A 143,444-nucleotide genomic window follows, 5' to 3' on the forward strand; every position below is an offset into this window, starting at 1 on the left:
TAGGGACCGTCTCTATATGTTGCCAATTTGTACTTCCCAAGCGCTTAGTACAGTGCTCTGCACACAGTAAGCGCTCAATAAATATGATTGATGATGATGATGATGATGATATTTATTGAGCGCTCACTGTGGGCAGAGCCCCGTACTTGGGAAAAGTATAATGTAGCAGAGTTGGTTGAACTGTTCTCCGCTTACGGTCTCTTCCCTGTTTCCTTTCTGCTTCTCCCTCCTCCTTGGAAGCTTCTCTTTCTAGCTCTCTTCCTCCCTTCAAGGCCCTACTGAGAGCTCACCTCCTCCAGGAGGCCTTCCCAGACTGAGCCCCTTCCTTCCTCTCCCCCTCGTCCCCCTCTCCATCCCCCCATCTTCCCTCCTTCCCTTCTCCACAGCACCTGTATATATGGATATATGTTTGTACATATTTATTACTCTATTTATTTATTTACTTATTTTACTTGTACATATCTATTCTATTTATTTTATTTTGTTAGTATGTTGGGTTTTGTTCTCTGTCTCCCCCTTTTAGACTGTGAGCCCACTGTTGGGTGGGGACTGTCTCTAGATGTTGCCAACTTGGACTTCCCAAGCGCTTAGTACAGTGCTTTGCAAACAGTAAGCGCTCAATAAATATGATTGATTGATTGATTGATTACTCTATTAATTTACTTATTTTACTTGTACATATCTATTTTATTTATTTTATTTTGTTAGTATGTTTGGTTTTGTTCTCTGTCTCCCCCTTTTAGACTGTGAGCCCACTGTTGGGTAGGGACTGTCTCTATATGTTGCCAACTTGTACTTCCCAAGCGCTTAGTACAGTGCTCTGCACATAGTCAGCGCTCAATAAATACGATAGATTGATTGATTTCACTATTCCTCCTTGTCAACCCTTCCTCCTGTTCCTCCTCATCTTCCTCCTCCTCCTTCTCCTCCACCTTCTTCATCTCCTCCTCCACCTCCTTCATCCCCCCTTCCACCTCCTCCCCCTCTCTCTAGATTGTAAACTTGTTGTGAGCAGGGAATGTGTCTGTTATATCATCATCATCATCAATCGTATTTATTGAGCGCTTACTGTGTGCAGAGCACTGTACTAAGTGCTTGGGAAGTACAAATTGGCAACATACAGAGACAGTCCCTACCCAACAGTGGGCTCACAGTCTAAAAGGGGGAGACAGAGAACAAAACCAAACATACTAACAAAATAAAATATATAGAATAGATATGTCATTGAGAAGCAGCGTGGCTCAGCAGAAAGAGCCCGGGCTTTGGAGCCAGAGGTCACGGGTTCGAATCCCGGCCCCGCCACTTGTCAGCTGGGTGACTTTGGGCAAGTCACTTTGCTTCTCTGGGCCTCAGTTCCCTCATCTGGAAAATGGGGATGAAGACTGTGAGTCCCCCGTGGGACAACCTGATCACCTTGTATCCTCCCTGGCGCTTAGAACAGTGCCTGGCACATAGTAAGCACTTAACAAATGCCATTATTATTATTATTATTATTATATTGAACTCTTGCAAGCGCTTAGTACAGTGCTCTGCACCCAGTGAGTGTGCAATAAGTACAACTGACTGACTTCTTGTCCTCCTCAACTCCCACTCTAGACTGTAAACTCAGAGTGGGCAGGGAATATCATTTTTTTCACCTTCTTCTCTGTTCATTTCTCCTTTTCCCAGGTCCCATCTTCCCCACTATTGCCTCAGCACTTGACTACAACGCAGCATTTTCATTCATTCAATGATGATGATGATGATGATGGCATTTATTAAGCGCTTACTATGTGCAAAGCACTGTTCTAAGCGCTGGGGAGGTTACAAGGTGATCAGGTTGTCCCACGGGGGGCTCACAGTCTTCATCCCTGTGTGTTTATATTATAAATATATAATATATAAATATTATAAATAAATTATAAATAAATAAGCGGCGTGGCTCAGTGGGAAGAGCATGGGCTTTGGAGTCAGAGGTCATGGGTTTGAATCCCGGCTCCGCCACATGTCTGCTGTGTGACCTTGGGCAAGTCACTTCACTTCTCTGAGCCTCGGTGACCTCATCTGTAAAATGGGGATGAAGACTGTGAGCCCCACGTGGGACAACCTGATCACCTTGTATCCCCCCAGCGCTTAGAACAGTGCTTTGCACATAGTAAGCGCTCAATAAATGCGATTGAATGAAATATAATATAAATAATTATATTTATTGAGCGCTTACTGTGTGCAGAGCACTGTGCTAAGCGCTTGGAAAGTACGATTTGGCAACAGATTCATTCATTCATTCATTCAATCATATTTATTGAGCGCTTACTGTGTGCAGAGCACTGTACTAAGTGCTTGGGAAGTACAAGTTGGCAACATAACAGATGGAGACTGTCCCTACCCAACAACGGGCTCACAGTCTAGAAGGGAGAGACAGACAGCAAAACAAAACAAGTGGACAGGCGTCAATAGCATCAAAATAGATAAATAGAATTATATATATATACATCATTAATAAAATAAATGGGGGGTAGAGCAGAGGGAGGGAGGAGGGGCAATGGGGAGGGGAGAAGGAGAAGAGGAAAAGGGGGCTCAGTCTGGGAAGGCCTCCTGGAGGAGGTGAGCTCTCAGTAGGGCTTTGAAGGTGTAAAGAGAACTAGTTTGGCGAATGTGAGGAGGGAGGGCATTCCGGGCCAGAGGTAGGATGTGGACCAATCAATCAATCAATCAATCAATCGTATTTATTGAGCGCTTACTGTGTGCAGAGCACTGTACTAAGCGCTTGGGTAGTACAAGTTGGCAACATATAGAGACAGTCCCTACCCAACAGTGGGCTCCCAGTCTAAAAGGGCTCACAGTCTAAAAGACCAGGGGTTGATGGCGGGACGGGTGAGAACGAGGCCCACTGAGGAAGTTAGCGGGACCAGAGGAGCGGAGGGTGCGGGCTGGGATGGAGAAGGAGAGAAGGGAGGTGAGGTAGGAGGGGGCGAGGGGATGGACAGCCTGGAAGCCGAGAGTGAGGAATTTTTGCTTCATGCGAAGGTTGATTGGTAGCCACTGGAGATTTTTGAGGAGGGGAGTGACATGCCCAGAGCATTTCTGCACAAAGATAATCTGGGCAGCGGAGTGAAGTATAGACTGAAGCGGGGAGAGACAGGAGGATGGGAGATCAGAGAGGAGGCCGGTACAGTCATCCAGTCGGGATAGGAGGAGAGATTGAACCAGCAAGGGAGCGGTTTGGATGGAGAGGAAAGGGCGGATCTTGGCGATGTTGCGGAGGCGAGACCGGCAGGTTTTGGTGACGGCGTGGATGTGTGGGGTGAACGAGAGAGCGGAGTCGAGGATGACACCAAGGTCACGGGCTTGTGAGACGGGAAGGATGGTAGTGCCGTCCACAGTGACGGAAAAGTCAGGGAGAGGGCAGGGTTTGGGAGGGAAGATAAGGAGCTCGGTCTTGGATGTGTTGAGCTTTAGGTGGCGGGCAGACATCCCGGTGGAGATGTCCTGAAGGCAGGAGGAGACACGAGCCCGGAGGGCGAGAAAACGGGAGGAGATCTTCTTGATTACACTCTAATCAATCCATCATTGGCATTTATTGAGCACTTACTGAGCACTCTACTAAGCACTTGGGAGAATGTCGGTAGGTATGTTCCCTGCCCGTACCGGGCTTGCAGTCTAGAGAGGGAGGCAGACATTGAAATAAATTGCGGATAAGGACGCAAGTGCTGTGGGGCTGAGGATGGGGTGGATATCAGGTGTTTAAGAAGGACAGATCCAAGTGAGGCGGGGTGCGGGAAGGAGAGGGATTAGGGGAAATGAGGGCTTAATCCGGGAAGGCCTCCAGCAGGAGATGTGATTTTAATAACGCTTTGAGGGTGGGGAGAGTTGTGGTCTATCAGATAGGAAGTGGAAGGAGTTCCAAGCCAGAGAGAGGATACCTATTCTATTTAATAATAATAATAATAATGGTGGTATTTCTTAAGCGCTTACTATGTGCAAAGCACTGTTCTAAGCGCTGGGGGGGCTACAAGGTGATCAGGTTGTCCCACTTGGGGCTCACAGTCTTAATTCCCATTTTGCAGATAAGGTAACTGAGGCACAGAGAAGTTAAGTGGCTTGCCCACTTGGGGCTCACAGTCTTAATTCCCACTTTGCAGATAAGGTAACTGAGGCACAGAGAAGTTAAGTGGCTTGCCCAAGGTCACACAGCTGACAAGTGGCAGAGCCGGGATTCGAACCCATGACCTCTGACTCCCAAGCCCTCGCTCTTTCCACCGAGCCGTGGGATGACATGATGACGGGATGATATTTATTTTATTTTGTTAGTATGTTTGGTTTTGTTCTCTGTCTCCCCCTTCTAGACTGTGAGCCCACTGTTGGGTAGGGACTGTCTCTAGATGTTGCCAACTTGGACTTCCCAAGCGCTTAGTACAGTGCTCTGCACACAGTAAGCGCTCAATAAATACGATTGATTGATTGATGATTGTGGGTACGGGTTTGGCAGTGAGCTAGACGAGGTCAAGGTACAGTGAATAGGTTGGCGTTAGAGGAGCGAAGTGTGTGGGCTGGATAACTGTGGGAAATCACGTGGCTCAGTGGAAAGAGCCCGGGCTTTGGAGTCAGAGGTCACGGGTTCAAATCCCGGCTCCGCCGCTTGTCAGCTGTGTGACTTTGGGCAAATCACTTCACTTCTCTGGGCCTCAGCTCCCTCGTCTGTCAAATGGGGATGAAGACTGTGAGCCCCGCCGTGGGACAACCCGATCACCTTGTAACCTCCCCAGCGCTTAGAACAGTGCTTTGCACATAGGAAGCGCTTAATAAATGCCATCATTATTATTATTAAATCAACGAGGTAAGGTAGGAGGGGGTGGGCTGATTGAGTGCTCCAAAGCGGTTGGCGAGGAGTTTTTGTCTGATGGGGAGGTGAACGGGCAACCACTGGAAGTTCTTTGGGAGTGGGAATATGTAGACTGTGTAGACTTCTAGACTGTGAGCCTGCCCCTCTAATAATAATAATAATAATAATAATGATAGCATTTATTAAACGCTTACTATGTGCAAAGCACTGTTCTAAGCCCTGGGGAGGTTAACAAGGTGATCAGGTTGTCCCACGGGGGGCTCACAGTCTTCATCCCCATTTTCCAGATGAGGTAACTGAGGCCCAGAGAAGTGAAGTGACTTGCCCAAAGTCACACAGCTGATAAGTGGTGGAGCCGGGATTCAAACCCGTGACCTCTGACTCCAAAGCCCGGGCTCTCCCTCCCTCCAAAGCCCTACTGAGAGCTCACCTCCTCCAGGAAGACTTCCCACACTGAGCCCCCCCCCCCCTTGTCATTCATTCAGTCGTATTTATTGAGCGCTTACTGTGTGCAGAGCACTGTACTAAGCGCTTGGGAAGTACAAGTTGGCAACATATAGAGATGGTCCCTACCTAGCAACGGGCTCACGGTCTAGAAGGGGCTCCTAGTACATAATACATGTACATAATTATTTCTATATCTATTTTATTAATAAGGTGTATATAGCTATAATTCCATTTATTTTGATGGCATTGACGCCTGTCTACTTGTTTTGTTTTGCTGTCTGTCTCTCCCTTCTAGACTGTGAGCCCGTTTTTGGGTAGGGACTGTCTCTATATGTTGCTGAATTGTATTTTCCAAGCATTTAGTACAGTGCTCTGCACACAGTAAGCAGTCAATAAATTCATTCATTCATTCAATTGTATTTATTGAGCGCTTACTGTGTGCAGAGCACTGGACAAGTACAAGTCGGCGACATATAGAGACGGTCCCTGCCCAACAATGGGCTCGCAGTCTAGAAGGGGGAGATGGACAACAAAACGAAACAAGTAGACAGGCGTCAGAATAAATAGAATTATAGCTATATACCCATCATTAATAAAATAGAGTGGTAAATATGTACAAATAAAATAGAGTAATAAATATGTACAAATATATACAAGTGCTGTGGGGAGAGGAAGGGGGTAGGGAAGAGGATGGGAGGGGAGAAGGAGGAGGAGAGGAAAAATCCAGATGGAGATGTCCTGAAGATATATACATATTTATCTATTTTGATGGTATCGATATTTGTTTTGGTTTGTTGTCTGTCTTCCCCTTCTAGCCCGTGAGCCCGTTGTTGGGTAGGGACCGTCTCTATCTGTTCCCGAGTCCAAGTCTTCCCAAGCGCTTATTACAGTGCTCTGCACACAGAGAAGCAGCTTGGCTCAGTGGAACGAGCACGGGCTTGGGAGTCAGAGGTCCTGGGTTCAAATCCCGGCTCCGCCCCTTGTCAGCTGTGTGACTTTGGGCAAGTCACTTCACTTCTCTGGGCCTCAGTGACCTCATCTGGAAAATGGGGATGAAGACTGTGAGCCCCCCGTGGGACAACCTGATCTTGTAATCTCCCCAACGTGAGATTACAGTGCTTTGCACATAGTAAGTGCTTAATAAATGCCACCATTATTATTAAAATGGGGATGAAGACTGTGAGCCCCCCGTGGGACAACCTGATCTCCTTGTAATCTCCCCAACGTGAGATTGCAGTGCTTTGCACATAGTAAGTGCTTAATAAATGCCACCATTATTATTATTATTATCAAAATGGGGATGAAGACTGTGAGCCCCCCATGGGACAACCTGATCTCCTTGTAATCTCCCCAACGTGAGATTGCAGTGCTTTGCACATAGTAAGTGCTTAATAAATGCCACCATCATTATTATTATTAAAATGGGGATGAAGACTTTGAGCCCCCAGTGGGACAACCTGATCTCCTTGTAATCTTCCCAGCGTGAGATTGCAGTGCTTTGCACATAGTAAGTGCTTAATAAATGCCACCATTATTATTATTATTATTATTATCATCATCATCATTATTATTGTTAAAATGGGGATGAAGACTGTGAGCCCCCCGTGGGACAACCTGATCTCCATGTAATCTCCCCAGCGTGAGATTGCAGTGCTTTGCACATAGCAAGTGCTTAATAAATGCCACTGCTATTATTATTATTAAAATGGGGATGAAGACTGTGAGCCCCCCGTGGGACAACCTGATCTCCTTGTAATCTCACCAGCGTGAGATTGCAGTGCTTTGCACATAGTAAGTGCCTAATAAATGCCACCATTATTATCATTATTATTATTTGCACATAGTAAGCGCTTAATAAATGCCGTTATTATTATTATTAAAATGCAGATGAAGACTGTGAGCCCCCCGTGGGACAACCCGATCTTCCTGTAATCTCCCCAGCGTGAGATTGCAGTGCTTTGCACACAGTAAATGCTGAATAAATGCCACCATTATTATTATTATTATTTGAACATAGTAAGTGCTTAATAAATGCCATTATTATTAGTAGTAGTAAAATGGGGATGAAGACTGTGAGCCCTCCGTGGGACAACCTGATCTCCTTGTAATCTCCCCAGAGTGAGATTGCAGTGCTTTGCGCACAGTAAGTGTTTAATAAATGCCACCATTATTATTATAATTATTAGCACATCGTAAGTGCTTAATAAATGCCATTATTATTATTATTAAAATGGGGATGAAGACTGGGAGCCCCCCGTGGGACAACCTGATCACTTTGTATCCTCTCCAGCGCTTAGAGAGGTGTTTTGCACATAGTAATTGTTTAACTGGACTTCCCAAGCGCTTAATAATAATAATAATAATGATGGCATTTATTAAGTGCTTACTATGTGCTAAGCACTGTTCTAAGCGCTGGGGAGGTTACAAGGTGATCAGGTTGGCCCATGGGGGGCTCACAGTCTTGGTCCTTATTTTCCAGATGAGGTAACTGAGGCCCAGAGAAGTGAAGACTTCTAGACTGTGAGCCCGTTGTTGGGTAGGGACCGTCTCTAGATGTTGCCAACTTGGACTTCCCAAGCGCTTAGTCCAGTGCTCTGCACACAGTAAGCGCTCAATAAATACGATTGATTGATTGAAGACTTCTAGACTGTGAGCCCACTGTTGGGTAGGGACCGTCTCTATATGTTGCCAACTTGGACTTACCAAGCATTTAGTAATAATAATAATAATAATAATAATAGCATTTATTAAGTGCTTACTATGTGCAAAGCACTGTTCTAAGCGCTGGGGGGGATACAAGGTGTTCAGGTTGTCCCACGTGGGGCTCACAGTCTTCATCCCCATTTTCCAGATGAGGGAATGAGGCCCAGAGAAGTGAAGTGATTCGCCCAAAGTCACCCAGCTGACAATGGGCAGGGCCGGGATTTGAACCCATGACCTCCGACTCCAAAGCCCGGGCTCTTTCCATTGAGCCACGCTGCTTAGTCCAGTTGCTCTGCACACAGTGAGCGCTTAATAAATTTGGTTGAATGAATGAATGAATGAAAGAATGAACAAATGCCATAGTTGTTATAGCACCTGTATATATGTATATATCAATCAATCGTACTTATACGATTATATGCATATATACGATTATATGATTATATATATACACATATATACATATATATACATATATATATACATATATCCTCCCCCTTTTAGACTGTGAGAACACTGTTGGGTAGGGACTGTCTCTATATGTTGCCAACTTGTACTTCCCAAGCGCTTAGTCCAGTGCTCTGCACACAGTAAGCGCTCAATAAATACGATTGATGATGATGATGACGATGATCATCATCATCATATATACATATATACATCATATATATCATATATACATACACACATATACACGTATATCATATATATACATATATACATATATACGTGCATATATACGCATATATGATCTATTTATCATATGTCATATATATGCATATATATGATCTATATATCATATATCATATAGATCATATATATGTAGCATATATATAGATTATATATATTATATGATTGCTCTGCACATAGTAAGCGCTCAATAAATACGATTGATGATGATTATATGTATACACGATTATATGTATATATATATATACATCATATATATATGTTTGTACATAGTTATTACTCTATTTATTTATTTATTTTACTTGTACCTATCGCTTCTCTTTATTTTATTTTGTTAGTACGTTTGCTTTTGTTCTCTGTCTCCCCCTTCTAGACTGGGAGCCCACTGTTGGGTAGGGACTGTCTCTCTATGTTGCCAACTTGGACTTCCCAAGCGCTTAGTCCAGTGCTCTGCACACAGTAGGCGCTCAATAAATACGACTGATTGGTTATTATGATGATGATTTTTAGAGGAAGCGCTCCCCAAATCCGCTCGACTGGACGAACCGAGGGAAGGACGGTGGCTTAGGCCCCTCCCATCCCTGGGTACACAGGACCAGTCCCTCCCCTCTCCAGCCTCCTCCTGCTTTCTATAAAAAGCCCGGGCCACTAAATCCCGGGTCACAGGTGCCCGGACGAGCCTCGATTTACCCCCACCGAGCCACCTCGCCCGCTCAGCCAGGTACCCCCCGGCCCCCGGCCCCGGGATCTGGGCCAGCAACTGGGGAGGGGGCAACCCGGGCCTGGAGGAGGGGTCCCAACGGCCCATCAAGCCATCAATCAATCAATAAATCGTATTTATTGAGCGCTTACTGTGTGCAGAGCACTGGACTAAGCGCTTGGGAAGTCCAAGTTGGCAACAGCTAGAGACGGTCCCTACCCAACAGTGGGCTATTGCTATTTATTTTGTTTTGTTAATATGTTTTGTTTTGTTGTCTGTCTCCCCCTTCTAGACTGTGAGCCCGTTGTTGGGTAGGGGCTGTCTCTATATGTTGCCAACTTGGACTTCCCAAGCGCTTAGTACAGTGCTCTGCACACAGTAAGCGCCCTACCCAACAGTGGGCTATTCTATTTATTTTATTTTGTTAATACGTTTTGTTTTGTTCTCTGTCTCCCCCTTCTAGACTGTGAGCCCACTGTTGGGTAGGGGCTGTCTCTATATGTTGCCAACTTGGACTTCCCAAGCGCTTAGTACAGTGCTCTGCACACAGTAAGCGCCCTACCCAACAGTGGGCTATTCTATTTATCTTATTTTGTTAATGTGTTTTGTTTTGTTCTCTGTCTCCCCCTTCTAGACTGTGAGCCCACTGTTGGGTAGGGACTGTCTCTATATATGTTGCCAACTTGTACTTCCCAAGCACTTAGTACAGTGCTCTGCACACAGTAAGCGCTCAATAAATATGATTGATTGGGCTCACAGTCCAGCCTCCTTAGCTCCTGTCCATCCCCCCCGTCTTACCTCCTTCCCTTCCCCACAGCACCTGTATAGATGTATATATGTTTGTACATATTTATTACCCTATTTATTTATTTATTTTACTTGTACATATCTATTCTATTTATTTTATTTTGTTAGTATGTTTGGTTTTGTTCTCTGTCCCCCCCTTTTTGGACTGTGAGCCCACTGTCGGGTAGGGACTGTTTCTATATGTTGCCGACCTGTACTTCCCAAGCGCTTAGTACAGTGCTCTGCACACAGTAAGCGCTCAATAAATACGATTGATTGATTGATTGGGGCAACCCGGGGCTGAAGGAGGGGTCCCAACGGCCAATCAAGCAATCAATCAATCGTATTTATTGAGCGCTTACTGTGTGCAGAGCACTGGACTAAGCACTTGGGAAGTCCAAGTTGGCAACATCTAGAGACGGTCCCTACCCAACAGTGGGCTATTGCTATTTATTTTATTTTGTTAATATCTTTTTGTTTTGTTCTCTGTCTCCCCCTTCTAGACTGTGAGCCCACTGTTGGGCTATTCTATTTATTTTATTTTGTTAATATGTTTTGTTTTGTTCTCTGTCTTCCCCGTTCTAGACTGTGAGCCCACTGTTGGGTAGGGACTGTCTCTAGATTTTGCCAACTTGGACTTCCTAAGCGCTTAGTACAGTGCTGTGCACACAGTAAGCGCTCAATAAATATGATTGATTGATTGGGTTCACAGTCCAGCCTCTTAGCTCCTCAAAGGGAGGGGAAGGGGGGGTCTAGGCCGGGGAAAAAGGATCAACGACCAGGGGTCTGCCCCGCCACCCCTCCTCTCTCCCCCTTCCCTCTTCCCCCTTCCCTTTAATAATAATTTAATTGTTATTAAATAATAATAATAATAATAATGGAATTTATTAAGCATTTACTATGTGCAAAGCACTGTTCTTAGCGCTGGGGAGGTTTCCCCTGTCCCCTCCCGCCTCTCCCACCCCGCACACAGGGGCATCTCCTCCTCTGCTTCTCCTTCCCCAATAATAATAATAATAATGATGGTATCTGTTAAGCGCTTACTCTGGGCAAAGCACTGTTCTAATCATTCATTCATTCATTCAATCGTATTTATTGAGCGCTTATTGTGTGCAGAGCACTGTGCTAAGCGCTTGGGAAGTACAAGTTGGCAACAGAGTCGGTCCCTACGCAACAACAGGCTCACAGTTTAGGAGGGGGAGACAGACAACAAAACAAAACATATTAGCAGAGTCGAGGATGACACCATAATAATGATGATGATGGCATTTGTTAAGCGCTTACTGTGTGCAAAGCACTGTTCTAAGCGCTGGGGAGGTTTCCCCTGTCCCCTCCCGCCTCTCCCACCCCGCACACAGGTGCATCTCCTCCTCTGTTCCTCCTTCCCCGATAATAATAATAATAATAATGATGGTATCTGTTAAGCGCTTACTCTGGGCAAAGCACTGTTCTAATAATAATAATAATGGCATTTGTTAAGCGCTTACTATGTGCAAAGCACTGTTCTAAGCTCTGGGGAGGTTTCCCCTGTCCCCTCCCGCCTCTCCCACCCCGCACACAGGGGCATCTCCTCCTCTGCTCTTCCTTCCCTGATAATAATAATAATAATGATGGTATCTGTTAAGCGCTTACTCTGGGCAAAGCACTGTTCTAATAATAATAATAATAAAGGCATTTATTAAGCGCTTACTATGTGCAAAGCACTGTTCTAAGCGCCGGGGAGGTTATAAGGTCCGTTTCCCCTGTCCCCTCTTGCCTCTCCCACCCCGCACACAGGGGCGTCTCCTCCTCTGCTCCTCCTTCCCCGATAATAATAATAATAATATAATAAAAATAATGGTATCTGTTAAGTGCTTACTCTGGGCAAAGCACTGTTCTATTCATTCATTCATTCAATCGTATTTATTGAGCGCTTACTGTGTGCAGAGCACTGTGCTAAGCGCTTGGGTAGTACAAGTCGGCAACAAATAGAGATGGTCCCTACCCAACAGCGGGCTCACAGTCTAGGAGGGGGAGACAGACAACAAAACAAAACATATTAGCAGAGTCGAGGATGACACGATAATAATGATGATGATGGCGTTTGTTAGGCGCTTACTATGTGCAAAGCACTGTTCTAAGCACTGGGGAGGTTACAAGGACCGTTTACCCTGTCCCCTCCTGCCTCTCCCACCCTGCACACAGGGGCATCTCCCCCTCTGCTTCTCCTTCCCCGGTAATAATAATAATAATAATAATAATAATAATAATAATAATAAATCTGTTAAGCGCTTACTCTGGGCAAAGCACTGTTCTAATAATAATAATAATGATAGTATTTGTTAAGTGCTTACTATGTGCAAAGCACCATTCTAAGCGCTGGGGGGGGGGATACAAAGTGAGCAGGTTGTCCCACGTGGGGCTCACAGTCTTCATCCCCATTTGACAGATGAAGGAACTGAGGCTCAGAGAAGTGAAATGACTTGCCCAAGGTCACACAGCAGACATATGGCGGAGCCCTGATTCGAACCCGTGACCTCTGACTCCAAAGCCCGGGCTCTTCCCACTGAGCCGCGCTGCTTCTCTAAGCGCTGGGGAGGTTACAAGGGGATCAGATTGTCCCATGGGGGGCTCATAGTCTTCATCCCCATATGACAGAAGAGGCACAGAGAATAATAGTAATAATGATGGCATTTTATTAAGCGCTTACTAGGTGCAAAGCACTGTTCTAAGCGCTGGGGAGGTTACAAGGGGATCAGGTTGTCCCACGGGGGGGCTCACAGTCTTCATCCCCATTTGACAGACGAGGCCACTGAGGCCCAGAGAAGTGAAGCGACTGGCCCAAAGTCACCCGGCTGACAGTTGGCGGAGCCGGGATTTGAACCCGTGACCTCCGACTCCAAAACCCGGGCTCTTTCCACCGAACCACGCCGCTTCTCTGATTCCTCAGCCGACCTTCTTCCCACGGCCGGGAACCCGAGGAGAGGAGGGGAGGTGTCAGTGTAGCCCTGGACGCGGGGCGTCTGGGTTCTTGGGCCTAAGTGGGCCCAGAGCCCGGGGCCTCCGATAAGACGCTTAGTTGGTTGTTATTTCTCACTGAATGTCAAATCAATCAATCAATCAATCGTATTTATTGAGTGCTTATTGTGTGCAGAGCACTGTACTAAGCGCATGGGAAGTCCAAGTTGGCAACATATAGAGACGGTCAATCAATCAATCTTCAATCAATCGTATTTATTGAGCGCTTACTGTGTGCAGAGCACTGTACTAAGCGCATGGGAAGTCCAAGTTGGCAACATATAGAGACGGTCAATCAATCAATCTTCAATCAATCGTATTTATTGAGCGCTTACTGTGTGCAGAGCACTGTACTAAGTGCTTGGGAAGTCCAAGTTGGCAACATATAGAGACAGTCCCGACCCAACAGTGGGCTCACAGTCTAAAAGGGGGAGACAGAACAAAACCAAACATACTAACAAACTAAAATAAATAGAATAGATATGTACAAGTAAAATAAAGTAATAAATATGTACAAACATATATACATATATACAGGTATATACATATCAATCAATTGTATTTATTGAGCGCTTACTGTGTGGAGAGCACTGTACTAAGCGCTTGGGAAGTCCAAGTTGGCAACATCTAGAGACAGTCCCGACCCAACAGTGGGCTCACAGTCTAAAAGGGGGAGACAGAGAACCAAACCAAACATACTAACAAAAGAAAATAAATAGGATAGATATGTACAAGTAAAATAAATAAAGTAATAAACATGTACAAACGTATATACATATCAATCAATTGTATTTATTGAGTGCTTACTGTGTGCGGAGCACTGTACTAAGCGCTTGGGAAGTCCAAGTTGGCAACATATAGAGACAGTCCCGACCCAACAGTGGGCTCACAGTCTAAAAGGGGGAGACAGAGAACCGAACCAAACATACTAACAAAAGAAAATAAATAGAATAGATATGTACAAGTAAAAGAAATAAGGTAATAAACATGTACAAACATATATACAGGTGTATACATATCAATGTATATGCTGGTCCCTACCCAGCAGTGGGCTCACAGTCTAGAAGAATGCACACATCCCCCCCCAGCCCCGTTCCACACATCCCACCACGCAGCCAATCAATCAGTCGTGTTTATTGAGCGCTTACTGTGTGCACAGCACTGTACTAAGCGCTTGGGAAGGACAAGTTGGCAACCCATAGAGACAGTCCCTACCCAACAGCGGGCTCACAGTCCCTTGTGACGGGCCCCAGCCCTGACCCGAGAGTCCAGGGGTGTCATCGAGGCACCACCTAGGACACGGGGACCACCTCCCGCCGACTCGGGGGGCCCCGGACGGGGCCGGGGGCCGCGGGGACCCGAGCCGTGGGTTTGAACCTGCCGCCCCTTGGGTCCGAGGACTCTTCCCCCCCCTTGGGTGGGGGACGGAAGGGAGGGAGGGACCCGTTCTATATTTGGGCCTCAAGGTGACCTGCCCCCAGCCCCTGGGCAGCCACTCAAGACGGGCCGGTCTTGAAGGCCTGGGTTGCCCCCAACCAGGGCCTGGCACCAAATCAGCGGGCGCGACACAAACCCGCAGCCCACCAGAGACTTGTCTCTTGGAAAACCCTTCCCCTCGGGAACGTCCGGGCCCAGGGAGGGAGGGAGGACCGCTTGGCCTAGGCTCTTCCCCTCATTAAGCTCGCCGTGGCCTTGCCACTCTGATCAATCAAATTTATTGAGCGCTGACTGTGTGCAGAGCACTGGACTAAGCGCTTGGGAAGTCCAAGTTGGCAACATATAGAGACGGTCCCTACCCAACAGTGGGCTCACAGTCTACCGTAGCCTGCCCCGTGCATCCCAACGCCCCCTCCCTATCCCGCTCCTTGCGCTGAGGTGCCGTTCTCTTTCTTTCCCTCCCTCTCTCCCCCTCCACCTCCACCTCAGAATTTCCACTTGCAGAGATGGTGAGTCCCACCCTCCTTTTCGCTCCCTCTCCGTTGGAATTTGAGTTCTCCTGCCTCCCCCCTTTTCCTCTCCTCCACTCTGTCCATCTCGTCTCCGTCCTCGGTCCCCAGTGATCCGCAGAGCCCCCTCCGCCCCCTTCTCCCACCTCCACTCACCCCCGGAGTCCCGCCGGGTGGGTCCCTCCAAGGTGGATTTCCCAGAGGGATGGGAATGGGGTGGGGGGCTCGGTCCCGGCTGGAGTACCGGTGATTGAGGAGCCGCCCCACGGTCGACGACCGCTCTGTGGACCCCTTCTGCCAGGGCTTTTCCCGTTCCACAAGGGATCCCAGTGGTCCTAGGCCTCCTCCTCCTCCTCGTGGTGACTCCTAAGGGCCTCTCTCCTTGGTGTTTTCCCACTGGCCCCCGGCCTTACGGCTACCTGGGGCCTCTTCCACTCCATCCCCCAAGATGCCGAGCCCGGTTTGAGTCCTCATCCGGAAATCCCTGAAGCCCCTAGCCTCAGGGTGCCCTCTCCCCCCGCCGCCCCGGGCCCAAGGCTGGTGCCAACCCCCCGGCCCCCTCCCGCAGCTGTCCCTGGAACATATGGGACCGGACTGGGAGCTGCCCGGAGGCTCCAAGGACCAAGAGGAGGAACGGGAAGGGGCCGGGGAGCAGGGCGGAGGGGAAGGGCTGCCCCCGCACATCTCCCTTCGGGGCTCCTGGCGCCGGGACGTGAGCCTGGACTGCAAGGGGGCCCCGGAAGGGGAGGCGGACCGAGCTTGGACCACCTACTACTACGACCTGCTGCAGAGCTGCCTGCAGCAGGCCGGGCTCCCCGAGACGGCCGACCACACCGCGCGGCCCCAGCAAGGTACCCCAGGCCCGGGTCTGAGGGGGCGGCACGTCACCCCTAAGGGAGAGGCTCAGACACCGGGTGGACGGACGGCTGGACTTTCCAGGAGGGCAAGACTGGGACCGCCACGGCGCGGTGTGGGGCAGGGAGGGCGGAGGAGCCGGAGCAGGGCCGGGGCGAGCGGGCCACGAGACCACGACCTGTCTTTCCAGGCTGCCCTGGGGCTGAGGTGACCCTCTGTGTCCTGGGGTCACCCAGTTCCTTCCTGTCGGTCCTGCTGGAAGGGGGGACCCAGAGCCCAGGTAAGGCCGGGCCCCCGGGGAACTCCAGGGCCGGGACGGGAGCCCGGGCGAGGGTGGGACCGGCCGCCCGCCGCCCGTCGCCACGCTGCCGGAGGGCGACCGCCCCCGTGGGAGGGGCCCTGACCTATGGAAAAGGCCACGTGAGCTGGCGGCCCCGGCCATTCCCAAAATACCCCGGGCCCGGGCAGCTGCCCCGCATTCCGGCCTCGACAGCTGGGGATTCCCGGGAGGCGGGCGGCATTCCGAGGGGCGGGTCGGACCCCGGGCTTGGGACGGCCGCCCCCGCCTTGAGGTGCTCCCGCTCCCCCCCGCAGGAAACATGCTGCTGTGCCTGTCCCCGAGGTGGCTGGCCAAGGCCCCGCTGGCCGGGCGGCCCGGGGAGTCGTCCTTGCTGGTGGCCAAGGCCGTGGCCTTCCACCGCGGGGGGCTCACGTTGCTGCAGGAGTTTGCGCCCCCGCGTCGCGCCACCTACTTCCTGGCCAACTGGGGCCCGGGGGCGGGGGGCGGCCGGGAGGCGGGCGAGCTGGCGCGGGGGCTGGCCTGCCCCACGGGGGGCTCGGCGGAGCTGGCGCGGCTGCTGGAGGACCGGCTGGTGACCCGGCTGCTGCTGGCCCGGGCCGGCGGGCCGGCCGTGCCCCCCACCCTGGCCTTCGCCTACAAGCCGTCGACGCGGCTGCAGCAGGCGGCCGCCGGCGCCCCGGGCCTGCACGTGGCGGAGCTGGGTGGCAAGGAAGGGCAGGAGGGGCGGGTCCGGGAAGAGGTGGAGGCCTTCCTGAAGTCGGAGGCCCTGGGGGCGGCCTGCCAGGTAAGGGGCCACCCTAGGTGAAAAGCTGGTAAGCACTTAGTCCAGTGCTCTGCACGCAGTAAGCGCTCAATAAACACAATTGATGATGATGATGATGAAAGAAGCGGCGTGGCTCAGTGGGAAGAGCCCGGGCTTTGGAGCCAGAGGTCAGGGGTTCCAATCCCGGCTCCGCCGCACGTCTGCTGTGTGACCTTGGGCAAGTCACTTCACTTCTCTGAGCCTGTTACCTCATCTGGAAAATAGGGATTATGACAGTGAGCCCCATGCGGGACAAACTGATCACCTTGCATCCCCCCCCAGCGCTTAGAACAGTGCTTGGCACAGAGTAAGCGCTTAATAAATGCCGTTATTATTATGAAAGGAAGACCCCCCCGCCATCGCCCGTGGCCTCTCCCCGGGGAACCGTCGGGGCTCGGGGAGGGATTTGCTCCCTAGGGCGGGGAGGAGGCCTTCCCCGGGCCCGCCACCCCCGCCCCCGTCCCCTGCCAGGTGGCCGTGAAGCCGAGCGGTTGGCGTTGGCGCGGGGCCGGCGCCCTGAGCCTGCACCCGCGGGGGGAGCCCACCCCGGTGGTTCGCGCCGTGCTCCTGCTCCTGGAGAGGCTGGAGGAGGAAGAGAGCGTCCTGGTGGAGGCCGTGTGCCCCCCGGCCCGGCCCCTGCGCCCCGCCGCCCCGGGTGGGCCCGACCCCGCCGCAGGTACGGGGCTCCCACACTCAGCCCCTTCCTTCCTCTCCCCCTCCTCCACCTCCCCATCCCCTCCATCTTACCTCCCTCCCTTCCCCACAGCACCTGGATATACGTATAGATGTTTGTACAGATTTATTTTACTTGTACCTATCTATTCTATTAATTTTATTCGGTCAGTATGTTTGGTCTTGTTCTCTGTCCCCCCCTTTTAGACTGTGAGCCCACTGGTGGGTAGGGACCGTCTCTAGATGTTGCCAATTTGGACTTCCCAAGCGCTTAGTCCGGTGCTCTGCGCGTAGTAAGCGCTCGATAAATACGATTGATGATGATGAGGAGGTACGGCCGGGCCGGGCGGAGGGGGATGCGGCGCGGGCCTAGGCCCCCGGCCCTCACCTGGGCCCTCCCCGGCTAGGCCGCTCCCGCCCGGACCCAGACCTGGCCCTCCGCATCTGCACCGTGGTCTGCCGGACGCAGGGAGACCGGCCGCTCCTCAGCCAGGTGACGGCTCGAACCCGAGACCCGGGCCTCGACCGGCCTCCCTCCCAACCCTCCTGCCCCGGCGGGTCCCGGGGGTGCGGGTGGGCCACGAAGGGGAAACCTCCCAACCCTCGGGGTCCCTGACCAACGACCAGCGATAATAATAACGTTGGCATTTGTTAAGCGCTTACTATGTGCAGAGCACTGCTCTAAGCGCTGGGGGGATACAAGGTGATCAGGTTGTCCCACGTGGGGCTCCCAGTCTTCATCCCCATTTGACGGATGAGGTCACCGAGGCTCAGAGAAGTGAAGTGACTTGCCCAAGGTCACACAGCAGACATGTGGCGGAGCTGGGATTCGAACCCGTGACCTCTGACCCCGAAGCCCGGGCTCTTTCCACTGAGCCACGCTGCTTCCCTGCGACGTGACTTGGTGGGGCGGCGTGGCTCAGTGGGGAGAGCTTGGGCTTGGGAGTCAGGGGTCATGGGTTCAAATCCCAGCTCTGCGACTTTGGGCAGGTCACTTCACTTCTCTGGGCCTCAGTTCCCTCATCTGGAAAATGGGGATGAAGACTGTGAGCCCCCTGTGGGACAACCTGATCACCTTGTAACTTCTCCAGCGCTTAGAACAGTGCTTTGCACATAGTAAGCGCTTAATAAATGCCATTATTATTATTATTATTATTATTATTATTATTAATAAAGAGCCCGGGTCAGCCCCAGATTCTCGTCCCCCGGCCTTTGGGGTGACCTTGGCCGAGTCACTTCTTGGGGCCTCCGCCTCCTCACCTGCGGAAGGGAGATAAAGCACCTTCCCTTTAGGCTGTGTCATCTTGTGTCCATCTTGCTTGCAGAGAAGCAGCGTAGCTCAGTGGAAAAGAGCCCGGGCTTTGGAGTCAGAGGTCATGGGTTCAAATCCCAGCTCCGCCCATTGTCAGCTGTGTGACTTTGGGCAGGTCACTTCACTTCTCTGGGCCTCAGTTCCCTCATCTGGAAAATGGGGATGAAGACTGAAGTCACTTCACTTCTCTAGGCCTCAGTCCCCTCATCTGGAAAATGGGGATGAAGACTGTGAGCCCCACGGGGGACAACCTGATCACCTTGTATCCTCCCCAGCGCTTAGAACAGCGCTTTGCACATAGTAAGCGCTTAACAAATGCCAAAATTATTATTATTATTCCCCCAGCGCTTAGAATGGTGCATATAGTAAGCGCTTAACAAACGCCGTTGTTATTATTATTATTATCCCAGCGTTTAGTACCGTGCTGGGCACATAGCACTTAATAATAATAATGATGGTATTTGTTAAGCGCTTACTACATGCAAAGCACTGTTCTGAGCGCCGGGGGGATACAAGGTGATCAGGTTGTCCCACGGTGGGCTCACGGTCTTCACCCCCGTTTTACAGATGAGGGAACTGAGGCCCAGAGAATAATTATAATAATAATAATAATGATGTTGGTATTTGTTAAGCGCTTACTTTGTGCAAAGCACCGTTCTAAGCGCTGGGGGGATACAAGGTGATCAGGTTGTCCCACGGGGGGCTCACAGTCTTCATCCCCGTTTTACAGATGAGGGAACTGAGGCCCAGAGAATAATAATAATAATAATAATAATGATGGTATTTGTTAAGTGCTTACTATATGCAAAGCACTGTTCTAAGCGCTGGGGGGATACAAGGTGATCAGGTTGTCCCACGGGGGGCTCACAGTCTTCATCCCCGTTTTACAGATGAGGGAACTGAGGCCCAGAGAATACTAATAATAATAATGGTATTTGTTAAGCGCTTACTATATGCAAAGCACAGCTCTAAGCTCTGGTGTGGATATGAGGTGATCAGGTTGTCCCGCGGGGGGCTCACAGTCTTAATCCCCATTTTACAGATGAGGGAACTGAGGCCCAGAGAAGTGAAGTGACCGGCCCAAAGTCCCACAGCTGACAATTGGTGGAGCCGGAATTTGAACCCTTGACCTCTGACTCCAAAGCCCGGGCTGTTTTCCACTGAGCCACGCTGCTTCTCTTGAGCACTTCTCACTTCCCTTGAGCACTTAATAATAATAATAATGATGGCATTGATTAAGCGCTTACTATGTGCAAAGCACTGTTCTAAGCCCTGGGGAGGTTACAAGGCGATTAGGTTGTCCCTCAGGGGGGGCTCACAGTCTTCATCCCCATTTTACAGATGAAGTAATAATAATGATGGTATTTGTTAAGCGCTTACTATGTGCCAAGCACTGTTCTAAGCGCTGGGGGAGATACAAGGTCATCCGGTTGTCCCACGTGGGGCTCACAATCTTCATCCCCATTTTACAAATGAGGTAATAACGATGGTATTTGTTAAGTGCTTACTTTGTGCCAGGCACTGTTCTAAGCGCTGGGGGAGATACAAGGTGATCAGGTTGTCCCACAGGGGGCTCAGAGTCTTCATCCCCATTTTCCAGATGAGGGAACTGAGGCCCAGAGAAGTGAAGTGACTTGCCCAAAGTCACACAGCTGACGGTTGGTGGAGGTGGGAAATGCCACAGCCTTGAGCGGGCCGGGAGGCGGGGAGGGTCCGGGCCGGGCTCTGACTGGCGGCGTGCCCAGGTGGTGTGCGGCGTGGGCCGGGCGGACGGCCCGCTGCGCCATCAGGCGACCCTGCCCCAGACGCTGGAGCTGGCGCTGGCCCGGTGTGGGTGGCCCGAGCCCGGGACCACTGAGGCGCTGAGGGGGCAACTGGAGGCGGCGGCGGAAGCAGCCTTGGGCGCCGTCCTGGAGATGGAGGCCACGCTGACCCCGGAGCAGCGCGGAGGGCCCCACGCCCAGACGGACTTCATCTGTGAGTCCCGTCCACCCGCCCGCCCCGTGACCCTCCTATCCTCTCCATCCACACCACTACCCTGCTCGTTCAAGGTCTCATCCTACCCTGTCTGGACTACTGCACCAGCCTTCTCTCTGATCTCCCATCCTCGTGTCTCTCCCCACTTCAATCCATCCTTCACGCCGCTGCCCGGATTGTCTTTGTCCAGAAACGCTCTGGGCATGTCACTCCCCTCCTTGAAAATCTCCAGTGGCTACCAATCAATCTGCGCATCGGGCAGAAACTCCTCACCCTGGGCTTCCAGGCTGTCCATCCATCCCCTGGCCCCCTCCTACCTCCCCTCCCTTCTGTCCTTCTCCAGCCCAGCCCGCACCCTCCGCTCCTCCGCCGCTAATCTCCTCACCGTACCTCGCTCTCACCTGTCCCGCCATCGACCCCCGGCCCACATCATCCCCCGGGCCCGGAATGCCCCCAATCCCTCTGCCCATCCGCCAAGCTTGCTCTCTTCCTCCCTTCAAGGCCCTGCTGAGAGCTCACCTCCTCCAGGAGGCCTTCCCACACTCAGCCCCTTCCTTCCTCTCCCCGTCGTCCCCCTCTCCATCCCCCCCATCTTACCTCCTTCCCTTCCCCACAGCACCTGTATATATGTATAAGATTTATTACTCTATTTATTTATTTATTTTACTTGTCCATATCTATTCGATTTATTTTATTTTGTTAGTATGCTTGGTTTTGTTCTCTGTCTCCCCCTTATAGACTGTGAGCCCACTGTCGGGCAGGGACCGTCTCTATATAATGAAGGCATTTATAAAGCACTTACTATGTGCCAAGCACTGTTCTAAGCGCTGGGGAGGTTACAGGGTGATCAGGTTGTCCCACGGGGGGCTCACAGTCTTAATCCCCATTTTACAGATGAGGTCACTGAGGCTCAGAGAAGTGAAGTGACTTGCCCAAAGTCCCACAGCTGACAAGTGGCGGAGCCGGGATTTGAACCCATGACCTCTGACTCCAAAGCCCGGGCTCTTTCCACTGAGCCACGCTGCTTCTCAATATGTTGCCAAGTGCTTTGTCCAGTGCTCTGCACACAGTAAGCGCTCAATAAGAACGATCGATTGATTGATTGACCCCGGCCCGTCCCCTCCAGGTGCGGACTTCGCGCTGACCGCCGTGGGCCAGAGGCTGACCTTGGTGGCCCTGGAGCTGAACGGCTGCCTGTGCCTGGAAGCGTGCGGGGTCCTGGAGGGGCCGCGGGCCGGGCCCGGGGCCGAGGGGGCGGCCGGACCCTTGGTGGAGACCATGCTGCGACGCTCGGCGCGCTGCCTCATGGAGGGCAAGCACCTGCTCATCATCGGGGCCGGCGGGGTCAGCAAGAAGTTCGTGTGGGAGGCGGCCAGGGACTACGGGCTCAAGGTGAGCGGGGCCGGGCCCGGGGGGAGGCGCTTACTCTGTGCCAAGCACTGTTCAAAGCGCTGGGGAGCTTACAAGGTGACCGGGTTGTCCCACGGGGGGCTCACAGTCTTAATCCCCATTTTCCAGATGAGGGAACTGAGGCACAGAGAGGTTAAGTGGCGATCGGCCGGGGGAGGCTGGAGGGGTCATCAAGGCCTGGCTGAGGAGGGGATAATAATAATAATAATAATGATGATGATGGCATTTATTAAGCGCTTACTATGCGCAAAGCACTGTTCAAAGCGCTGGGGAGCTTACAAGGTGACCAGGTTGACCCACGGGGGGCTCACAGTCTTAATCCCCATTTTCCAGATGAGGGAACTGAGGCACAGAGAGGTTAAGTGGCGATCGGCCAGGGGAGGCTGGAGGGGTCATCAAGGCCTGGCTGAGGAAAGGATAATAATAATAATAATAATGATGATGATGGCATTTATTAAGCGCTTACTATGCGCCAAGCACTGTTCAAAGCGCTGGGGAGGTTACAAGGTGACCAGGTTGTCCCACGGGGGGCTCACAGTCTTAATCCCCATTTTCCAGGTGAGGGAACTGAGGCACAGAGAAGTGAAGTGGCGATCGGCCAGGGGAGGCTGGAGGGGTCATCAAGGCCTGGTTGAGGAGGGGATAATAATAATAATGATGATGATGGCATTTATTAAGCGCTTACTCTGTGCCAAGCACTGTTCAAAGCGCTGGGGAGGTTACAAGATGACCAGGTTGTCCCACGGGGGGCTCACAGTCTTAATCCCCATTTTCCAGATGAGGGAACTGAGGCACAGAGAGGTTAAGTGGTGAACAGCCAGGGGAGGCTGGAGGGGTCATCAAGGCCTGGCTGAGGAAAGGATAATAATAATAATAATAATGATGATGATGGCATTTATTAAGCGCTTACTATGTGCCAAGCACTGTTCAAAGCGCTGGGGAGGTTACAAGGTGACCAGGTTGTCCCACGGGGGGCTCACAGTCTTAATCCCCATTTTCCAGATGAGGGAACTGAGGCACAGAGAGGTTAAGTGGCGAACGGCCAGGGGAGGCTGGAGGGGTCATCAAGGACTGGCTGAGGAGGGGATAATATTAATAATAATAATGATGATGGCATTTATTAAGCGCTTACTATGTGCCAAGCACTGTTCAAAGCGCTGGGGAGGTTACAAGGTGACCAGGTTGTCCCACGGGGGGCTCACAGTCTTAATCCCCATTTTCCAGGTGAGGGAACTGAGGCACAGAGAAGTGAAGTGGCGATCGGCCAGGGGAGGCTGGAGGGGTCATCAAGGCCTGGTTGAGGAGGGGATAATAAAAATAACAACAATGATGATGGCATTTATTAAGCGCTTACTCTGTGCCAAGCACTGTTCAAAGCGCTGGGGAGGTTACAAGGTGACCAGTTGTCCCACGGGGGGCTCACAGTCTTAATCCCCATTTTCCAGATGAGGGAACTGAGGCAAACGGCCAGGGGAGGCTGGAGGGGTCATCAAGGCCTGGCCTGAGGAGGGGATAATAATAATAATAATAATAATGATGATGATGGCATTTATTAAGCACTTACTATGTGCAAAGCACTGTTCAAAGCGCTGGGGAGGTTACAAGGTGATCAGGTTGTCCCACGGGGGGGCTCACATTCTTAATCCCCATTTTACAGATGAGGTAACTGAGGCCCAGAGAATCAATCAATCAATCAATCAATCGTATTTATTGAGCACTTACTGTGTGCCGAGCACTGGACTAAGCGCTTGGGAAGTACAAGTTGGCAACACATAGAGACAGTCCCTACCCAACAGTGGGCTCACAGTCTAAAAGGGGGAAAAGTTAAGAAGACTTTTAAGAGAAGTGAAGTGACTTGCCCGAAGTCACACAGCTGACAATTGGCGGAGCCGGAATTTGAACCCGTGACCTCTGATTCCAAAGCCCGGGCTCTTATCCATTGAGCCACGCTGCTTCTCGGGTGGAGGCAGGTGGCCGGCCGAACCAATTTGGCCACCCGGTGATGGTCCGGGGATCTGGGGATCCCCTTCTAGACTGGGAGCCCACTGTTGGGTAGGGACCGTCTCTATATATTGCCAACTTGTCCTTCCCAAGCGCTTAGTCCAGTGCTCTGCACACAGTAAGCGCTCAATCAATACGATTGAATGAATGAATGGAGCAGGGCTGGCCCTCCTGGGCAGGGAGGGGACTTCTGTTCCTTCATTCATTCAGTCGTATTTATTGAGCGCTTACTGTGTGCAGAGCACTGCAGTAAGCGCTTAGGAAGTCCAAGTTGGCAACAGGTAGAGACAGTCCCTACCCAACAACGGGCTAACAGTCTAGAAGGGGGAGACAGACGACCAAACGAAACACGTGGACAGGTGTCAAGTCGTTAGAATAAATAGAAATAAAGCTAGATTCATTCATTCAATCGTATTTACTGAGTGCTTACTTTGTGCAGAGCACTGGACTAAGCGCTTGCGAAGCACAAGTCGGCAATAGAGAGAGACGGTCCCTACCCAACAACGGGCTCACAGTCTAGAAGGGGGAGACAGACGACCAAACGAAACACGTGGACAGGTGTCAAGTCGTCAGAATAAATAGAAATAAAGCTAGATTCATTCATTCATTCGTATTTATTGAGCACTTACTGTGTGCAGAGCACCATACTAAGCGCTTAGGAAGTCCAGCATAGAGAGACGTCCCCTACCCAACAACGGGCTCACAGTCTAGAAGACACACATCATTGACAACTTGTACTTCCCAAGCGCTTAGTACAGTGCTCTGCACACAGTAAGCGCTCAATAAATACGATTGATTGATTGACAAAATAAATAGAACAGTAAAAAGAGCACAGGGGTCCCGCAGAGCACCGTACTAAGCGCTTAGGAAGTCCAACGTAGAGAAACGGTCCCTGCCCAACGGCGGGCTCACAGTCTAGAAGACGCACATCATTGACAACTTGTACTTCCCAAGCACTTAGTACAGTGCTCTGCACACAGTAAGCGCTCAATAAATACAATCGATTGATTGATTGATTGACAAAATAAATAGAACAGTAAAAAGAGCACAGGGGTTCCGCAGAGCACCGTACTAAGCGCTTAGGAAGTCCAACGGAGAGAGATGGTCCCTGCCCAACAACGGGCTGACAGTCTAGAAGACGCACATCATTGACAACTTGTACTTCCCAAGCTCTTAGTACAGTGTTCTGCACACAGTAAGCTCTCAATAAATACGATCGATTGATTGATTGACAAAATAAATAGAATAGTAAAAAGAGCACAGGGGTTCCGCAGAGCACCGTACTAAGCGCTTAGGAAGTCCAACACAGAGAGACGTCCCCTACCCAACAACAGGCTCACAGTCTAGAAGACGCACATCATTGACAACTTGTACTTCCCAAGCGCTTAGTACAGTGCTCTGCACACAGTAAGTGCTCAATAAATACGATTGTTTGATTGATTGACAAAATAAATAAAACAGTAAAAAGAGCACAGGGGTTCCGCAGAGCACCGTACTAAGCGCTTAGGAAGTCCAACATATAGAGAGAGGGTCCCTACCCAACAACGGGCTCACAGTCTAGAAGCCGCACATCATTGACAAAATAAATGGAACAGTTAAAAGAGCACAGGGGTTCCGCAGAGCACTGTCCTAAGCGCCTAGGAAGGCCGACGTATAGAGAGAGGGTCCCTGCCCAACAACGGGCTGACAGTCTAGAAGACGCACATAACTGACCAAAGAAATCGACCATTCATTCATTCATTCGATCGTATGGCTTGAGCGCCGACTGTGTGCAGAGCACTGGACCGAGCGCTTGGGAAGTCCCAGTTGGCAACGTAGAGAGACGGTCCCTACCCAACCGCGGGCTCACCATCCAGAACAATCAATCAATCATTCAGTCGTATTTATTGAGCGCTTACTGTGTGCAGAGCACCGTACTAAGTGCTTGGGAAGTCCAAGTCGGCAACATATAGAGACAGCCCCTACCCAACAGTGGGCTCACAGTCTCAAAGGGGGAGACGGAGATCAAAACCAAACATACTAACAAAATGAAATAAATAGAATAGATATGTACAAGTAAAATAAAGAGTAATAAATATGCACAAACATATGTACATCAATCAATTGTATTTATTTAGCGCTTACTGTGTGCAGAGCACTGTACGAAGCGCTTGGGAAGTCCAAGTTGGCAACATATAGAGACAGTCCTTACCCAACAGTGGGCTCACAGTCTCAAAGGGGGAAGACAGAGAACAAAACCAAACATACTAACAAGATAAAATAAATAGAATACATATGTACAATTAAAATAAATAGCGTAATAAATATGTACAAACATATATACATCAATCAATCATCGTATTTATTGAGCGCTTACTGTGTGCAGAGCACTGGACTAAGCGCTTGGGAAGTCCAAGTTGGCAACGTATAGAGACAGCTCCTACCCAACAGTGGGCTCACCGTCTCAAAGGGGGAGACAGAACAAAACCAAACATACTAACAAGATAAAATAAATGGAATAGATGTGTACAAGTAAAATAAATAGAGTAATAAATCCGTACAAACATACATACATATATACAGGTGCTGTGGGGAAGGGAAGGAGGTAAGACGGGGGGACGAGGGGGAGAGGAAGGAGGGGGCTGAGTGTGGGAAGGCCTTCCGGAGGAGGTGAGTTCTCAGGAGGGATTTGAAGGGAGGAAGAGAGCGAGCTCGGCGGATGGGCGGAGGGATTGGGGGCATTCCGGGCCCGGGGGACGAGGCGGGCCGGGGGTCGACGGCGGGCCGGGCGAGAACGAGGCCTAACGGTGAGGAGGAGAGCGGGCCGAGGAGCGCAACAGTGGCGAGAGCGCGGGCCGAGGGGTCGGGGAGCCGAGCCGGGGCCCCGCGCCCACTCTCCGCCTTGCCGGGCCCGCCATCCGCCCCCCCGCCAGCTGCACCTGGTGGAGTCGGACCCCAACCACTACGCGTCGCAGCTGGCGCAGACCTTCCTGCACTTCGACTTGACGGAGCACCGGCTGGACGAGGAGCACGCGGCGCAGCTGGCGGAGCTGGTCCGGGCCCGCGGGCTGCGCCTGGACGGCTGCCTCTCGTACTGGGACGACTGCCTGGTGCTGACGGCGCTGCTGTGCCGGGAGCTGGGCCTGCGCTGCAGCCCGCCGGCGGCCGTGCGGCTGGCCAAGCAGAAGAGCCGCACGCAGCGGCACCTGCTGCGCTGCCGCGGCCCCCGCTGGCCCGGGCCGGCCCTGTACGCGGTGCCCTGCTGCCCGCTGCGGAGCCCGGCCGACGTGGAGCGGGCGGCCCGCCGGGTGCCCCTGCCGGGCGTCATGAAGCTGGAGTTCGGGGCCGGGGCGGTGGGCGTGCGGCTGGTGGAGGACGGCCCCCAGTGCCAGGCCCACTTCGGCAAGATCGCCCGCGAGCTGCGGGGCGAGGCCGACCGGCCGGGCATCGGGCTGGGCTGGGGCAACGCCATGCTGCTCATGGAGTACGTGGCGGGCACGGAGCACGACGTCGACCTGGTCCTGTTCGGGGGCCGGCTCCTGGGCGCCTTCGTCTCGGACAACGGGCCCACGCGCCTGCCGGGCTTCACGGAGACGGCGGCCCGCATGCCCACGGGCCTGGCGCCCGAGGCGGAGGCGCAGCTGGTGCGGGCCGCCCACCAGTGCTGCCTGGGCTGCGGCCTGCTGGACGGCGTCTTCAACGTGGAGCTGAAGGTGACGGCCGCGGGGCCGCGGCTCCTGGAGATCAACCCCCGCCTGGGCGGCTTCTACCTGCGCGACTGGATCCGGGAGCTGTACGGCGTCGACCTGTTCCTGGCCGCCGCCATGGTGGCCTGCGGCCTGGCGCCCGCCCTGCCCGCGCGGCCCCGCGCCCGGGCCCACCTGGCGGGCGTCATGTGCCTGGGCTCCCAGCACCTGCGGGCCCTGAGGACGGCCGCCAGCCGCCAGGCCCTGCAGGCCCTGCAGGCCCGGGGCCTCGTCCGCCTCAACCTCCTGGAGGAGGAGCCGCTGCCCGCCGAGTACGAGGAGCCCTACTGCAGCCTGGCCTGCGCCGGCCCCAGCGCCCCCGAGGCCCGCCAACGCCTCCTCGGCCTCTGCCAGGGCCTGGGCGTCGACTCCCCCGACTACCCCGTGGCCCACTTCCTCTCCCACTTCGAGTAGCCCCCGCCGTCGCCGCGGAGGCGGGAGACGGGGCCGGGGGGACGGCGGAGGAGGACCGGGACCCGCCCCGCCACGCTCTCGTCCGGGCCCTCGGCGGCGGTCGGGGCGTCCCGATCCCCCCCGCCCCGTCCGCCCCGCTCCCCGGGCCCCGCCGAGGGCGCAGCGGGCCTCGCGTCGACCTCCCGCGTGCCCTGTCCGTCCCGCCCGGCCCGGGCGAGGACGCCTCCGCCGGGATCCGGGCCCGGATCGGCCGCCGGACCCCCGCTCGGCCCGGCGGGACGCGCTCGCGGCGCCGGAGGGATCGGCCGAGGGGCCGGCGTGGCCCCGGTGGCGCCGGGACGGCGGCCTGCGCGGGTGAAAGCCGGGGCGGGGAGGGAAGGGGCCTCCGTCCCCGCCCCGGGCCGCTCGGCCTGTTCGGTCGCGGCCGTCGAGCGCTTCCGGGGCGCGGAGCGCCGGACCGGGCGCTCGGGCAGTCCGGGTCGGCCGCAGCGAGGGACCGTCCCTACCCGACAGCGGGCTCACGGTCTAGACGGGGGGAGACGGACGGCAAAACGAAACGTAGTCACGCAATAAAAGAATAGCGTAGAGACGGTCCACGGAGTCCGCGTCTTACTCTGTATTAATCAATCAATCAATCGTATTTATTGAGCGCTTACTGCGTGCAGAGCACTGGACTAAGCGCTTGGGAAGTAAAAGTTGGCCACATACAGAGACGGTCCCTACCCAACAGTGGGCTCACGGTCTAAAAGGGGGAGACGGAGAACGAAACCAAACATACTAACAAAATAAAATAAATAGAACAGATGTGTACAAGTAAAATAAATAGAGTAATAAATATGCACAAACATATATACGTATAGACAGGTGCTGTGGGGAAGCGTTTAACAGATACCACAATAATTAATACGATTATTAGTACATCCGCACAGACCACCACTCTTCCTACTTCCAAAGCCTTTTTAAGATCACATCCTCAACCAAGAGGTGCTGCCCAATTAAGCCTTCATCTTCTCTCCCCCCTCCCTCTCCCTTCTGTGTCGCTTAGGCACTTTGAACTTTACCCTTAATTGATTTTAATGTCCGTCTCCCCCCCTAGACTGTAAACTCCCGGTGGACAGGGAACACGTCTACCGACTCTGTCGTAGCGTGCTCTCCCAAGGGCTTAGGCCAGTGCTCTGCCATTGATTGACTGGCCGATTACATGGAGGTTGCACTTGACGGACAGCAAGAGCCCACCACCAAGCCTTAACAAACTCGCCCTCCTGCTCCGATTAACCCGAATCCCCCGGGTCCGACCGCAAGTCCGGCGGGACCCCCGCGCCCCTCGGGACGCGGGCCCAGACGCCACAGGGTGGATCGGTGTGGACGGCGGGAAGCCGCGTGGCTCGGTGGAAAGAGCCCGGGCTTTGGAGTCATCCAATCAATCAATCAATCGATCGATCGTATTTATTGAGCGCTTACTGAGTGCAGAGCACTGGACTAAGCGCTTGGGAGGGCCGAGTTGGCCACGTAGAGAGGCGGTCCCTACCCCACAACGGGCTCGCGGTCGGGGGTTCGAATCCCGGCGCCTCCCACCGTCAGCCGGGTGACTTTGGGCGAGCCGCTTCCCCGCGGCGCGGCTCGGTGGAGAGAGCCCGGGCTTGGGAGTCGGAGGTCACGGGTTCCGCCGACCGCCAGCCGGGTGACTCTGGGCGAGTCACTTGACCTCCCCGGGCCTCAGTGACCTCATCTGTCAAGTGGGGATGAAGACTGTGAGCCCCCCCGTGGGACAACCCGACCCCCTCGTAACCTCCCCAGCGCTTAGAACAGTGCTTCGCACGTAGTAAGCGCTTAACAAATGCCATCATCATCATTCTTCTTCTTATTCCCTGTGCCTCTGTTACCTCGTCTGTCAAATGGGGATGAAGACCGTGAGCCCCCCGTGGGACAACCCGATCCCCCTGTAACCTCCCCAGCGCTTAGAACAGTGCTTCGCACGTAGAAAGCGCTTAACGAATGCCATCATTATCATTATCGGCTGGGAATCTGGGAAGCCACCGCTTCCAAGGTGCGGAGAGGGTGTAAGGGGGGCACGTCCATTCAGCCGACCCATGATGGCCTTCCCAGAATCTCCCACCCTCTATAATAATAATAATAATAATGATGGCATTTATTAAGCGCTTACTATGTGCAAAGCACTGTTCTAAGCGCTGGGGAGGTTACAAGGTGATCAGGTTGTCCCACGGGGGGCTCACAGTCTCAATCCCCATTTTACAGATGAGGTAACTGAGGCTCCGAGAAGTTAAGTGACTTGCCCAAGGCCACACAGCAGACATGTGGCGGAGACGGGACTCGAACCCATGACCTCTGACTCCAAAGCCCAGGCTCTTTCCGCTGATCAATCAACAATCAATCAATCAATCATATTTATTGAGCACTTACTGTGTGCAGAGCACTGTTGCGTGGCTCAGTGGAATGAGCACGGGCTTTGGAGTCAGAGGTCATGGGTTCGAATCCCGCTTCCGCCCCACATCTGCTGTGTGACCTTGGGAAAGGCACTTAACTTCTCTGAGCCTCATCTGTAAAATAGGGATTAAGACTGTGAGCCCAACGTGGGACAACTTGATCACCTTGTATTCCCCCTCAGCGCTTAGAACAGTGCTCTGCACATAGTAAGCGCTTAACAAATGCCATCATTATTATTATTATTATTATTACTAAACGCTTGGGAAGCACAAGTTGGCAACATTTTTGATAGTTGTTTGTGTGTGGGGGGGGTTGTGGTTTTTTGTTATTTTTTATGGTATTTGTTAAGCTCTAACTGTGCCATGCACTCTTCTAAGCGCTGGGGTATATAGAAAGTATTCAGGTTAGGCACAGTCTTTGTCCCATAAGGGGCTCACAGACTTAATCCCATTTTACAGATGAAGTAACCGAGGCCCAGAGAAGTAAAGTCCCCCTTCTAGACTGTGAGCCCACTGTTGGTAGGGACTATATGTTGCCAACTTGTACTTCCCAAGCGCTTAGTACAGTGCTCTGCACACAGTAAGCGCTCAATAAATACGATTGATTGATTGACATAGAGACGGTCCCTACCCAACAGTGGGCTCACAGTCTAGAACTCTTCTGGATGAAAAGCTTGCAATCCTGGAAACTTGGGGAAATCACCACATTGGAGCAAAAGCGTCACACTTAACTCGCAATTATTCAGGGTCAATCAATCAATCAATTGTATTTATTGAGTGCTTACTGTGTGCGGAGCACTGGACTAAGAGCTTGGGAAGGACAAGTTGGCACATCTAGAGACAGTCCCTACCCAACAGTGGGCTCACAGTCTAAAAGGGGGCGAGGGGAGGGAAGAGGGAAGGGAGTGGGGAAGCAAGCGATAATCAAAATTCCCAGATAATCCAGTCACATCACTTTAACTAATAGCTCCACACTCTTTTCCCGGCAAACATTTTAGCGGAAATGCTAACTAGGGTCAAAACTAACTGATTTTGCCTTCCCTTTCTTCCTGATTCTCCTGGACACTTATTAAGCGCTTACTATGAGCGAAGCGCTGGATGGCCAGAGACACCTTCCCAAGAAGTAGTCCCGTCAATAAAAACGCTAGGAAGGGCACCGGAGTGTGGGGCGTCATTCCCTCCGGCCTCCGAGGGATCATCTCCAGCATCCTCCCCGTCGAGCCATCATCATCATCATCATCAATCGTATTTATTGAGCGTTTACTGTGTGCAGAGCACTGTACTAAGCGCTTAGCACTGTACTAAGCGCTTAATGTTCGTCCCCAAATCCGGGCGCCCTGCGGGAAGAGAGAAGCAGCATGGCTCAGTGGAAAGAGCCCGGACTTTGGAGTCAGAGGTCGTGGGTTCAAATCCCGGCTCCGCCAATTGTCAGCTGGGTGCTTTGGGCAAGTCATTTCTCTGGGCCTCAGTTCCCTCATCTGTAAAATGGGGATTAAGACTGTGAGCCCCCAGTGAGACAACCTCATCACCTTGTAACCTCCCCACGCTGAGAAGCAGTGTGGCTCAGTGGAAAGAGCCCGGGCTTTGGAGTCAGAGGTCATGGGTTCAAATCCCCACTCTGCCAACTGTCAGCTGGGTGACTTTGGGCAAGTCACTTAACTTCTCTGGGCCTCAGTTTCCTCATCTGTAAAATGGGGATTAAGACTGTGAGCCCCCCCGTGGGACACCTGATCACCTTGTAACCTCCCCAGCGCTTAGAACAGTGATTTGCACATAGTAAGCGCTTAACAAATGCATTATTATTGATAATATGCTCTGCACACAGTAAGCGCTCAATAAATACGATTGATTGATTAATAATGGTATTAATGGCATTAGCAATTAATTAATAGTTAATATAATTAATATAAACTGTAATACACATACACTATAATTAATATAATTAATAAGTACTAATTAATAATCAATTAATGGTATTAATAATTAATAATAATAGAACAGTGCTTTGCACATAGTAAGGGCTTAATAAATGCCATTATTATTAAGAAAGGACCGGCTGGCGGAGGAAGACGACCCTCCGGCGGAGGGATACCTCGTTCTGGCGATTCAGAACACGAGCCGGAACTCGTTCCTGAAGGGCGCCCCCTGCTGGCTTCTCGGAATCCGCTCCGAGCGCCCGGCCGGAACTCGTTTCTGCGAGGGCGCCCCCTGCCGGCTGCTCGGAATCCGCTCCGACCGCCCGGCCGGAACTCGTTCCTCGAGGTCGCCCCCTGCCGGCTCCTCGGAACCCGCTCCGACCGCCCGGCCGGAACTCGTTTCTGGAGGGCGCCCCCTGCCGGCTCCTCGGACTCCGCTGCAGCCGCCGGCCCGCAGGCCCTAACAATAATAATAATAATAATAATGATAGCAATAATAATAATAACACTTATTAATCCCTTACTATATGCAAAGCACTGCCTTAAGCGCTGGGGGATACAATAGTAATAATGATGGCTTTTATTAAGCGCTTACTACATGCAAGGCACTGCCTTAGGCGCTGGGGGGATACAATAATAATAATGATGGCATTTATTAAGCGCTTACTATGCGCAAAGCACTGTTCTAAACGCTTAGGGGGGATACAATGGTAATAATGATGGCATTTATTAAGCGCTTACTACATGCAAAGCACTGTCTTAAGCGCTGGGGGGATACAATAAAAATGATGATATCCTTTATTAAGCGCTTACTATGTGCAAAGCACTGCCTTAAGCGCTGGGGGGATAGACTAATAATAATAATGGCTTTTATTAAGCGCTCTTTATGTGCAAAGCACTGCCTTAAGCGCTGGGAGGATACACTAATAATAATGATGGCATTTATTAAACTTTCACTATGTGCAAAGCACTGATCTAAGCGCTTAGGGGGGATACAATAGTAATAATGATGGCATTTATTAAGTGCTTACTATGTGCAAAGCACTGATCTAAGCGCTTAGGGGGAATAAAATAATAATAATGATGGCATTTATTAAGCGCTTACTATGTGCAAAGCACTGTTCTAAGCTCTGGGGGGTACACAATAATAATAATGATGGCATTTATTAAACGCTTATGTGCAAAGCACTGTTCTAAGCGCGTAGGCGTGATACAGTAATAATAATGATGGCTTTTATTAGGCACTTACTATGTGCAAAGCACTGTTCTAAGCGCTGGGGAGGTTACGATAATAATAATGATGGCATTTATTAAGCGCTTACTGTGTGCAAACAACTGTTCTAAGCCCTGGGGGGGACACAATAATAATAATGATGGCTTACATTCATTCAGTCAGTCAGTCTTATTTATTGAGCAATTACTGTGTACAGAGCACTGTACTAAGCGCTTGGGAAGACCAAGTTGGCAGCATAGAGAGATGGTCCCTACCCAACACTGGGCTCACAGTCTAGAAGGGGGAGACGGACAACAAAACAAAACATATAAACCAAATAAAATAAATAGAATAAATATGTACAATTAAAATAAATAGAGTAATAAATATGTACAAACATATATACACATATGCAGGTGCTGTGGGGAGGGGAAGGAGGTAAGGCGGGGGGGATGGAGAAGGGGAGGAGGCGGAAAGCACTGTTGTAAGCGCTGGGGGGGACACAATAATAATAATTATGGCTTTTATTAGGCGCTTACTATGTGAAAAGCACTGTTCTAAGCGCTGGGGGGGACACAATAATAATAATGATGGCTTTTATTAAGCACTTACTATGTGTAAGTAAGGAGGCCTTCCCAGACTGAGCCCCCACCTTCCTCTCCCCCTCCACCCCCTCTCCATCCTCCCTGCCTTACCTCCTTCCCCTCCCCACAGCACCTCTATATATGTATATATGTTTGTACGGATTTATTACTCTATTTATTTATTTATTTTACTTGTACATATTTATTCTATTTATTTTATTTTGTTAGTATGTTTGGTTTTGTTCTCTGTCTCCCCCTTCTAGACTGTGAGCCCACTGTTGGGTAGGGACCGTCTCTAGATGTTGCCAACTTGGACTTCCCAAGCGCTTAGTCCAGTGCTCTGCACACAGTAAGCGCTCAATAAATACGATTGATTGACTGTGAGCCCGCTGTCGGGTAGGGACCGTCTCCATATGTTACCAACTTGGACTTCCCAAGCGCTTAGTCCAGTGCTCTGCACACAGTAAGCGCTCAATAAATATGATTGATTGATTGATTCTATTTATTTTACTTCATTAATACGTTTTGTTTTGTCGTCCGTCTCCCCCTTCTAGACTGTGAGCCCGCTGTCGGGTAGGGACCGTCTCCATATGCTACCACCTTGTACTTCCCAAGCGCTTAGTCCAGTGCTCTGCACACGGTAAGCGCTCAATAAATACGATTGATTGATTGATTCTATTTATTTTACTTCATTAACACGTTTCATTTTGTCGTCCGTCTCCCCCTTCTAGACTGTGAGCCCGCTGTCGGGTAGGGACCGTCTCCATATGTTACCAACTTGTCCTTCCCAAGCGCTTAGTCCAGTGCTCTGCACACGGTAAGCGCTCAATAAATATGATTGATTGATATGTTGCCTACTTGGACTTCCCAAGCTCTGCACACAGTAAGCGCTCAATAAATACGATTGAATGAATGAATGATGAATGTTTGTTCTCGTCCCCCCTCCTCCCCACCAGGTTGGCTCCCCTCAGGCCGAACAACGGTTCCCAGAGTCCTCTGGGGCCGCGGGGGGTTCTGGGTAGGCGAAGGTGGCCCCCGGGCCGGTCCTGGCTGTGACGTTATGAATTGTATTTATTCTATTTATTTTATTTTGTGAATATGTTTCGTTATGTTCTCTGTCTCCCCCTTCTAGACTGTGAGCCTGCTGTTGGGTAGAGACCGTCTCTCTGTTACCAACTTGTACTTCCCAAGCGCTTAGTCCAGTGCTCTGCACACGGTAAGCGCTCAATAAATACGATTGATTGATTGATTGATTCTATTTATTTTACTTCATTAATACGTTTTGTTTTGTCGTCTGTCTACCCCTTCTAGCCTGTGAGCCCGCTGTCCGGGAGGGACCGTCTCCATATGTTACCAACTTGTACTTCCCAAGCGCTTGGTCCAGTGCTCTGCACACAGTAAGCGCTCAATAAATACGATTGAACGGAAAATGAATGAATTGTACATATTTATTCCATGTATTTTATTTTGTTAATATGTTTTATTGTCTGTCTCCCCCTTCTAGACTGAGCCCGCTGTTGGGTAGGGACCGTCTCTCTATGTTGCCAACTTGGACTTCCCAAGAGCTTAGTCCAGTGCTCTGCACACAGTAAGCGCTCAATAAATACGACTGAATGAAAAATGAATGGATTGTACATATTTATTCCATTGATTTTATTCTGTTAATATGTTTTGTTGTCTGGCTCCCCCTTCTAGACTGTGAGCCCGCTGTTGGGTAGGGACCGTCTCTCTATGTTGCCAACTCGTACTTCCCAAGTGCTTAGTCCAGTGCTCTGCACACAGTAAGCGCTCAATAAATACAATTGAATGAAAAATGAATGAATTGTACATATTTATTCCATTGATTTTATTTTGTTAATATGTTTTGTTCTCTGTCTCCCCCTTTTAGACTGTGAGCCCACTTTTGGGTAGGGACTGTCTCTATATGTTGCCAACTTGGACTTCCCAAGCGCTTAGTCCAGTGCTCTGCACCCAGTAAGCGCTCAATAAATACGATTGAATGAAAAACGAATGAATTGTACATATTTATTCCATTTATTTTATTCTGTTCATATGTTTTGTCGTCCGGCTCCCCCTTCTAGACTGTGAGCCCGCTGTTGGGTAGGGACCGTCTCTCTCTGTTGCCAACTTGGACTTCCCAAGCGCTTAGTCCAGTGCTCTGCACACAGTAAGCGCTCAATAAATACGATTGAATGAAAAGCGAATGAATTGTACATATTTGTTCCATTGATTTTATTTTGTTAATATGTTTTGTTCTCTGTCTCCCCCTTCTAGACTGTGAACCTGCTGTCGGGTAGGGACCGTCTCCATGTTACCAACTTGGACTTCCCAAGCGCTTAGTCCAGTGCTCTGCACCCAGTAAGCGCTCAATAAATACGATTGAATGAAAAACGAATGAATTGTACATATTTATTCCATTTATTTTATTCTGTTTATATGTTTTGTCGTCCGTCTCCCCCTTCTAGACTGTGAGCCTGCTGTCGAGTAGGGACCGTCTCTCTATGTTGCCAACTTGGACTTCCCAAGCGCTTAGTCCATTGCTCTGCACACAGTAAGCGTTCAATAAATATGATTGATTGGACTTCCCAAGCTCAGCACACAGTAAGCGCTCAATAAATACGATTGAATGAATGAGTGAATATGAATGAATGTTTGTTCTCGTCCCCCCCCCCCACACCAGGTTGGCTCCCCTCAGGCCGAACAACGTTTCCCAGAGTCCTCTGGGGCCGCGGGGGGTTCTGGGTAGGCGAAGGTGGCCCCCGGGGCCGGGCCTGGCTGTGACGTCACGGGCCCAAGGGCCCGCCATGGCCGCCGTCTTCGACATCGACCTGGAGACTGAGGAGGCCAGCGACGGGGACGGGGACCCCGAGCTCAGCCCCGCGGTGAGACCCCAAAAAACAGGGACACCCCCAAAACCAGGCCTTCCCACACTCAGCCCCTTCCTTCCTCTCCCCCTCGTCCCCCTCTCCACCCCCCCATCTTACCTCCTTCCCTTCCCCACAGCACCTGCATATATGTTTGTACATATCATCATCAATCGTATTTATTGAGCGCTTACTGTGTGCAGAGCACTGGACTAAGCGCTTGGGAAGTCCAAGTTGGCAACATCTAGAGACAGTCCCTACCCGACAGCGGGCTCCCAGTCTAAAAGGGGGAGACAGAGAACAAAACCAAACATACCAACAAAATAAAATAAATAGAATAGATAGGTACAAGTAAAATAAATAAATAGATTAACAAATATGTACAAACATATATACATATATACAGGTGCAGTGGGGAAGGGAAGGAGGTAAGATGGGGGGATGGAGAGGGGGACGAGGGGGAGAGGAAGGACTTGTACATATCTATTCTATTTATTTCATTTTGTTAGTATGTTTGGTTTTGTTCTCTGTCTCCCCCTTTTAGACTGTGAGCCATTTATTTCATTTTGTTAGTATGTTTGGTTTTGTTCTCTGTCTCCCCCTTTTAGACTGTGAGCCCGCTGTTGGGTTAGGGACTGTCTCTATATGTTGCCGACTTGGACTTCCCAAGCGCTTAGTACAGTGCTCTGCACACAGTAAGCGCTCAATAAATACGATTGATTGATTGATTACTCTATTTAATTTACTTGTACCCATCTATTCTATTTATTTCATTTTGTTAGTATGTTTGGTTTTGTTCTGCGTCTCCCCCTTTTAGACTGTGAGCCCACTGTTGGGTAGGAACTGTCTCTATATGTTGCCAACTTGTACTTCCCAAGCGCTTAGTACAGTGCTCTGCACACAGTAAGCGCTCAATAAATATGACTGATTGATTGATTACTCTAATTTACTTGTACATATCTATTCTATTTATTTCATTTTGTTAGTATGTTTGGTTTAGTTCTCTGTCTCCCCCTTTCAGACTGAGAGCCCGCTGTTGGGTAGGGACTGTCTCTCTATGTTGCCAACTTTCCCAAGCGCTGAGTACAGTGCTCCGCACACAGTAAGCGCTCAATAAATACGATTGATTGATTGATTCAATCTCTCTCTCTCTCTCTCTCCCCTCCCGCAGGATGTGGACGCCGAGCTCAGGGCCGCAGGCCTCGAGTGAGTATCAGGACCGAGTGAGTCAAGGCCCTACTGAGAGCTCACCTCCTCCAGGAGGCCTTCCCACACTCAGCCCCCTCCTTCCTCTCCCCCTCATCCCCCTCTCCATCCCCCCGTCTTACCTCCTTCCCTTCCCCACAGCACCTGTATATATGAATATATGTTTGTACATATTTATTACTCTATTTATTTTACCTGTACATATCTATTCTATTTATTTTATTTTGTTAGTATGTTTGGTTTTGTTCTCTGTGCCCCCCCTTTTAGACTGTGAGCCCACTGGTGGGTAGGGACTGACTCTATATGTTGCCAACTTGGACTTCCCAAGCACTAAGTACAGTGCTCTGCACACAGTAAGCGCTCAATAAATATGATTGATTGATTGATTTCCCCCCCCCGCCTTACCTCCTTCCCTTCCCTACACCACCTGTATACATGTCTATATGTTTGTACGGATTTGTTACCCTATTTATTTTGCTTGTACATATTTATTCTACTTATTTTATTTTGTTAATGTTTTTTGTTTTGTCGTCCGTCTCCCCCTTCTAGACTGTGAGCCCACTGGTGGATAGGGACCGTCTCTAGATGTTGCCAACTTGGACTTCCCAAGCGCTTAGTCCAGTGCTCTGCGCACAGTCAGCGCTCAATAAATACGATTGAATGAATGACCGGGCCCCAGCGCCAGGAAGGGCCGCACGACTCATTCATTCAGTCCTATTTATTGAGCGCTGACTGTGTGCAGAGCACTGGCCTAAGCGCTTGGGAAGTCCAAGTTGGCAACATAGAGAGCCGTTCATTCATTCAATCGTATTTATTGAGCGCTTACCGTGTGCAGAGCACTGGACTAAGCGCTTGGGAAGTCCAAGTTGGCAACATAGAGAGCCGGTCATTCATTCATTCATCCATTCAATCGTATTTATTGAGCGCTGACTGTGTGCAGAGCACTGGACTTGTCTGCTGTGTGACCTCTATATGTTGCCGATGTGTATTGCCCAAGAGCTTAGTACAGTGCTTGTAGCCATCCCAGCGCTTAGTACAGTGCCTGACCCAGACTGAGCCCCCTCCTTCCTCTCCCCCTCCTCCCCCTCTCCATTTCCCCCGCCTTACCTCCTTCCCTTCCCCACAGCACCTGTATATACGTCTGTATGTTTGTACGGATTTATTACTCCATTTATTTTACTTGTACATATTTATTCTACTTATTTTATTTTGTTAATATGTTTTGTTTTGTTGTCTGTCTCCCCCTTCTAGACTGTGAGCCCGCTGTTGGGTAGGGACCGTCTCTCTTGGACTTCCCAAGCGCTTAGTACAGTGCTGTGCACACAGTAAGCGCTCAATAAATGCGATTGATTGATTAATATTGATGTTTGTTCAGGGCTTACTATGTGCTAGGCACTGGGGAAGATACAAACTAAGGGTGGACGCAGTCCCTGTCCCACATGGGACATATGTCCCATATGTCTATATGTTTGTATGGATTTATTACTCTACTTATTTATTTTACTTGTACATATTTATTCTACTTATTTTATTTTGTTAATATGTTTGGTTTTGTTGTCTGTCTCCGCCTTCTAGACTGTGAGCCCACTGTTGGGTGGGGACCGTCTCTATCTGTTGCCAACTTGGACTTCCCAAGCGCTTAGTACAGTGCTCTGCACACAGTAAGCGTTCAATAAATACGATTGAATGAATGAATGAATCTGGAAAATGGGGATTAAGAATGTGAGCCCCGTGGGACAACCTGACTGTGGGACAACTTCTAGACTGTGAGCCCGCTGTTGGGTAGGGACCGTCTCTAGATGTTGCCAACTTGTACTTCCCAAGCGCTTAGTACATTCATTCATTCAATCGTATTTATTGAGCACTTACTGTGTGCAGAGCACTGTACTAAGCGCTTGGGAAGTACAAGTTGGGAACATATAGAGACGGTTCCTACCCAACCGTGGGCTCACAGTCTAGAAGGCTTAGTATTCATTCATTCATTCATTCACTCGTATTTATTGAGCGCTTACTGTGTGCAGAGCACTGTACTAAGCGCTTGGGAAGTACAAGTTGACAACATATAGAGACGGTCCCTACCCAACAGCGGGCTCACAGTCTAGAAGGGACTAGTACAGTACAGTGCTCTGCACACCATAAGCACTCAATACGATTGAATGAATGAACCTGATCACTTTGTAACCTTTCCAGCACTTAGAACAGTGTTCTGCACATAGTAAGCGCTTAATAAGTGCCATTATTATTATTATTACTATTATTGTAGAAGGGGGAGGGGTCTCGTGCTTTGCACATAGTAAGCGTTTAGTAAGTGCCATTATGATTATTATTATTATTACAGAAGGGGGGAGGGGTCTCGTGCTTTGCACATAGAAAGCGCTTAATAAGTGCCATTATTATTATTATTATATAAGGGGGGGAGGGGTCCCGTGCTTTGCACATAGTAAGTGCTTAATAAGTGCCATTATTATTATAGAAGGGGGGAGGGGTCTCATGATTTGCACATAGTAAGCGCTTAATAAGTGCCATTATTATTATAGAAGGGGGGAGGGGTCTCGTGCTTTGCACATAGTAAGCGCTTAATAATTGCCATTGTTACTATTATTATAGAAGGGGGGATGGGTCTCGTGCTTTGCATATAGTAAGCGCTCAAGTGCCATTATTATTATTATTATTATAGAAGGGGGGAGGGGTCTCATGCTTTGCACATAGTAAGTGCTTAATAAGTGCCATTATTATTATTATAGAAGGGAGGGAGGGGTCTCGTGCTTTGCACATAGTAAGCGCTTAATAATTGCCCTTGTCACTATTATTATAGAAGGGGGGAGGAGTCTTGTGCTTTGCACATAGTAAGCGCTTAAGTGCCATTATTATTGTTATTATAGAAGGGGGGAGAGGCCTAGTGCTTTGCACATAGTAAGTGCTTAATAAGTGCCATTATTATTATTATAGAAGGGGGGGAGGGTCTCATGCTTTGCACATAGTAAGCGTTTAAAAAGTGCCATTATTATTATTATTGAAGGGGGGAGGGGTCTCATGCTTTGCACATAGTAAGCACTTAATAAGTGCCATTATTATTATTATTATAGAAGGGGGGTAGGGGGCCTCATGCTTTGCACATAGTAAGCACTTAATAAGTGCCATTATTATTATTATTATAGAAGGGGGGAGGGGGTCTCATGCTTTGCACATAGTAAGCACTTAATGAGTGCTATTATTATTATTAGTATAGAAGGGGGAGAGGTCTTGTGCTTTGCACATAGTAAGCACTTAATAAGTGCCATTATTATTAGTAGTATAGAAGGGGGGAGGGGTCTCGTGCTTTGCACATAGTAAGCACTTAATAAGTGCCATTATTATTATTATTATTATTATTATTATTATTATAGAAGGGGGAGGGGTCTCGGGGCTTGGGGCGGGGGGCTAGCCTCAGGCCTGAGTCCCGGGCCGGTTGTGGCGGGGGCGAGATCGGGGCGGGATTGTGGGGGAGGTGGGATTGGAGTGGGGGGCCGGAGGGAACGGGGTGGTGGAGGTGGGGTCCTGGAGTAAGCGCTTAGTCCAGTGCTCTGCACCCCGTAAGCGCTCAATAAATCCGAATGAATGAATGAATATATACATATATTCATATACACATAAAAGAGAAGCAGCGTGGCTCAGTGGAAAGAGCCCGGGCTTTGGAGTCAGAGGTCACGGGTTCAAACCCCGGCTCTGCCAATTGTCAGCTGGGTGACTTTGGGCGAGTCACTTAGCTTCTCTGGGCCTCAGTGACCTCATCTGTAAAACGGGGATGAAGACTGTGAGCCCCCCGAGGGACAACCTGATCACCTTGTAACCTTCCCAGCGCTTAGAACAGTGCTTTGCACATCGTAAGCGCTTAATAAATGCCATCATCATTATTATTATTATTTTTATTATTATTATATACAGGGGATACATATATAAGGTACATATATACTGCTGTGTCCACAGGCCGGCGGGACGCTATGAGGAAGTGGAGCTGTCCGAAAGCAGCGTGAACCCGGGCCCCGAGCGCATCGGCCCGCACTGCTTCGAGTTGCTGCGTGTTTTGGGCAAAGGGGGCTATGGAAAGGTGAATAAACCAACCTGATCGCGGGGATTAAAGGGGGATTAAAGACTGCGAGCCCCCTGGGACAACCTGACTGTAGGACAACGTCTAGGCTGTGAGCCCACTGTTGGGTAGGGACCGTCTCTAGATGTTGCCAGCTTGGACTTCCCAAGCGCTTAGAACAGTGCTCTGCACACAGTCAGCGCTCAATAAATACGATTGAATGAATGTTGCCAGCTTGGACTTCCCAAGCGTTTAGAACAGTGCTCTGCACACAGTCAGCGCTCAATAAATACGATTGAATGAAAGTTGCCAACTTGGACTTCCCAAGCGGTTAGTACATTCATTCATTCAGTCGTATTTATTGAGCGCTGACTGTGTGCAGATCACTGGACTAAGCGCTTGGGAAGTCCAAGTTGGCAACATAGAGAGATGGTCATTCATTCATTCATTCATTCAATCATATTTATTGAGCGCTGACTGTGTGCAAAGCACTGGACTAAGCGCTTGGGAAGTCCAAGTTGGCAACATAGAGAGACGGTCCCTACCCAACAGCGGGCTCACAGTCTAGAAGGCTTAGTATTCATTCATTCATTCAATCGTATTTATTGAGCGCTGACTGTGTGCAGAGCACTGTACTAAGCGCTTGGGAAGTACAAGTCGGAAACATATAGAGACGGTCCCTACCCAACAGCGGGCTCACAGTCTGGAAGGCTTAGTATTCATTCATTCATTCAATCGTATTTATTGAGCGCTTACTGTGCGCAGAGCACTGGACTAAGCGCTTGGGAAGTCCAAGTCGGCACCATAGAGAGACGGTCCCTACCCAACAGTGGGCTCACAGTTTAGAAGGCTTAGTATTCATTCATTCATTCAATTGTATTTATTGAGCGCTGACTGTGTGCAGAGCACTGGACTAAGCGCTTGGGAAGTCCAAGTCGGCACCATAGAGAGACGGTCCCTACCCAACAGTGGGCTCACAGTTTAGAAGGCTTAGTATTCATTCATTCATTCAATCGTATTTATTGAGCGCTGACTGTGTGCAGAGCACTGGACTAAGCGCTTGGGAAGTCCAAGTTGGCAGCATAGAGAGACGGTCCCTACCCAACAGTGGGCTCACAGTCTAGAAAGCTTAGCATTCATTCATTCATTCATTCAATTGTATTTATTGAGCACTGACCGTGTGCAGAGCACTGAACTAAGCGCTTGGGAAGTCCAAGTTGACAACATATAGAGACAGTCCCTATCCAACAGTGGGCTCACAGTCTAGAAGGCTTAGTATTCATTCGGTCATTCAATCGTATTAATTGAGTGCTTACTGTGTGCAGAGCACTGGACTAAGCGCTTGGGAAGTCCAAGTCGGCACCATAGAGAGACGGTCCCTACCCAACAGCGGGCTCACATCTAGAAGGGACTAGTATAGTACTCTGCACACGGTAAGCGCTCAATACGATCGAATGAATAAACCTGATCACCTTGTAACCTTCCCAGCGCTTAGAACAGTGCTTTTGCACATAGTAAGTGCTTAATAAGTGCCATTATTATGATTATAGAAGGGGGAGGGGTCTCGGGGCTTGGCGGGATGGGGGCGGGGGGCTAGAAGTGCTTTGCACATAGTAAGCGCTTAATAAGCGTCATTATTATTATATATATAATATAATCTAATATATAATATACATATATAATATATAATTACATCATTATTATACCGTTCTAAGCGCTGGGGAAGTTACCGGGTGATCAGTGCCATCCTCGTTATTAATAAATACGGTCGAATGAGCGGGTGAGGGGCCCGAAAGGAGGGGACCCCCCCGTCCCCCCGCCCCGCTCTGAGCTCTCCCCTCCTTCCTTTACCTCCCCCCAGGTGTTCCAGGTGCGAAAGGTGCAGGGAACGAACACGGGGAAGATTTTCGCCATGAAAGTCCTGAGGAAAGTGAGTGCCCACCGGCCTGGGGGGGTGAGCGTCTCTCGAGGTGGCACGCGTGTCCTTCCCAAGCGCTCAGTCCAGCGCCCTGCGCACAGCGAGCGCTCAATAAGTACGACTGAATGAATGATTGAATGAATGAATGGAAGAGTGCCCCCAGGGATGTCCCCGGACCCCCGGCGCCGCCCTGACCAGGCCTCCCGCCCGCTTCCCCAGGCCAAGATCGTGTGTAACGCGAAAGACACGGCGCACACGCGTGCCGAGCGTAGCATCCTGGAGGCGGTGAGGCACCCGTTCATCGTGGAGCTGGTCTACGCCTTCCAGACCGGCGGCAAGCTGTACCTCATCCTCGAGTGCCTCAGTGGTGCGCTCCTGCCCGCCTCGCCCGTCGCCGTGGCGACGCAGCGCGGCCCAGTGGAAGGAGCCCGGGCTTTGGGGTCCGAGGTCCCGGGTTCAAATCCCGGCTCCGCCACGCGTCAGCTGGGTGACCTGGGGCCGGCCGCTTCGCTTCCCTGGGCCTCGGTTCCCTCGTCTGGAAAATGGGCATCGAGGCGGCGAGGCCCCAAGGGGGCCGACCCGAGAACCGGAAGCAGCGGGAAGAGCCCGGGCTTGGGAGTCGGAGGTCGTGGGTTCGAATCCCGGCTCCGCCGCCTGTCAGCTGGGTGACTTTGGGCGAGTCACTGCACTTCTCGGTGCCTCAGTTGTCTCATCTGGAAAATGGGGATGAAGACTGTGAGCCCCATGTGGGACAACCTGATCACCTTGTATCCCCCCACCAAGCGCTTAGAACAGTGCTTTGCACATAGTAAGCGCTTAACAAATGCCATCATTATTATTATTATCCCAGTGCTTAGAACAGTGCTTGGCACATAGTAAGCACTTAACAAATACCGTCATTATTAATGTTATTATCCCAGTGCTTAGAACAATGCTTGGCACATAGGAAGCGCTTAACAAATACCATCGTTATTATTATTATTATTATCCCAGTGCTTGGCACATAGTAAGCGCTTAACAAATACCATCATTATCATTATTATTATTCCAGTGCTTAGAACAGTGCTTGGCACATAGGAAGCACTTAACAAATACCATCGTTATTATTATTATTATTATTATCCCAGTGCTTGGCACATAGTAAGCGCTTAACAAATACCATCATTATCATTATTATTATCCCAGTGCTTAGAACAGTGCTTGGCACATAGTAAGCGCTTAACAAATGGCATCATTATTATTATTATTATCCCAGAGCTTAAAACAGTGCTTGGCACATAGTAAGCGCTTAACAAATACTGTCTTTATTATTATTATCCCAGTGCTTAGAGCAGTGCTTGGCACATAGTAAGAGCTTAACTAATACCATTATTATTATTATTATTATTCCAGTGCTTAGAGCAGTGCTTGGCACATACTAAGCACTTAACAAATACCATCATTATTATTATTATTATCCCAGTGCTTAGAGCAGTGCTTGGCACATAGTAAGCGCTTAACAAATACTGTCATTATTATCATTATTATCCCAGTGCTTAGAGCAGTGCTTGGCACATAGTAAGCGTTTAACAAATGCCATCATTTTTATTATTATCATCCCAGTGCTTGGAACAGTGCTTGGCACATAGTAAGCGCTTAAAAAATGCCGTCATTATTATTATTATTATTATCCCAGTGCTTGGCACATAGTAAGCGCTTAACAAATACCATCATTATCATTATTATTATCCCAGTGCTTAGAACAGTGCTGGGTACATAGTAAGCACTTAACAAATACCATCATCATTATTATTATTATTATTATTATTATTATCCCAGTGCTTGGAACAGTGCTTGGCACATAGTAAGCGCTTAACAAATACCATCATCATTATTATTATTATTATTATTATTATCCCAGTGCTTGGAACAGTGCTTGGCACATAGTAAGCGCTTAACAAATGCCATCATATTATTATTATTATTGTTATCCCAGTGCCTAGAGCACTGTTTGGCACATAGTAAGCGCTTAACAAATGCCATCATTATTATTATTATTATTATTATCCCAGTGCTTAGAGCAGTGCTTCGCACATAGTAAGCACTTAACAAATGCCATCATTATTATTATTCCAGTGCTTGGCACATAGTAAGCGCTTAACAAATACCATCATTATCATTATTATTATCCCAGTGCTTAGAACAGTGCTGGGCACATAGTAAGCGCTTAACAAATACCATCATCATTATTATTATTATTATTATCCCAGTGCTTGGAACAGTGCTTGGCACATAGTAAGCGCTTAACAAATTCCGTCATTATTATTATTCCAGTGCTTGGCACATACTAAGCGCTTAACAAATACCATCATTATCATTATTATCATCCCAGGGCTTAGAACAGTGCTTGGCACATAGTAAGCGCTTAACAAACACCATCATCATTATCATTATTATCATCCCAGTGCTTGGAACAGTGCTTGGCACATAGTAAGCGCTTAACAAATACCATCATTATCATTATTATTATCCCAGAGCTTAGAACAGTGCTTGGCACATAGTAGGCGCTTAACAAATACCATCATCATTATTATTATTATCATCCCAGTGCTTGGAACAGTGCTTGGCACATAATAAGCGCTTAACAAATACCATCATTATCATTATTATTATCCCAGGGCTTAGAGCACTGCTTGGCACATAGTAAGCGCTTAACAAACACCATCATCATTATTATCATTATCATCCCAGTGCTTGGAACAGTGCTTGGCACATAGTAAGCGCTTAACAAATACCATCATTATCATTATTATTATCCCAGTGCTTAGAGCACTGCTTGGCACATAGTAAGCGCTTAACAAACACCATCATCATTATTATCATTATCATCCCAGTGCTTGGAACAGTGCTTGGCACATAGTAAGCGCTTAACAAATGCCATCATTATTATTATTATCCCAGTGCCTAGAGCAGTGTTTGGCACATAGTAAGCGCTTAACAGATGCCATCATTATTATTATTGTTATTATTATCCCAGTGCTTAGAGCAGTGCTCGGCACATAGTAAGCGCTTAACAAATGCCATTATTATTATTATTATTATTATTATTATTATTATTATTATCATCATCATCATCATCACCCTGGCCCCGCCTCCCCCGGTGAGTGTCTTGGCCTCCCCTCCAGCCCCAGCCCGGCCCTGTCTCCCTACTGCACCTGTCCCCCTCCCCCCCACTTCCCTCTCCATACTGAACCTGCCCCTGCCCTCCTGACGCTCCCATGCGTCCCCAGGCCCTGACCCTATACATCATCATCATCATCAATCGTATTTATTGAGCGCTCACTATGTGCCGAGCACTGGACCAAGCGTTTGGGAAGGACAAGCTGGCAACATAGAGACAGAGATATCTCTGTCTGTGTGTGTGTCTCTCTTCCCCCGCCCCTGGCCCATCTCTCCACCTCACCTCAAAATAAAAAATAATTTATTTTTTATAATGGCACTTATTAAGCGCTTAGTCCAGTGCTCTGCACACAGTAAGCGCTCAATAAGTACAATTGGTGATTAAGCCCCTACTACGTCCGCGGCGCTGGGGAGGTGACAAGGTGATGAGGCTGTCCCACGGCGGGCCCAGAGTCTTCATCCCCATTTTCCAGATGAGGGAACTGAGGCCCAGAGAAGTGAAGCGACTGGCCCAAAGTCACCCAGCTGACAAGTGGCGGAGCGGGATTTGAACCCGCGACCTCCGACTCCAAAGCCCGGGCTCTTTCCACTGAGCCCCGCTGCTTCTCCCCGCCTCCCAATTTTTCCTGGTTTTCCGGTCCCTCTGGACGGAGAGGAGCAGTGACGGCCGGAGGGGTGGCACCCGGCAGGACCCTGCCTTCAGTCCGTCGTATTTTTTGAGCGCTTATTGTGTGCGGAGCACTGTACTAAGCGCTTTTTTTAGACTGCGAGCCCACTGTTGGGTAGGGACCGTCTCTATATGTTGCCAACTTGGACTTCCCAAGCGCTTAGTACAGTGCTCTGCACACAGGAAGCGCTCAATAAATACGATTGATGATGATGATGATAACATTCATTCAGTCGTATTTATTGAGCGCTTATTGAGTGTAGAGCACTGTACTAGCGCTTGGGAGAGGACAACATTCACTCAGTCGTATTTAGTGAGCGCTTACTGTGTGTAGAGCACTGTACTAAGCGCTTGGGAGAGGACAGCATTCATTCAGTCGTATTTACCGAGCGCTTACTGTGTGTAGAGCACTGTACTAAGCGCTTGGGAGAGGACGACATTCATTCGATCGTATTTACTGAGCGCTTACTGGGTGTAGAGCACTGTACTAAGCGCTTGGGAGAGGACGACATTCATTCAGTCGTATTTACTGAGCGCTTACTGTGTGTAGAGCACTGTACTAAGCGCTTGGGAGAGGACGACATTCATTCAGTCGTATTTACTGAGCGCTTACTGTGTGTAGAGCACTGTACTAAGCGCTTGGGAGAGGACGACATTCATTCAGTCGTATTTACTGAGCGCTTACTGTGTGTAGAGCACTGTACTAAGCGCTTGGGAGAGGACGACATTCATTCAGTCGTATTTACTGAGCGCTTACTGTGTGTAGAGCACTGTACTAAACGCTTGGGAGAGGACGACATTCATTCAGTCGTATTTACTGAGCGCTTACTGTGTGTAGAGCACTGTACTAAGCGCTTGGGAGAGGATGACATTCATTCAGTCGTATTCATTGAGCGCTTACTGTGTGTAGAGCACTGTACTAAGCGCTTGGGAGAAGACGACATTCATTCAGTCGTATTTACTGAGCACTTACTGTGTGTAGAGCGCTGTACTAAGCGCTTGGGAGAGGACGACATTCATTCAGTCATATTTACTGAGCGCTTACTGTGTGTAGAGCACTGTACTAAGCGCTTGGGAGAGGACGACATTCATTCAGTCGTATTTACTGAGCGCTTACTGTGTGTAGAGCACTGTACTAAGCGCTTGGGAGAGGACAGCATTCATTCAATCATATTTATTGAGTGCTTACTGTGTGTAGAGCACTGTACTAAGTGCTTGGGAGAGGACAACATTCATTCAATTGTATTTACTGAGTGCTTACTGTGTGTAGAGCACTGTACTAAGCGCTTGGGAGAGGACAGCATTCATTCAGTCGTATTTATTGAGCGCTTACTGTGTGTAGAGCACTGTACTAAGTGCTTGGGAGAGGACAACATTCATTCAATCATATTTACTGAGCGCTTACTGAGTGTAGAGCACTGTACTAAGCGCTTGGGAGAGGACAACATTCATTCAATTGTATTTATTGAGCGCTTACTGTGTGTAGAGCACTGTACTAAGCGCTTGGGAGAGGACGACATTCATCGTATTTATTTATTTATTATTTATCTATTATTTATTATTATTATTTATTATTATTTATTTATTATTTATTTATCATTTATTATTTATTATTATTTATTTATTTATTATTTATTTATTATTTATAAATCGTATTTATTTACTGAGCGCTTACTGTGTGTAGAGCACTGTACTAAGCGCTTGGGAGAGGACGGCATTCATTCAGTCGTATTTACTGAGCGCTTACTGTGCGTAGAGCACTGTACTAAGCGCTTGGGACGTACAATCCGGCAAATAAAGAGGGACAATCCGTGCCCGCAGCGAGCTCACGGTCTAGAGGCCGAGGTTGCGGGTCGGGGGGAGGAATCAATCAATCAATCAATCAATCGTATTTATTGAGCGCTTACTATGTGCAGAGCACTGTACTAAGCGCTTGGGAAGTCCAAATTGGCAACACATAGAGGCAGTCCCTACCCAACAGTGGGCTCACAGTCTAAAAGGGGGAGACAGAGAACAGAACCAAACATACCAACAAAATAAAATAAATAGGATAGAAATGTACAAGTAAAATAAATAGAGTAATAAATATGTACAACCATATATACATATATACAGGTGCTGTGGGGAAGGGAAGGAGGTAAGATGGGGGGATGGAGAGGGGGACGAGGGGGAGAGGAGGGAAGGGGCTCAGTGTGGGAAGGCCTCCTGGAGGAGGTGAGCTCTCAGCAGGGCCTTGAAGGGAGGAAGAGAGCGAGCTTGGCGGAGGGGCAGAGGGATTGGGGGCATTCCAGGCCCGGGGAAGTCGGGTGGGCCACGTCCGGGTACCCGGGGGGCCGAAGCGGGGGGCCGACGGGGTGACCCCGTGCCCGGCGGGCCGGGGGTTGGGGGGGGGGGGGGGGAGCGGTCGGAGTGACCGCGTGTCCGGGTCTCTGGGCTGCAGGCTCAAGGCCCTGCTGAGAGCTCACCTCCTCCAGGAGGCCTTCCCAGACTGAGCCCCTTCCTTCCTCTCCCCCTCGCCCCCCTCTCCATCCCCCCGTCTTACCTCCTTCCCTTCCCCACAGCACCTGTATAGATGGATATATGGTTGTACATATTCATTACTCTATTTATTTATTTATTTATTTATTTTGCTTGTACATTTCTATCCTACTTATTTTATTTTGTTGGTATGTTTGGTTCTGTTCTCCGTCTCCCCCTTTTAGACTGTGAGCCCACCGTTGGGTAGGGACGGTCTCCATGTGATGCCAATTTGTACTTCCCAAGCGCTTAGTCCAGTGCTCTGCACATAGTAAGCGCTCAATAAATACGACTGATTGATTGATTGATTGATTGATTGATTGCAGGCGGGGAGTTATTCACGCACCTGGAGCGCGAGGGAATCTTCATGGAAGACACCGCCTGGTGAGTGCCGCCGGGCAGGGCGGGGGCCGGGGCCGCGCGGGGGGCCCGGCGCTCAGCCCGGACCCCCCCCCCCCCCCGTCGCCCCTGCAGCTTTTACCTGGGCGAAATCACCCTGGCCCTGGGCCACCTGCACTCCCAAGGCATCATCTACCGCGACCTCAAGCCCGAGAACATCATGCTCAACAGCCAGGGTCAGGGGCCCGCGCGGTGGGGGGCCGGAAAGGGCCCGGGGGTCCCCGGAGTCCGCGGTGGGGGGGTCACCGGGGCCCGCGAACCGGGGCGGAAAAGCTTCCAGGCCCGGGGCGGGGGGCGGTCAGGGGGTCACTCGGGCCTCCAGGAGGCCTTCCCGGACTGAGCCCCCTCCTTCCTCTCCCCCTCGTCCCCCCCGTCTTACCTCCTTCCCTTCCCCACAGCACCTGGATAGATGGTTGTACAGATTTATTTTACCTGTACATTTCTATCCTATTTGTTTTATCTTGCTGGTCCGTTTGGTCCTGTTCTCCGTCTCCCCCTTTTATCGACCAGTCAATCAATCGTATTTATCGAGCGCTTACTGTGTGCGGAGCACTGGACTGAGCGCTTGGGAAGTACAGATTGGCATCCCATAGAGGCAGTCCCTACCCAACAGGGGGCTCGCAGTCTAAAAGGGGGAGACGGAGAACAGAACCAAACATACCAACATTTATTTATTTATTTATTTATTTGTACATATCTATTCTATTTATTTTATTTTGTTAGTATGTTTGGTTTTGTTCTCTGTCTCCCCCTTTTAGACTGTGAGCCCACTGTTGGGTAGGGACTGTCTCTAGATGTTGCCAATTTGTACTTCCCAAGCGCTTAGTACAGTGCTCTGCACATAGTAAGCGCTCAATAAATACGATTGATGATGATGATGACGATAAAATAAGTAGGACAGAAATGTACAGGCAAAATAAATAAATAAATAAACAAATAGAGTAATAAATATGGACAACCATATATACATTAGACTTTTAGACCGGGAGCCCACTGTTGGGTAGGGACCGTCTCGATGTGTTGCCGATTTGGACTTCCCGAGCGCTTAGTCCAGCGCTCTGCACATAGTAAGCGCTCAATGAATGAACGAATGAATGGATGTGGGTCGCCGGGACCCGCACGGCGGGGGCCGGAGGGGTCACCGGGACCCCGGGACTGACAGACGTCCCTCTCCCAACCAGGACACGTCAAGTTGACGGACTTCGGTCTGTGTAAGGAGTCCATCCACGAGGGATGCGTCACCCACACCTTCTGTGGCACCGTGGAGTACATGTAGGGAGAGGCCGCCGGGCGGGAGGGGATGGGGCCGGGGGGCCGAGGCTCACGCCCCCCGCCCCCCCGCCCAGGGCCCCCGAGATCCTGGTTCGCAGCGGCCACAACCGGGCCGTGGACTGGTGGAGCCTGGGCGCGCTGATGTACGACATGCTCACCGGATCGGCAAGTCCCACCCGCCCGGGGGAGGGCGGGGAGGGGACGCCCGTGGGGAGGGGCGGGGGGCAGGCGGCGGGCCCGGGGCCCCCCTTCACGCTCGGCCTCCTCCAGCCGCCCTTCACCGCCGAGAACCGCAAGAAGACCGTCGACAAAATCCTCAGGGGGAAACTGACGCTGCCTCCCTACCTCACGCCGGACGCCCGCGACCTCCTCAAAAAGGTGACGGTTCCTCTGGTGGGCCGAAACTCCTCACCCTGGGCTTCAAGGCTGGCCATCCATCCCCTGGCCCCCTCCTCCCTCCCCTCCCTTCTGTCCTTCTCCAGCCCAGCCCGCACCCTCCGCTCCTCTGCCACCGCTAATCTCCTCACCGTTAGGCCTCGTTCTCGCCCGTCATCATCATCATCACCAATCGTATTTATTGAGCGCTTACTATGTGCAGAGCACTGTACTAAGCGCTTGCCCGTCCCGCCATCGACCCCCGGCCCACGTCCTCCCCCGGGCCCGGAATGCCCCCAATCCCTCTGCCCATCCGCCAAGCTGGCTCTCTTCCTCCCTTCAAGGCCCTACTGAGAGCTCACCTCCTCCAGGAGGCCTTCCCACGCTCAGCCTCTTCCTTCCTCTCCCCCTCACCATCCCCCCATCTTACCTCCTTCCCTTCCCCACAGCACCTGTATATATGTATATACGTTTGTACAGATTTATTACTCTATTTATTTTACTTGTACACATCTATTCTATTTATTTTATTAGTATGTTTGGTTTTGTTCTCCGTCTCCCCCTTTGAGACTGTGAGCCCACTGTTGGGTAGGGACTGTCTCTATGTGTTGCCAACTTGTACTTCCCAAGCGCTTAGTCCAGTGCTCTGCACAGTACAGATTTATTACTCTATTTATTTTACTTGTACACATCTATTCTATTTATTTTATTAGTATGTTTGGTTTTGTTCTCCGTCTCCCCCTTTTAGACTGTGAGCCCACTGTTGGGTAGGGACTGTCTCTATGTGTTGCCAACTTGTACTTCCCAAGCGCTTAGTACAGTGCTCTGCACATAGTAAGCGCTCAATAAATACGATTGATTGATTGATTGATTGATTGACGGTCCGCGGCACCCCCTCTTCTCTCCCCTCCCTCAGTTTCTGAAGCGAAACCCCAGTCAGCGAGTCGGAGGCGGGGCCGGGGACGCCGCCGACGTGCAGGTGGGCCGCGGGGGCGCGGGACCGGGAGGAGGCCGGGCCGCTCTCCGGGGTCTCCGCGCCTTGGGTGAGCCCCCGTCCGTCCGTCCGTCCATCCTCAGAGACAGCCCTTCTTCCGCCACATCAACTGGGACGATCTCCTGGCTCGCCGAGTGGACCCTCCATTCCGGCCCTGTCTGGTGAGGACACCCCCCCCACCCCTTTATTCCTCTCCTCCCTACCTCCTTCCCCTCCCCACAGCACCCGTTTGTACAGATTTATTAATCAATCAATCGTATTGAGCGCTTACTGTGTGCAGAGCACTGGACTAAGCGCTTGGGAAGTCCAAGTTGGCAACATAGAGAGACGGTCCCTATCCAGCAGTGGGCTCACAGTCTATTACTCTATTTGACATGTACGTATTTGCCCTTCTGTCGATTTTGTTAATGATGGGCACCTGTTATTTCTATTTATTCTGATGACCCGACCCCCGTCCACCCGTTGCGTTTTGTGTCGTGTCCCGCTTCTAGCCTGGGAGCCCGTTGTTGGGTAGGGACCGTCTCTCCCTGTCGCCGACTTGGACTTCCCAAGGGCCGAGTCCAGTGCTGTGCACACAGTGAGCGCTCGATAAAGCCAGTTGAACGGATGAATGGCGACCCCAGGCCCCCCTCTCCCCCGCCCTGACCCTCCTCTCCCCTCCCCGACCCCACAGCAGTCCGAAGAGGACGTGAGTCAGTTCGACACGCGCTTCACGCGGCAGACGCCCGTGGACAGCCCGGACGGCGCGGCCCTCAGCGAGAGCGCGGACCAGGCCTTCTTGGTGAGGGGGCCGGGCGGCGGGGGCCCCATCAATCAATCAATCAATCAATCAGTCATAGGTATTGAGCGCTTACTGTGTGCAGAGCACTGGACTAAGCGCTTGGGGAGTCCAAGTGGGCAACATCTAGAGGCGGTCCCTACCCAATAACGGGCTCACAGCCTAGAAGGGGGAGACAGACAACAGGACCAAACATATCAACAAAATAAAATCAATAGAATAGATAGGTACAAGTAAAATAGAGCAATAAATCCGTACAAACATATATACAGGTGCTGTGGGGAAGGGAAGGAGTTAAGACGGGGCGGATGGAGAGGGGGACGAGGGGGAGAGGATCATCATCATCAATCGTATTTATTGAGCGCTTACTGTGTGCAGAGCACTGGACTAAGCGCTTGGGAAGTACAAGTTGGCAACATATAGAGACAGTCCCTACCCCACAGTGGGCTCACAGTCTAAAAGGGGGAGACAGAGAACAAAACCAAACATACTCACAAAATGAAATAAATAGAATAGATAGGTACAAGTAAAATAAATAAATAAATAAGTAGAGTAATAAATATGTACAAACATATATACATATATCCATCATCATCATCAATCGTATTTATTTAGCGCTTACTGTGTGCAGAGCACTGGACTAAGCGCTTGGGAAGTCCAAGTTGGCAACATCTAGAGACAGTCCCTACCCAACAGTGGGCTCACAGTCTAAAAGGGGGAGACAGAGAACAAAACCAAATGTACTCACAAAATAAAATAAATAGAATAGATAGGTACAAGTAAAATAAATAAATAAAGAAGTAGAGTAATAAATATGTACAAACATATATACATATATACATCATCATCATCAATCGTATTTATTGAGCGCTTACTGTGTGCAGAGCACTGGACTAAGCGCTTGGGAAGTCCAAGTTGGCAACATCTAGAGACAGTCCCTACCCCACAGTGGGCTCCCAGTCTAAAAGGGGGAGACGGAGAACAAAACCAAACATACTCACAAAATAAAATAAATAGAATAGATCTGTACAAGCAAAATAAATAAATAAATAAATAAGTAGAGTAATAAATATGTACAAACATATATACATATATACATCATCATCATCAATCGTATTTATTGAGCGCTTACTGTGTGCAGAGCACTGGACTAAGCGCTTGGGAAGTCCAAGTTGGCAACATCTAGAGACAGTCCCTACCCCACAGTCTAAAAGGGGGAGACAGAGAACAAAACCAAACATACTAACAAAATAAAATAAATAGAATAGATAGGTACAAGTAAAATAGAGTGATAAATATGTACATATATACAGGTGCTGTGGGGCAGGGAAGGAGGTAAGATGGGGGGATGGAGAGGGGGACGAGGGGGAGAGGATGGAGGGGGCTGAGTGTGGGAAGGCCTCCTGGAGGAGGTGAGCTCTCAGTAGGAAACTGAGGCCTCTCGTTGCCCTCCTGCCAGGGCTTCACGTACGTGGCCCCGTCGGTCCTAGAGAGCATCAAGGAGGGCTTCTCTTACCAACGCAAACAGCGGTCGCCCCGCACCCCCGTCAGGTAGGGGGACGGCACCGAGGGAGGGGGCGGGCCGGACGGGCGCGGAGCCCTGACCGCTGTCTCCTTCTCCCCAGCCCCCTCAAGTTCTCCCCCTTCGAGGGGCTCAGACCCGCCGGCGCCGAGCTCCCGGACCCGCCGCCGGCCGCGGGCACGGCCCCCCTCCCCATCCGGCCCCCGGCGGGCGCCAAGAAGGCCAAGAAGGGGCGAGGGCGCTGCGGCCGCTGAGGAGCCCGGCCCCGGGCCCACCCCCTGCCCGGAGGACGGTGGGGTCCGGGGGGTCCTGGGGGGGTCCTGGCGCTGCTCCCGCTGCCACTCCGGGAATTAAATATCACATCCCCGGCCGTCCCAGCCTTCCTTTCCGGGCGCCGGGGGCCAAAGGGGCAGGCAGACGCCTCCGCCTCCCTTCCTTTCTCCTTTAACAGTAATAATAATCACGCCGGTATCTGTTAAGCCAATTGTCGGCCAGGCGACATTGGGCGAGTCACGTCCCTGGGCCTCAGTTACCCCGTCTGTCAAACGGGGATTGAGCGTGAGTCCCGTGGGGGACAACCTGGTCACCTGGTAACCTCCCCAGCGCTTAAAACAGTGATTTGCACATGGTAAGTGCCTAATAAATGCCGTCATCGTTATTATTATTAAGCTCTTACTGCGTGCCAGGCCCCACAGTGAACGCCAGGATGGATACGGTCCCCGTCCCCCGTGGAGTCCCATTTTGCAGATGAGAGAAGCAGCGTGGGGCAGTGAAAAGAGCTCGGGCTTTGGAGTCAGAGGTCATGGGTTCAAATCCCGGCTCCGCCGATTGTCGGCTGGGTGACTCTGGGCGAGTCACTTCTCTGTACCTCAGTTACCCCGTCTGTCAAATGGGGATTAAGAGTGTGAGTCCCATGTGGGACAACCTGATCACCTGGTAACCTCCCCAGCGCTTAATACAGTGTTTTGCACATAGTAAGCGCTTAATAAATGCCATCATCATTATTATTATCATTATTAAGCTCTTACTGCGTGCCAGGCACTGCACTGAGCACCGGGATGGACACAGTCCCCGTCCCCCGTGGAGTCCCATTTTGCAGACGAGAGAAGCAGCGTGGGGCAGTGGAAAGAGCTCGGGCTTTGGAGGCAGAGGTCATGGGTTCAAATCCTGGCTCTGCCAGTTGTCACCTGGGTGATTTTGGGCAAGTCACTTCACTTCTCTGGGCCTCAGTTACCGCAGCTGTAAAATGGGGATTAAGACTGTGAGCCCCCCCATGGGACAACCTGATCGCCTTGTAACCTCCCCAGCACTTAGTACAGTGTTTTGCACATAGTAAGCGCTTAATAAATGCCATCATCATTATTATTATTATCATTATTAAGCTCTTACTGTGTGCCGGGCACTTCACTGAGCGCCGGGATGGACACGGTCCCCGTCCCCCATAGAGCCCCATTTTGCAGATGAGAGAAGCAGCGTGGTGCGGTGGAAAGAGCTCGGGCTTTGGAGGCAGAGGTCATGGGTTCAAATGCCGGCTCCGCCAATTGTCAGCTGGGTGACTTTGGGCAAGTCACTTTACTTCTCTGGGCCTCAGTTGCCGTAGCTGTAAAATGGGGATTAAGACTGTGAGCCCCCCCATGGGACAACCTGGTCACTTTGTAACCTCCCCAGCGCTTAGTACAGTGTTTTGCACATAGTAAGCGCTTAATAAATGCCATCATCATTATTATTATTATCATTATTAAGCTCTTACTGCGTGCCAGGCACTGCACTGAGCACCGGGATGGACACAGTCCCCGTCCCCCGTGGAGTCCCATTTTGCAGATGAGAGAAGCAGCGTGGCGCAGTGGAAAGAGCTCGGGCTTTGGAGTCAGAGGTCATGGGTTCAAATCCCGGCTCCACCGATTGTCGGCTGTGTGACTTTGGGCGAGTCACTTCTCTGTACCTCAGTTACCCCGTCTGTCAAATGGGGATTAAGAGTGTGAGTCCCATTGGGGACAACCTGATCACCTGGTAACCTCCCCAGCACTTAATACAGTGTTTTGCACATAGTAAGTGCTTAATAAATGCCATCATCATCATTATTATTATCATTATTAAGCTCTTACTGCGTGCCAGGCACTGCACTGAGCGCCGGGATGGATACGGGCGAATCGGGACGGACACAGTCCCCGTCCCCCGTGGAGCCCCATTTTGCAGACGAGAGAAGCAGCGTGGCGCAGTGGAAAGAGCTCGGGCTTTGGAGTCAGAGGTCATGGGTTCAAATCCTGGCTCCGCCAATTGTCAGCTGGGTGACTTTGGGCAAGTCACTTTACTTCTCTGGGCCTCAGTTACCACAGCTGTAAAATGGGGATTAAGACTGTGAGCCCCCCCCATGGGACAACCTGATCACTTTGTAACCTCCCCAGTGCTTAGTACAGTGTTTTGCACATAATAAGCACTTAATAAATGCCATCATCATTATTATTATCATTATTAAGCTCTTACTGTGTGCCAGGCACTGCACTGAGCGCCAGGATGGATATGGACGAATCGGGACGGACACGGTCCCCGTCCCCCGTGGAGTCCCATTTTGCAGATGAGAGAAGCAGCGTGGGGCAGTGGAAAGAGCTCGGGCTTTGGAGTCAGAGGTCATGGGTTCAAATCCCGGCTCCGCCCAATTGTCAGCTGTGTGACTTTGGGCGAGTCACTTTACTTCTCTGGGCCTCAGTTACCACAGCTGTAAAATGGGGATTAAGACTGTGAGCCCCCCCATGGGACAACCTGATCACCTTGTAACCTCCCCAGTGCTTAGTACAGTGTTTTGCACATAATAAGCGCTTAATACATGCCATCATCATTATTATTATCATTATTAAGCTCTTACTGCGTGCCAGGCACTGCACTGAGCGCCGGGATGGACACAGTCCCCGTCCCCCGTGGAGTCCCATTTTGCAGATGAGAGAAGCAGCGTGGGGCAGTGGAAAGAGCTCGGGCTTTGGAGTCAGAGGTCATGGGTTCAAATCCCGGCTCCGCCAATTGTCAGCTGGGTGACTTTGGGCGAGTCACTTCATCATCAATCGTATTTATTGAGCGCTTACTGTGTGCAGAGCGCTTGGGAAGTACAAATTGGCAACATATAGAGACAGTCCCTACCCAACAGTGGGCTCACAGTCTAAACGGGCCTCAGTTACCCCATCTGTAAAATGGGGATTAAGACTGTGAGCCCCCCCACATGGGACAACCTGATCGCCTTGTAACCTCCCCAGTGCTCAGTACGGTGTTTTGCACATAATAAGCGCTTAATAAATGCCATCATGACTATTATTATTAAGGTCTTACGGCGTGCCAGGCACTGCACCGAGCGCCGGGATGGATCCGGGCGAATCGACAGGGACACAGTCCCTGTCCCCCGTGGAGCCCCATTTTGCAGATAACGGAGGCGCAGAGTAGTGACGCGACTTGCCCGTGGTCACCCAGCGGACCCCTTGCAGCGGGTAGTGTGGGGGAGTTGGGGGGCGCGCAGGGGGTTACGGACAGACGCGGAGCGGCTGGTGACGGAAGAAAGATGGTTTATTCCGGGGCAGAGGGAGGGCGAGGGGCCTACAGGGCCGTGACGCTGGGGCCCTGGTCGCTCGCCAGCCCGTCCCCGTCCACGGCCCCCCAGACCGCGCTGCCCGAGAAAGCGTGCAGGTCGCTCAGCAGGACCCCCGCGCTGCCCGCCGGCCCCTGGTCCTCCCGGCCGTCTGCCACCTTCTCGTCGTCGTCGTCCTCCATCTCCTGCTCCTCCTCGGCTCCGGCTGTCGCCTCGTCGGGCTGCCGCTCAGGCCGCGGCGCCTCCTCCTCCTCCTCTTCTTCCTGCTGCCCCTCGTCGTCGTCGTCGTCGTCGTCGTCGTGGTCGTCGTCGTCCTCGCCCAGCTCCTCGCCGCCGGGCAGCCCCCTCCGGCCGCGGCCCCGGCGGCGCCAGAGCCGGTCCAGCGTGGTCCCCGCCAGGCGCCGGGCCCGGCGGAGGGCCGTGGCGCCCAGCCGCGTCGGGTGGTAGCGGCCTTCCGAGTCGCGGCTGAGGCGGCGCCAGGCCAGCGCCAGGCCCAGCAGGAGCAGGAGCAGCAGCACCAGGAGCAGGACCACGGTGGACGTCGGGGCGGTCTCGGCCCCCGAAGCCAGCGCCGGGGGCAGGGGCAGCAGCGGGACCAGGCGCAAGGGCCACGGCCGAGCCTGGGAAGGGGACGGGAACGGCCGCTCAGGTCCCATCTCGGAGCCGCCTCTCCCGACCCTTAGGACGGTGCTCCGCACCTAGGAAGCGCTCAGTCGATACGATTGATGACAATCAATCGTATCGATTGAGCGCTTCCTAGGTGCGGAGCACTGGACTGAGCGCTTGGGAAGTCCAAATTGGCAACATTTAGAGACAGTCCCTACCCAACAGTGGGCTCCCAGTCACAGTTGATGATGGCGACCCCGCGGTAGGCGCTCAAGAAATACGCTCGAATAAGGCTCCTTGGGGTTGACCTCTGACCCCGCACCCGTAGCCCTGGGCGCCTAGCTGGTTCACCTCTTCCCCCAGCTCTCCCTTGGGCACTTCCTCGTCCCCCGCCGGCCCTCGGATTGAGGGGGCAGGGGGTGGGGGGAGGCCTTCCTCCTCCAGCTCAGGTTTTTAGACTAAGTTCCTCGGGGCGGAGATCCGGTTTGCCTGCTCTATTATAAGAATGGCATTTCTTAGGCGCTTACTATGTGCAGAGCACCGTTCTAAGCCCTTACTATGTGCAGAGCACCGTTCTAAGCGCTTACTATGTGCAGAGCACCATTCTGAGTCCTTACTATGTGCAGAGCACCGCTCTAAGCCCTTATTATGTGCAGAGCACCGTTCAAAGCGCTTACTATGTGCAGAGCACCGCTCTAAGCCCTTATTATGTGCAGAGCACCGTTCAAAGCGCTTACTATGTGCAGAGCACCGTTCTAAGCCCTTACTATGTGCAAAGCACCTTTCTAAGCCCTTCCTATGTGCAGAGCACCATTCAAAACGCTTACTGTGTGCAGAGCACCGTTCAAAGCGATTACTATGTGCAGAGCACCGTTCTAAGCCCTTACTATGTGCAGAGCACCGTTCCTTGGGGCGGAGATCTGGTTTGCCTGCTCTGTTATAAGAATGGCATTTCTTAAGCGCTTACTATGTGCAGAGCACCGTTCTAAGCCCTTACTATGTGCAGAGCACCGTTCTAAGCCCTTACTATGTGCGGAGCACCGTTCTAAGCGCTATGTGCAGAGCACCGTTCTAAGCCCTTACTATGTGCAGAGCACCGTTCTAAGCCCTTACTATGTGCAGAGCACCATTCCATGCGCTTACTATGTGCAGAGCACCGTTCTAAGCACTTACTATGTGCAGAGCACCGTTCAAAGCGCTTACTATGTGCAAAGCACCGTTCTAAGCCCTTACTATGTGCAGAGCACCGTTCTAAGTCCTTACTATGTGCAGAGAACCGTTCTAAGTGCTTACTATGTGCAGAGCACCGTTCTAAGCCCTTACTATGTGCAGAGCACCGTTCAAAGCGCTTACTATGTGCAGAGCACCGTTCAAAGCGCTTACTATGTGCAGAGCACTGTTCTAAGCCCTTACTATGTGCAGAGCACCGGTCTAAGCGCTTACTATGTGCAGAGCACTGTTCAAAGCGCTTACTATGTGCAGAGCACCGTTCTAAGCCCTTACTATGTGCAGAGCACCATTCTAAGCGCTTACTATGTGCAGAGCACCGTTCTAAGCCCTTACTATGTGCAGAGCACCGTTCTAAGCCCTTACTATGTGCAGAGCACCGTTCTAAGCCCTTACTATGTGCAGAGCACCGTTCAAAGCGCTTACTATGTGCAGAGCACTGTTCTGAGTCCTTACTATGTGCAGAGCACCACTCTAAGCCCTTATTATGTGCAGAGCACCGTTCAAAGCGCTTACTATGTGCAGAGCACCGTTCAAAGCGCTTACTATGTGCAGAACACCGTTCTAAGCACTTACTATGTGCAGAGCACCGTTCTAAGCCCTTACTATGTGCAAAGCACCGTTCGAGGCTCTTACTATGTGCAAAGCACCGTTCTAAGCTCTTACTATGTGCAGAGCACCGTTCTAAGCGCTTACTATGTGCAAAGCACCGTTCTGAGTCCTTACTATGTGCAGAGCACCACTCTAAGCCCTTATTATGTGCAGAGCACTGTTCAAAGCGCTTACTATGTGCAGAACACCGTTCTAAGCGCTTACTATGTGCAGAGCACCGTTCTAAGCCCTTACTATGTGCAGAGCACCGTTCAAAGCGCTTACTATGTGCAGAGCACCGTTCTAAGCCCTTACTATGTGCAGAGCACCGTTCCTTGGGGCGGAGATCCGGTTTGCCTGCTCTATTATAAGAATGGCATTTCTTAAGCACTTACTGTGTGCAAAGCACCGTTCGAGGCGCTTACTATGTGCAAAGCACCGTTCTAAGCACTTACTGTGTGCAGAGCACCGTTCAAAGCGCTTACTATGTGCAGAGCACCATTCTAAGCATTTACTATGTGCAAAGCACCTTTCTAAGCCCTTACTATGTGCAGAGCACCGTTCTAAGCGCTTACTATGTGCAGAGCACCGTTCAAAGCGCTTACTATGTGCAGAGCACTGTTCTGAGTCCTTACTATGTGCAGAGCACCACTCTAAGCCCTTATTATGTGCAGAGCACCGTTCAAAGCGCTTACTATGTGCAGAGCACCGTTCAAAGCGCTTACTATGTGCAGAACACCGTTCTAAGCACTTACTATGTGCAGAGCACCGTTCTAAGCCCTTACTATGTGCAAAGCACCGTTCGAGGCTCTTACTATGTGCAAAGCACCGTTCTAAGCTCTTACTATGTGCAGAGCACCGTTCTAAGCGCTTACTATGTGCAAAGCACCGTTCTGAGTCCTTACTATGTGCAGAGCACCACTCTAAGCCCTTATTATGTGCAGAGCACTGTTCAAAGCGCTTACTATGTGCAGAACACCGTTCTAAGCGCTTACTATGTGCAGAGCACCGTTCTAAGCCCTTACTATGTGCAGAGCACCGTTCAAAGCGCTTACTATGTGCAGAGCACCGTTCTAAGCCCTTACTATGTGCAGAGCACCGTTCCTTGGGGCGGAGATCCGGTTTGCCTGCTCTATTATAAGAATGGCATTTCTTAAGCACTTACTGTGTGCAAAGCACCGTTCGAGGCGCTTACTATGTGCAAAGCACCGTTCTAAGCACTTACTGTGTGCAGAGCACCGTTCAAAGCGCTTACTATGTGCAGAGCACCATTCTAAGCATTTACTATGTGCAAAGCACCTTTCTAAGCCCTTACTATGTGCAGAGCACCGTTCTAAGCGCTTACTATGTGCAGAGCACCGTTCAAAGCGCTTACTATGTGCAGAGCACTGTTCTGAGTCCTTACTATGTGCAGAGCACCACTCTAAGCCCTTATTATGTGCAGAGCACCGTTCAAAGCGCTTACTATGTGCAGAGCACCGTTCAAAGCGCTTACTATGTGCAGAACACCGTTCTAAGCACTTACTATGTGCAGAGCACCGTTCTAAGCCCTTACTATGTGCAAAGCACCGTTCGAGGCTCTTACTATGTGCAAAGCACCGTTCTAAGCTCTTACTATGTGCAGAGCACCGTTCTAAGCGCTTACTATGTGCAAAGCACCGTTCTGAGTCCTTACTATGTGCAGAGCACCACTCTAAGCCCTTATTATGTGCAGAGCACTGTTCAAAGCGCTTACTATGTGCAGAACACCGTTCTAAGCGCTTACTATGTGCAGAGCACCGTTCTAAGCCCTTACTATGTGCAGAGCACCGTTCAAAGTGCTTACTATGTGCAGAGCACCGTTCTAAGCCCTTACTATGTGCAGAGCACCGTTCCTTGGGGCGGAGATCCGGTTTGCCTGCTCTATTATAAGAATGGCATTTCTTAAGCACTTACTGTGTGCAAAGCACCGTTCGAGGCGCTTACTATGTGCAAAGCACCGTTCTAAGCACTTACTGTGTGCAGAGCACCGTTCAAAGCGCTTACTATGTGCAGAGCACCATTCTAAGCATTTACTATGTGCAAAGCACCTTTCTAAGCCCTTACTATGTGCAGAGCACCGTTCTAAGCGCTTACTATGTGCAGAGCACCGTTCAAAGCGCTTACTATGTGCAGAGCACCGTTCTAAGCCCTTACTATGTGCAGAGCACCGTTCTAAGCACTTACTATGTGCAGAGCACCGTTCAAAGCGCTTACTATGTGCAGAGCACCGTTCTAAGCACATACTATGTGCACAGCACTGTTCTAAGCCCTTACTATGTGCAGAGCACCGGTCTAAGCGCTTACTATGTGCAGAGCACTGTTCAAAGCGCTTACTATGTGCAGAGCACCGTTCTAAACCCTTACTATGCAGAGCACCGTTCAAAGCGCTTACTATGTGCAGAGCACCGTTCTAAGCCCTTACTATGTGCAGAGCACCGTTCTAAGCACTTACTATGTGCAGAGCACCGTTCTAAGCGCTTACTATGTGCAGAGCACCGTTCTAAGCGCTTACTATGTGCAGAGCACCGTTCAAAGCCCTTACTATGTGCAGAGCACTGTTCTAAGCACTTACTATGTGCAGAGCACTGTTCTAAGCCCTTACTATGTGCAGAGCACCGTTCTAAGTGCTTACTATGTGCAGAGCACCGTTCTAAGCGCTTACTATGTGCAGAGCACCGTTCTAAGCGCTTACTATGTGCAGAGCACCGTTCAAAGCGCTTACTATGTGCAGAGCACCGTTCTAAGCGCTTACTATTGAAGCAGCGTGGCTCAGTGGAAAGAGCCCGGGCTTTGGAGTCAGAGGTCATGGGTTCGAATCCCGGCTCTGCCACATGTCTGCTGTGTGATCTTGGGCAAGTCACTTAACTTCTCTGGGCCTCAGTTCCCTCATCTGTCAAATGGGGATGAAGACTGTGAGCCCCACGTGGGCAACCCGATCACCCTGTATCCTCCCCAGCGCTTAGAACAGTGCTTTGCACATAGTAAGCGCTTAACAAATGCCAATTATTATTATTATTACTATGTGCAAAGCACTGTTCTAAGCCCTTACTATGTGCAGAGCACTGTTCTAAGCGCTTACTATGTTCAAAGCACCGTTCTAAGCGCTTACTATGTGCAGAGCACCGTTCTAAGCGCTTACTTAGAGAAGCAGCGTGGCTCGGTGGAAAAGAGTGCGGGCTTGGGAGTCAGAGGTCATGGGTTCGAATCCCACCTCCCCCACATGTCTGCCGTGTGACCTTGGGCAAGCCACTTCCCTTCCTCTGTGCCTCAGTTCCCTCATCTGTAAAATGGGGACTAAGACCGTGAGCCCCACGTGGGACAACCTCATCTCCTTGTGTCCCCCCCCAGTGCTTTGCACATAGTAAGCGCTTAACAAATACCAACATTATTATTATTACTTTGGGCAGGGCACTGTTCTAAGCGCTTGCTGTGTGCGGAGCACTGTTCTGAACGCTTGGGAGAGGACGCTGCAACGTGGTTTGTCTAAACACGGTCCCTCCCCGCGATGAGCTTGCGGCCTAGAGGGCGAGACGGATATCGATATATATTAGACGCCTAATTGGACCGAACCGCTGTCGGGGTTGAAAGAGGGGGTGAAGAAAGGGTACCTGTGTGAAGGTGGGGAAGCCGTCTACTACCGGCGTTGCACTCTCCACAGTGCTCTGTGAGCCCGTTGTTGGGTAGGGACCGTCTCTCCATGTGGCCAACTTGTCCTTCCCAAGCGCTTAGTACAGTGCTCCGCACACAGTAAGCGCTCACTAAATACGATTGAATGAATTCCCTCACCTCGCGTCCCTCTTCCCCCCCAGACTGTGAGCTCGCTGTGGGCAGGGATTGTCACTCTTTGCTGTAACGCACTTTCCCAAGCGCTTAGTACAGTGCTCCGCACACGGTAAGCGCTCACTAAATACGATTGATTGAATTCCCTCACCTCGTGTCCCTCTTCCCCCCCAGACCGTGAGCTCGCTGTGGGCAGGGATTGTCACTCCTTGCTGTAACGCACTTTCCCAAGCGCTTAGTAGCGTGGCTCAGTGGAAAGAGCCCGGGCTTTGGAGTCAGAGGTCATGGGTTCGAATCCCCGCTCTGCCACATGTCTGCTGTGTGACCTTGGGCAAGTCACTTCTCTGAGCCTCAGTGACCTCATCTGTAAAATGGGGATGAAGACTGTGAGCCCCACGTGGGACAACCTGATCACTTTGTATCCCCCCAAGCACTTGGAACAGTGCTTTGCACATAGTAAGTGCTTAACAAATGCCAACATTATTAGTAGTAGTACTACCATGCTCTGCACACAGTAAGCGCTCACTAAATACGACTGATTGAATTCCCTCACCTCGTGTCCCTCTTCCCCCCCAGACTGTGAGCTCGCTGTGGGCAGGGATTGTCACTCTTTGCTGTAACGCACTTTCCCAAGCGCTTAGTACAGTGCTCCACACACGGTAAGCGCTCAATTAATATGATTGATTGAATTCCCTCACCTCGTGTCCCTCTTCCCCCCCCAGACTGTGAGCTCGCTGTGGGCAGGGATTGTCACTCTTTGCTGTAACGCACTTTCCCAAGCGCTTAGTACAGTGCTCTGCACACGGTAAGCGCTCAATAAATACGATTGAATGAATGCACAGTGGCTGGCGCCTCCTCCATTGTGCTCTCCCCAACGCTCAGTAGGGTGCCCTGCACAGACTATCGCTCTCCCCGGCTTCAAAGCTCTTCCACTTCTCTGTGCCTCAGTTACCTCATCTGTCAAATGGGGATGAAGACTGTGAGCCCCCCCGTGGAACAACCTGATCGCCTTGTAACCTCCTCAGCGCTTAGAACAGTGCTTTGCACATAGTAAGCGCTTAATAAATGCCATTATGATCATTATGATGATGATTACTGAAGGCTCACCTCCTCCAAGAGGCCTTCCCAGACTCTTTTCCTCAGTTTCCCCCCTCCCTTCCGCATCACCACAACTCGCTCCCTTTGCTCTTCCCCGCCCCACAGCGCTTACGTCTCTATCTCTACATAATAATAATAATAATGGCATTTATTAAGCGCTTACTACATGCAAAGCACTGTTCTAAGCGCTGGGGAGGTTACAAGGTGATCAGGTTGTCCCACGGGGGGCTCACAGTCTTCATCCCCATTTTACAGATGAGGTCACTGAGGCCCACAGAAGTGAAGCGAGAAGCAGCGTGGCTCAGCGGAAAGAGCCCGGGCTTTGGAGTCAGAGGTTGTGGGTTCAAATCCCGGACCCGCCAACTGACAGCTGTGTGACTTTGGGCAAGTCACTTCACTTCTCTGGGCCTCAGTGACCTCATCTGGAAAATGGGGACTAAGACTGTAAGCCCCCCGATGGGACAACCCGATCACCTTGTAACCGTCCCAGCGCTTAGAACAGTGCTTTGCACATAGTAAGCGCTTAACAAATACCATCATTATTATTATTATTATTATAAGTGACTTGCCCAAAGTCACACAGCTGACAAGTGGCGGAGCTGGGACTTGAACCCATGACCTCTGACTCCAAAGCCCGGGCTCTTTCCACTGAGCCACGCTGCTTCTCTACATCCATAATTCTATTTATTTATATTGAAGCCTTGTTTACTTGCTTCGATATCTGTCTCCCCCCCCCCCCAAGACTGTGAGCCCATTGTGAGCAGGGATTATTGCCGTATTGCACTTTCCAAGCGCTTAGCACAGTGCCCCGCACACAGTAAGCGCTCAATAAATACGACTGAACGAATGCACACGGAATAAGAATAATGATGGTATCTGTTCAACGCTTACTATGTGCCAAGCACTGTTCTAAGCACTGGGGTACATACAACATTGCTTGGCCCGTAGTAAGCGCTTAACAGATACCCTCATTATTATTATTACTCTATTTATTTATTTATTTATTTATTTTATTCGCTGAACAGATACCCTCATTATTATTATTACTCTATTTATGCATTTTATTTGTACATATCTATTCTATTTATTTCATTTTGTTAGTACGTTCGGTTTTGTCCTCCGTCTCCCCCCTTTTAGACTGTGAGCCCACTGTTGGGTAGGGACCGTCTCTAGATGTTGCCAATTTGTACTCCCCAAGCGCTTAGTACAGTGCTCTGCACATAGTAAGCGCTTAACAGATACCCTCATTATTAGTATTATTACTCTATTTATTTATTTATTTTATTCGCTTAACAGATACCCTCATTATTATTATTACTCTATTTATTTATTTTATTTGTACCTATCTATTCTATTTATTTCATTTTGTTAGTACGTTCGGTTTTGTCCTCTGCCTGCCCCTTTTAGACTGGGAGCCCGCTGTTGGGTAGGGACCGTCTCTACATGTTGCCAATTTGTACTTCCCAAGCGCTTAGTACAGTGCTCTGCACATAGTAAGCGCTCAATAAGTACGATTGATGACGATGATGATGATTACAAGATAATCAGGTTGTCCCCCCTTGGGGCTCACAGTCTTCATCCCCATTTTCCAGATGGGATCACCGAGGCATAGAGAAGTCGCCCAAAGTCACTCAGTTGGAACCCACAACCTGCGCCTCCCCGGGGCCTGGTTCTTTCTCCTTCGCCCCACCGTGCTCTCTCCGGCGCTCAGTACAGTGCTCTGCACGCAGTGCTCCCCCTCCCCCCCACACACCCGGACGGTCCAGGGTGGACGGACGGGCCGGGACGCCCCGACAGGTCGGACCCAACTTGGCCAAGCGCTTAGTACAGTGCTCTGCACATAGTAAGCGCTCAATAAATACGATTGATGATGATGATGATGACGATGACTTCCAGTGCTCTGCACGCAGTGAGCGCTCAGTAAATACGATTCTATGGTATTTTCGATTTCCTGTTGTATTTATGATGGTTCTGTCACACGATTGAACGGAGTGAGTGAATTGGGGTTGGGGGGGCAACAGTCATCATCATCAATCGTATTTATTGTACATATTTATTACTCTTTATTTATTTTACTTGTACATATCTATTCTATTTATTTTATTTTGTTAGTCTGTTTGGTTTTGTTCTCTGTCTCCCCCTTTTAGACTGTGAGCCCACTGTGGGGTAGGGACTGTCTCTAGATGTTGCCAATTTGTACTTCCCAAGCGCTTAGTACAGTGCTCTGCACATAGTAAGCGCTCAATAAATACGATTGATTGATTGATTGCAGAGCACTGGACTAAGCGCTTGGGAAGTCCAAGTCGGCAACATAGAGAGACGGTCCCTACCCAACAATGGGCTCGTTCATTCATTCATTCAGTCGTATTTATGGAGCGCTTACTGTGTGCAGAGCACTGTACTAAGCGCTTGGGAAGTCCCAAGTTGGCAACATAGAGAGACGGTCCCTACCCAACAATGGGCTCGTTCATTCATTCATTCAGTCGTATTTATTGAGCGCTTACTGTGTGCAGAGCTCTGTACTAAGCGCTTGGGAAGTCCAAGTTGGCAACATAGAGAGACGGTCCCTACCCAATAATAATAATAATGTTGGCATTTGTTAAGCGCTTACTATGTGCAAAGCACTGTTCTAAGCGCTGGGGGGATACAAAGTGATCAGGTTGTCCCACGTGGGGCTCACAGTCTTAATCCCCATTTTACAGATGAGGTAACTGAGGCTCAGAGAAGTTAAGTGACTTGCCCAAGGTCACACAGCAGAAACGTGGTGGAGATTCATTCAGTCGTCTTTATTGAGCGCTTACTGTGTGCAGAGCACTGGACTAAGCGCTTGGGAAGTCCAAGTCGGCAACATAGAGAGACGGTCCCTACCCAACAATGGGCTCGCTCATTCATTCATTCAGTCGTATTTATTGAGCGCTTACCGTGTGCAGAGCACTGGACTAAGCGCTTGGGAAGCCCAAGTCGGCAACATAGAGAGACGGTCCCTACCCAACAATGGGCTCGTTCATTCATTCATTCAGTCGTATTTATTGAGCGCTTACCGTGTGCAGAGCACTGGACTAAGCGCTTGGGAAGTCCAAGTCGGCAACATAGAGAGACGGTCCCTACCCAACAATGGGCTCGCTCATTCATTCATTCAGTCGTATTTATTGAGCGCTTACTGTGTGCAGAGCACTGGACTAAGCGCTTGGGAAGTCCAAGTCGGCAACATAGAGAGACGGTCCCTACCCAACAATGGGCTCGTTCATTCATTCATTCAGTCGTACTTATTGAGCGCTTACTGTGTGCAGAGCTCTGTACTAAGCGCTTGGGAAGTCCAAGTCGGCAACATAGAGAGACGGTCCCTACCCAATAATAATAATAATGTTGGCATTTGTTAAGCGCTTACTATGTTCTAAGCGCTGGGAGGATACAAAGTGATCAGGTTGTCCCACGTGGGGCTCACAGTCTTAATCCCCATTTTACAGATGAGGTAACTGAGGCTCAGAGAAGTTAAGTGACTTGCCCAAGGTCACACAGCAGAAACGTGGTGGAGATTCATTGTCGTCTTTATTGAGCGCTTACTGTGTGCAGAGCACTGGACTAAGCGCTTGGGAAGTCCAAGTCGGCAACATAGAGAGACGGTCCCTACCCAACAATGGGCTCGTTCATTCATTCATTCAGTGGTATTTATTGAGCGCTTCCTGTGTGCAGAGCACTGGACTAAGCGCTTGGGAAGTCCAAGTCGGCAACATGGAGAGACGGTCCCCACCCAACAGTGGGCTCGTTCATTCATTCATTCAGTCGTATTTATTGAGCGCTTACCGTGTGCAGAGCACTGGACTAAGCACTTGGGAAGTCCAAGTTGGCAACATAGACGGTCCCTACCCAACAATGGGCTCGTTCATTCATTCAGTCAGTCGTATTTATTGAGCGCTTACCGTGTGCAGAGCACTGTACTAAGCGCTTGGGAAGTCCCAAGTTGGCAACATATAGAGACGGTCCCTACCCAACAATGGGCTCGTTCATTCATTCAGTCAGTCATATTTATTGAGCGCTTACTGTGTGCAGAGCTCTGTACTAAGCGCTTGGGAAGTCCAAGTTGGCAAAATATAGAGACGGTCCCTACCCAACAATGGGCTCATTCATTCATTCATTCAGTCGCCTTTATTGAGCGCTTACTGTGTGCAGAGCACTGTACTAAGCCCCTGGGAAGTCCAAGTTGGCAACATAGAGAGACGGTCCCTACCCAACAATGGGCTCGTTCATTCATTCATTCAGTGGTATTTATTGAGCGCTTCCTGTGTGCAGAGCACTGGACTAAGCGCCTGGGAAGTCCAAATTGGCAACATAGAGAGAAGGTCCCTACCCAACAATGGGCTCATTCATTCATTCAGTCAGTCGTATTTATTGAGCGCTTACTGTGTGCAGAGCACTGTACTAAGCGCTTGGGAAGTCCAAGTCGGCAACATAGAGAGACGGTCCCTACCCAACAATGGGCTCGTTCATTCATTCATTCAGTGGTATTTATTGAGCGCTTCCTGTGTGCAGAGCACTGGACTAAGCGCCTGGGAAGTCCAAATTGGCAACATAGAGAGACGGTCCCTACCCAACAGTGGGCTCCCAGTCGAGGGGTGGAATTGGGGGGCCGGGGGGTGAAACCCACACTTCCCCTCCCCCGGATCGAGGCTTCTGTGCACCTGCTTGCCCGCCCACCCACCCGTGGGTGGGTGAGAACGGGGACGCGGTGGCAAGCGGAGCGTGAGGCCGCTCGCCCACCCGGTTCGGGAGGAAACGTGCGGTCGGAAGGAGGCAGGTGGAGGCGACGCAGCCGAGGCCTAGTGCGACTCTGATGTTTGTGCGCCTGCAGGCCCCCCCCCCCGCCCAGTACGGGCTTGGGAGTCAGCGGTCATGGGTTCGAATCCCGGCCCCGCCACTCGCCCGCTGTGTGACAAGTCACTTCCCTTCTCTGGGCCTCAGTTGCCTCATCTGTCAAACGGGGGTTAAGACTGTGAGCCCATCCCCCCCCATCTTACCTCCTTCCCTTCCCCACAGCACCTGTATATATGTATATAAGTTTGTACAGATTTATTACTCTATTTATTGTACATACCTGTCCTATTTATTTTATTTTGTTAGTGTGTTTCGTTTGGTTCTCTGTCTCCCCCTTTTAGACTGTGAGCCCACTGTTGGGTAGGGACTGTCTCTAGATGTTGCCAACTTGGACTTCCCAAACGCTTAGTACAGTGCTCTGCACATAGTAAGCACTCAATAAATACGATTGATGATGATGATGATGATGATGCTTTGCACATAGTAAGCGCTTAACAAATGCCATCATCATTATTATTATTGTTAGCTACGATTGAATGAATGAATAGGATTGAATGAGTGAATGACTGCTCCCGTTCATTCATTCATTCATTCAGTCGTATTGATTGAGCGCTTAGAACAGTGCTTGGCACATAGTAAGCGCTTAACAAATGCCATCATCATTATTATTATTGTTAGCTACGATTGAATGAATGAATGAATATGAGTGAATGGCTGCTCCCCTTCATTCATTCACTCAGTCGTATTGATTGAGCGCTTAGAACAGTGCTTGGCACATAGTAAGCGCTTAACAAATGCCATCATTATTATTATTATTGTTAGCTACGATTGATTGAATGAGTGAATGGCTGCTCCCCTTCATTCATTCATTCAGTCGTATTGATTGAGCGCTTAGAACAGTGCTTGGCACATAGTAAGCGCTTAACAAATGCCATCATCATTATTATTATTGTTAGGTACGATTGAATGAATGAATGGATATGATTGAATGAGTGAATGGCTGCTCCCCTTCATTCATTCACTCAGTCGTATTGATTGAGCGCTTAGAACAGTGCTTGGCACATAGTAAGCGCTTAACAAATGCCATCATGATTATTATTATTGTTAAGTACGATTGAATGAATGAATGAATATGATTGAATGAGTGAATGGCTGCTCCCCTTCATTCATTCATTCAGTCGTATTGATTGAGCGCTTAGAACAGTGCTTGACACATAGTAAGCGCTTAACAAATGCCATCATCATTATTATTATTGTTAGCTACGATTGAATGAATGAATGAATATGATTGAATGAGTGAATGGCTGCTCCCCTTCATTCATTCATTCAGTCAGTCGTATTGATTGAGCACTTACTGCGTGCAGGGCACTGTACTAAGCGCTTGGGAAGTCCAAGTTGGCGACATATAGAGACGGTCCCTACCCAACAGTGGGTTCACAGTCTAGATCAATCAATCAATTAATCAATCATATTTATTGAGCGCTTACTGTGTGCAGAGCACTGTACTAAGCGCTTGGGAAGTACAAATTGGCAACATATTCATTCATTCAATCATTCAATCGTATTGATTGAGTGCTTACTGTGTGCAGAGCACTGGACTAAGCGCTTGGGAAGTACAAGTTGGTAACATATGGAGACGGTCCCTACCCAACAGTGGGCTCAAAGTCTAGATCAATCAATCAATCAATCAATCGTATTTATTGAGCGCTTACTGTGTGCAGAGCACTGTACTAAGCGCTTGGAAAGTACAAGTTGGCAACATCTAGAGACGGTCCCTACCCAACAGCGGGCTCACAGTCTAAAAGGGGGAGACAGAGAACAAAACCAAACATACTAGCAAAATAAAATAAATAGAATAGATATGTACAAGTAAAATAAATAGAATAATAAATATGTACAAACATCATATATACAGGTAGATACGATCGAATGAATGAATGAATATGATTGAATGAGTGAATGGCTGCTCCCCTTCATTCATTCATTCAGTCAATCGTATTGATTGAGCGCTGACTGCGTGCAGGGCACTGTACTAAGCGCTTGGGAAGTCCAAGTTGGCGACATATAGAGACGGTCCCTACCCAACAGTGGGCTCACAGTCTAGATATGATTGAATGAATGAATAAATGAATATGATTGAATGAGCGATTGGCTGCTCCCCTTCATTCATTCATTCATTCATTCATTAGTACAGTGCTAAGCGCTTAGTCCAGTGCTCTGCACACAGTAAGCGCTCAATAAATATGATTGATTGATTGATTCAGATTTATTGAGCACTTACTGTGTGCAGAGCACTGTACTAAGCGCTTGGGAAGTACAAATTGGCAACATATAGAGACGGCCCCTACCCAACAGTGGGCTCACAGTCTAAAAGGGGGAGACATGGCTGCTCCCCTTCCTTCATTCATTCATTCATTAGTCCAGTGCTCTGCACACAGTAAGCGCTCAATAAATACGACTGATCGATTGATTCAGATTTATTGAGCGCTTACTGTGTGCAGAGCACTGTACTGAGCGCTTGGGAAGTCCAAGTTGGCGACATACAGAGACGGTCCCCACCCAACAACGGGCTCCCAGTCTAGCCCGTCCACGTGCCCCCTTCCAAAGCTCTCACCATGGGGCGTTGGGGGTCCAGACGACACTCGGGGCTCCTGCTGCGGGTCCGTGCCTCGGTGGACTGAGCGGAGCGGGCCGGCCCGGGGGCTGCGCTGGGGTTTCCGGCTTCCAGGCCCACACCCCCCGACAATTTCTCCTCCCCCCAGCAGACCGCTTTGGGGTGCAGAGATGGAGAAATGGGGGCGGGAGTGGGTGGGCCGCGCCGGGGACCGGAAAGCAGTAGGGTGGGGACTGGTTGGGCCCCTCAGCAGCCCCCCATCGCCCTCCCCCCACTTCCTCCCACACCGGTGGCCCGGTGACAGCGGCCTGTTGGGTAGAGACTATCTATGTTGCCAACTTGGACTTCCCAAGCGCTTAGTCCAGTGCTCTGCACACAGTAAGCGCTCAATAAATACGATTGATTGATTGATTGATTCCCTTCCCCACAGCACCTGTATATATGTATATATGTTTGTACGTATTTATTACTCCATTTATTTTACTTGTACATATCTATTCTATTTATTTTATTTTGTTAGTATGTTTGGTTTGGTTCTCCGTCTCCCCCTTTCAGACTGTGAGCCCACTGTTGGGTCGGGACTGTCTTTATATGTTGCCAACTTGGACTTCCCAAGCGCTTAGTCCAGTGCTCTGCACACAGTAAGGGCTCAATAAATACGATTGATTGATTGATTGATTCCCTTCCCCACAGCACCTGTATATATGTGTATATGTTTGTACGTATTTATTACTCTATTTATTTTACTTGTACATATCTATTCTATTTATTTTATTTTGTTAGTGTGTTTGGTTTTGTTCTCCGTCTCCCCCTTTTAGACTGTGAGCCCGCTGTTGGGTCGGGACTGTCTTTATATGTTGCCAACTTGGACTTCCCAAGCGCTTAGTCCAGTGCTCTGCACGCAGTAAGCGCTCAATAAATACGATTGATTGATTGATTGATTCCCTTCCCCACAGCACCTGTATATATGTATATATGTTTGTACGTATTTATTACTCCATTTATTTTACTTGTACATATCTATTCTATTTATTTTATTTTGTTAGTATGTTTGGTTTGGTTCTCCGTCTCCCCCTTTTAGACTGTGAGCCCACTGTTGGGTAGGGACCGTCTCTAGATGTTGCCAACTTGGACTTCCCAAGCGCTTAGTCCAGTGCTCTGCACACAGTAAGCGCTCAATAAATACGATTGATTGATTGATTCCCTTCCCCACAGCACCTGTATATATGTATGTATGTTTGTACAGATTTATTACTCTATTTATTTATTTTACTTGTACATATCCATTCTATTTATTTTATTTTGTTAGTATGTTTGGTTTTGTTCTCCGTCTCCCCCTTTCAGACTGTGAGCCCACTGTTGGGTCGGGACTGTCTTTATATGTTGCCAACTTGGACTTCCCAAGCGCTTAGTCCAGTGCTCTGCACACAGTAAGGGCTCAATAAATACGATTGATTGATTGATTGATTCCCTTCCCCACAGCACCTGTATATATGTATATGTGTTTGTACGTATTTATTACTCTATTTGTTTTACTTGTACATATCTATTCTATTTATTTTATTTTGTTAGTATGTTTGGTTTTATTCTCCGTCTCCCCCTTTTAGACTGTGAGCCCACTGTTGGGTAGGGACCGTCTCTAGATGTTGCCAACTTGGACTTCCCAAGCGCTTAGTACAGTGCTCTGCACACAGTAAGCGCTCAGTAAATACGATTGATTGATTGATTGACCCAGCGCCTTCTGCTAAGAGCTTACTATGTGTCAGGGGCCGTACTAAGCGCCCAGTAGGCCCAAGCGGATCAGGACGGACACCGTCCCCCGTCCCGCCTGGGGTTCGCGGCCTCAATCCCCGGTTTTAGACCGTGAGCCCGCTGTCGGGTAGGGACCGTCTCTCGATGTTGCCAACTTGGACTTCCCAAGCGCTTAGTACAGCGCTCTGCACACAGTAAGCAGGGAAGCAGCGTGGCTCAGTGGAAAGAGCCCAGGCTTTGGATTCAGAGGTCATGGGTTCAAATCCCGGCTCTGCCCCTTGTCAGCTGGGTGACTTTGGGCAAGTCACTTCACTTCTCTGGGCCTCAGTTCCCTCATCTGGAAAATGGGGATTAAGACTGTGAGCCTCTTGGGACAACCTGATCACTTGGTAACCTCCCCAGCGCTTAGAACAGTGCTTTGCACATAGTAAGCGCTTAATAAATGCCATTATTATTAGTAGTAGTAGTAAGCACTCAGTAAATAGGCCTTCCCAGACTGAGCCCCTTCCCTCCTCTCCCCCTCGTCCCCCTCTCCATCCCCCCATCTTACCTCCTTCCCTTCCCCACAGCACCTGTATATATGTCTATATGTTTGTACATATTTATTACTCTATTTATTTATTTATTTTACTTGTACCTATCTATTCTATTTATTTTATTTTGTTAGTATGTTTGGTTTTGTTCTCCGTCTCCCCCTTTTAGACTGTGAGCCCACTGTTGGGCAGGGACTGTCTCTAGATGTTGCCAATTTGTACTTCCCAAGCGCTTAGTCCAGTGCTCTGCACACAGTAAGCGCTCAATAAATACGATTGATGATGATGATGATAAATACGATTGATTGATTGAGGGAACCGAGGCCCGGTGAAGCGACTTGCCCAAGGTCACCCAGCTGGCAACTTGGACTTCCCAAGCGCTTAGTCCAGTGCCCTGCACACAGTAAGCGCTCAATAAATACGACTGAATGAACGACGAGCAGCGGAGCCGAGATTAGCACCCAGGTCTTTCCGACCCCCGGCTCAGACCAACAGGCTCCGCCGCTTCTTGGTTCCCGGCCAGAGCGCTGGGCCTCAACTTCCTCCTCTGTAAAAGACTTCCTCCGTAGAGAAGCAGCGTGGCTCAGTGGAGACAGCCTGGGCTTTGGAGTCAGAGGTCACGAGTTCAAATCCCCACTCCTCCAATCAATCAATCGTATTTATTGAGCGCTTACTGTGTGCAGAACACTGTACTAAGCGCTTGGGAAATACAAGCTGGCAACATATAGAGACTGTCCCTACCCAACAGTGAGCTCACAGTCTAGAAGGCTTAGTAGTCATTCATTCATTCATTCAATCGTATTTATTGAGCGCTGACTGTGTGCAGAGCACTGTACTAAGCGCTTGGGAAGTACAAGTTGGCAACATCTAGAGACGGTCCCTACCCAACAGTGGGCTTACAGTCTAGAAGGCTTAGTAGTCATTCATTCATTCATTCAATCGTATTTATTGAGCGCTGACTGTGTGCAGAGCACTGTACTAAGCGCTTGGGAAGTCCAAGTTGGCGACATATAGAGACAGTCCCTACCCAACAGTGGGCTCACAGTCTAAAAGGGGGAGACAGAAAACAAAACCAAACATATTAACAAAATAAAATAGAATAGATATGTACAAGTAAAATAAATAGATTAATACGTACACACATATATACATACATACAGGTGCTGTGGGGAAGGGAATCAATCAATCAATCGTATTTATTGAGCGCTTCCTGTGTGCAGAGCACTGTACTAAGCGCTTGGGAAGTCCAAGTTGGCAACATATAGAGACAGTCCCTACCCAGCTGTGTGACTTTGGGCGAGTCACTTCACGTCTCTGAGCCTCAGTGACCTCATCTGGAAAACGGGGATTAAAGCCGCGAGCCCCATGTGGGACAACCTGATGGCCTTGTAACCTCCCCAGCGCTTAGAACAGTGCTTTGCACGTAGTAAGCGCTTGACAAAAACCATCATCATTATTATTATTATTAAAATGGGGAGAGCGACCTCCCCGGGGACTTCCCACGCTGCCGAAAGGGGAAAACGTTTCCGGATTTTAATGCTGCTCTCTGCCCCTTCCCAGAATCGCTTCCCCTGCCCACTTATAATAATAATAATGGCATTTATTAAGCACTTACTATGCGCAAAGCACTGCTCTAAGCGCTGGGGAGGTTACAAGGTGATCAGGTTGTCCCACATGGGGCTCACGGCTTTATTTATAATAATAATAATAATGATGGCATTTGTTAAGCGCTTACTATGTGCAGAGCACTGTTCTAAGCGCTGGGGGTGGATACAAGGTGATCAAGTTGTCCCACATGGGGCTCACAGTCTTAATCCCCATTTTCATTCATTCATTCATTCAATCGTATTTATTGAGCGCTTACTGTGTGCAAAGCACTGTTCTAAGCGCTGAGGGGGGGGATACAGTGTGATCAAGTTGTCCCACGTAGGGCTCACAGTCTTCATCCCCATTTTTCCAGATGAGGTAACAGGCTCAGAGAAGTGAAGCGACTTGCCCAAGGTCACGCAGCAGACACGTGGCGGAGCCGGGATTCGAACCCACTACCTCTGACTCCAAGCCCGGGCTCCTCTCCACTGAGCCACGCCGCTCCTCTAATTAATGGCTTTAATCCCCATTTTCCAGATGAGGTCACTGAAGGCCCAGAGAAGTGAAGTGACTCACCCAAAGTCATCATCATCCATCGTATTTATTGAGCGCTTACTCTGTGCAGAGCACTGTACTAAGCGCTGGGGAAGTACAAATCGGCAACATCTAGAGACGGTCCCTACCCAACAGTGGGCTCACAGTCTAAAAGACACCCAAAGTCACCCGGCTGACAGTTGGGATTTGAACCCACAACCTCCGACTCCAAAGCCCGGGCTCTTTCCACTAAGCCACGCCGCTTCTCCTCCCGCCCCCTCTCCACCAGGCAAGGACTGAGCCCCTTCCTTCCTCTCCCCCTCGTCCCCCTCTCCATCCCCCCCATCTTACCTCCTTCCCTTCCCCACAGCACCTGTATAGATGGATATATGTTTGTACATATTCATTACTCTATTTATTTATTTATTTATTTTACTTGTACATATCTATTTATTTTATTTTGTTAGTATGTTTGGTTTTGTTCTCTGTCTCCCCCTCTTAGACTGTGAGCCCACTGTTGGGTAGGGACTGTCTCTATATGTTGCCAATTTGTACTTCCCAAGCGCTTAGTACAGTGCTCCGCACACAGTAAGCGCTCAATAGATAAACAAGATAATAAACAAGATAATTAAGTTGTTGCCGACTTGTACTTCCCAAGTGCTTAGTACAGTGCGTACAGTAAGTGCTCAATAAATACAATTTATTGTATTTATTTACTCCCCCTCGTCCCCCTTTCCATCCCCCCCATCTTACCTCCTTCCCTTCCCCACAGCACCTGTATATGTGTATATATGTTTGTACATATTTATTACTCTATTTATTTTACTTGTACATATCTATTCTATTTATTTTATTTTCTTAGTATGTTTGGTTTTGTTCTCTGTCTCCCCCTTTTAGACTGTGAGCCCACTGTTGGGTAGGGACTGTCTCTAGATGTTGCCAATTTGTACTTCCCAAGCGCTTAGTCCAGTGCTCTGCACATAGTAAGCGCTCAATAAATACGATCGATGATGATGATGATGACTGTCTCTATATGTTGCCAATTTGTACTTCCCAAGCGTTTAGTACAGTGCTCTGCACACAGTAAGCGCTCAATAAATACAATTGATGATGATGATGATGACCTCTGACTCCAAAGCCCGGGCTCTTCTCCACTGAGCCACGCCGCTCCTCTAATTAATGGCTTTAATCCCCATTTTCCAGATGAGGTCACTGAAGGCCCAGGGAAGTGAAGCGACTCACCCAAACTCATCATCATCCATCGTATTTATTGAGCGCTTACTATGTGCAGAGCACTAAGCGCTGGGGAAGTACAAATCAGCAACATTTAGAGACAGTCCCTACCCAACAGTTGGCTCACAGTCTAAAAGACACCCAAAGTCACCCGGCTGACAGTTGGGATTTGAACCCACGACCTCCGACTCCAAAGCCCGGGCTCTTTCCCCCGAGCCCCGCCGCTTCTCCTCCCGCCCCCTCTCCACCAGGCAAGGACTGAGCCCCTCCCTTCCTCTCCCCCTCGTCCCCCTCTCCATCCCCCCCATCTTACCTCCTTCCCTTCCCCACAGCACCTGTATATAAGTATAGATGTTTCTACAGATTTATTACTCTATTTTACCTGTACATATCTATTCTATTTATTTTATTTTGTCAGTATGTTTGGTTTTGTTCTCTGTCTCCCCCTCTTAGACTGTGAGCCCACTGTTGGGTAGGGACGGTCTCTATATGTTGCCAACTTGTACTTCCCAAGCGTTTAGTACAGTGCTCTGCACATAGTAAGCGCTCAATACGATTGATGATGATGACGATGATTAATGGCTTTAATCCCCGTTTTCCAGATGAGGTCACTGAGGCCCCGAGAAGCGACTCGCCCAAAGCCACCCGGCCGACGGTTGGGATTTGAACGCACGACCTCCGACTCCAAAGCCCGTCCCGCCGCTCCGCCTCCCGCGCCCCCCGCAACCAGGCAAGGACGCAGGCTTAGAAAGAGGCTTTTATTGGAATGAAAAATAGAGTTTTTTCCCCCGCTCCCCGCTCCGCCTTCGCGCCTCTCCGGTCCCCGGGGGAGCGGGGTTCGGTCCCTCCGTGCCCGTGCGGCTTCTCCCAGGTACAAAATTTCCCTCGCCCCCCACCCCCCCACCCCGGGGCGGTAACGTAGAGCTGAGCCACCCGTCGCCCGCCTCGCCACCCACCCACCCGCCCGACCCAGGGGGGGAGCAGAAGCGGGGTGCGGGGGGAGGCGGCGGCGTGGAGGTTTCGGGGCCGCCTAGGCCTCTCCGTTCTCCATGCGGCTGAGCTGCTCTTCCAGCCGGGCGATGCGCTGGCCCTGCTCCTGCACCAGCGCCCGCAGGGCCCGCAGCTCCCGTGCCACCTCCTGCCACTGCGCCGCCTCCCGCGACGGGCTCCCGCCGCCGCCGCCCGCCGCCCCCGGGAAGCCCCCCGGGCCCGCGCTCCCGCCGGGCCGGGCCGAGGGGGCCGAGGCGGGCCGGTTGACCTTGAGGTCACGCTGCTTGCTGGGCACGTAGGCCTCGCGCAGGGAGATGAGGAGGGGCTCCGCGTCCTGCCCCTTCACCCACTCCTCCGCCTCCAGGGAGGCCTCCGGCCCAGCCGTGTCCGGGTACAGGTCGTCTTGAAACAGGTCGGACTGCGGAGAGCGGGGAGAGGCGGGAATCGGCATCATCAGTCGTATTTATCGAGCGCTTACTACGGGCAGAGCACTGGACTAAGCGCTTGAATCATCGTCGTCGTCGGTAGGGAAAGAGCCCGGGCTTGGGTTCAGATCCCAGCCCCGCCACTTGTCAGCCGGGGGACTTGGAGCAAGTCACTTCATCGTCATCATCACCAATCGTATTTATTGATTTATTCAATAAAATAAATCGTATTTATTGATTTATTTCATCGTATTTATTCACTTCGAGAGAAGCAGCGGGGCTCAGTGGAAAGAGCCCGGGCTTATGTATATATGCAGTCTTTTAGACTGTAAGCCCGCTGTTGGGTAGGGACTGTCTCTATATGTTGCCAATTTGTACTTCCCAAGCGCTTAGTACAGTGCTCTGCACATAGTAAGCGCTCGATAAATGCGATTGATGATGATGTATATATGTTTGTACAGATTTATTACTCTATTTATTTATTCTACTTGTCCATATCTATTCTATTTATTTTATTCTGTTAGTATGTTTGGTTTTGTTCTCTGTCTCCCCCTTTTAGACTGGGAGCCCACCGTTGCGTAGGGGCTGTCTCGATGTGTTGCCGATTTGTACTTCCCAAGCGCTTAGTACAGTGCTCTGCACACAGTAAGCGCTCAATAAATACGATTGATGATGATGTATATGTTTGTACAGATTTATTACTCTATTTATTTATTTATTCTACTTGTCCATATCTATTCTATTTATTTTATTTTGTTAGTATGTTCGGTTTTGTTCTCTGTCTCCCCCTTTTAGACCATGAGCCCACCGTTGGGTAGGGGCTGTCTCGATGTGTTGCCGATTTGTACTTCCCAGGCGCTTAGTACAGTGCTCTGCACATAGTAAGCGCTCAATAAATACGATTGATGATGATGATGATGATGGAGTCAGAGGTCATGGGTTCGAATCCCGACTCCGCCACGTGGCTGCTGGGTGATCTTGGGCAAGTACTTAACTTCTCTGGGCCTCAGTTCCCTCAGCTGTAAAATGGGGATGAAGACTGGGAGCCCCACGTGGGACAACCTGATCACCCTGTATCCTCCCCACAGCTTAGAACAGTGCTTTGCACACAGTAAGCGCTTAAAAAATGCCAATTATTATTATTACTCTCTGGGCCTCAGTTATCTCATCTGTAAAATGGGGATTAAGACTGTGAGCCCCACGTGGGACAACCTGATCACCTTGTGTATCCTCCCGGGCGCTCAGAACAGTGCTTTGCACACAGTAAGCGCTTAACAAACGCCATCATCATCATCATCATCATCATGGTGTTTGTTAAGCGCTTACTATGCACCAGGCACCGTTCTAAGCGCCGGGGAGGCTACAATCAATCAATCAATCGTATTTATTGAGCGCTTACTGTGTGCAGAGCACTGTACTAAGCGCTTCGGAAGTACAAGTTGGCAACAAGGTGATCAGGCTGTCCCACGGTGGGGGGGCTCACAGCTTCAATCCCCATTTTACAGATGAGGGGACTGAGGCCCAGAGAAGCTGAGTGACTTGCCCAAAGTCACCCAGTTGGCAGAGCCGGGATTTAAACCCATTCACTCATTCAATCGTATTTATTGAGCGCTTACTGTGTGCAGAGCACTGGACTAAGCGCTTGGGAAGTCCAAGTCGGCAACATCTAGAGACGGTCCCTACCCAACGGCGGGCTCACAGTCTAGAAGTACTCTTGCACACGGTAAGCGCTCAATAAATACGATTGAATGAATGAAGAGAAGCAGCGTGGCTCAGTGGAAAGAGCCCGGGCTTTGGAGTCAGAGGTCGTGGGTTCGAATCCCGCCCCCACCACAAGTCTGCTGTGTGACCTTGGGCAAGTCACTTAACTTCTCTGAGCCTCAGTTACCTCATCTGTAATAATGGGGATTAAGACCGTGAGCCCTACGTGGGACAAGTTGATCACACTGTATCCCCCCCCCAGCGCTTAGAACAGTGCTTTGCACGTAGTAAGCGCTTAACAAATGCCATTATTATTATTATTATTATTAATGAATAGAAGGGGGAGACGGACGACAAAACAAACCATGTGGACATTTATTCATTCCTTCCTTCCTTCAATCGTATTTATTGAGCGCTTCCTGTGTGCAGAGCACTGGACTGAGCGCTTGGGAAGTACGAGTCCCATCATCCTCAATCGTATTTATTGAGCGCTTACTGTGTGCAGAGCACTGGACTAAGCGCTTGGGATGTCCAAGTCGGCAACGTCTAGAGACGGTCCCTACCCAACAGCGGGCTCACAGTCTAGAAGTACTCTTGCACACGGTAAGCGCTCAATAAATACGATTGAATGAATGAAGAGAAGCAGCGTGGCTCAGTGGAAAGAGCCCGGGCTTTGGAGTCAGAGGTCATGGGTTCGAATCCCGCCTCCACCACAAGTCTGCTGTGACAACTTGGGCAATCACTTAACTTCTCTGAGCCTCAGTTACCTCATCTGTAAAAATGGGGATTAAGACCGTGAGCCCCCCGTGGGACAACTTGATCACACTGTATCCCCCCACAGCGCTTAGAACAGTGCTTTGCACATAGTAAGCGCTTAACAAATGCCATTATTATTATTATTATTAATGAATAGAAGGGGGAGACGGGCGACAAAACAAACCATGTGGACGTTTCTTCCTTCCTTCCTTCAATCGTATTTATTGAGCGCTTTCTGTGTGCAGAGCACTGGACTGAGCGCTTGGGAAGTACGAGTCCCATCATCCTCAATCGTATTTATTGAGCGCTTACTGTGTGCAGAGCACTGGACTAAGCGCTTGGGAAGTACGAGTCCCATCATCCTCAATCGTATTTATTGAGCGCTTACTGTGTGCAGAGCACTGGACTAAGCGCTTGGGAAGTCCAAGTTGGCAACACCCAGAGACGGTCCCTACCCAACAGTGGGAGTCCCATGAATTCTCACTCCAAAGCCCGGGCTCTTTCCACCGGGCCACGCCGCTTCTTACTACGTCCAAGCGCTTAGTACAGTGGGCTCATCATCATCAATCGTATTTATTGAGCACTTACTATGTGCAGAGCACTGTACTAAGCGCTTGGGAAGTACATGTAGTCACGCAGTCAGCGCTTAAGAAAGGCCAATTAAGGAGGGGTCCAGGGAGGAGAGGCGGGTGGGGGTGAGAAGGGAGTCGACGGGCCTCACCTTCCTTGGCACCGTCATGACAATGGGCTCGCATTTGCGCTCGTGCAGCTTGTAGAACCTGTCGGGGGCAAGAGCGGAGGACGGCATGGAGGCGACGACGACGACGCGGGGAAGGCCGGGACCCCCGGCGGCCCCCCGGTCCCCCGGCCCCGGCCTCACCTGGCGATCTCACACTTGCTGACGTCCAGCCCCCGCTTGGGCATGCACCCCATCCCCCTCTGCGGCTCCTTGCTGGTGAAGGTGTTCAGAAAGTGCACGTAGGGCGGCTCCGACGTGATCTCGAAGTAGCGGATGCTTGAGTCCCCCTAGGGCGGCGGGGGGGCGGAAATGATGGCATTTAATAATAATGATAGTACATAGTACTATAGTTAATAGTATAGTTAATGATAGCTAATACAGTGCTAAGCGCTTAGTCCAGTGCTCTGCACACAGTAAGCGCTCAATAAATACGACTGATGAATAACGATGGCATTTATTAAGCACTTACTACACGCAAGGCACTCTTCTAAGCCCTGGGGAGGCTACAAGGTGGTTAGGTTGCCCCACGGGGGGCTCACGGTCTTCATCCCCATTTTCCAGATGAGGTCAGAGGCCCAGAGAAGTGAAGTGACTTGCCCAAAGACGCCCAGCTGACAAGTGGCGGAGCCGGAATTTGAGCCCTTAAGCGCTTAACACATGCCATTATTATTATTATTATTATTCTCTGGGCCTCAGTGACCTCATCTGTTAAATGCAGATGAAGACTGTGAGCCCCACGTGGGACAACCCGATCACCTTGTAACCTCCCCAGCGCTTAGAACAGTGCTTTGCACATTGTAAGCGCTTAACAAATGCCATTAATATTATTCTCTGGGCCTCAGTTCCCTCATCTGTTAAATGCGGATGAAGACTGTGCGCCCCACATGGGACAACCTGATCACCTTGTGACCTCCCCAGCGCTTAGAACAGAGCTTTGCACATAGTAAGCGCTTAATAAATGCCATCATTATTATTATTATTATTCTCTAGGCCTCAGTGACCTCATCTGTTAAATGCGGATGAAGACTGGGCGCCTGCCGTGGGACCACCTGATCACCTTGTGACCTCCCCAGCGCTTAGAACAATGCTTTGCACGTAGTAAGTGCTTAATAAATGCCATTATTATTATTATTATTATTATTCTCTAGGCCTCAGTGACCTCATCTGTTAAATGCGGATGAAGACTGTGCACCCCACGTGGGACCACCTGATCACCTTGTGACCTCCCCAGCGCTTAGAGTGGTGCTCGGCACATAGTAAGTGCTGAATAAATCATCTTCAATCGTACTTATTGAGCGCTTACTGTGTGCAGAGCACTGTACTAAGCGCTTGGGAAGTACAAATTGGCAACAGATAGAGACAGTCCCTACCCAACAGTGGGCTCACAGTCTGAAAGGGGGAGACAGAGAACAAAACCAAACATACTAACAAAATAAAATAAATAGGATACGTACAAGCAAAATAAATAAATAAATAAATAAATAGCAGATACGCACAAGCAAAATAGAGTAATAAATATGTACATATGAATAAATGTCGTTATTATGATGATGATGATTATTAGAGCTCCCCGCCCCCTCCTCACCTTGCCGCAGACGTAGACCACGCTGGTGTCGGGGTCGTAGAAGGGCAGCAGGGCGCCGTTGCTGGAGTCCAGCTCCTGCAGGGCCATTGGGTCCTCCAGGTGTTCCTGCTCCCGCGGGTGGACAGACGGACGGCGGGCCGGGCCGGGGCCCTCAGCGTGGACGGGACCCCCGGGACGGTCCCCCCCGCCCGCCCGCCCTCCCGCACCCCCCGAAACCACGTACCGGGTCCCAGAGAGCCAACTGCCGCTCGCTCATGCGGCTGAAGCCCGTGGTGAAGATCTTGCCGTCCGCCAAGAAGATGGCACGCATCGGCCGGGCCCCCTCGTGAGCCTTCTCCCGCTCCTGCCGGACACCACAGCCCTCAGCCCTCGCCCCTCGGGCGGCCCCCTCCCCTCTGACGACTTCACACCCGTCCACTTCAATCCATCAATCAATCAATCAATCGATCGTACTTATTGTGTGTCTTGCTGTCTGTCTCCCCCTTCTAGGCTGTGAGCCCGTTGTTGGGTAGGGACTGAGACTGAGCCCCTTCCTTCCTCTCTCCCCTCCATCCCCCCCATCTTACCTCCTTCCCTTCCCCACAGCACCTGGATATATGGATATATGTTTGTACATATTTATTACTCTATTTATTTATTTATTTTACTTGTACATATCTATTCTATTCATTTTATTTTGTTAGTATGTTTGGTTTTGTTCTCCGTCTCCCCCTTTTAGACTGTGACCCCGCTGTTGGGTAGGGACTGTCTCTAGATGTTGCCAACTTGGACTTCCCAAGTGCTTAGTCCAGTGCTCTGCACACAGTAAGCGCTCAATAAATACGATTGATTGATTGATGGATTCCCTTCCCCACAGCACCTGTATATATGTTTGTACATATTTATTACTCTATTTATTTATTTATTTTACTTGTACATATCTATTCTATTTATTTTATTTTGTTAGTATGTTTGGTTTTGTTCTCTGTCTCCCCCTTTTAGACTGTGAGCCCACTGTTGTGTAGGGACTGTCTCTATATGTTGCCGACTTGTACTTCCCAAGCGCTTAGTACAGTGCTCTGCACACAGTAAGCGCTCAATAAATACAATTGATTGATTGATTGATTGATTCCCTTCCCCACAGCACCTGTATATATGTATATATGTTTGTACAGATTTATTACTCTATTTATTTATGTATTTTACTTGTACATATCTATTCTATTTATTTTATTTTGTTAGTATGTTTGGTTTTGTTCTCCGTCTCCCCCTTTTAGACTGTGAGCCCACTGTTGGGTAGGGACTGTCTCTAGATGTTGCCAACTTGGACTTCCCAAGCGCTTAGTACAGTGCTTTGCACACAGTAAGCGCTCAATAAATACGATTGATGATTGATTGATAGGGACCGTCTCTATATGTTGCCGACTTGTACTTCCCAAGCGCTTAGTACAGTGCTCTGCACGCAGTAAGCGCTCAATAAATACGACTGACTGAATGAATGAATGAATTGAGCGCTTACTGTGTGTTTACTCATCCGACAAGCTCTCTTCCCCCCCTTCAAGGCCCTACTGAGAGCTCACCTCCTCCAGGAGGCCTTCCCACTCAGCCCCCTCCTTACCTCCTTCCCTTCCCCACAGCACCTGTATAGATGTATAGCTCGTATTCATCACTCATTATTATAATGAGTTATTATAAGTAATTATAATATAAACTTGTGCTTCCCAAGCGCTTAGTACAGTGCTCTGCACGCAGTAAGCGCTCAATAAATACGATTGAATGAATGAATTATAATTACTATAAGTATTATTATAAGTAATATTATAATACGTAATATATTATAAGTAATATCATCATCAATCGTATTTATTGAGCGCTTACTGTGTGCAGAGCACTGGACTAAGCGCTTGGGAAGGACAAGTTGGCAACACATAGAGACAGTCCCTACCCAACAGTGGGCTCACAGTCTAGAAGATATACTAGGTATATAAAGTAATAAATAAGTAAATAATAAGTAATTATAAGTAATAAGTAAATAAGTAATATATATCATTATAAGTAATAGAGTATTTATCACTCTATTACTCTATTATTACTCTATTTATTCTTCTAGACTGTGAGCCCGCTGTTCATTATTATAAGTAATAGAGTATTTATCACTCTATTACTCTATTATTACTCTATTTATTCTTCTAGACTGTGAGCCCGCTGTTCATTATTATAAGTAATAGAGTATTTATCACTCTATTACTCTATTATTACTCTATTTATTCTTCTAGACTGTGAGCCTGCTGTTCATTATTATAAGAGAGTAGTTATCACTCTATTACTCTATTATTACTCTATTTATTCTTCTAGACTGTGAGCCGCTGTTGGGTAGGGACCGTCTGTGTTGCCAACTTGGACTTTCCAAGCGCAGAGTCCAGTGCTCTGCACACAGTAAGCGCTCAGTAAATACGATTGATTGATTGATTGATTGATTGAAGGAGGGAGGGAAGGGAGGGAGGGCCAATCAATCAATCAATCAATCGTATTTATTGAGCGCTTACTGTGTGCAGAGCACTGTACTAAGCGCTTGGGAAGTACAAGCTGGCAACATATAGAGACAGTCCCTACCCAACAGTGGGCTCACAGTCTAGAAGGGGGAGACAGTGAACAAAACCAAACATACTAACAAAATAAAATAAATAGAATAGATAGGTACAAGTAAATAGAGTAATAAATCTGTACAAACATATATACATATATACAGGTGCTGTGGGGAAGGGAAGGAGGTAAGATGCGGGAGATGGAGAGGGGGACGAGGGGGAGAGGAAGGAAGGAAGAGAGAAAGTCCACTTTCCATGCTCCTGTGCATAAGCTACAGGGCACCGCTGGTGGAAATCCAGATATCGGGCCCAATTTGCGTGCTTTAACTCTGCCCTCTCCTCTGCCTGGCAACATTATTTCTCCATCCTTCTTCACTCCCATGCCCGCTGGCCTTGCCAGTTGTTTCAGATGTTAAATTCCCCACCCACCGCCACGAGGGTGCCCCTCCGGGGGTCGACGATGCGCACGGTCTTGTCCTTGCAAGCGGAGCAGAAGAGGCTGCCGTTGCGGTTCCAGCAGACGTTGTAGATGAGGTCGGGGTGCAGATCCTCCAGACGGTACAGCTCCTCCGCCGTGGCCACGTTCCAGATGAGCACCACGTTGTCGCAGCCTGGGGACCCCCCGCCGCCCCGGCTCAGCCCGGCTCCCCTCCCCGGTCAGCCCGGCCCTCCTCGCTCCGGCCCGGCGGACTCCCCCGTCTCCCGCGGCAGTGGGCCCCGCCGCCCAGCCCGGACGGGGTCAGAGGTCGGACCTGCGCTGAGGAGGACGTTGCGGGCGGTGGGATGCCAGGTCACGATGCCGACGCGCTTGGAGTGGCCCTCCAGCACCACCACGGGCTCCGTCAGGGGCAGGACCAGACCGTTCTCCGGGATCTGCCACACCTGAGGTTGGCAGAGGATGAGCGGGGCCGGGACGGGCGCCCCCGCCCCGAATCCGTCTCGGCCTTCGGTGGTCTCAGCTCCACGACATTGCCAAGATCCGCCCTTTCCTCTCCATCCACACTGCTCCCCTGCTCGTTCAAGCTCTCATCCTATCCCGTCTGGACTACTGCATCAGCCTCCTCTCTGATCTCCCGTCCTCGTGTCTCTCCCCACTTCAATCCATACTTCATGCCGCTGCCTGGATTGTCTTTGTCCAGAAACGCTCTGGGCATGTTACTCCCCTCCTCAAAAATCTCCAGTGGCTCCCAATCAACCTGCGCATCAGGTAGAAACTCCTCACCCTGGGCTTCGGGGCTGTCCATCCCCTCGCCCCCTCCTACCTCCCCTCCCTTCTGTCCTTCTCCAGCCCAGCCCGCACCCTCCGCTCCTCTGCCACCGCTAATCTCCTCACCGTTAGACCTCGGTCTCGCCCATCCCGCCATCGACCCCCGGCTCCCGTCCTCCCTGGGGCCTGGAATGCCCCCAATCCCTCTGCCCATCCGCCAAGCTCGCTCTCTTCCTCCCTTCAAGGCCCTGCTGAGAGCTCACCTCCTCCAGGAGGCCTTCCCAGACTGAGCCCCTTCCTTCCTCTCCCCCTCGTCCCCCTCTCCATCCCCCCATCTTACCTCCTTCCCTTCCCCACTGCACCTGTATATGTGTTTGTACGTATTTGTTACTCTATTTATTTATTTATTTTACTTGTACATATCTATTCTATTTATTTTATTTTGTTAGTATGTTTGGTTTTGTTCTCAGTCTCTCCCTTCTAGACTGTGAGCCCACTGTTGGGTAGGGACCGTCTCTAGATGTTGCCAGCTTGGACTTCCCAAGCGCTTAGTCCAGTGCTCTGCACACAGTAAGCGCTCAATAAATACGATTGATGATGATGATGATGGTGGAGGTGGTCCCCCGCCGGCCGCTCACCATGACGCTGCAGTCCTCGGACCCGCTGGCGATGACCTCGTCGTTGTGCGGGCACCAGTCGATGTCCAGCACGGGTCCCGTGTGGCCGCACACCGTGGGGTGGGCCTTGTCGATGCGGCCGGTCTGCGGGCAGGGACGGCTACGCTTGCCACGGCCCTGCCCATCCCTTCCACCCCCCACTTGATGATGATGATGATGATGGCAACGGTTCCCAGAATCCTCCGGGACCGCGGGGGGTTATGGGTAGGCGGAGGTGGCCCCGGGCCGGTCCTGGGCTGTGACGTTATGAATCGTACATATTTAATCCATTTATTTTATTTTGTTAATATGTTTTGTTTTGTGGTCTGTCTCCCCCTTCTAGACTGTGAGCCCGCTGGTGGGTAGGGACCGTCTCTCTATGTTGCCGACTTGGACTTCCCAAGCGCTTAGTACAGTGCTCTGCACACAGTAAGCGCTCAATAAATACAACTGAATGAATGAATGAATGAATCTTCTAGACTGGGAGCCCACTGTTGGGTAGGGACCGTCTCTCTATGTTGCCGACTTGGACTTCCCAAGCACTTAGTCCAGTGCTCTGCACACAGTAAGCGCTCAATAAATACGATTGAATGACTGAATGAATGAATCTTCTAGACTGGGAGCCCACTGTTGGGTAGGGACCGTCTCTAGATGTTGCCAACTTGGACTTCCCAAGCGCTTAGTACAGTGCTCTGCACACAATAGGCGCTCAATAAATACGATTGATTGATTGATTAAGCGCTTACTATTCGTTCATTCAATCATATTTATTGAGCACTTACTGTGTGCAGAGCACTGTACTAAGCGCTTGGGAAGTACAAACCGGCAACACATAGGGACGGTCCCTACCCAACAACGGGCTCACAGTCTAGAAGGGGGAGACAAACAACAAAACAAAACAAGTGGATGTGCAAAGCACTGTTCTAAGCACTGGGGGGATACAAGGTGATCAGGTTGTCCCCCGTGGGGCTCACAGTCTTCATCCCCATTTTACAGATGAGGGAACTGAGGCCCAGGGAAGTGAAGTGGCTTGGCCAAGGTCCCACAGCTGACAAGTGGCAGAGCAGGGATTCGAACCCGGCTCCGGCCAGGCAGGACACCATCACCATCAGAGAAGCAGTGTGGGTCAGTGGAAAGAGCATGGGCTTTGGAGTCAGAGTTCATGAGTTTGAATCCCAGCTCTGCCAATTGTCAGCTGCGTGACTATGGGCAAGTCACTTCACTTCTCTGGGCCTCAGTTACCACATCTGTAAAGTGGGGATTAAGATTGTGAGCCCCCCGTGGGACAACCTGATCACCTTGTAACCTCCCCAGCGCTTAGAACAGTGCTTTGCACATAGTAAGCGCTTAATAAATGCCATTATTATTATTAATATTATTATTATTTACAGTCAGAGGTCACAGGTGCAAATTCCGGCTCCACCAATTGTCAGCTGTGTGACTTTGGGCAAGTCACTTGTACATATTTACTACTATTCTTTTTATTTTATTTTAATACGTTTTGTTTTGTTGTCTGCCTCCCCCTTCTAGACTGTGAGCTCCCTGTTGGGTAGGGACCGTCTCTAGATGTTGCCAACTTGTACTTCCCAAGCGCTTAGTCCAGTGCTCTGCACACAGTAAGTGCTCGAGAAATACGATTGAATGAATGAATGAACTTAACTTCTCTGTGCCTCAGTTATCTCATCTGTCAAATGGGGATGAAGACTGTGAGCCCCACATGGGACAACTTGATCACCTTGTATCCCCCTCCAGTGCTTAGAACAGCGCTTGGCACATAGTAAGCGCTTAATAAGCACCATTATTATTATTATTATTATTATTATTATCGTTCTCAGTTCCCCAGGACTGACCCCTTCCCCGTTACCTTGTTGAGGGGCAGCACCAGGAAGGCTCCCCCGCCGCTGGCCTCCACTATGACCGCCACGAACTTGGGGTTCACGGCGCAGAAGCCGCTGTCCCAGGTGACGCGCGACACCCGGATGTCCTCGTAGCACTGGTCATTCTTGACCGGCTGGCCGAACACGTGGCGGAACTTGCTCTGCCTGACCACTTTCCTGAAAGACATGGCTTTGGGGGGGGTGGGAGGAGAAGGGATGGGGGGCGGGAAGGGGCCAGTCGAAGGCTGCTTTGGGGGGCACCTTGGGGGGGGGCGGGAGGAGAAGGGATGGGGGGCAGGAAGGGGCCAGTCGAAGGCTGCTTTGGGGGGCAACTTGGGGGGGGGGGTGGGAGGAGAAGGGATGGGGGGGCGGGAAGGGGCCAGTCGAAGGCTGCTTTGGGGGACAACTTGGGGGGGCGGGAGGAGAACGGATGGGGGGGTGGGAAGGGTCCAGTCAAAGGCCGCTTTTGGGGGCAACTTGGGGGGGCCGGAGGAGAAGGGATGGGGGGCAGGAAGGGGCCAGTCGAAGGCTGCTTTGGGGGGCAACTTGGGGGGGCGGGAGGAGAAGGGATGGGGGCGGGAAGGGTCTAGTCGAAGGCTGCTTTTGGGGGCAACTTAGGGGGGCGGGAGGAGAACGGATGGGGGGGTGGGAAGGGGCCAGTCGAAGGCTGCTTTGGGGGGCAACTGGGGGGGGGGGAGGGAGGAGAAGGGATGGGGGGCGGGAAGGGGCCAGTCGAAGGCTGCTTTGGGGGGCAACAGGAGGAGAAGGGATGGTGGGGTGGGAAGGGTCCAGTCAAAGGCTGCTTTGGGGGGCAACTGGGGGGGGGGAGGGAGGAGAAGGGATGGGGGGGCGGGAAGGGGCCAGTCGAAGGCTGCTTTGGGGGGCAACAGGAGGAGAAGGGATGGTGGGGTGGGAAGGGTCCAGTCAAAGGCTGCTTTGGGGGGCAACTGGGGGGGGGGGGGGAGGAAGGAGAAGGGATGGGGGGCGGGAAGGGGCCAGTCGAAGGCTGCTTTGGGGGGCAACGGGAGAAGGGATGGGGGGGGGTGGGAAGGGTCCAGTCTAAGGCTGATTGTGGGGGCAACTTGGGGGGGCGGGAGGAGAAGGAATGGGGGGCGGGAAGGGGCCAGTCGAAGGCTGCTTTGAGGGGCAACTTGGGGGGGCGGGAAGGGTCCAGTCGAAGGCTGCTGTTGGGGGCAACTTGGGGGGGGGGCGGGAGGAGAAGGGATGGGGGGTGGGAAGGGGCCAGTCGAAGGCTTCTTTGGGGGGCAACTTGGGGGGGGCGGGAGGAGGAGGGATGGGGGGCAGGAAGGGGCCCGTCGAAGGCTGCTTTGGGGGGCAACGGGAGGAGAGGGGATGGGGGGGCGGAAAGGGGCCAGTCGAAGTCTGCTTTGGGGGGCAGCTGGGGGGGGGGGGCGGGAGGAGAAGGGATGGGGGGGCGGGAAGGGGCCAGTCGAAGGCCGCCCGGGGCCTGCGACCCTGGGGCAACTTGGGGGGTCGGTCCTGGGGTCTTGGGGGGTGGCCCCGGGAACTTGGCCTTCCCAAGCGCTCAGTCCAGTGCTCTGCACACAGTAAGCGCTCAATAAATACGATTGATGATTGATGATGATGAATAGCCTCCCTTCACACACACCCCCCCCCGCCCCCCAAGGGCCCAGCCGGTCCCCCCCCAAATCCCCCAATCCCAGGCAGGCCCGCTCCTCACCGCTGGGCCCCGGCCCGCTGCCGATGGGCCGATGGGGCAGGGAATGGGCCAGGGAATGGGCCAGGGAACGGGACGGGAGCCTCCTTATCCCGGCCCTTGGAAGCAGGAAACGGGAATCAGGAAGTGACCGAGCCGGCGGGGGCGGGACGGGGCGGGTCCGGCGCTGCGGCCCGACCTCACATGGGAACAGCCCGGCCTTGGGGGGGCCCAGGATCTGGGTTCGAATTCCTCCCTCCATCGTATCTAGTGAGCGCCTACCGGGTGCAGAGCACTGGACTAAGCGATTGGAAACTTAGTGCTTGGCACACAGTAAGCGCTTAACAAATACCAAAATGATGATGATTATTATAAGGCGGCAACAAAAAAACGGTCCCTAATAATAATGATGATGATGGCGTTCGTTAAGCGCTTACTACGTGCAAAGCACTGTTTTAAGCGCTAACAAATACCAAAATGATTATTAGTATTATAAGGCGGCGACAAAGAGACGGTCCCTAATAATAATAATAATAATGATGGCATTTGTTAAGCGCTTACTATGTGCAAAGCACTGTTCTAAGCGCTAACAACTATCAAAATGATTATTATTTTAAGGCGGCAACAAAGAGACGGTCCCTAATAATAATAATAATGACGATGGCATTTGTTAAGCGCTTACTATATGCAAAGCACTGTTCTAAGCGCTTAACAAATACCAAAATGTTTATTATTATTATAAGGCGGCAACAAAAAAACGGTCCCTAATAATAATAATGATGATGATGGCGTTTGTTTAGCGCTTACTATGTGCAAAGCACTGTTCTAAGCGCTTAACAAATACCAAAATGATTATTATTATTATAAGGCGGCGACAAAGAGACGGTCCCTAATAATAATAATGATGATGATGGCATTTGTTAAGCGCTTACTATATGCAAAGCACTGTTCTAAGCGCTAACAAATACCAAAATGATGATTATTATTATAAGGCGGCAACAAAAAAAGGTCCCTAATAATAATAATAATGATGATGGCGTTTGTTAAGTGCTTACTATGTGCAAAGCACTGTTCTAAGCGCTTAACAAATACCAAAATGATGATGATTATTATAAGGCGGCAACAAAGAGACGGTCCCTAATAATAATAATAATAATGATGGCATTTGTTAAGCGCTTACTATGTGCAAAGCACTGTTCTAAGCGCTTAACAAATACCAAAATGATTATTAGTATTATAAGGCGGCAAGAAAGAGACGGTCCCTAATAATAATAATAATGATGATGATGGCATTTAAGCGCTTACTATGTGCAAAGCACTGTTCTAAGCGCTAACAAATACCAAAATGATGATTACTATTATAAGGCGGCAACAAAGAGACGGTCCCTAATAATAATAATGATGGCATTTGTTAAGCGCTTACTACGTGCAAAGCACTGTTCTAAGCGCTTAACAAATACCAAAATGAGTATTATTATTATAAGGCGGCAACAAAGAGACGGTCCCTAATAATAATAATGATGATGATGGCATTTGTTAAGTGCTTATTATGTGCAAAGCACTGTTTTAAGCGCTAACAAATACCAAAATAATTATTATTATTATAAGGCGGCAACAAAGAGACGGTCCCTAATAATAATAATGATGATGATGGCATTCGTTAAGCGCTTACTATGTGCAAAGCACTGTTCTAAGCGCTTAACAAATACCAAAATGATTATTGTTATTATAAGGCGGCAACAAAGAGACGGTCCCTAATAATAATAATGATGATGATGGCATTTGTTAAGCGCTTACTATGTGCAAAGCATCATCATCAATCGTATTTATTGAGTGCTTACTGTGTGCAGAGCACTGTACTAAGCGCTTAGGAAGTACAAGTTGGCAACATATAGAGACAGTCCCAACCCAATAGTGGCACTGTTCTAAGCGCTAACAAATACCAAAATGATTATTATTATTATAAGGCGGCAACAAAGAGACGGTCCCTAATAATAATAATGATGATGGTGGCATTTGTTAAGCGCTTACTATGTGCAAAGCACTGTCCTAAGCGCTAACAAATACCAAAATGATTATTATTATTATAAGGCGGCAACAAAGAGACGGTCCCTAATAATGATAATAATAATAATAATAATAATAATAATAATAATAATAATGGCATTTGTTAAGCGCTTACTATGTGCAAAGCACTGTTCTAAGCGCTAACAAATACCAAGATGATTATTAATTATAAGGCGGCAACAAAGAGACGGTCCCTAATAATAATAATGATGATGGTGGCATTTGTTAAGCGCTATGTGCAAAGCACTGTCCTAAGCGCTAACAAATACCAAAATGATTATTATTATTATAAGGCGGCAACAAAGAGACGGTCCCTAATAATGATAATAATAATAATAATAATAATAATAATAATGGCATTTGTTAAGCGCTTACTATGTGCAAAGCACTGTTCTAAGCGCTAACAAATACCAAGATGATTATTAATTATAAGGCGGCAACAAAGAGACGGTCCCTAATAATAATAATGATGATGGTGGCATTTGTTAAGTGCTTACTATGTGCAAAGCACTGTCCTAAGCGCTAACAAATACCAAAATGATTATTATTATTATAAGGTGGCAACAAAGAGACGGTCCCTAATAATAATAATAATAATGATGGCATTTGTTAAGCGCTTACTATGTGCAAAGCACTGTTCTAAGCGCTAACAGTCCCTACCCAACAACGGGCTCACAGGCGAGAAGGGGGACGTGGGTTCGAATCCCCCCCACCGCCACTCGTCTGCTGCGGGACCTGGGGCGAGTCACTTCACTTCTCTGGGCCTCAGTTCCCTCCTCTGTAAAATGGGGATGAAGACTGGGAGCCCCACATGGTTCAGCCTAATGGCCTTGTATCTCCCCCAGCGCTTAGAACAGTGCTTGGGCACACAGTCAGTGCTCAACAAGTACCGTTATTATTATTACTCTTAGTTACCTCATCTGTAAAATGGGGATGAAGACTGTGAGCCCCATGTGGGACAACCTGATTACCTGTTATCTACCCAGTGCTTAGAACAGTGCAGGGCACATAGTGAGCACTTAACAAATAGCATTATTATTATTATTGTCTGCTGTGGGACCTTGGGCAAGCCGCTTTATTTCTCTGGGCCTCAGTTCCCTCATCTGTGAGTTGGGAGTGAAGACTGTGAACCCCACATGGGACAACCTGATCACTTGGTATCTCCCCCAGCGCTTAGAACAGTGCTCGGCCCATAGTAAGTGCTTATCAAATACCATCAATAGTATTATTATTATTATTGTCTGCTGTGGGACCTTGGGCAAGCCGCTTTATTTCTCTGGGCCTCAGTTCCCTCATCTGTGAATTGGGGATGAAGACCATGAGCCCCACGTGGGACACGCTGATGACCTTGTATCTCCCCCAGGGCTTAGAACAGTGCTCGGCCCATAGTAAGTGCTTATCAAATACCATCAATATTATTATTATTATTGTCTGCTGTGTGACCTTGGGCAAGCAGCTTTATTGCTCTGTGCCTCAGTTCCCTCATCTGTGAATTGGGGATGAAGACTGTGAGCCCCACGTGGGACAAGCTGATGACCTTGTATCTCCTCCAGCGCTGAGAACAGTGCTCGGCCCATAGTAAGCGCTTATCAAATACCATCAATATTATCATTATTATTGTCTGCTGTGTGACCTTGGGCAAGCCGCTTTATTTCTCTGGGCCTCAGTTCCCTCATCTGTGAGTTGGGGATGAAGACTGTGAGCCCCACGTGGGACAAGCTGATGACCTTGTATCTCCCCCAGCGCTTAGAACAGTGCTCGGCACATAGTAGGCGCTCAACAAATACCATCGTTTTTATTAATTATGGTGGCCCATGGGTAACGCTGCTTTGAGGGGGCTTTGGGGAGGGGTGAGGGGGTCACTGAGGGGATATTTCGGGGGTCAGGGCCCGGGGAGCGGTGAGGGATGTCAGGGTGAGGTTGCCTGGAAACGGAGATCTCAGAGCGGAGATTACCCAGGTAATCACGGGGATGACGAGGTGAGGATGGGAAGACCTGGGTTCGAATCCAGGTGAGGTTCCACCTTGGGAAGCAGCCTCGAATAGTAGCTAGAGCAATGGCCTTGGAGTCGGAAGGTCATGGGTTCTAATCTCAGCTCCTTTAACAAACACCATTATCATTATTATTATTATTATTATTGACTCCTATTTATATTGACTTCTATTTATTTTATTGTGTTAGTATGTTTGGTTTTGTTCTCTGTCTCCCCCTTTTAGACTGTGAGCCCACTGTTGGGTAGGGACTGTCTCTATATGTTGCCAACTTGGACTTCCCAAGCGCTTAGTACAGTGCTCTGCACACAGTAAGTGCTCAATAAATACGATTGATTGATTGATTGATTGATTGACTCCGCTCTCTCATTCTCCCCACACATCCAATCCGTCACCAAAACCTGCCGGTCCCAACTTCACAATATCCCCAAGATTCTCCCTTTCCTCTCCATCCTAACCGCCACCACATTAGTACAATCACTCATCCTACCCCCTTCCCCTCCCCACAGCACCTGTATCATCATCAATCGTATTTATTGAGCGCTTACAGTGTGCAGAGCACTGTACTAAGCGCTTGGGAAGTCCAAATTGGCAACATATAGAGACGGTCCCTACCCAACTGTGGGCTCACAGTCTAAAAGGGGAGACAAAACCAAACATACTAACAAAATAAAATAAATAGAATAGATATGTACAAGTAAAATAAGTAAATAGAGTAATAAATCTGTAAAAACATATATACATATATACAGGTGCTGTGGGGAAGGGAAGGAGGTAAGATGGGGGGGATGGAGAGGGGGACGAGGGAAGAGGAAGGAAGGGGCTCAGTCTGGGAAGGCCTCCTGGAGGAGGTGAGCTCTCAGTAGGGCCTTGGATATATTTAGACAGATTTATTACTCTCTTTATTTTATTAATAATGTGTGTTTAGCTATAATTCTATCTCTTCTGACGGTATTAACACCTTTCTACCTGTTTGATTTCGTTGTCCGTCTCCCCCTTCTAGACTGTGAGCTCGTTGTTGGGTAGGGACTGTCTCTACATGTTGCCGATTTGTACTTCCCAAGCGCTTAGTACAGTACTCAGCACACAGTAAGCGCTCAATAGTTTAGTTTTGTTCTCTGTCCCCCCCTTTCAGACTGTGAGCCCACTGTTGGGTAGGGACTGTCTCTATATGTTGCCAACTTGTACTTCCCAAGCGCTTAGTACAGTGCTCTGCACACAGTAAGCGCTCAATAAATACGATTGATGGTGATGATGATTGATTGAATGAATGAATGAATGTTGGGTGACGTTGGGGAAGTCATTTTACTTCTCTGGGCCTCAGTTCCCTCATCCGTAAAATGGGGAGTGAGACTGTGGGCCCCACGTGGGACAGGGACTGTCCAACCCGATTTGCTTGTAACCACCCCAGCGCTTAGTACAGCGCGTGGCACACAGTAAGCGCTTAATAAATACCATTGTTATTATTATTAATTTAATAACATCCCAACCCGGATAATAATAATAGTAATAATAATAACAATAACAACAATAATAATAATAATAATGGTTTTTGTTAAGCGCTTACTATGTGCCAAGCACTGTTCTAAGCGCTGGGGTAGGTACAAGGTGTTATTATTATTAATTTAATAATAATAACAGTGGTATTTATTAAGCGCTTACTGTGTGCCAAGCACTGTTATAATAATAATAATTTTGGTATTTGTTAAGCACTTACTATGTGCCAAGCCCTGTTCTAAGCGCTGGGGAGGATACAAGATGATCAGGTTGTCCCACGGGGGGCTCACAGTCTTAATCCCCTTTTTACAGATGAGGTAACTGAGGCACAGAGAAGTGAAGTGATTTACCCAAAGTCACACAGCTGACAAGCGGCAGAGTCGGGATTTGAACCCATGACCTCTGACTCCTCTGACTGTTCTGAGCACTGGGGGAGATACAAGGTAATCAGGTTGTCATTCATTCAGTCAGTCATATTTATTGAGCGCTTACTGTATGCTGAGCAAGTTCCACATGAGGCTCACAGTCTTCATCATCATCATCATCATCAATTGTATTTATTGAGCGCTTACTGTGTGCAGAGCACTGTACTAAGCGCTTGGCAAGTACAAATTGGCAGTGCTTTGCACATAGGAAGCACTTAATAATAATAATAATGTTGGCATTTATTAAGCGCTTACTATGTGCGAAGCACTGTTCTAAGCGCTGGGGGGGATACAAGGTGATCAGTTTGCCGCCATTATCATTATTACTATCGTTATTTTACAGATAAGGTAACTGAGGCCCAGAGAATAATAATAATAACGATGGCATTTGTTAAGCGCTTACTATGTGCGAAGCACTGTTCTAAGCGCTGGGGGTGGCGGGGATACAAGGTGATCAGTTTGTCCCACGAGGGGCTCACGGTCTTCATCCCCATTTTCCAGATGAGGGAACTGAGGTCCAGAGAAGTGAAGTGCCCAAAGTCACCCAGCTGAAAAGTGGTGGAGCAGGATTAGAACCCGTGACCTCTGGGTCCCAGGCCCGGGCTCTTTCCACTGAGCCAAGCTGCTTCTCTAATTGGGGTGCGGGGGTGGGGATTTAGGCCTGAGGAGTCAGCTTGTTGCCAGCTTGTACTTCCCAAGCGCTTAGTACAGTGCTCTGCACACAGTAAGCGCTCAATAAATACGATTGATTGATTGATTGAGTCACTGGACAGTGCTTCCTTTGCTAGGCTAACCTAGGGGGTCATTTTTATTTTTTAAGACAACCCCCACCAAGATGGGGGAAGTAAATCAGATTCCAGAGACCAAATGATGTCACTGGGTGCTGGGCAGAGTCCCTCCCGTGCCTCCATCCCGGATAATAATAATAATAATAATAATAATAATAATAATAATATAATAGTTTTTGTTAAGCGCTTACTATGTGCCAAGCACTGTTCTAAGCACTGGGGTAGGTACAAGGTGATCAGGTTGTCCCCCGTGGGGCTCACAGTCTTCATCCCCATTTTACAGATGAGGTAACAGGCACAGAGAAGTTAACAATAATAATAATTATTATATACTATACTATATTATATTATGTTATATTATATTATATTATATTATATTATATCATATTATATTATATCATATTATATTATTATGTTATATTATATTTTATAACTGGGTGCTGGGCAGAGCCCCCCCGTGCCTCCACCCCGGGTAATGATAATAATAATAATAATAATAATAATAATAATAATAATAATAATAATGGTTTTTGTTCAGCGCTTACTATGTTCTAAGCTATGTTCTTGTAGATACAAGGTCATCAGGTTGTCTCGTGGGGGGCTCACAGTCTTAATCCCCATTTTACAGATGAGGTAACAGGCACAGAGAAGTTAACAATAATAATAATTATTATTATTATATTGTAGTATATTATATTATATTGTATATTATATTATATCTATTATATTATAGAATAACTGGGTGCTGGGCAGAGCCCCCCCCCCGTGCCTCCACCCTGGATAATAATAATAATAATAATAATAATAATAATGATTTTTGTTAAGCGCTTACTATATTCTAAGCACTGGGGTAGATACAAGGTCATCAGGTTGTCTCATGGGGGGCTCACAGTCTTAATCCCCATTTTACAGATGAGGTAACAGGCCCAGAGAAGCTAACAATAATAATAATAATGATGATGGTTTTTGTTGAGCACTTACCATGTGCCAAGCACTGTTCTAAGCGCTGGGGGAGATACAAGGTGATCAGGTTGTCTCACGGGGGACTCACAGTCTTAATCCCCATTTTACAGATGAGGTAACAGGCACAGAGAAGTTAATAGTAATAATAATAATAATGGTTTTTGTTAAGCGCTTACTATGTGCCAAGCACTGTTCTAAGCACTGGGGTAGATACAAGGTCATCTGGTTGTCTCGTGGGGGCTCACAGTCTTAATCCCCATTTTACAGATGAGGTAACAGGCACAGAGAAGTTAACAATAATAATAATAATAATGATGATGGTTTTTGTTGAGCACTTTCTATGTGCCAAGCACTGTTCTAAGCACTGGGGTAGGTACAAGGTGATCAAGTTGTCCCCCGTGGGGCTTACAGTCTTAATCCCCATTTTACAGATGAGGTAACAGGCACAGAGAAGTTAACAATAATAATAATAATGATGGTTTTTGTTAAGCGTTTACTATGTGCCAAGCACTGTTCTAAGCACTGGGGTAGATACAAGGTCATCAGGTTGTCTCATGGGGGGCTCACAGTCTTCATCCCCATTTTACAGATGAGGTAACAGGCACAGAGAAGTTAAAACAATAAGCGCTTGCACATAGTAAGTAAATGCTATCATTAATAATAATAATATTGGTATATTAAATACAAAAATAAATAAATAAATATTTATAATAAAAATAATGGTTTTTGTTAAGGGCTTACTATGTACCAAGCACTGTTCTGAACGCTGGGGTAGATACAAGGTGATCAGATTGTCCCACGGGGGGCTCACAGTCTTCACCCCCATTTTACAGATGAGGTAACAGGCACAGAGAAGTTAACAATGATAATAATAATGATAATGGTTTTTGTTAAGCGTTTACTATGTGCCAAGCACTGTTCTAAGCGCTGGGGGAGATACAAGGTGATCAGGTTGTCCCACGGGGGGCTCACAGTCTTCATCCCCATTTTCCAGATGAGGGAACTGAGGCCCAGAGAAGTGAAGTGACTTGCCCAAAGTCACACTGCTGATAAATGGCAGAGGAGGGATTAGAACTCACGACCTCTGGCTCCTAGGCCCGGACTTTTTTCACTAAGCCGCGCTGCTTCTCTGATCTTGCACGGGTCACGAGTGGGGAAGGAAGGAGGGAGCCAGCGGACAGAGATCCCTCCACCGTGTTTATTAATAATAATATAATAATCAATCAATCAATCAATCGTATTTATTGAGCGCTTACTGTGTGCAGAGCACTGGACTAAGAGCTTGGGAAGTGCAAGTTGGCAACACATAGAGACAGTCCCTACCCAACAGCGGGCTCACAGTCTAAAAGGGGGGAATATTTACATAATCATATGTGAATATATTTGCATAATATAATATTTTGCATTACAATATATCATTCAATACTAATATCAAATATTTAATATATTAATATTATCGTTGCTATTAACATTAATATATTAATATTTAATATAAAATATAGCATGATATTGTGCATTATAATATAGCATTTAATACTAATATCAAATATTTAATATATTAATATTGTTGTTGTTATTAATGTTAATATATTAATATTTAATATAAAATATAGCATAATATTGTGTACTGTAATATATCATTTAGTACAGTACATATCATTAGTACAGTGCTCTGCACATAGTAAGCGCTCAATAAATACGATTGATTGATTGATATCATTTAATACTAATATCAAATATTTGATATATTAATATTGTTGTTGTTATTAATATTAATATATCGATATTTAATATATCATATAGCATAGCATTTACGTGATGATAATAATAATGATGGTATTTGTTAAGAGAAGCAGCACGGTTTAGTGGAAAGAGCCCCGGCTGGGCGTCATTCATTCATTCAATCGTATTTATTGAGCGCTTACTGTGTGCAGGGCACTGTACTAAGCGCTTGGGAAGTTCAAGTTGGCAACATATAGAGATGGTCCCTATCCGACAGCGAGGTCATGGGTTCTAATCCTGACTCCTCCACTTATCAGCTGATTTGGGGCAAGTCACTTCACTTCCCTGTGCCTCAGTGACCTCATCTGTAAAATGGGGTTTAAGACTGTGAGCCCCACTTGGGACAACCTGATGACCTTATAGCATAGAACAGTGCTTCGCACATAGTAGGCGCTTAACAGATACCAATATTATTATTATTTAGCGCTTACTATGTGCCACGCTCTGTTCTAAGCAGTGGGGTAGATGCAAAGTAATCTGTCACGTGGGGCTCACAGTCTTAATCCCCATTTTCCGGATGAGGTAACTGAGGCCCAGAGCAGTTAAGTGACTTGCCCAAGGTCACACAGCAGACAAGTGGCAGAACCGGGATTAGAACTCACATCTTCCGACTCCCAAGCCCGTGCTCTTTCCACTAAACCACAGTGCTTCATTGAGCTCCCACTGTGTGCAGAGCACTGTACTAATTCAATCAATCGATCAATCAATCGTATTTATTGAGCGCTTACTGTGTGCAGAGCACTGTACTAAGCGCTTGGGAAGTACAAGTTGGCAACATGTAATATATATATATAACATATAACTAATTGATTGGGAGGGTACAAAGCAACAGAGTTGTTAGACACGTACCCTGCCCACAACGAGCTTACAGTTTAGAGATTCATTAATTCATTCATTCAATCGTATTTATTGAGCGCTTACCGTGTGCTGGGCACTGTACTAAGCGCTTGGGACAGTACAATGCAGCAATAAAAAGGGACACACAGGGACATCACAGATGAGGGGAGAGACTCAAAGAGACTGTGAAAGATTCAGAGAGGCAGAGACTGAGCTAGAGAGAGAAGCAGCGTGGCTCAGTGGAAAGAGCCCGGGCTTTGGAGTCGGAGGTCATGGGTTCAAATCCTGACACCGCCACTTAGCTGTGTGACTTCGGGCAAGTCACTTCACTTCTCTGGGCCTCAGTTACCTCGTCTGTAAAATGGGGATTAAGACTGTGAGCCCCACGTGGGACAACCTGATCACCTTGTAACCTCCACAGTGCTTAGGACAGTGCTTGGCACATAAGTAAGTGCCATCATTATTATTATTATTAATCAATCAATCAATCAATTGTATTTATTGAGCGCTTACTGTGTGCAGAGCACTGTACTAAGCACTTGGGAAGTACAAGTTGGCAACATATAGAGACAGTCCCGACCCAACAGTGGGCTCACAGTCTTAATCCATTTAAGATTTAAGATTTAAGATTAAGTGCTTAATAAATGCCATTATTATTATTATTATGAGAAGCAGCGTGGCACAGTGGAAAGAGCCCGGGCTTTGGAGTTGGAGGTCGTGGGTTCAAATCCCGGCTCCACCACTTGTCAGCTGGGTGACTTTGGGCATGTCACTTCACTTCTCTGGGCCTCAGCTACTGCATCTGTCAAATGGGGATTAAGACTGTGAGCCCCCCGTGGGACAATCTGATCACCTCGTAACCTCCCCAGGGCTTAGAACAGTGCTTTGAACATAGTAAGTGCTTAATGAATGCTATTATTATTATTATTATTATTATTATTATTATTATTATTATTATTATTATGAGAAGCAGCGTGGTGCAGTGGAAAGAGCCCGGGCTTTGCAGTCAGAGGTCGTGGGTTCAAATCCCGGCTCCACCACTTGTCAGCTGGGTGACTTTGGGCAAGTCACTTCACTTCTCTGGGCCTCAGTTACCGCATCTGTCAAATGGAGATTAAGTCTGTGAGCCCCCCGTGGGACAACCTGATCACCTTGTAACCTCCCCAGCGCTTAGTACAGTGAGCCCGCTGTTGGGTAGGGACCATCTCTATATGTTGCCAACTTGGACTTCCCAAGCGCTCAGTACAGTGCTCTGCGCACAGTAAGCGCTCAATAAATACGATTGAATGAATGAATATACATATATATGACCTGTATATATGTTTGTATATATTTATTACTCTATTTATTTTACTTGTACATATTTATTCTACTTATTTTATTTGGTTTATATATTTTGTCTTGTTGTCTGTCTCCCCCTTCTAGACTGTGAGCCCACTGTTGGGTAGGGACCAACTCTATATGTTGCCAACTTGGACTTCCCAAGTGCTCAGTACAGTGCTCTGCACACAGTAAGCACTCAATAAATACGATTGAATGAATGAATATACATATATATGACCTGTATATATGTTTGTATATATTCATTACTCTATTTATTTTACTTGTACGTATTTATTCTACTTATTTTATTTGGTTTATATATTTTGTTGTCTGTCTCCCCCTTCTAGACTGTGAGCCCACTGTTGGGTAGGGACCATCTCTATATGTTGCCGACTTGGACTTCCCAAGCGCTCAGTACGGTGCTCTGCACACGGTAAGCGCTCAATAAATACGATTGAATGAATGAATATACATATATATGACCTGTATATATGTTTGCACATATTTATTACTCTATTTATTTTACTTGTACATATTTATTCTACTTATTTTATTTGGTTTATATATTTTGTTTTGTTGTCTGTCTCCCCTTCTAGACTGTGAGCCCGCTGTTGGGTAGGGACTGTCTCTCTATGTTGCCAACTTGGACTTCCCAAGTGCTTAGTACGGTGCTCTGCACACAGTAAGCGCTCAATAAATATGATTGAATGAATGAATGAATGAATGCTTTGCACATAGTAAGCGCTTAATAAATGCCATCATTATTACTATTTTTAGTAGTAGTAGTGCTCTGCCATCATTCTTAGTAGTAGTACTAAGGCCCTGCTGAGAGCTCACCTCCTCCAGGAGACCTTCCCAGACTGAGCCCCTTCCTTCCTCTCCCCCTCGTCCCCCTCTCCATCCCCCCCATCTTACCTCCTTCCCTTCCCCACAGCACCTGTATATATGTATAGATGTTTGTACATATTTATTACTCTATTTATTTTACTTGTACATATCTATTCTATTTATTTTATTTTGTTAGTACGTTTGGTTTTGTTCTCTTCCTCCCCCTTTTAGACTGTGAGCCCAATGGTGGGTAGGGACTGTCTCTAGATGTTGCCAATTTGTACTTCCCAAGTGCTTAGTCCAGTGCTCTGCACATAGTAAGCGCTCAATAAATACGATTGATGATGATGATAGTGGTAGTAGTAGTAGTGCTCTGCACACAGTAAGCGCTCAATAAATACGGTTGATTGATTGATCGATTGATTGATAGTATTGTGAGAGACTCGAAAGTGGAGACGGAGCTAGAGAGACAGAGACCCAACTAGAGAAATGGATTGAGAGAGATGGAAACTGAACTAGCTGGAGACTCTGAGGCTGTAGACTAAGCTCACCGTGAACAGGGGACGCGTCAGCCAACTGCTAATCTTGTAATATTTTACTCTCCCGAGCGCTCAGTACAGTGCTCTCCCCCTCGCCCCCCTCTCCATCCCCCCCATCTTACCTCCTTCCCTTCCCCACAGCACGTGTATAGATGTAAAGATGTTTGTACATATTTATTACTCTATTTATTTATTTATTTATTTTGCTTGTACATATCTATTCTATTGATTTTATTTTGTTAGTATGTTTGGTTTTGTCTCCCCCTTATACACTGTGAGCCCACTGTTGGGTAGGGACTGTCTCTAGATGTTGCCAATTTGTACTTCCCAAGTGCTTAGTACGGTGCTCTGCACACAGTAAGCGCTCAATAAATACGATTGATGATGATGATGCTCTGTACACTGTAAGTGCTCAATAAATACAATTGATCGAGTGCCAGAGATTCAGCTGGAGAGGGACTCAGAGACCCTTTCCCCTAGGCTGGATTCCCTCACGTCTGACAGAGCCAGAGAGGGACAGTTTCTGCCCCCTCCCCAGTGGGAGCTGCAGAAATCAATTAATCGCATTTATTAATAATAATAATAATAATAATGGCATCTATTAAGTGCTTACTATGTGCAAAGCACTGTTCTAAGCGCTGGGGAGGCTACAAGGTGCTCAGGTTGTCCCATGGGGAGCTCACAGTCTTCATCCCCATTTTCCAGATGAGGGAACTGAGGCCCAGAGCAGTGAAGTGACTTGCCCAAAGTCACACAGCTGACATTTGGTGGAGCCGGGATTTGAACCCACGACCTCTGGCTCCAAAGCCCGGGCTCTTCTCCACTGAGCCGCGCTGCTTCTCATTTATTGAGCACTTCCCCGTGTGCAGAGCAATGTACCGAGCACTTGGGAGAGGACAGCAAGTTGGTAGACACGTTCCCTGCTCGCAAGGAGCTTACAGTCTAGAGGGAAGGAGGGAAGGGGCCAAGATAATAATAATAATATAACTATAATAATATATTATATTATTATAATACATTATTATAATTATTATAATATCATATTATTATATTATTACATATTATATGTTATAATTATAATTATATACTATCACATATATAATAATGATATATAGCATTAATATAACAATAATGATATTATATTTTAATATAATATGATGTAATTATAATTATTATAATTATAATATATTATATGATATATGTTGTATTATATATTATATAATATTATTGTATTATATATTATTATTATATATTATATAATATATAATATTATAATATTATTATTATTATGGCATTTTATTAAGTGCTTACTATGTGCAAAGCACCGTTCTAAGCGCTGGGGAGGTTACAAGATGATCAGGTTGTCCCATGGGGGGGCTCACAGTCTTAATCCCCATTTTCCAGATGAGGGAACTGAGGCCCAGAGAAGTGAAGTGACTTGCCCAAAGTCACCCAGCTGACAGTTGGCGGAGCCGGGATTTGAACCCACGACCTCCGACTCCAAAGCCCGGGAAAGAGTGGAAAAGACCTCTCCTTTCTAGGGACTGAGATCAGGCCGGGCTGCCCCGACTTATTATTGGAGGGTTCCTGGTGGGTCTCTGGACTTTATTTTTGGCCCGGAGGGGTGTCACTCAGGGAGCCCTAGAGGCCAAGCGATCAGTCAGTAGTATTTATTGAGCGCTCACTGTGTGCAAAGCACTGTACTAAGAGCTTGGGAGAGCCCACTCTTCTACACTGTGAGCCCACTGTTGGGTAGGGACCGTCTCTATATGTTGCCAACTTGGACTTCCCAAGCGCTTAGTACAGTGCTCTGCACACAGTAAGCGCTCAATAAATGCGATTGATTGATTGATTAAGACATAATAGAGTTAATAGACATGTTCCCTGCCCACAAGAAGCTTACAGTCTAGAGGATGAGCCAGACATCGGTCAGTCAGTCAATAGTATTTATTGAGCGCTTACTTTGTGCCCAGCATTGTACTGAGCCCTTGGGAAAATAATAATAATGGCATTTATTAAGCGCTTACTATGTGCAGAGCACTGCTCTAAACGCTGGGGAGGTAATAATAATAATAATAATAATAATAATGGCATTTATTAAGCGCTTACTATGTGCAAAGCACAGCTCTAAACGCTGGGGAGGTAATAAAAATAATAATAATAATGATGGCATTTATTAAGCGCTTACTATGTGCAGAGCACTGCTCTAAGCGCTGGGGAGGTAATAATAATAATAATAATGATGGCATTTATTAAGCGCTTACTATGTGCAAAGCACTGCTCTAAATGCTGGGGAGGTAATAATAATAATAATAATAATAATGATGGCATTTATTAAGCGCTTACTATGTGCAAAGCACAGCTCTAAACGCTGGGGAGGTAATAAAAATAATAATAATAATGATGGCATTTATTAAGCGCTTACTATGTGCAGAGCACTGCTCTAAGCGCTGGGGAGGTAATAATAATAATAATAATGATGGCATTTATTAAGCGCTTACTATGTGCAAAGCACTGCTCTAAATGCTGGGGAGGTAATAATAATAATAATAATAATAATGGCATTTATTAAGCGCTTACTATGTGCAAAGCACTGCTCTAAACGCTGGGGAGGTAATAAAAATAATAAGAATAATGATGGCATTTATTAAGCGCTTACTATGTGCGAAGTACTGTTCTAAGCACTGGGGGAGATACAAGGTGATCAGATTGTCCCACGGGGGGCTCACAGTCTTCATCCCCATTTTACAGAGGAGGGAACTGAGGCCCAGAGAAGTAAGTGACTTGCCCAAAGTCACACAGCTGACAAGGGGCGGAGCTGGGATTTGAACCCATGACCTCTGACTCCTAAGCCCGGGCCCTTTCCACTGAGCCACGCCGCTTCTCAGGTCAGTAGAATTGGCAGACACATTCCCTGCCCACGGTGAGCTCACAGTCTAGAGGGGGAGACAGACGTCCATTAAGATACGCAATAGGCCCTGACCCCATTTATTCCTTTAAACAGGGTCGGGGGAGGATAATAATAATAATGATGGCATTTGTTAAGCGCTTACTATGTGCGAAGCACTGTTCTAAGCTCTGGGGGGGAGGGATGCAAGGGGATCAGATTGTCCCCTTGTATTCTATTTATTTTATTTTGTTAGTAGGTTTGGTTTTGTTCTCTGTCTCCCCCTTTTAGACTGTGAGCCCACTGTTGGGTAGGGACTGTCTCTATATGTTGCCAATTTGTACTTCTCAAGCGCTTAGTACAGTGCTCTGCACATAGTAAGCGCTCAATAAATACGATTGATGATGATGATCCTCGTGGGGCTCACGGTCTTCATCGCCATTTTCCAGATAAGGTTACCGAGGCTCAGAGAAGTGAAGCGACTTGCCCAAGGTCACCCAGCAGACATGTGGCGGGGCCGGGATTCGAACCCACGACCTCTGACTCCCAAGCCCGGGCTCTTTCCACTGAGCCACGCTGCTTCTCGGAGGAGGGAAGGGAGACGGGGTCCAGTCCAGTTCCGGGTGGGTTTCCAGCTTGGCCTTCCTCGTCCCGATGGCTCCCGACCTGCTGGAACCGCTGGCCAGCCCGGCTTTGAGGGCGTCCTCACAGTAGCCGCATCAGTAGCTCAAGGGGGAACCAAAAGTACTTACTGAGCACCTGCCGCGTGCGGGGCACTAGAGAAAGCGCCTCGGTCGCCAGAAATAGAAGATACGGCGCCTGCCCTAGAGAAGCTTGTGGGGAAGTCAAATGAGGAACACTAATATGGAAATAAATTTAAGATAGGAAGGAAGAAAGTTAGACAAGTGACTGCTAAATGTGTGCTTTTTTGAAAAAAAATGGTACTTGCTTGGGTTTCTTTAAGGTATCTGTTAAGCGTTTCCTGTGTGCCAGGCACTGTACTAAGCACTGGGGTAGAGGCAAATTGGACAGTCTGTGTCCCACGAGGGGCTCACAGTCTTTTTTTTTTTTAATGGCATTTATTAAGCGCTTACTATGTGCAAAGCACTGTTCTAAGCGTTGGGGGGGTAATAATAATAATAATAATAATAATAATGGCATTTATTAAGCGCTTACTATGTGCAAAGCACTGTTCTAAGCGCTGGGGAGATTACAAGGTGATCAGGTTGTCCCACGGGGGGCTCCCAGTCTTCATCCCCATTTTTACAGATGAGGGAACTGAGGCCCAGAGAAGTGAAGTGACTTGCCCAAAGTCACACAGCTGACAATCGGCAGAGCTGGGATTTGAACCCATGACCTCTGACTCCAAAGCCCATGCTCTTTTCCACTGAGCCACGCTGCTCCTCCCGGTCTTAATATTTATTACTCTGTTTATTTATTTATTTATTTATTTTACTTGTACATTTCTATCCTACTTATTTTATTTTGTTGGTATGTTTGGTTCTGTTCTCTGTCTCCCCCTTTTAGACTGTGAGCCCACTATCGGGTAGGGACTGTCTCTATGTGATGCCAATTTGTACTTCCCAAGCGCTTAGTACAGTGCTCTGCACATAGTAAGCGCTCAATAAATACGATTGATTGATTGATTGATTGATTAATCCCATTTTGCAGATGAGGTCACTGAGGCCCAGAGAAGTGAAGTGACTTGCCCAAGGTCACACAGCAGACAAGTGGCAGAGGCGGGATTAGAACCCACGACCTCTGACTCCCAAGCCCGGGCTCTTTCCACTGAGCCACGCCGCTCCTCGAAATCAAGGCCCGCGAGGTAAGAGGGCAGGGATGCAGCGGAGGAGGAGGAGGAGGAGCCCACTGTTGGGTAGGGACTGTCTCTATATGTTGCCAATTTGTACTTCCCAAGCACTTAGTACAGTGCTCTGCACACAGTAAGCGCTCAATAAATACGATTGATGATGATGATGATGACGATGATGACTGGGATAGAGCCGAACAGGGCCGGGATGGCGGAGGAGGGTCGGGATAGAGCGGAATTCCCTCATCTGTAAAATGGGGACTGTACTAAAGCACTGGGGCAGAGACAAATTAATTAGGTTGGACACAGTCTATGTCCCACGTGGGGCTCACAGTCTTAATCCCCATTTTACAGATGAGGTCACTGAGGGGCAGAGAAGTTAAGTGGCTTGCCCCAGGTCACACAGGAATCGATCAATCAATCAATCGTATTTATTGAGCGCTTTCTGCGTGCAGAGCACTGTACTAAGCGCTTGGGAAGTACAAGTTGGCAACATATAGAGACGGTCCCTACCCAACAGTGGGCTCACAGTCTAAAAGCAGACAAAGTGGTGGAGTCGGGATTAGAACCCACATCTCTGATTCCCCCCTCTCTGCAATGATGCAAGGGTCCCCCCTCTAATTCTCCCCCTCTCCATCCCCTTCCCCACAGCACCTCTATATATGTATATATGTTTGTACATATTTATTACTCTATTTATTTTACTTGTACATATCTATTCTATTTATTTTATTTTGTTAGTATGTTTGGTTTTGTTCTCTGTCTCCCCCTTTTACACTGTGAGCCCACTGTTGGGTAGGGACCGTCTCTAGATGTTGCCAACTTGGACTTCCCAAGCGCTTAGTACAGTGCTCTGCACACAGTAAGCGCTCAATAAATACGACTGATGATGATGATGATGATGATTATTCCCAAACCCGGGCTCTTGCTGCGGGGTTGGGGGGACGAGGGGCTGGAGAGAGGGGAGCGGGAATGGCGGGGGCTCTGAATTTCTGCCAGACCCAAGAGCCCATGGGGGTGGAGTGGGGGGCTTCCCAGTCACTCCAGTAATTCTCTAATAATTACAGAAGCAGCATGGCTCAGTGGAAAGAGCCCGGGCTTTGGAGTCATAGGTCATGGGTTCAAATCCCGGCTCCGCCGATTGTCAGCTGGGTGACTTTGGGCAAGTCACTTCACTTCTCTGTGCCTCAGGTACCTCCTCTGGAACATGGGGATTAAGACTGTGAGCCTGATTACCCTGTAACCTCCCCAGCGCTTAGAACAGTGCTGTGCTTAATAAATGTCATTATTATTATTATTATTATTATTATTATTATTATTATTATTCCCCGCCCTCCAGCTTTCGGTGTCTCGCTCCCAAACAAGGATGCTCCTTGACCATGTGAGGGGACTCAGAGGGGACAGGGAGGAGGCGGGAAGCTCCCAATCCGGGCCTGGAAGGGCAGGGAGGGGAGGGAGGAATGGTTAGTCCTGAGTGGGAGAGGGGTGGGGTGGGGAACTCCCTCAAATTGTCTGCCTGGGGGCTTGGGGGACTCTGGGGTGGGACCACTGACCATTAATCAATTAATTCATTCATTCATTCAATCGTATTTATTATTAATAATAATGATGATGGCATTTGTTAAGCGCTTACTATGTGCGCTGGGAAGGATACAAGGTGATCAGGTTGTCCCACGGGGGGCTCACAGTCTTCATCCCCATTTTCCAGCGGAGGGAACTGAGGCCCAGAGAATTTAAGAGACTTGCCCGGTCACACGGCTGACAACTGGCAGAGCCAGGATTTGAGCCCATGACCTCTATATGTATGTATGTATATATGTTTGTACATATTTGTTACTCTATTTATTTATTTATTTTACTTGTACATATCTATTCTATTTATTTTGTTTTGTTAGTAGGTTTGGTTTTGTTCTCTGTCTCCCCCTTTTAGACTGTGAGCCCACTGGTGGGTAGGGACTGTCTCTAGATGTTGCCAACTTGGACTTCCCAAGCGCTTAGCACAGTGCTCTGCACACAGTAAGCGCTCAATAAATACGATTGATGATGATGACTCAAGCGCTTAGTACAGTGCTCTGCACATAGTAAGCGCTCAATAAATACAATTGATGATGATGACTCCAAAGCCCGGGCTCTTGCCACTGAGCCACGCGCTTACTGTGTGCAGAGCACTGTACTAAGCGCATGGGAAGTACAAAGCGGCAACATATAGAGATGGTCCCTACCCAACAACGGGCTCACAGTCTAGAAGGGGGAGACGGACAACAGAACAAGGAGAGAGGTGTCTGTACCATCAGAATAAATAGAGTTATAGCTATATACACATCATTAATAAAATAAATAGAGTAATAAATATGTACAAATATACACAAGTGCTGTGGGGAGGGGAAGGAGGTAGGGTGGGGGGGGATGGGGAGAGGAAAAAAAGGGGGCTCAGTGTGGGAAGACCTCCTGGAGGAGGTGAGCTCTCGGTAGGGATTTGAAGGGAGGAAGAGAGCTGGCTTGGCGGATGGGCAGAGGGAGGGAATTACGGGCCGGGGGGAGGACGTGGGCCGGGGGTCGACGGCGGGACGAGTGAGAACGAGGTATGGTGAGGAGGTGAGTGGCGGCAGAGGAGCGGAGGGTGCGGGATGGAGAAGGAGAGAAGGGAGGTGAGGTAAGAGGGGGCGAGGGGATGGACAGTCTTGAAGTCGAGAGTGAGGAGTTTTTGCTCGATAGGTTGACAGGCAGCCACTGGAGATTTTTGAGGAGGGGAGTGACATGCCCAGACCGTTTCTGCACAGAGATGATCCAGGCAACAGAGTGAAGTATAGACTGAAGCGGGGAGAGACAGGAGGATGGGAGATCAGAAAGGAGGCCGATGCCGTCATCCAGTCTGGATAGGATGAAAGATTGGACCAACAAGGTAGTGGTTTGGATGGAGTGGAAAGGGCCGATCTTGGCGATGTTGCGAAGGCGAGACCGGCAGGTTTTGGTGACGGATTGGATGTGTGGGGTGAATGAGAGAGCGAAGTCGAGGATGACACCGAGGAGAGCTGGAGGAGCTCAGCCAGGCAAATAATAATAATGATAATAACTGTGGTATTTGTTAAGCTCTGAAAATATGCCGGGCACCGTTCTAAATGCTGAAGTGGATATGAGCGAATTGGGTTGGATTCAATCCCTTTCCCATTTGGGGCTCGCAATCTCAATCCCCGTTTTACAGATGAGGTAACTGAGGCAGAGAAAATTGAAGTGACTTGCCCAAGGCCACACAGCAGACAAGAAGTGGAGCCGGGGTTAGAACCCACCACCTTCTGTCGCCCAGGCCCGAGCTCTAATAATACTGTTAATAATAATTGTGGTATTTGTTAAGTGCTTACTATGTGCCAGGTACTAAGCGCTGGGGTGGATACAAGCAAATCACGAGAAGCAGCGTGGCTCAGTGGAAAGAGCCCGGGCTTTGGAGTCAGAGGTTGTGGGTTCAAATCCCAGCTCTGCCAATTCATTCAATCATATTTATTGAGCGCTTACTATGTGCAAAGCACTGTTCTAAGCGCTGGGGGGGATACAAGGGGATCAGGTTGTCCCACGTGGGGGTCACGGTCTTAATCCCCATTTTACAGATGAGGTAACTGAGGCCCAGAGAAGTGAAGTGACTCGCCCAAAGTCACACGGCCGACTAATTGGCAGAGCCGGGATTCGAACCCATGACCTCTGACTCCAAAGCCCGGGCTCTTCCCACTGAGCCATGCCGCTTCTCTTGGCAGCTATGTGACTTTGGGCAAGTCACTTCACTTCTCTGGGCTTCAGTGACCTCATCTGGAAAATGGGGATGAAGACTGCGAGCCCCCCGCGGGACAACCTGATCACCTTGTAACCTCCCCAGCGCTTAGAACAGTGCTTTGCACAGAGTAAGCGCTTAATACGGGCCATCACCATTGTTGTTATTATGATTGTTGCCAATTGGCAAATTGTTGCCAATTTGTACTTCCCAAGCGCTTAGTACAGTGCTCTGCACATAGTAAGCGCTCAAGAAATACGATTGATGATGATGATGATGTTGGACACAGTCCCTGTCCCCCAAAGGGTTCGGTCCTAGCCCCGTTTTACGGATGAGGGAACTGAGGCCCAGAGAAGTGAAGCGACTTGCCTAAGGCCGCGCGGCAGAGAAGTGGTGGACCCGGGATTAGAACCCAGGACCTTCTGAAGCCCTGGCCTGTACGCTATTTAGACCGTGAGCCCACTGTTGGGTAGGGACTGTCTCTATATGTTGCCAATCTGTACTTCCCAAGGGCTTAGTACAGTGCTCTGCACATAGTAAGCGCTCAATAAATACGATTGATGATGATGACGCTATCCGCAGAGTACAAGCGCTCGATAAATACGATTGATGACCGTTCCGCTTCCTCGTCCCCCGGCTCCCCGTCAAGGAGGCCCCTGATCGGCAGCCCCCCGTGACGAGCGGTCCCGAGGACCCTCCTCCCCGTCCTCCGACCGGGGCCCCCCCCCCGGGATTAGCCGCCGGGTCCCCGGGAGGACCAGGGGACGGGACCGCGGGCCCGGCGGCCGGGGGCCGCGGGTCGGCCAGGGTGGCGGCGAAGGCCGAGAGCAGGGAGCGCAGGAGCGGGCCGGGATCCGAACCGGCCAGGAGGCACAGGAAGGGATTGAGGCAGCTGTTGAGGAGGCCCAGGTAGTCCGAGTAGACCAGGGCCTCCCACAGATAGTAGCCCGGGTAGACGTCCCACAAGTAGGCCAGGTAGAGCAGCTGAGCCAGCTGGTAGGGCAGCCGCAGGACCACGTAGGCGGAGAGGGCGGTGGCCGCTACCCTCCAGGAGCCGGGCGGGCCCGGCGGGGCCGGGGGCCGGCGGCAGGCGCGGGCCTGAGTGAGCACGTGGGAGCCAAAAAGGAGCAGGAAGGGCACCAGGCCGCCCAGCACCTCCAGCGCCCGCAGCGGCCTCTCGTCGGCCTCCCACACGTCCAGGCAGACGACCAGCTCGTACCACCACGGCCCGGCCTCGGGCAGGACCAGCCAGGGCCCGCTGCCCACGGCGGCCAGCACCCAGGCCCCGGCGCAGGCCCACTGAGGCAGGCGGGCCGGCCGCCGGGCGGGGTACCAGCGGGGCCAGAACGCCTGGAGGCATCGGTCCAGGCTCAGGGCGGTCAGCAGCAGGAGGCCCGAGGCGTAGGCCGCGGCGCCCAGGAAGTAGTAGAGGCGGCAGGCGGCCGTGCCCAGCGGCCAGTGGCCCCGCAGCTGGATCTCCACGATCTGGAAGGCGGCGGCGGCCAGGGAGAGGGCGTCGGAGAGGGCCAGGCTGAGCAAGAAGACGGGGGGCCCCCCCGCGCCGGACCCGGACCCCCGTGAGCCACGCCATGAGCCCGTTGGCCGGGAGCCCCAGCAGCAGCAGGACGAGCAGGAACGCCGTGTCCCAGAGCCCCTGGGGATAGTAGTCGGCGTCAGAGGCCCGGTCCCGAGCGCGAGGGCGATGCCCGGCCCGGCCCAGGGCACCGCGACCCGGGGGCGGGCCGGGGGCTTCCATCCTGTCTTCCCCTGGTGGCCCTCCGCTGGGAGCCTGTGGGGCGGAGGGGAAAGAGAGGGACAGCTGGAGAGGTTAGGCCCCCGGCACGGAAACCTCCCTCTCCTCTTCCCGTCATTTCCCGATGATCATCGTCGTCATCATCAATCGTATTTATTGAGCGCTTCCTATGTGCAGAGCACTGTACTAAGCACTTGGGTAGTACAAATTGGCAACATATAGAAACAGTCCCTACCCAACAGTGGGCTCACAGTCTAGAAGGGGGAGACGGAGAACAAAATCAAACATACTAACAAAATAAAATAAATAGAATAGATATGGACAAGAAAAATAAATAAATAGAGTAATAAATATGTACAAACATATATACAGATGCTGTGGGGAAGGGAAGGAGGTAAGAGGGGGGATGGAGAGGGGGATGAGGGGGAGAGGAAGGAAGGGGCTGAGTGTGGGAAGGCCTCCTGGAGGAGGTGAGCTCTCAGCAGGGCCTTGAAGGGAGGAAGAGAGCTAGCTTGGAGGATGGGCAGAGGGATTGGGGGCATTCCGGGCCCGGGGGAGGACGTGGGCCGGGGGTCGATGGCGGGACAGGCGAGAACGAGGCCTAACGGTGAGGAGATTAGCGGTGGAGGAGCGGAGGGTGCGGGCTGGGCTGGAGAAGGACAGAAGGGAGGGGAGGGAGGAGGGGGCCAGGGGATGGATGGACGGCCTGGAAGCCCAGGGTGAGGAGTTTCTGCCTCATGCGCAGATTGATTGGCAGCCACTGGAGATTTTTGAGGAGGGGAGTGATATGCCCAGAGCGTTTCTGGAGCGTTTGGTTGACCCTCTCCCAGTATCTCGGCTCCGGCTTCTTCCCCCTAGACTTTTCCTTTTCTACCTGCCCCGTGGAAGGCCTGGTTCTGCCCTGATGCTTGGGGGGTGGGATTAGCACTTACCCTCTGCCTCTCTCTATGGGACCAATCACCCAGTTAGTAGTATTTATCGAGCCGTTACTGTGTGCAGAGCACTGTAATTAATTAATTAATTAATTAATAGTAGAGGGTTAGCCCTTACCCTCTGCCTCTCTCTATGGGACCAATCACCCAGTTAGTCAGTAGTATTTATCAAGCCGTTACTGTGTGCAGAGCACTGTAATTAATTAATTAATTAATTAATGGTAGAGGATTAGCCCTTACCCTCTGCCTCTCTCTATGGGACCAATCACCCAGTTAGTCAATAGTATTTATCGAGCCATTACTGTGTGTAGAGCACTGTAATTAATTAATTAATGGTAGAGGATTAGCCCTTACCCTCTGCCTCTCTCTATGGGACCAATCACCCAGTTAGTCAATAGTATTTATCGAGCCACTACTGTGTGCAGAGCACTGTAATTAATTAATTAATTAATTAATTAATGGTAGAGGATTAGCACTCACCCTCTGCCTCTCTCTATGGGACCAATCACCCAGTTAGTCAATAGTATTTATCGAGCCGTTACTGTGTGCAGAGCACTGCAATTAATTAATTAATTAATTAATGGTGGCATTTATTAAGCGCTTACTATGTGCAAAGCACCGTTCTAAGCGCTGGGGAGGTTACAAGGTGATCAGGTTGTCCCACGGGGGGGCTCACGGTTTTTATCCCCATTTTACAGATGAGGGAACTGAGGCCCGGAGAAGTGAAGTGACTTGCCCAGTCACCCAGCTGACCGTTAGTACAGTGCCAAGTACTGTACGGTATGGTTAGTGCAGTACCAAGCGCTTAGTCCAGTGCTCTGCACACAGTAAGCGCTCAATAAATACGATTTTTAGACTGTGAGCCCACTGCTGGGTAGGGACTGTCTCTACATGTTACCAACTTGTACTTCCCAAGCGCTTAGTCCAGTGCTCTGCACACAGTAAGCGCTCAATAAATACGATTTTTAGACTGTGAGCCCACTGCTGGGTAGGGACTGTCTCTATATGTTACCAACTTGTACTTCCCAAGCGCTTAGTCCAGTGCTCTGCACACAGTAAGCGCTCAATAAGTACGATTGATGATGATGATGATTGATTGATTGACGGTTGGTGGAGCCGAACTTTGAACCCCCGACCTCTGACTCCAAAGCCCGTGCTCTTTCCTTTGAGCCACGCTGTACTAAGCGCTCGGGAGAGTAAACCATTGCAGACACATTCTCTGCTCACAACAAGCTTGCAGTCTAGGCGGGGAGACAGACATTAATGTGTGAATAAATAAAATTACAGAGGGCCACCGAAGGAACCGGGGTCCGGCCCAGCCGGAGAGGGGGTTCCGGACCCCCGGGATTCTCCAGCTTTCTTGTGGTGGAGGGGAGAGGCGGCTGGGGGTGCTGGGGATCTTGGCGGTCTTTTAGACTGTGAGCCCATCATCAATCGTATTTATTGAGCGCTTACTGTGTGCAGAGCACTGTACTAAGCGCTTGGGAAGTCCAAATTGGCAACATATAGAGACAGTCCCTACCCAACAGTGGGCTCACAGTCTAAAAAGTCACTGTTGGGTAGGGACTGTATATGTTGCCAACTTGTACTTCCCAAGCGCTTAGTACAGTGCTCTGCACACAGTAAGCGCTCAATAAATACGATTGATGATGATGATGATGATGATGCGGTGGTTAACTCGGCTACTCCCACCTCGCTTCCTCTGCCGTTTCTCCCCCGAGTTTCCTGGGCAGGGGCCGGGATATTTGTCCTTAGGACAAGGCCACTGGGAGGACAAGCACTGTGCGATCCCTCCTGTGACCCTCCCCATCTCCGTTCGTTCATTCATTCGGTTGTATTTATTGAGTGCCACCGTTGTGCAGAGCACTGGACTAAGCGCTTGGGTGGCCAGTCCGACGTAACATTTACATTCCCTGCCCACAACGAGCTTACAGTGACACCAGTGGGGCCCAGGCCTCTACTCATCATCATCATCATCATCATCATCAATCGTATTTATTGAGCGCTTACTGTGTGCAGAGCACTGTACTAAGCGCTTGGGAAGTACAAGTTGGCAACATATAGAGACATATACTCACTGTCTGGCGCTGTCAGGATGGGCCTCAATCCCCTCGCCCCCTCATCCTGCAACACTCCCGCTACATCCCAACCTTCCCACCTTGCTCCTCTAATGCCAAACTTCTCACTTTTCCTCAATCTCGTCTATCTCGCCACCAACCTCTCACCCACGTCCTGCCTCTAGCCTGGAATGCCCTCATATCCGACAATGAATTACTCTCCCTCCCTTCAAAAACTGTGAGCCCACTGTTGGGTAGGGACTGTCGCTATATGTTGCCAACTTGTACTTCCCAAGCGCTCAGTACAGTGCTCTGCACACAGTAAGCGCTCAATAAATACTATTGATGATGAGGATGATGATGCGGTGGTTAACTCGGCTACTCCCACCTCGCTTCCTCTGCCGTTTCTCCCTCGAGTTTCCTGGGCAGGGGCCGGGATATTTGTCCTTAGGACAAGGCCACTGGGAGGACAAGCACTCTGCGATCCCTCCTCGGACCCTCCCCAGCTCCGTTCGTTTATCCGTTCAGTTGTATTTATTGAGTGCCACCATTGTGCAGAGTACTGGACTAAGTGCTTGGGTGGCCAGTCCGATGTAACATTTACATTCCCTGCCCACAACGAGCTTACAGTGACACCAGTGGGGCCCAGGCCTCTACTCATCATCATCATCATCATCAATCGTATTTATTGAGCACTTACTGGGTGCAGAGCACTGTACTAAGCGCTTGGGAAGTACAAATTGGCAACATATAGAGCCATATACTCACTGTCTGGCGCTGTCAGGATGGGCCCCAATCCCCTCGCCCCCTCATCCCGCAACTCTCCCGCTACATCCCAACCCTCCCACGTCGCTCCTCTAATGCCAAACTTCTCCCTGTTCCTCAATCTCGTCTATCTCGCCGCCCACCTCTCACCCACGTCCTGCCTCTAGCCTGGAATATATATATGTTTGTACATATTTTTTTACTCTATTTATTTAATTTATTTGTACATATCTATTTTATTTTGTTAGTATGTTTGGTTTTGTTCTCTGTCTCCCCCTTTTAGACTGTGAGCCCACTGTTGGGTAGGGACTGTCTCTATATGTTGCCAATTTGTACTTCCCAAGGGCTTAGTACAGTGCTCTGCACACAGTAAGTGCTCAATAAATACGATTGATGATGATGATGGAATGCCCTCCCTCATATCATCATCATCATCATCAATCGTATTTATTGAGCGCTTACTATGTGCAGAGCACTGTACTAAGCGCTTAATCCGACAATGAATTACTCTCCCTCCCTTCGAAGACTGTGAGCCCACTGTTGGGTAGGGACTGTCGCTATATGTTGCCAACTTGTACTTCCCAAGCGCTCAGTACAGTGCTCTGCACACAGTAAGCGCTCAATAAATACGATTGATTGATTGATTCAAAGCCTTACTGAAGGTCTGTTTCCTCCAAGAGGCTTTCCCTGACTACGCCCTCCTTTCCTCTTCTCCCACTCCCCTCTGCTCTGATTTGTTCCCTTTATTCATCCCCACCTCCCAGCTCCACAGCACTTATGTCCATATCTGCCCTTCACTTCCTTCTATTAATAATAATAATAATAATAATAATGGCATTTATTAAGTTCCTACTATCATCAGTCGTATTTATTGAGCGCTTACTGTGTGCAGAGCACTGTACTAAGCGCTTGGGAAGTACAAGTTGGCAACATATAGAGACGGTCCCTACCCAACAGAGGGCTCACAGTCTAAGTCAAAGTCTATGTGCAAAGCACTGTTCTCAGCGCCAGGGAGGTTACAAGGCGATCAGGTTGTCCCACGGGGGGCTCACAGTCTTAATCCCCATTTTACAGATGAGGTAACTGAGGCACAGAGAAGTGGAGTGACTTGCCCAAAGTCACCCAGCTGACAAGTGGCAGAGCGGGGATTTGACTTTGTCACACAGCGCATTATTAAGCGCTTACTATGTGCCAAGCACTGTTCTCAGCGCCGGGGAGGTTACAAGGCGATCAGGTTGTCCCACGGGGGGCTCACAGTCTTAATCCCCATTTTACAGATGAGGTAACTGAGGCACAGAGAAGTTAAGTGACTTGCCTAAAGTCACACAGCTGACGTGGCAGAGCGGAGATTTGACTTTGTCGCACAGCGCTTTATTAAGCGCTTACTATGTGCCAAGCACTGTTCTCAGCGCCGGGGAGGTTACAAGGCGATCAGGTTGTCCCACGGGGGGCTCACAGTCTTAATCCCCATTTTACAGATGAGGTAACTGAGGCACAGAGAAGTTAAGTGACTTGCCTAAAAAGTCACCCAGCTGACAAGTGGCGGAGCGGAGATTTGACTTGGTCACATAGCGCTTTATTAAGCACTTACTATGTGCTAAGCACTGTTCTCAGCGCCGGGGAGGTTACAAGGCGATCAGGTTGTCCCACGGGGGGCTCACAGTCTTAATCCCCATTTTACAGATGAGGCAACTGAGGCACAGAGAAGTTAAGTGACTTGCCCAAAGTCACCCAGCTGACAAGTGGCGGAGCGGAGATTTGACTTGGTCACACAGCGCTTTATTAAGCGCTTACTATGTGCCAAGCACTGTTCTCAGCACCGGGGAGGTTACAAGGCGATCAGGTTGTCCCACGGGGGGCTCACAGTCTTAAATCCCCATTTTACAGATGAGGGAACTGAGGCACAGAGAAGTTAAGTGACTTGCCCAAAGTCACCCAGCTGACAAGTGGCGGAGCGGGGATTTGACTTGGTCACACAGCGCTTTATTAAGCGCTTACTATGTGCCAAGCACCGTTCTCAGCGCCGGGGAAGCAGTGTGGCTCAGTGGAAAGAGCCAGGGCTTTGGAGTCAGAGTTCATGGGTTCGAATCCCGGCTCCGCCATTTGTCAGCTGTGTGACTTTAGGCAAGTCACTTAACTTCTCTGTGCCTCAGTTAGCTCATCTGTAAAATGGGGATTAAGATTATGAGCCCCCCATGGGGCAACCTGATCAACCCTGTAACCTCCCCAGCGCTTAGAACAGTGCTTTGCACCTAGTAAGCGCTTAATAAAATGCCATCATCATTATTATTATTATTACAAGGCGATCAGGTTGTCCCATGGGAGGCTCACAGTCAATCAATCAATCAATCAATCGTATTTATTGAGCGCTTACTATGTGCAGAGCACTGTACTAAGCGCTTGGGAAGTACAAATTGGCAACACATAGAGACAGTCCCTACCCAACAGTGGGCTCACAGTCTAAAAGGGGGAGACAGAGAAATCCCCATTTTCCAGATGAGGGAACTGAGGCCCAGAGAAGTTAAGTGACTTGCCCAAAGTCACCCAGCTGACAACTGGCGGAGCCGGGATTTGAACCCATGACCTCCGACTCCAAAGCCCGGGCTCTTTCCACCGAGCCACGCTGCTTCTATTAATGTCTGTCTCCCCCTCTAGACTGCAAGCTCATTGTGGGCAGGGAATGTATCTGTTCCGTTGTTCTACCGTCCTCTCCCAAGGGCTCAGTACAGTGCCCTGAACACAGTAAGCGCTCAATAAATACGACTGACCGACTGAGTGACACCACCAAGATGGGCCAAGGTGCTCTCTGGCAAGCTCGAACTCCTCCCCACCTCCTGAGCTCCATGGGAGGCGAGAAGCAGCATGGCTTAGTGGAAAGAGCACCAACTTGGGAGTCGGAGGTCATGGGTTCTAATCCCGTCTCCGCTGCTTGTCAGCTGTGTGACCTTGGGCAAGTCACTTCACTTCTCTGGGCCTCGGTGACCTCATCTGTAAAATGGGGATGAAGACTGTGAGCCCCCTGTGGGACAACCTGATCACCTTGTAACCTCCCCAGCGCTTAGAACAGTGCTTTGCACATAGTAAGCGCTTAACAAATACCATTATTATTATTATTATCTGTAAAATGGGGATGAAGACTGTGAGCCCCCCGTGGGACAACCTGATCACCTTGTAAGCTCCTCAGCGCTTAGAACAGTGCTTTGCACATAGTAAGCGCTTAACAAATACCATTATTATTATTATTATTATTATCTGTAAAATGGGGATGAAGACTGTGAGCCCCCCGTGGGACAACCTGATCACCTTGTAAGCTCCCCAGCGCTTAGAACAGTGCTTTGCACATAGTAAGCGCTTAACAAATACCATCATCATTATTATTATTATCTGTAAAATGGAGATGAAGACTGTGAGCCCCCTGTGGGACAACCTGATCACCTTGTAAGCTCCTCAGCGCTTAGAACAGTGCTTTGCACATAGTAAGCGCTTAACAAATACCATCATCATTATTATTATTATTATCTATAAAATGGGGATGAAGACTGTGAGCCCCCCGTGGGACAACCTGATCACCTGGTAAGCTCCCCAGCGCTTAGAACAGTGCTTTGCACATAGTAAGCGCTTAACAAATACCATTATTATTATTATTATTATCTGTAAAATGGGTATGAAGACTGTGAGCCCCCCGTGGGACAGCCTGATTACCTTGTATCTACCCCAGAGCTTCGAACAGTGCTTGGCACATAGTAAGCGCTTCACAAATACCAACATTATTATTATTATTATTATCTGGAGGCCAGTCCCCTCCAGAGGCTTCCTTCCCCCTCTCCAGTCAATCAATCAATCAATCAATCAATCAATCAATCAATCGTATTTATTGAGCGCTTACTGTGTGCAGAGCACTGTACTAAGCGCTTAAGTCCTGGCCAGGGATTCATTCAATCGTATTTACCGAGCGCTTACATGAAGCAGCGTGGCTCAGTGGCAAGAGCCCGGGCTTTGGAGTCAGAGGTCACGGGTTCGAACCCGGCCCCGCCACTTGCCAGCTGGGTGACTTTGGGCAAGTCACTTCACTTCTCCGGGCCTCAGTTGCCTTATCTGTAAAATGGGGATTAAAAGACTGCGAGCCCCGCGTGGGACAACCTGATCATCATCATCAATCGTCTTTATTGAGCGCTTACTGTGTGCAGAGCACTGTACTAAGCGCTTGGGAAGTCCAAGTTGGCAACATCTAGAGACAGTCCCTACCCAACAGTGGGCTCACGGTCTAAAAGATCACCTTGTAACCTCCCCGGTGCTTAGAACAGTGCACATAGTAAGCGCTTAATACATGCCATCATTATTATTGTTATGACTGGGTGCAGAGCACTGGACTAAGCGCTTGGGAAGTCCAAGTTGGCAACATCTAGAGACAGTCCCTCCCCAACAGTGGGCTCACGGTCTGAAAGATCACCTTGTAACCTCCCCGGTGCTTAGAACAGTGCACATAGTAAGCGCTTAATAAATGCCATCATTATTATTGTCATGACTGAGTGCAGAGCACTGTACTAAGCGCTTGGGAAGTCCAAGTTGGCAACATCTAGAGACAGTCCCTACCCAACAGTGGGCTCACGGTCTAAAAGATCACCTTGTAACCTCCCCGGTGCTTAGGACAGTGCACATAGTAAGCGCTTAATACATGCCATCATTATTATTGTTATGACTGAGTGCAGAGCACTGTACTAAGCGGTTGGGAAGTCCAAGGATGTGCTTACCTGTGCCCGCTGCGCCCCGCGGCTCAGAGACCCAAGCTTGCCACCCTCGCTCCAGGCCTGGTCCTGCTCTCTCACGAGGGAGGGGGAGAAGACAATGGCCCCATTTTCCAGGCCCCCACCCTGCCCATCGAGCCCCCGGCCCGAAACTCAAGCTGCTGCCCGTATCAAACATTCATGGTGCCCTCGCTCCCGGGAAACCTGACCCAGCCAAGTCTCAGCCTCGGGGAGCTGGGGGACTACTGAGGAGCGGGGAGAGACTTTTAGACTGGGAGCCCACTGTTGGGTAGGGACCGTCTCCATATGTTGCCAACTTGGGCTTCCCAAGCGCTTAGTACAGTGCTCTGCGCATAGTAAGCGCTCAATAAATACGATTGATGATGATGATGATGATGAGAGAGTCCGTGGGGCGGCTGGCGGGGAGGACCACCCCTTAGTAATAATAATAATCATCATAACTGTGATGTTTAATAATAATAATAGTAGTAGTAGTAGTAATAATAGTAATAATAATAATAATAATAATAATAATGCCATCGACCCCCGGCCCACGTCATTCCCCGGGCCTGGAATGCCCCCAATCCCTCTGCCCATCCACCAAGCTCGCTCTCTTCCTCCCTTCAAGGCCCTACTGAGAGCTCACCTCCTCCAGGAGGCCTTCCCACACTCAGCCCCTTCCTTCCGCTCCCCCGGTCAATCAATCAATCAATCAATCGTATTTATTGAGCGCTAATTGAAACTGTGAGCCCCACGTGGGTCAGGGACTGTATCCACGATTTGCTAGCATCCACCCCAGGGCTTAGTACAGTGCCTGGTACATAGTAAGAGCTCAACCAATACCATCATTATTGTTATTATTATTATTATTATTATTAACTAATAATAACTAATTATTACTAATATTACTAATAATGATGGCATTTATTAAGCGCTTATTATGTACAAAGCACTGTTCTAAGCACTGGGGAGGTTACAAGGCGATCAGGTTGTCCCACGGGGGGCTCACAGTCTTAATTCCCATTTTCCAGATGAGGGAACTGAGACCCGGAGAAGTGAAGTGACTTGCCCAAAGTCACCCAGCTGACAGTTGGCAGAGCCAGGATTCGAACCCATGACCCCGACTCCAAAGCCCGTGCTCTTTCCACTGAGCCACGCTGCTTCTCTATTAGTAATTATTACTAATTATTACTATTAGTAATTATTACTATTACTATTATTAGTAATTATTACTATGACGAATATTACTAATAATACTAGTATACTAATATTGCTAATTATCGGGCAAGTCACTTAACTTCTCTGTGCCTCAGTTACCTCATCTGTAAAATGGGGATTAAGAGTCGCCCTACCTCCTTCCCCTCCCCACAGCCCCTGTATATATGTTTGTATAGATTGATCACTCTATTTATTTGACTTGTACAAATTTACTATTCTATTTAATAATAATAATAATGTTGGCATTTGTTAAGCGCTTACTATGTGCAAAGCACTGTTCTAAGCGCTTGGGGGGATACAAAGTGATCAGGTTGTCCTACGTGGGGCTCATAGTCTTAATCCCCATTTTACAGATGAGGTAACTGAGGCTCAGAGAAGTGAAGTGACTTGCCCAAGGTCACACAGCAGACATGTGGCTGAGCCGGGATTCGAACCCATGACCTCCGACTCCAAAGCCCGTGCTCTTTCCACTGAGCCACGCTGCTTCTCTATTAGTAATTATTACTAATTATTACTATTAGTAATTATTACTATTATTAGTAATTATTACTATGACGAATATTACTAATAATACTAGTATACTAATATTGCTAATTATCGGGCAAGTCACTTAACTTCTCTGTGCCTCAGTTACCTCATCTGTAAAATGGGGATTAAGAGTCGCCCTACCTCCTTCCCCTCCCCACAGCCCCTGTATATATGTTTGTACATATTGATCACTCTATTTATTTGACTTGTACAAATTTACTATTCTATTTAATAATAATAATGTTGGCATTTGTTAAGCGCTTACTATGTGCAAAGCACTGTTCTAAGCGCTTGGGGGGATACAAAGTGATCAGGTTGTCCTACGTGGGGCTCATAGTCTTAATCCCCATTTTACAGATGAGGTAACTGAGGCTCAGAGAAGTGAAGTGACTTGCCCAAGGTCACACAGCAGACATGTGGCGGAGCTGGGATTCGAACCCATGACCTCCGACTCCAAAGCCCGTGCTCTTTCCACTGAGCCACGCTGCTTCTCTATTAGTAATTATTACTAATTATTACTATTAGTAATTATTACTATTATTAGTAATTATTACTATGACGAATATTACTAATAATACTAGTATACTAATATTGCTAATTATCGGGCAAGTCACTTAACTTCTCTGTGCCTCAGTTACCTCATCTGTAAAATGGGGATTAAGAGTCGCCCTACCTCCTTCCCCTCCCCACAGCCCCTGTATATATGTTTGTATAGATTGATCACTCTATTTATTTGACTTGTACAAATTTACTATTCTATTTAATAATAATAATAATGTTGGCATTTGTTAAGCGCTTACTATGTGCAAAGCACTGTTCTAAGCGCTTGGGGGGATACAAAGTGATCAGGTTGTCCTACGTGGGGCTCATAGTCTTAATCCCCATTTTACAGATGAGGTAACTGAGGCTCAGAGAAGTGAAGTGACTTGCCCAAGGTCACACAGCAGACATGTGGCTGAGCCGGGATTCGAACCCATGGCCTCTGACTCCAAAGCCCGTGCTCTTTCCACTGAGCCACGCTGCTTCTCTATTAGTAATTATTACTAATTATTACTATTAGTAATTATTACTATTACTAGTAATTATTAGTATGACGAATATTACTGATAATACTAGTATACTAATATTGCTAATTATCGGGCAAGTCACTTAACTTCTCTGTGCCTCAGTTACCTCATCTGTAAAATGGGGATTAAAACTCGCCCTTCCTCCTTCCCCTCCCCACAGCCCCTGTATATATGTTTGTACAGATTGATCACTATTTACTTGACTTGTACATATTTACTATTCTATTTAATAATAATAATAATAATGTTGGCATTTGTTAAGCGCTTACTATGTGCAAAGCACTGTTCTAAGCGCTTGGGGGGATACAAAGTGATCAGGTTGTCCCACGTGGGGCTCACAGTCTTCATCCCCATTTTACAGATGAGGTCCCTGAGGCTCAGAGAAGTGAAGTGACTTGCCCAAGGTCACACAGCAGACATGTGGCGGAGCCGGGATTCGAACCCATGACCTCTGACTCCAAAGCCCGGGCTCTTTCCACTGAACCACGCTGCTTCTCTATTTATTTTTTTAATGATGTGCATCAAGCTATAATTCTATTTGTTCTGACGGTTTTGACACTTGTCTACTTGTTTCGTTTTGTCGTCTGTCCGCCCCCCCTTCAATCATCATCATCATCAATCGTATTTATTGAGCGCTTACTGTGTGCAGAGCACTGTACTAAGCGCTTGGGAAGTACAAATTGGCAACATATAGAGACAGTCCTTACCCAACAGTGGGCTTACAGTCTAAAAGGGGGAGACAGAGAACAAAACCAAACATACTAACAAAATAAAATAAATAGGATAGATATGTACAAGTAAAATAAATACATAAATAAATAGAGTAATAAATATGAACAACCATATATACATCTATACAGGTGCTGTGGGGAAGGGAAGGAGGTAAGATGGGGGGGATGGAGAGGGGTGCGAGGGGACCCCTTCAAGACCGTGAGCCCATTGTTGGGCAGGGACCGTCTCTCTCCGGCGCCTACTTGTACTTCCTAAGCGCTTAGTACAGTGCTCTGCACACAGTAAGCGCTCAATAAATACGACTGAATGAATGAATGACTGTGAGCCCCTCATGGGACAGCCTAATCAATCAATCAATCGATCGTATTTATTGAGCGCTTACTATGTGCAGAGCACTGTACTAAGCGCTTGGGAAGTACAAATTGGCAACACATAGAGACAGTCCCTACCCAACAGTGGGCTCACAGTCTAAAAGGGGGCTCACAGTCTAAAAGGGATCACCTCCCCAGCGCTTAGAACAGTGCTTCGCACATAGCTAAGCGCTTAATAGACTGTGAGCCCACTGTTGGGTTGGGTCTGTCTCTATATGTTGCCAACTTGTACTTCCCAAGCGCTTAGTACAGTGCTCTGCACACAGTAAGCGCTCAATAAATACGACTGAATGAATGACTGTGAGCCCCTCATGGGACAACCTAATCACCTCCCCAGCGCTTAGAACAGTGCTTCGCACATAGCTAAGCGCTTAATAGACTGTGAGCCCACTGTTGGGTAGGGACTGTCTCTATATGTTGCCAATTTGTACTTCCCAAGCGCTTAGTACAGTGCTCTGCACACAGTAAGCGCTCAATAAATACGACCGAAAGAATGAATGACTGTGAGCCCCTCATGGGGCAACCTAATCACCTCCCCAGCGCTTAGAACAGTGCTTCGCACATAGCTAAGCGCTTAATAGACTGTGAGCCCACTGTTGGGTAGGGACTGTCTCTACATGTTGCCAACTTGTACTTCCCAAGCGCTTAGTACAGTGCTCTGCACACAGTAAGCGCTCAATAAATACGACTGAATGAATGACTGACAGCCCCTCATGGGACAACCTGATCACCTCCCCAGCGCTTAGAACAGTGCTTCGCACATAGCTAAGCGCTTAATAGACTGTGAGCCCACTGTTGGGTAGGGACCGTCTCTATATGTTGCCAACTTGTACTTCCCAAGTGCTTAGTACAGCGCTCTGCACACAGTAAGCGCTCAATAAATATGATTGATGATGATGATGTTGCCAACTTGTACTTCCCAAGCGCTTAGTCCAGTGCTCCGCACACTGTAAGCGCTCAATAAATAAAATAAATAAAATAAAGTGCTCAGAGAAGCAGCGTGGCTCAGTGGAAAAGAGCCCGGGCTTTGGAGTCAGAGGTCATGGGTTCGAATCCCGGCTCCGCCACATGTCTGCTGTGTGACCTCGGGCAAGTCACTTAACTTCTCTGAGCCTCAGTTACCTCATCTGGAAAATGGGGATTAAGACTGTGAGCCCCCCATGGGACAACCTGATCACTTCACCAGCACTTAGAACAGTGCTTGCACATAGTAAGCGCTTAACAAATGCCATTATTATTATTATTAATAAATACAATTGATTGATTGACTGATTGATTGATTAATAAATGCCATTATAAAAATAAAAATAAAAACTGATGGAGCAGAATGGAGTGGAAATGTAGTCTCTCCCCTGCTCTGGGGAGTGTACCTTTTCCACCGCTCCACCCCGGCCCTCCGTCTCCCTGCTCTGATCCCAGAGATTTTATTCCCTCGAAGCCGGGCCGGCCTTCCCGGACCTCCGGCCTACTGCCTGGACACCCTCACCATCTGGTGGCATTTGCTGAGCCCCCTCCTCCCTGAGGAGGAGAAGCAGCGTGGCTCAGTGGAAAGAGCCCGGGCTTTGGAGTCAGAGGTCACGGGTTCAAATCCCGGCTCCGCCAATTGTCAGCTGGGTGACTTTGGGCCAGTCGCTTCACTTCTCTGGGCCTCAGTTCCCTCATCTGGGAAATGGGGATGAAGACTGTGAGCCCTCCGTGGGACAACCTGATCACCTTGTAACCTCCCCAGTGCTTAGAACAGTGCTTTGCACATAGTAAGCGCTTAATGCCATCATCTTTATTATTAAAATGGGGGTTAAGACTGTGAGCCCCCCGTGGGACAACCTGATCACCTTGTAGCCTCCCCAGCGCTTAGAACAGTGCTTTGCACATAGTAAGCGCTTAATAAATGCCATCATCATTATTATTATTAAAATGGAGATTAAGACTGTGAACCCCCCGAGGGACAACCTGATCACCTTATAACCACCCCAGCGCTTAGAACAGTGCTTTGCACCTAGTAAGTGCTTAATAAATGCCATCATTATTATTATTAAAATGGGGATAAAGACTGTGAGCCCCCCGTGGGACAACCTGATCACCTTGTAGCCTCCCCAGCGCTTAGAACAGTGCTTTGCACATAGTAAGCGCTTAATAAATGCCATCATTATTATTATTAAAATGGAGATTAAGACTGTGAGCACCCCGTGGGACAACCTGATCACCTTGTAACCTCCCCAGCGCTTAGAACAGGTGCTTTGCACATAGTAAGCGCTTAATAAATGCCATCATCATTATTATTATTAAAATGGAGATTAAGACTGTGAACCCCCCGAGGGACAACCTGATCACCTTATAACCACCCCAGCGCTTAGAACAGTGCTTTGCACCTAGTAAGCGCTTAATAAATGCCATCATTATTATTATTAAAATGGGGATAAAGACTGTGAGCCCCCTGTGGGACAACCTGATCACCTTGTAACCTCCCCAGCACTTAGAACAGCGCTTTGCACATAGTAAGTGCTTAATAAATGCCATCATTATTATTATTAAAATGGAGATTAAGACTGTGAGCCCCCCGTGGGACAACCTGATCACCTTGTAACCTCCCCAGCGCTTAGAACAGTGCTTTGCACACAGTAAGCGCTTAATAAATGCCATCACTATTATTATTAAAATGGGGATAAAGACTGTGAGCCCCCCATGAGACAACCTGATCACCTTGTAACCTCCCCAGCGCTTAGAACAGTGCTTTGCATATAGTAAGCGCTTAATAAATGCCATCATTATTATTATTAAAATGGGGATAAAGACTGTAAGCCCCCCTTTGGGACAGCCTGATCACTTTGTAAGCTCCCCAGCACTTAGAACAGTGCTTTGCACATAGTAAGCGCTTAATAAATGCCATCACTATTATTATTAAAATGAAGATAAAGACTGTGAGCCCCCCATGGGACAACCTGATCACCTTGTAACCTCCCCAGTGCTTAAAACAGTGCTTTGCACATAGTAAGCTCTTAGTAAATGCCATCGTTATTATTATTAAAATGGAGATTAAGGCTGTGAGTCTCCCGTGCGACAACCTGATCACCTTGTAGCCTCCCCAGCGCTTAGAACAGTGCTTTGCACATAGTAAGCGCTTAATAAATGCCATCATCATTATTATTAAAATGGGGATAAAGACTGTGAGCCCCCCTTTGGGACAGCCTGATCACTTTGTAAGCTCCCCAGCGCTTAGAACAGTGCTTTGCACCTAGTGAGTGCTTAATAAATGTCATCATTATTATTATTAAGGGGCAGAAAGGGGAAGGGGGCTGGCGGTGTGAAGGAAGAGAAGCAGGGCCTGGGCCCAGATGAGGGGCAGAGGGCAACAGGGCATCGGCCCTTGGCATGGTGGACGTGGAGCCGGGGCGGGGGGAGCCGGGAGGATTAGAGCAGGGCTGCCCAGCTTCCTCAGGCTAATCCTTATTCCCAGTCTGACCCCTGCCCTGTCCCAGCCTTCCCGCGGGCTCCTTCTGGGCTGGGGACAGTGACGGGGGGAAGTCGGTTAAGGAGATTTCCTGGCTCTAAGGGCCTAATTTATTTCCCGCTTTAGGTCCCTGAGGTCCGTCCGGCCTCAGATAGGGGAGACAGGCATGGAGGGCAGGGATGGAGAGCGGGCCGGAAAGGATCCCCAGTCAAGTCCGGTGGAGGAGGCGGCTTCAGAGATGAGGGGTGGGGGGCTGAGGAAGAGGAGGAGCAGGAAGGAGCAGAACAGAGGGGGGCTGCCGGGGCAGGAGGGGAAACCCTTGGGTGGAAGCGTGGCGGCCCAGGGAGGCGGTGGCAGGGCGCCTCCGGTTCGCAGGCCGCCCCACCATCACGCCGCGCGCCAAGCCCACGTGCTCCTGCTCAACAGCCTCTTCGGCAAGGTGACGGGATGGGACGGCCCGCGGGAGGGAAGGGAGGACCGATCAATCAATCAATCAATCGTATTTATCGAGCGCTTACTGTGTGCAGAGCACTCTATTAAGCACTTGGGAAGTACAAGTTGGCAACATATAGAGACGGTCCCTACCCAACAGTGGGCTCACAGTCTAGAAGGCAAGCCTGCCAGGCAGAGCCAGGGCAGGCCAGGCCTGAGGGGCCTGGGGAGGAAAGGGGCACCATTCACTCTTTTAATTGTATTTATTGAGCGCTTACTGCGTGCAGAGCACTGGGAAGTCCAAGTCGGCAACGTAGAGAGACGGTCCCGGCCCAACGACGGGCTCACGGTCTAGAAGGGGGAAAGAGACGGCAAAGCAAAACGTGTGGACGGGTGTTAAGGCGTCGGAACAAATAGAATTAAAGCTAGATGCGGAATGAGGGGGAACCGGGGACTCGGGAAGGAGAGGACACCAGGGCCAAGGAAGGAAATCAATCATTCATTCATTCAATCGTATTTATTGAGCGCTTACTGTGTGCAGAGCACTGTACTAAGCGCTTGGGAAGTACAAGTTGGCGACATACAGAGACGGTCCCTACCCAACAGCAGGCTCACAGTCTAGAAGAGGGAGACAGACGGCAAAGCAAAACGTGTGGACGGGTGTCAAGCCGTCGGAACAAATAGAATTAAAGCTAGATGCGGAATGAGGGGGAACCGGGGACTCGGGAAGGAGAGGGCACCAGGGCAAAGGAAGGAAATCAATCATTCATTCATTCATTCAGTCATTTATTAAGCGCTTACTGTGTGCAGAGCACTGTACTAAGCGCTTGGGAAGTACAAGTTGGCAACATATAGAGACGGTCCCTACCCAACAGCAGGCTCACAGTCTAGAAGAGGGAGACAGACAACCAAACAAAACATATTAACAAAACAAAATAAATAGAATAGTAAATCTGTACAAGTAAAATAAATAGAGTAATAAATCTGTACAAACATATGTACAGGTGCTGTGGGGAGGGGAAGGAGGTAGGGCCGGGGGGCGTGGAGAGGAAGGAGGGGGCTCAGTCTGGGAAGGCCTCCTGGAGGAGGTGAGCGCTCAGTAGGGGAAGGAACCAGTGGAGAGTGAGCGGTTGAATATGGAAGTGAAGGAGGGGAGGAGGGACGGGGCGAGAGATTTCATAAGATGAGAGAGAATGGGGTCAGAAGCAATCAATCAATCGTATTTATTGAGCGCTTACTGTGTGCAGAGCACTGGACTAAGCGCTTGGGAAGTCCAAGTTGGCAACATATAGAGACGGTCCCTACCCAATGGTGGGCTCACAGTCTAGAAGGAAAGGGCACCAGGGGTCAGGGAAAGAGAGGGCTCTGGGGGCTGGGAGGGAGAGGGGCACCAGGGACTGGGAAAGGAGAGGGCATCAGGGGCTGGGGAGGAACTGGATGTTGGAGGGAGGCCAGAGGGCCTAATGGGCAGTGCCCCAACCTCCTGCAGTGCCCCTGGATGGCAGAAGCACCCAGAACGACGGGGTGAAGGGAGTCCAGATGTGGGCCCAAGGGGCAGAGTTAGGGAGCCAAATGCCCGTTTTCCTAGTCCCAGACGGGAGTTGACTCTGTCGTGGGGAGAGGCCCGGGGCGGAGGTGGCACGTCCTGGCTGGCCCGCCCTCCTCTGTGCCCTCTCTGGGCTGGCTGGGGCCCCCTCCAAACCCAATCCTCAGGGTGGTCGGGTGACTCCGAGACCTCCGGGGGTGGGGGGTAGGAAGATAAAGAGTTATTTGTGCTGCTGCCCGCTTCTCCAAGCGAGGGAGGCTCACCTACGGGCCTCCGCTCCTCCTCCTCCTCCTCTCCAGGACAGAGAGCTAGACGCCCAAGAGCTGGATGGTGAGTCACTTTCGCGGGGGCACCGGGTTGGGGGGACCACCTGGAAGCTCAAATGCCCCCTAAAATCCTCCCTCCTCCAACAGGCTTTCCCCATTTGATGACCCAGCGCTGAGAACAGTTCTCGGCGCATACTAAGTGCTTAACAAATACTATTTAATAATGATAAAAACTGAGATCATCCCTTTACCACCATCCTCCAGCCCTCCCATCCTCCCCAGCTCGTCATGGTTATCTGAGGCACAGACAAAAAAGAAAAATGTTCCCCTCATTGTTAGGTTCCACAGTCATATTTTGCCTTCTACTATTAAGTTAGCACATTTTTAAATCTCTTCCCAAACTGGCATTATATTTCTGTTGCCCCGCATCATTTCACTGTCTGGGGAGCTGCGTTTGTATGGTGCGGGGAAAAGAAACTATAACAGTTCACAAATATCAGGGGATTCCGTGAAACCCATAAGGATTTTTGTATAAAGATGAGAGAGTTGTGAATCATTTTCTTAAGACTATGAATCTCCTAGGATAAGTTGCCGTTGGAGTGTTGGAGTGTAAATCATCATACAGAATGACTTGTACTTCCCAAGCGCTTAGTCCAGTGCTCTGCACACAGTAAGCGCTCAATAAATATGATTGACTGACCCAAATGTTGCCAACTTGTACTTCCCAAGCGCTTAGTCCAGTGCTCTGCACACAGTAAGTGCTCAGTAAATACGATTGATTGATTGATTGATTGATTGACCCAAATGTTGCCAACCTGTACTTCCCAAGCGCTTAGTCCAGTGCTCTGCACACAGTAAGCGCTCAGTAAATACGATTGATTGATTGATTGATTGATTAACCCAAATGTTGCCAACTTGTACTTCCCAAGCGCTTAGTCCAGTGCTCTGCACACAGTAAGCGCTCAATAAATACGATTGATTGATTGATTGATTGACCCAAATGTTGCCAACTTGTACTTCCCAAGCGCTTAGTCCAGTGCTCTGCACACAGTAAGCGCTCAGTAAATACGATTGATTGATTGATTGATTGATTGACCCAAATGTTGCCAACCTGTACTTCCCAAGCGCTTAGTCCAGTGCTCTGCACACAGTAAGCGCTCAATAAATACGATTGATTGATTGATTGATTGATTGACCCAAATGTTGCCAACCTGTACTTCCCAAGCGCTTAGTCCAGTGCTCTGCACACAGTAAGCGCTCAGTAAATACGATTGATTGATTGATTGATTGATTGACCCAAATGTTGCCAACCTGTACTTCCCAAGCGCTTAGTCCAGTGCTCTGCCCACAGTAAGCGCTCAATAAATATGATTGATTGATTGATTGACCCAAATGTTGCCAACTTGTACTTCCCAAGCGCTTAGTCCAGTGCTCTGCCCACAGTAAGCGCTCAATAAATACGATTGATTGATTGATTGATTGACCCAGCATCCTGACTCGTGTCATCCCTTGGCCAACTAGAGCTCAGGCTCTTATTTCCACCCTCCTTACCCAACATACGTGCCTGGGCGAACTCCGTCCGTGGTTGACCACTAAAGCTTTAAATATTTTTCTGTCTCCCACACTTGAATGGAAGCCCCTTGAGGGTACGGGAGGTGCCACTCTGTTAGGGGTGATTTCCCAAGCATTACCCCAAGAGAGTGCTCAATAAATCTCCCTCCTCCTTCCTCCCCTCTCTGTTTTTCTCTCTTCCTCCTCCTCCCACCGCCTCCCGGGACAGAGTTGCGGGTGGCGTTCAGAGAGTTTGACACAGACGAGGATGGCTACTTGGGGCACCGGGAGCTGGGCGCCTGCATGCGGAGTTTGGGCTACATGCCCACCGAGATGGAGCTCATCGAGGTCTCCCAGCACGTCAAGATGCGCAGTAAGGGCGAGGGGCCCGGCGGAGCGGGGGCCGTGGAGGGGCTCTGTGCCAGGCGGGTCTCCTTGCCAGGGGGCACGGAGCGCGGCTCAGTGGAAATAATAATAAAATGATGGCATTTATTAAGCACTTACTATGTGCCAAGCACTGTTCTAAGCGCTGGGGAGGTGACAAGGTGATGAGGTGGTCCCACGGGGGGGCTCATTGGCTTAATCATTGCAAGATTAATAATCGTCTTCATCATTGCCTTTTAGACTGTGAGCCCACTGTTGGGTAGGGACTGTCTCTTTGTGTTGCTAACTTGTACTTCCCAAGCGCTTAGTACAGTGCTCTGCACACAGTAAGCGCTCAATAAGTACGATTGATTGATTGATTGATTAATCCCCATTTGGCAGATGAGGGGACTGAGGCCTAGAGAAGTGACGTGACTTGCCCAAAGTCACACAGCTGTCAAGTGGCGGAGCTGGGATTCGAACCTGTGACCTCTGACTCCACTCTTTCCACCGAGCCATGCTGCTTCCCCCAGGCCGAAAAGAGCCCGGGCTTTGGAGTCAGAGGTCGCGGGTTCAAATCCCGGCCCCGCCAACTGTCAGCTGGGTGACTTTGGGGAAGTCACTTCACTTCTCCGGGCCTCAGTTCCCTCATCTTTCCAATGGGGATGAAGACTGGGAGCCCCCGGTGGGACAACCTGATCACCTTGTAACCTCCCCAGCGCTTAGAACAGGGCTTTGCACATAGTAAGCGCTTAATAAATGCCATTATTATTATTATTATTATTATTAGGTCTCTTCCCAATGTGGGGTCTTGGGGGTGGGTAAGCTCAGACTGGAAGCGGGTGTCTCTGTGGTGGGGGTGGGGAGGAGCTATCAATCAATCAATCAATCATTCGTATTTATTGAGCGCTTACTGTGTGCAGAGCACTGTACTAAGCGCTTGGGAAGTACAAGTTGGCAACATATAGAGACAGTCCCTACCCAACGGTGAGCTCACAGCTATGAACCAGTCTCCCTATAATATGATTGTGTGTTGGGGGGCACTGTAAAAATAATAATAATAATAATACTAATAATGGTATTTGTTCAGTACATACTATGTGCCAGGCACTATACTACGCGCTGGGGAGGCTACAAGCAAATCGTGTTGGACCCAGTCCCCGTCCCTATGGGGCTCACAATTCTCAATCCCCATTTTACAGATGAGATAACTGAGGCATAGAGAAGTAAAGTGACTTGCCCAAGGTCACACAGCAGACAAGTGGCAGAGCCGGGATCGGAACCCATGACCTTCTAGCTCTCAGGCCCGGGTTCTTGTCAATATATCATGCTGTTTTGGGTCTTGCTGAGGTGTGTGTGTGTGTGTGAGGGCATTCATTCATTCATTCATTCACTCAGTTGTATTTATTGAGCGCTTACTGTGCGCAGAGCACTGTACTAAGCGCTTAGGAGGTACAATTCAGCAACAAATAGAGACAATCCCTGCCCACAACGGGCTCACAGTCTAGAAGGGGGGGAAAGACAGCAAAACAAGTGAACAGGCATCAGTGGCATAATAAACAGAATTATATATACACTGTTCTATCAAACAGAAATATATATACTCCAACTTGTACTTCCTAAGCGCTTAGTACAGTGCTCCGCACACAGTAAGCACTCAATAAATACGATTGATTGATATATACACATCATTAATAAAAATAAATAACATCAATGGTCTCTCTGTGGTGGGTGGGGAGGGCTGAGGGGGGGGGGTCTTCCTGTACTTCTTCTGTACATACTTGTAATTATTTATAGAGAAGCAGCGTGGCTTAGTGGAAAGAGCCCGGGCTTGGGAGTCAGAGGTCGTGGGTTCTAATCCCGGCTCTGCCACTTATCAGCTGTGGGACTCTGGGCAAGTCACTTCACTTCTCTGGGCCTCAGTGACCTCGTCTGTAAAATGGGGATCAAGATTGTGAGCCTCATGTGGGACAACCTAATAACCTTGTATCTATCCCTTCTAGACTGTGAGCCCACTGTTGGGTAGGGACTGTCTCTATACGTTGCCAACTTGTACTTCCCAAGCGCTTAGTCCAGTGCTCTGCACACAGTAAGCGCTCAATAAATACGATTGATTGATTGATTGATATCCCAGTGCTTAGAACAGTGCTTGGCACATAGTAAGCGCTTAACAAATACCAACATTATTATTCTGTTGTGTGACCTCGCGCAAGTCACTTAACTTCTCTGAGCCTCAGTTACCTCATCTGTAAAATGGGGATTAAGACTGCGAGCCCCACGTGGGACAACTTAATCACCTTGTATCCCCCCCAGCGCTTAGAACAGTGCTTTGCACATAGTAAGCGCTTAACAAATGCTATTATTATTATTATTATTTATGTATTCATATTAATATCTCCCCTTCTAGACTGTAAGCTCTTGTACATATTTACTATTCTATTTATTTTATTTTGTTAATATATTTTGTTTTGTCGTCTGTCTCCCCCTTCTAGACTGTGAGCCCTTTGTTGGGTAGGGAACATCTCTATATGTTGCCGATTTGTACTTCCCAAGCGCTTAGTACAGTGCTCTGCACACAGTAAGCGCTCAATGACTGTGAGCCCACTGTTGGGTAGGGACCGTCTCTATATGTTGCCAACTTGTACTTCCCAAGTGCTTAGTACAGTGCTCTGCACACAGTAAGGGCTTAATAAATACAGTTGAATGAATGAATACAATTGAATGAATGAATACAATTGAATGAATGAATGAATGAAGGAAGGAAGGAAGGAAGGAAGGAAGGAAGGAAGGAAGGAAGGAAGGAAGGAAGGAATGAAAGTTGTGGGCAGGGAATGGTTCCATTTATTGTTATACTGTACCCTCTCAAGTGCTTAGTACAGTGCTTTTCACACAAAAAGCACCCAATAAATACGATTGAATGAATAGGGTATGTGGGAGCTGTAAGAGGGTCTTCCTGGGGTGTGTGTGGGGGTGGCTCTCAGCAGGTCTTCCTGTGGGTTTGTACTTCCTAAGCGCTTAGTACAGTGCTCTGCACACAGTAAGCGCTCAATAAATACGATTGAATGAATGAATGAATAGGGGGACTGCACGCAAGACTCCCGGCGGGTTTTGGGGGGCTGTGAGTAGGCCTCCCTGCAGGTTTCAGGGAGCTCTGAGCAGAAATGTTCACATTTCCTCACGGTGGGCTGCCGCGTGGACTTTGAGGAGTTTGTGGAGATGATGAGACTGCTGTGAGTGGGGCTCTCTGCGAGTTTGGGGGGGGCTGTGGACATTTATTTATTAAATATTTATCCTATTTATTTTATTTTGTTAATATGTTTTGTTCTCTGTCTCCCCCTTCTATCAATCAGTCAATCGTATTTATTGAGCGCTTACTGTGTGCAGAGCACTGTACTAAGGGATATGAGAAGCGGCGTGGCTCAGTGGAAAGAGCAAGGGCTTGGGAGGCAGAGGTCATGGGTTCAAGTCCCGGCTCTGCCGCTTGTCAGCTGTGTGACTTTGGGCAAGTCACTTGACTTCTCTGGGCCTCAGTTCCCTCCTCTGTAAAGTGGGGATGAATACTGTGAGCCCCCCGTGGGACAATCTGATCACCTTGTATCTCCCCCAGTGCTTAGAACAGTGCTTTGCACATAGTAAGTGCTTAATAAATGCCATCATTATTATTATAATTATTACCTCCCCAGCGCTTAGAACAGTGCTTTGCATATAGTAAGTGCTTAATACATGCCATTATTATTATTCTCCCAAGGGCTCAGTACAATGCTGGGCACAAAGTAAGCACTCAGTAAATACTATTGACTGACTGACCGATGTCTGTCTCATCCTCTAGACTGTAAGCTTCTTGTGGGCAGGGAATATGTCTATTAACTCTATTATGTCTTAATTAATCAATCAATCGTATTTATTGAGCGCTTACTGTGTGCAGAGCACTGTACTAAGCGCTTGGGAAGTCCAAGTTGGCAACATATAGAGCCGGTCCCTACCCAACAGTGAGCTCACAGTCTAGAAGGGGGAGACAGAGAACAAAACCAAACATAGTAACAAAATAAAATAAATGGAATAGATATGTACAAGTAAAATAAATAGAGTAATAAATATGTACAAATATATATACATATATACAGGTGCTGTGGGGAAAGGAAGGACTGTGAGCCCACTGTTGGTTAGGGACTGTCTCTATATGTTGCCAACTTGTACTTCCCAAGCACTTAGTACAGTGCTCTGCACACAGTAAGCGCTCAATAAATACAAATGATTGATTGATTGATTGAGGTAAGGTGGGGGGGATGGAGAGGGGGAGGAGGGGGAGAGGACTAGACTGTGAGCCCACTGTTGGGTAGGGACCGTCTCTATATGTTGCCAACTTGTACTTCCCAAGTGCTTAGTACAGTGCTCTGCACACAGTAAGCGCTCAATAAATACGATTGAATGAATGAATTTCTTCATAGTGGACGGCCGCGTGGATTTGGAGGAGTGTGTGGAGATGATGGAGGTGATGGGAGTGGGGAGGCTGTGAGCGGGCCTTTGAACGTCTCCTCACAGTGGGCATCTGTGTGGACTTGGAGAAGTTTGTGGAGATGATGGAGATGATGGGAGTGGGGAGGCTGTGAGCGGGCCTTTGAACGTCTCCTCACAGCGGGCGGCCGCGTGGACTTGGAGAAGTTTGTGGAGATGATGGAGATGATGGGAGTGGGGAGGCTGTGAGCGGGCCTTTGAACGTCTCCTCACAGTGGGCGGCCGCGTGGACTTGGAGAAGTTTGCGGAGACGATGGGGATGATGGGAGTGGGGAGGCTGTGAGCGGGCCTTTGAACGTCTCCTCACAGTGGGCGGCCGCGTGGACTTGGAGAAGTTTGTGGAGATGATGGGAGTGGGGAGGCTGTGAGCGGGCCTTTGAATGTCTCCTCACAGTGGGCGGCCATGTGGACTTGGAGAAGTTTGCGGAGATGACGGAGATGATGGGAGTGGGGAGGCTGTGAGCGGGACTTTGAACGTCTCCTCACAGTGGGTGGCCGCGTGGACTTGGAGAAGTTTGTGGAGATGATGGAGATGATGGGAGTGGGGCTCCCCAACGCCAGGGAGTGGGGAGGCTGTGAGTGGGCCTTTGAACGTCTCCTCACAGTGGGCGGCCGCGTGGACTTGGAGGAGTTTGCGGAGATGATGGAGATGATGGGAGTGGGGAGGCTGTGAGCGGGCCTTTGAACGTCTCCTCACAGTGGGCAGTCGTGTGGATTTGGAGGTTTGTGGAGATGATGGAGATGATGGGAGTGGGGAGGCTGTGAGCGGGCCTTTGAACGTCTCCTCACAGTGGGCGGCTGCGTGGACTTGGAGAAGTTTGCGGAGATGATGGAGATGACGGGAGTGGGGCTCCCCAACACCAGCGTGTGGGGAGGCTGTGAGCGGGCCTTTGAACGTCTCCTCACAGTGGGCGGCCGCGTGGACTTGGAGGAGTTTGCGGAGATGATGGAGATGATGGGAGTGGGGAGGCTGTGAGCGGGCCTTTGAACATCTCCTCACAGTGGGCGGCCGCGTGGACTTGGAGGAGTTTGTGGAGATGATGGGCCCTAAGCTGCGGGAGGAGACG

At 49.2% G+C, this 143,444-nt stretch overlaps 6 protein-coding genes across 6 annotated transcripts in view; 3 read left to right on the plus strand and 3 right to left on the minus strand.

The window, feature by feature from the left end:
* The first annotated feature begins 9,339 nt into the window (after positions 1-9,339).
* On the plus strand, positions 9,340-28,652 carry CARNS1 (carnosine synthase 1). The gene is made up of 10 exons (XM_038764696.1): positions 9,340-9,383; positions 15,072-15,091; positions 15,660-15,942; positions 16,137-16,226; positions 16,541-17,031; positions 17,521-17,725; positions 18,129-18,214; positions 20,779-21,010; positions 22,137-22,402; positions 27,334-28,652. Exons 2-10 carry the CDS (start codon positions 15,089-15,091, stop codon positions 28,558-28,560), a joined length of 2,883 nt encoding a protein of 960 aa, XP_038620624.1. The 5' UTR covers positions 9,340-9,383; positions 15,072-15,088; the 3' UTR covers positions 28,561-28,652.
* Positions 28,653-37,494: 8,842 nt separating this feature from the next.
* Positions 37,495-56,797, plus strand: RPS6KB2 (ribosomal protein S6 kinase B2). The gene is made up of 15 exons (XM_038764295.1): positions 37,495-37,599; positions 38,753-38,787; positions 42,754-42,874; positions 44,715-44,783; positions 44,991-45,138; positions 51,441-51,498; positions 51,589-51,689; positions 52,695-52,785; positions 52,860-52,950; positions 53,056-53,163; positions 54,077-54,139; positions 54,238-54,315; positions 54,828-54,935; positions 56,392-56,483; positions 56,558-56,797. Exons 1-15 carry the CDS (start codon positions 37,522-37,524, stop codon positions 56,706-56,708), a joined length of 1,392 nt encoding a protein of 463 aa, XP_038620223.1. The 5' UTR covers positions 37,495-37,521; the 3' UTR covers positions 56,709-56,797.
* A 3,236-nt stretch (positions 56,798-60,033) lies between these two features.
* Positions 60,034-74,914, minus strand: LOC119943840 (protein tyrosine phosphatase receptor type C associated protein). The gene is made up of 2 exons (XM_038765017.1): positions 74,775-74,914; positions 60,034-60,645 (listed from the first exon to the last, which is right to left on the minus strand). Exons 1-2 carry the CDS (start codon positions 74,775-74,777, stop codon positions 60,034-60,036), a joined length of 615 nt encoding a protein of 204 aa, XP_038620945.1. The 5' UTR covers positions 74,778-74,914.
* Positions 74,915-81,443: 6,529 nt separating this feature from the next.
* CORO1B (coronin 1B) lies at positions 81,444-94,722 on the minus strand. The gene is made up of 10 exons (XM_038764334.1): positions 94,616-94,722; positions 92,901-93,103; positions 91,019-91,141; positions 89,926-90,055; positions 89,603-89,784; positions 86,833-86,952; positions 86,610-86,714; positions 85,166-85,311; positions 85,007-85,064; positions 81,444-81,821 (listed from the first exon to the last, which is right to left on the minus strand). The coding sequence occupies exons 2-10, from the start codon at positions 93,099-93,101 to the stop codon at positions 81,444-81,446; spliced, it is 1,443 nt and encodes a 480-aa protein (XP_038620262.1). The 5' UTR covers positions 93,102-93,103; positions 94,616-94,722.
* A 3,795-nt stretch (positions 94,723-98,517) lies between these two features.
* Positions 98,518-117,844, minus strand: GPR152 (G protein-coupled receptor 152). Its single transcript, XM_038765396.1, is given in 3 exon segments — positions 98,518-98,582; positions 116,703-117,628; positions 117,630-117,844. Coding segments are annotated over 3 exon segments (1,206 nt in total).
* A 16,026-nt stretch (positions 117,845-133,870) lies between these two features.
* Positions 133,871-143,444, plus strand: part of CABP4 (calcium binding protein 4) — a 10,153-nt gene continuing 579 nt past the window's right edge. Inside the window, exons 1-4 of the mRNA XM_038765397.1 lie at positions 133,871-134,143; positions 135,982-136,012; positions 137,729-137,872; positions 143,380-143,444. The exon at positions 143,380-143,444 is cut by the window's right edge and continues 45 nt beyond it. Coding sequence (XP_038621325.1) covers positions 133,871-134,143; positions 135,982-136,012; positions 137,729-137,872; positions 143,380-143,444 — 513 coding nt within the window. The remainder of the gene's footprint in view (positions 134,144-135,981; positions 136,013-137,728; positions 137,873-143,379) is intronic.

Source organism: Tachyglossus aculeatus, chromosome 22 (genome assembly GCF_015852505.1).
Source record: "Tachyglossus aculeatus isolate mTacAcu1 chromosome 22, mTacAcu1.pri, whole genome shotgun sequence".
Taxonomy (NCBI): Eukaryota; Metazoa; Chordata; class Mammalia; order Monotremata; family Tachyglossidae; genus Tachyglossus; species Tachyglossus aculeatus.

What these genes read in the sequence shown, in the direction of transcription:
- CARNS1 (XM_038764696.1), top strand. An exon ending in CACCGCGCGGCCCCAGCAAG is followed by an intron (nt 15,943 to 16,136) that starts GTACCCCAGGCC and finishes CTGTCTTTCCAG; the next exon opens with GCTGCCCTGGGGCTGAGGTG. An exon ending in ACCGGCCGCTCCTCAGCCAG is followed by an intron (nt 18,215 to 20,778) that starts GTGACGGCTCGA and finishes CGGCGTGCCCAG; the next exon opens with GTGGTGTGCGGCGTGGGCCG.
- RPS6KB2 (XM_038764295.1), top strand. Translation starts at nt 37,522, where the DNA reads ATGGCCGCCGTCTTCGACATCGACCTGGAGACTGAGGAGGCCAGCGAC. An exon ending in GCAAAGGGGGCTATGGAAAG is followed by an intron (nt 42,875 to 44,714) that starts GTGAATAAACCA and finishes ACCTCCCCCCAG; the next exon opens with GTGTTCCAGGTGCGAAAGGT. An exon ending in CATCATGCTCAACAGCCAGG is followed by an intron (nt 51,690 to 52,694) that starts GTCAGGGGCCCG and finishes TCTCCCAACCAG; the next exon opens with GACACGTCAAGTTGACGGAC.
- CORO1B (XM_038764334.1), bottom strand. Translation starts at nt 93,101, where the DNA reads ATGTCTTTCAGGAAAGTGGTCAGGCAGAGCAAGTTCCGCCACGTGTTC. An exon ending in CAACGTCCTCCTCAGCGCAG is followed by an intron (nt 89,785 to 89,925) that starts GTCCGACCTCTG and finishes GGGGGTCCCCAG; the next exon opens with GCTGCGACAACGTGGTGCTC. An exon ending in GGAGGGGCACCCTCGTGGCG is followed by an intron (nt 86,953 to 89,602) that starts GTGGGTGGGGAA and finishes GGTGTCCGGCAG; the next exon opens with GAGCGGGAGAAGGCTCACGA.